This window comes from Lagenorhynchus albirostris, chromosome 4 (genome assembly GCF_949774975.1).
Source record: "Lagenorhynchus albirostris chromosome 4, mLagAlb1.1, whole genome shotgun sequence".
Taxonomy (NCBI): domain Eukaryota; kingdom Metazoa; phylum Chordata; class Mammalia; order Artiodactyla; family Delphinidae; genus Lagenorhynchus; species Lagenorhynchus albirostris.
The window spans coordinates 96,913,229-97,016,361 of record NC_083098.1 but is presented as its reverse complement, the minus strand read 5'-3'; the positions used below and the strand labels follow the sequence as shown (position 1 = coordinate 97,016,361).

General features: G+C 41.3%; 1 protein-coding gene and 1 long non-coding RNA gene across 3 annotated transcripts; both read right to left on the bottom strand.

The window, feature by feature from the left end:
• Positions 1–40,381: 40,381 nt before the first annotated feature.
• LOC132519920 (uncharacterized) lies at positions 40,382–42,969 on the bottom strand. 2 transcript variants are annotated; one of them, XR_009540371.1, is made up of 4 exons: positions 41,919–42,969; positions 41,678–41,827; positions 41,257–41,380; positions 40,382–40,652 (listed from the first exon to the last, which is right to left on the bottom strand). It is a non-coding gene; the product is annotated as an uncharacterized LOC132519920 (long non-coding RNA). The 2 variants fall into 2 exon arrangements; XR_009540372.1 differs by lacking the exon at positions 41,257–41,380 and having other exon boundaries at positions 41,919–42,968.
• A 10,921-nt stretch (positions 42,970–53,890) lies between these two features.
• On the bottom strand, positions 53,891–89,566 carry SEPSECS (Sep (O-phosphoserine) tRNA:Sec (selenocysteine) tRNA synthase). The gene is made up of 11 exons (XM_060147336.1): positions 89,371–89,566; positions 88,405–88,559; positions 86,446–86,564; positions 85,939–86,097; positions 83,404–83,557; positions 79,465–79,567; positions 72,753–72,882; positions 72,529–72,620; positions 59,167–59,260; positions 55,863–55,953; positions 53,891–54,469 (listed from the first exon to the last, which is right to left on the bottom strand). The coding sequence occupies exons 1-11, from the start codon at positions 89,482–89,484 to the stop codon at positions 54,166–54,168; spliced, it is 1,515 nt and encodes a 504-aa protein (XP_060003319.1). The 5' UTR covers positions 89,485–89,566; the 3' UTR covers positions 53,891–54,165.
• Positions 89,567–103,133: the final 13,567 nt, after the last annotated feature.

Below are 103,133 nucleotides of genomic sequence, written 5' to 3'. Positions count from 1 at the left end.
TCCACGGCAGCATAAATAGAGGGGAAAAGTGATTTGCCGACATCCACGAATGTTGGTCAATGGAAAAGTTGTGCTTTGAACAGTCTTTCACAATGGCTGACTCTTCCAATCAGCAGAAGAGGGATTTGGGTCTCTGTACTTGAAAAATCTGCTCAGTCTACTTCACACTCTTCTCTGCCCTCACGCAGCAGTTGTTTTTTTCTGTTTTTAATCCAAATATATGTTTTCTGTTTATTCTTAGTACATATTCATCTGCCAAGTTAAATATGGTCAAGACAGCTATTTATTGGTCCTCTGACTCTTTTTAAGAGTAAAGGGAGGTCCCTCCTAAAGGCATAATTTTTCACAGAATCATCTGAAGGCTTAATTTACATCATTGTGTCCTGGGTCAAGCTGGTGAATGACAAACAGTGACGTAAATGAAGATTTTAGAGGATCTTGCTGAGATTATACTCCAGTTACTGGCTTGAAGCAAATAGAATCCTTTAAGAAAATATATGCTGTACTGACTAATGCTCACCAACAATAAACGAGGAAGAGCATTCGCTGTAGAAATAGAACGAGTAATTGCTCTGAGTCAAAAAAAAAAATATGTGCTTCATCGATGAGTCAACTTTCAGATAATCTTTAATGTGAGGGAGAAACAAGGTCCTCTGGAGAATATTTGTAGAATCTTTAGGAAGTGGAGGAGAGGAAAAAACAGCTTTACGAGCACACCCTAGTGACTGGTTAAACAGCGCCTCTCTCTCTGCGTCTGGAGCCGGTGAAGCCTTACTAGAAGTAGAATACTAATAGTATACTAGAAAGAGTTTTCGTACAGCGTTAATTAAAATGTAAAGAAGAAAGAGCTTCTAAAATCTTCTCTCTTGTTTCCTTTTTAAGTCTCTGAGTAGCCAAATATATGACTGATCATGCAAGGATATGGGTTATTCTAGCAAAACACTAACCTGACACATATTTTATGAAACTCCTAATAGACTTCCTGTTGATGAATTAAAGCTACCAGCCACGGTGCTGAGGCTGTGATATACATCTCCAATATTTACTACAGCCCTGCCCTCTTACAGATAAGCAACTTAGGACTCAGAAGAACGAAGACTTTACCCAAGGCCACAAATAGAATTACCTCAATTCCAAAATGCCATTGACATGGGACTCACCAGTGATTTCATAACTGCTTTACAGGGACCAAAAAAAACACACTTCGTTGAATGTACAGCGCTGTTTTTTTTGTTTTGTATTTTTTTGTTTTGTTTTGTTTTGTTTTGTGGTACCTGGGCCTCTCACTATTGTGGCCTCTCCCGTTGCGGAGCACAGGCTCCGGACGCGCAGGCTCAGCGGCCATGGCTCATGGGTTCAGCCGCTCCGCGGCATGTGAGATCTTCCCAGACCGGGGCACGAACCCGTGTCCCCTGCATCGGCAGGCGGACTCTCAACCACTGCGCCACCAGGGAAGCCCTACAGCGCTGTTTTAAGATCAATTGTGCTTTCCAAAACATTAAAATTTGAAAGGAAAAAAGGACATCTGAAATATACAGAAATATATATATATATATATACAGAACATCAGCCCTGAGGAAGGGCTTCATTTCAAGGTCTTTCTGGTGCCAAGACCAAGCTCTCACCATGACAGCCCATTAGCTCACTGCTCTGTGTATCAAGTCCAACAACTGCAGCTTACACTGAGAACTAGAATTAGTACCATGACTATACAACAAAACCACATGGTTAGTCCTCTCCGTCTCTGGTTAGCTTTTCTATAATCTGCATCATAAGGACTTTTTGTACAACCTGGTATCAGGTATCATTGATTCATCAACATCTTCCTCATCCATCTCCTTCTTCCGCAAATATTGTGAGCCAGACCCCATGCTGGGTCCCTGAAGGGACAGCAGAGAGCAGAATTCTGTCCTCATGGAGTTCATCCATGGGTTGGAGGAGGTGGGAAGAAGGGAGGCAGGGGCATTATCTAGTAATCACCCAAACCAACAAGAGGTAGAAGCGGGTATGTGCTGTGCAGAGAAGTTCACAATGCCCTGAAAACCCATCTAGGGGGATTGGATCTACTGGGGGAGATCTTGGATGGCCTTCCTGAAACATGGTCTGGGAAGAGTTGCTTCCTCTAAGAGAGAAAAGAAGAGGATGCTCAGCAGAGCAATGTGTGTGCAAAGGCCCTGTGGTGAGTGAGAGCAGGAGTGGGTACAAGGGAGTGGAAGCAGGCCAGTGTCACTGAAGGGCAGGGAGTGATGAGGCTAGTGAGATGGCAAGAGCATCATGGAGGGTTTCAAACTTCACTAGACCATTGTCCAGAACAGTGGCCTAGTAAGAGTCCAGATGCTGGAGGCTATTTTCTTGGGTTCAAGTCTCCATTCCATCACTTTTTTTTTTTTTTTTTACTATTTATTTATTTATCTTGGCTGCTCCCACTCTCAGTTGTGGCATGCGGGATCTTTAGTTGTGGCATGTGGACTTCTTAGTTGTGACATGTGGACTCAGTTGCAGCATGCATGTGGGATCTAGTTCCCCAACCAGGGCTCGAACCCAGGCCTCCTGCATTGGGTGCATGGAGTATTACTCACTGGACCACCAGGGAAGTCCCTCCATTCTATCACTTATTAGCTGTGTTACTTTATCTCTCTGTTTTCTCATGTGAAATATGACAATATTAATGGCAGGATTAAATTAATTAATATGGTGTGTGTAAAACTTGAGAACAGTGCTTGGCACACGTTTGATTCCACACATATTTGTCATCATTCCAAGAACAACAGGGAGACAGGGCAGCTTAGTGGCAAGAGAGTGACATCATCAGGTCTGAATTTCAAAAAGATTACTCTAGTTTCTGTGTAGAAAATGGACTGTAGAGAGGCAAAAATTCTAATTGGGCTGACCAGTTAGAATTGTTGCAGTAGTCCAGGTGAAATTTGGAAAAGGATGGTGGAGGGGTGGTGAAGAGAGAGGGACAGAATGAAGAGATAGGCGACAAAATCGATAGGACCTGGAGAGACAGCAAGGAAAGTCTCATCCCAGTGTCATCATTCTTCCCCCTTGACAACTACAAAACCCACCCGAAAGGAAGACTCAGAGACAAAAGCAAGACGTCAATTTGCAAAAAAATTGCGAGGAAGCCAGAAAATAAAAACACAACAGATATTTAAAAGAAAAAAAAAAAAAAACCCTGCAAAACTATCAAGGTTACCAACTTTCCATGATGGAATAAAAGCCATTTTCAGACATGATTATCATCTCCACATCTGCAGAAATCAGCATCGCACGAGTCAGGGATAAAGGCATTTTACTAGGTAATCAGTGACTGTCAGGAAATACTCAAGGCTTCATTTATTTGGGGTACTAGAACTAGACAGGGTGATCTTGTTCTTTTGTTTTGTCGTTTTCTCTTGTTGTGATTTTATGGCAGGATGCAAAGTGTTTTATAATGTACTCTCTTTGGGGTGTACTCATTCCTAGTGGAGGTGTGCAAAGCATCATATTTGCTTCTACACCCTCTGTCCTCCACTCCCTTCCGCCACCTTCAGTGCTGAGGGGCTTTCTTCTCTACACAGCATTCCCCTGTCTTTTCTGAGTCCTCCTGCCATATGGGAGGTCCTCAAGAAACTCCCTGAGCTCTTCTCTGGTGCTGGGTTTCCTACATGCAAGGGCCTTTGAGCAGAGGAAATTTAGGGTCATGGGGAGAAGGTGGTTGGAAAGCTTCTGGCCATGATTCAGAGTCCTAATAAGGCATTGTAGTGGATCGAATAGTGTCCCCCAAATTCATGTCCACCTGGGACCTCAGAATGTGACCTTATTTGGAAAAAGGGTCTCTGCAGGTGTAATTAGTCAAGGATCTTGAGATGAAATCATCCTGGATTGGGGGTGGGCCCTAAATCCTATGACTGGCATCTTTGTAAGACAAGAAGAAACAAAGAAACCCAGAGGAGATGACGTGAAGATGCAAGCACAGTTTGGAGTGATGAGTCTGCAAGCCAAGGAAGGCCAAGAGCTGGGCTAGAAGTGAGAAGAAGCAAGGAATTGTGCTCCACTAGGACTCTGGAACTGTGAGAGAATAAATTTCTGTTGTTTAAACCATCAAGTTTGTGGTAATTTTCTACAAGAGCCTAAGAAACTAACACAGATGGAGCATTGGTGCAGGGCATAGAGAGAGACAGAAGAATGGCAGAGGGATGGGTGGTGTCAAGGAGAGAAAGACAAGGTCTGAATTAGGAACTCCCATCTCTCCCATCCCAACAGATTGACTTTCAGGACAACCCTAGACCAGAGTGCGATTTCAGAATCAGAGCTAAGACTCTGTTGAACAATTAAATAAACCTTACATGGTATGGCAAAAATTGCTGCCTACTAATACCTCTTCTCCCCTTCTTCCTTTTAGTGATAGAACTGCCCCTGCCAAATATTAGCTGGACACATGGCCACCCAGCTAGAAACTACATTTCCCACTCTCCTTGCAGCCTCAGGGCTTCGGCCCAGAATGTTCATTGTCACCACAGACCATGAACCTATAATGTAAGGTCAAAACTTCATCTGGGCTTAGCACCTAATTCTGAGAAACCAGTTGATGATAGGGGTCATGGAAGTTAATTGCCAACTTTTACTCAACGCTCACTCTCTTGACATTTTAAACCCCTTTGCCACCAGGCTATGGCTTGTTTAAAGCCCTCAGTAAGAATGACAGTGCTGTTTGGAAATTGACTCCAAAATGTGCAATCAGCTCTCTTTCCCAGGTTTAACAAGTGCTGAATATCTGACCTCCCCAGAGGACCATGACAGTGCCCCCAAATGGGAAATGTCCAAACTTTCCCAGGTTTAGCAAGTGCTGAATATCTGACCTCCCCAGAGGACCATGACAGTGCCCCCAAACGGGAAATGTCCAAACACATAAGCTGGGTGGTCCTTCCTTTGCCCTGTCTCCGAGTCCCTAGGCTCTCCTTTTCACTCCTCTGCTGGCCGGAGGAGTGTCCCCTTAGAGCACTTTGGCAATGCACTTATTCACTTGCATTCCCTGCATGACAGCAGTGCCTGGGGAATAAATTCTCCTCTCCCTAACATGCCTGAAAGGGCAGCCTCTTCAGCTGATGGAAGAATTAACCTTATAAACCAAGGGCCTTATTACCAGACACAGCTTGCAGCCCTACAAGCCAACACCCAGCCCTCTCCTCTTTTCTTACTATATAAAGAATGTCACAGTAATATATGGAATTGTTTTGATGGTCACCCATTAAAGGAAGGCAAAAGTGTATGCAGGGTGGGTAGGGTAGGGTGTGTGAGCACAAACAATTTCCAGCATCCCAGGTTATTCATCCATTTAGGGGAGAGGCTTCTGTTGATATTACCAGAAAACCCGTATCTTGAGTTTGGCCACCAAGTGTGCTCTCTTAACAAATTCTAAGGCAGTAGTTGATGAACTTTCATTTCTCCCACTTTCACTATGGGGCGAAGCTGAGAGAGAAAAGGCTAGAAAGAGGTAGATACTAGAAACTGACATGGACATCTGCCTGCCCACAACAGGATCTTGGGAGTGGACCCCGCTTCCTGGACTCTTTCTGTGGGGGGACCAGAGGTTTTATTTTCATCAGATAAGTCTGACACCAGGTGTGAAGATATTCTTCTGGAGGAAATAACTTCCCAAATTCCTATTTTTACTGCTTTCCTCCTTGGTCCCCCTCGAATTCTTGAGTGCAAGTATCAACTGTATTCTAATGATTTGTTCCCATTTGTCTCAAAATAGCACAAATCCAGGTATTGCACCTTTGTTTATCCTCACCTTGGCAGCCTTGCTCCTTCAAACCTCTCTAATCCTTCCCCCACCTTTACCTTGGGTCAACCCTTGGCAAGTCCTGGCTGGCCTCTCTCCAGAGCCTCCTAACTGTCCCTCTGCCTCCCCGATGATTCATGAACTTCCTGAAACAGAACGAATCCTTCTGCAATTCTGCTTGCAAACCCAAACTCACTGTCCATGGTCTAATCTCTGGATGGTACCAAAACCTTCTGACCCCAGCTGACTTCTCCCCTTTCATCTTCCCTCTCTCCCCCAACAAACTCTTTACTGTTCCTTAAATGTACCCTTAGGCCTCAGTACATTTACATATCTTCTTTCTGCCTGGACGCCTCTCTGCTCTACCTGGTAAACTCCTACTCATCCTTTAGGAGCCAATTTAAATATCATCTTCTCTTTAGGACTTCCCTCCAGGCAGAGTGGTCTCTTTCTTGTCTGGTGTCTTGCTTTGCTTTACACTTAGCTTTGTTATAAAGGGCACTTATCACTTTGTATCGTATTTGTTGCATGATATGCGATGCTATGATTGTTTGTTACACAACAAAGCTGCCTAAGACAGGTTATTTTCAATTTTTCATTATATGTAATACTAAGATGGTTGTATCTCTGCTTATTTACTTTGGATAGATTCCCAAAAGTGATATTATGGATGTGAACAGAAGTCATAAACATTTTTAAGGCCCTGGATACATGTCACAAAATTATTTCCCAGAAATGTAATAACTCACACTTCTACCAGCAGTGATGAGAGATCCCTATTTATACCACACTCAACGGTATTGAGTTTTATTTAGAAAATAAAACACAGTTTGCCAATGTGGTTAGTGGAAAAAAAATCTTATTATTTTAATTTACTATCTTTAATTACTAGTAGTTTAAAAATTTCCCATATACCTGTATTTTGTATAAGTTGCACATTTATGTCATTAGCTCATATTCTCCATATTTGTTTGTAAAATCTCTCTATGTATTAAGAATACAAATCCTCTGTCTTGTCTTATTTCTTTTTGCAAACTTTTAATCCTGGTTTCTTTCAGCTTAATTTTGATATTGCATGGGGATTTAATTTATTCAAAACTTCTTTTTTCTTTTCATCATACATTCCATGCCTTAGAAAGTCCATCTCCATCCCAACATCCAATAAACTTTAACTTAAAGAGTCTTCTAGATTTTAAGGTTTCCTGAGGGTGAGGGGAGAGCTTAACTCTTCAGTCAGTAAATTTGGTAAAAAATATAAGGTAAAATCTATTTTCCCTCAAATAGTTAAAAAGTTGTCCCAATATCATGTATTTAGCCATGTTTTCTTTCCTTTTTCGTTATGTTTATCCAAAAAATTATCTTATTGAAGAGTCTATTTCTGGGCTAACTCTTCTGCTGAATGGATTTCAGAGGCTGGATTTTTATGGTCATGTTATATTTTCTAGAAATTAGATTTCTCAAACTTCATAGTCACCCATCTACTGACTTGTATTATGGGGCTGGCAGTCTTTATTCCACATTTTCCTGTTTGAGTGCAGCTTCCTTGGGAAACTTCTCTTAACCCCCAATCTAATGAAGTGCCCCTCCCCAGGCCTCATGTAATAATACCCTTTATTACAATTCACTGTGCAGAATACCTTAGCTCTTATGCTGCTAGACAGTCAACTCCTTGAGGACAGGTTTTTTAATTTCATTATTTTGTACCCCAATTACCTAGTAAGTCCAATGCCTTTCTCAAAGTAGGTACTCAACGAACATTTATTGATTTGAATTGAGTTAAATTGAGTTGGGTTGAATTGAACAAAATCATATTGGATTGGATTGCTAGTAGGTTATAGACTGAGATGTCTTTTCTTAGCAAGTGGCTGCCCTTTCTGTATCATTCAGGCTTTAGCCAGGTAAATAGAAACCAATCTAAGTATTTAAAACAGAAGAAATTTAATACAAGGGATTGTTTGCCCAGTTGATGGAAGAACTGAGAAGCCAAACAGGCGATGATGAGTGAGATACTGTGATTTATAAGAAATATATTTATGGTCAGTCATTTGGATGACCAAAATATATTTCTCAGATAGATGTGGTCTTCATCCACAGTTCCTCGCTCCCAAAACCCTTGGAATTTTCTGCTGTCACAATTGGGTTTATGTTAAGGAAGATGACTTTTGGATCTCACCGCAGGGTAGGGGCTGGTTGCCAGGAGAACCAATCATGTGATTCAAGGGTTGGAACTTTCAGCCTCAGCCCCTAATTTCTGGAGAGGGGAGAGGGGCTTGAGGTTGAATCAGTGGCCATTGACCAATGAGCTCGTCAATCATGACTATGTCATGAAGGCTCCATAAAACCCCCAAAGGACAGCTTTTTGGCCCTTTTTGGAGAGCTTTTACTTGGAGAACCAGAATGCTTCCAGGTGCTGCCATGTGGGGTCCCAAGCTCTGCCAGGACGGAAGCTCATTTGTTCAGGACCTCACCCTGTGTCCCTTCATCTGGCTGTTGATTCATATCGTTTAATGTCCTTTTATAATAAATTGGTAATCTAGTGAGTAAACAGATTTCCTGAGTTTAGTGAGCCGTTCCAGTAAATTAACCCAAACCAAGGTGGGAGTCACCAGAACCTCCAGTTTGCAGCCTGTCACTCAGAAGCACAGGTAACAACTTGGGCTTGCAACTGGCGTCTGAAGTGGAGGGTGGTCTTGTAGGCCTGAGCCCTGTACCTGTGGAATCTGATTCCATCTCTGGGTAAAGTGTCAGAATAGAGTTCAATTCTTGGACACCCTGCTGGTGTCTGAGAATTGCTTGTTGGTATGGGGAAGTCTTCACACACACACGTTGAAACTGGGTCCAGTCATCCTTTCAGTGAGTCAACTGCTAGACTGTAGAAATAAAGGGAGGAGGTGGTATTACCGAAGCCCAGGGCCAATGTCCCCCCACAGGACCATGGTGGATCCTGGAGGATGATGTCATGGAGAAGATGCAGCCACTGAAGGGAGCACTGGGGGCAGAGATGAGTAAGAAATAAACTGGCTTCTATCTTCTTTCCACTCTCAGGGCTCCCACCAGTGCCTCCCACTGACCAAACCCAGCCAGGATCAACTGCCCTGGAGCCTGGGAAGCACAGCCTCTGATACGGAGCAGACCAAGAAAGGGAGTGAATTCTAGAACAACAAAAGCAACACACTTTTATTTTCCGTTTTCAGCTTGACAATATTATTTATTTCTAAATAGAGTAACTAGGGGAATGAGATAGGAAAGCCAACAAGTGAAAAATCAACCCACAGTGGAAGGCAAATTAACAGACTCCGGCGACTCCTTCTCGTAGGCTCCCATCTCCAGCAGGCTGGCAATCGATAGGGCTGGCTAAGTGCTTGGGGAGCCAGGGGTGGGAAGGGGGCGCGGCCGCGACAATTCAAGCATGGCTGCAATTTCATTAAAGACCCGGGGGTGACATCAGATATCGATTTTGTTTTTCCCAGAACTTTGCTCTGGTTCAGTGCTTTGTGAAGATAGATGGCTGGAATACTGGGCAGTGAGAGAGCAGAAAGGAAGTCCAGGGACCCCTGATACACACCCAGGCTGCTGGGTCTCAGACTGGGCCAGATTTCCACATTAAAGAGAAGACCGCGAGTATATAGAAAGATGACTAAGGAATGCTTAGTGAAGTTCTTGGCCTCATCACTCCAAATGAAGATTCAGAGGAAGTATGGAAGGGGCTTCAAGAGCTTTGCTTTGGGATTTGGGGATTGGAAAAGCCAAGTTCGGTTCTAAGCTCAGATACTAACAGGCCGTGTACAGTTGGACAAGTTACCCAACCTCTCTATGACTCAGTTTCCTCATTTGGAGAACGGGAAAGTGAGTAACACCTGTCTCCAAGGACTATTGGAAGGGTTAAATGAGATAATACATGTTAAGTGCTTTACCTTACAGTAAGCATTCAGGAAATGTTGGCTGCTACTATTTGGGGTGTTGTTTTATTATTATTGGGTGTGTCTTATAGAGCATGTGCTGCTCTTTTGGGGCATGTGCTGCATGTGCCTGCAGTGTCTTTCTCCTTTGTCTCTTCCCCCTTGTTAACACTCATTCATCCTCCAGACACAAGTCAAATGTTACCTCCTCCAGGAAGCCTTCCCTGACCCCCTCAGGGGGAGTCGGCTGACCTTCTCTGTGTTCCCATGGCACCCTGTTCTTACACTTAGCATAGCACTTGCCACATTGTATTGTTTTTAACACTTTGCTTGGTGGACTATGAAAAACTGCAAGACTGGAACTGAGTCTTTTCATTCTACCTCTCCAGCCCCTAGTACAAGACGTAACAGGTGCTCAAAAGATGCCTGGTGAATAAAAGAACTCCATAGTATAATTACAAGAGTCCCTGGAAAATTTCTCCTGCTCCCAGAAGTGCCTCTTCCAGTTCCTAAAATCTACCACGAGAGCTTTTCCTTCTAGCCAAAGACTTTGATCCCATTTAAATCCTATATATGCCTCCCCACAACCACCTGCCACCTGAATGTATGTGATAGGTTCTCAATAAGTATTTGAAGAATTGCATTGATTTAGAAGTCGGGTTCTCTGGGGAAAATATTCAGACATCAGCAAATCAGAGAAGAGGGGATGGTGGGGAGAAAATAGAGGGAACTTCTCAGTGAGGACCTCCTACTAAAACCCAGCTCCTCCCACCCAAGGCAAAGTGCAAGGAAAGGGAAGCTTTCTTCTGAGTCCTGTTTCTGCCTAGGGTACATCCTCTGGCCCTTCCAGCCCTCCTACTTCTTCTCTTCAGCAAGACTCCGGTGCCTTGGTCTGCTCCATGCTTTCATGAGGACAGACTTGACTGAGGAACAATACTTAACCCACAGGAATGGTGATTTGAATGAGGGAAGAGCACCTACTATGTGCCAGGCACTTCACACGCAATTCACTAACACCTCCAGTAATACTGAAAGTAGATGCTATTTATCTCCATTTACAGGTGAGGAAAGTGAGGGTCAGAGAGATTAACACCTTGCCCCAAATCACACAGAAAGTAAGTTATGGAGCATACATACCACAGCACCGAACGTCACCGAGGCCCTCGGTGAGTGCATGTATTTTATTTGCTGTATCGGGCCACCCTACTCTATTTCAATGGTTGGGTAAAAGTACTTACCTCACCGTCCTATTAGGTTCATAATGTGGAAAGTTTTCTGGCCTTTTTCTTCCTAGTACCATTGCTGCTGTGTATCTAACTTTGTTTTTCTGTTTCCAAGTTCCCAGATTTATGTGCTATCCCTTGGCCCATTCTCTACACCTTCCTCTTCAAAGCTTTAAAAATGTTATCAAGCACTGAGCCTGCTCTAGGTGTGGTGACGTGTGCTGTATTGATATAGAATAGAGAAAAAACACTCTGTCGAAACATTTTCTTTAAATGAACATACACTCACTCAGTAAGAGATAGTGGTGGGTGAAAATGCTAAGAAGAGATGACATTATATTTAAACCAAAGAATGGGAAACACAACCTCGCTGGGTGACAACCTGTCAAGACAGCCATACCTAATGGATAGCACGAGCATTGTTTGGGACATTTACTGCAGACTACAGTGGGGTAAAGGCACCAAAGGTGAACAAAATATCATCCTTCATAGGCAGAAACACAGGCAGTGACAGAAAATAAATTGCTGGTGAAGCATCTCTTAAAGAAGAGTAGGTTTAAATATCTGCCTGACTTGAGTACCAGAGGCTGCTCGAATTTTTATCAATGGGTGGGATGGAGCCCAACCAAAGAAATTTGTATTAGTTTTCCTTTGGGAGGTGGCATGTTGTAGAGAAATATTAAAATGTATGACCATATATTTAACCACAAATAAATAGTTTGGCAGCAATACAGGATATTGTATATTGTAACGTGATAGTAATAGAGTATAATACTGAAGACCACAAAATTTGGTACCAGTATGAGCTAGGGTTGAATCCTGACTCCAGCGACTATTAGCTAGGAGAGCTTGGTAAGCTACTTAACCCCTCTACATTAGTCAGGATAGGATAGGCTCTGCTGCAGCAACAAACATGCCCAATAGCTCAGTCTGATTTCTCGTTCACGTGCCAACTTGGGCAACAATTCTTGGTGGTTCTGCTCCAAACAGGGACTCAAGGATTCGGGCTCCTCTCATCTTTTGACACATAGCCTCTGAGGTTGCTGTGAAGGGGACGAGTGTGGTAGACAGTGCAGGGGGGGTTAGGGCCAGGCCTGGAAGTGATATCATCACTTCTGCCCATTTTCCACTGGCCAGGCCCAATAGGATGGCCCCAACTAACTGCCACAGAGGCTAGCAAAGACAGTCTTTTGGTACAAGCACGTAGGACGGTCTCTGCTCTGTTGTCTGAGCATCTGTACGATGGGGGGAATGAAACCTACTGACATGGCTGCTGTGTAATTCCCTGCTCATGCAAAGGTACTTACTGCTATTTGTATGTGAGTTGATATAAGTATAAATGATCTCTCATAAAATTAGGTCTGGGTTACAGTCAAATTCATAGAGAAAGAAAGATGGTGGTTACCAGGGGCTGGGAGGTGGGGGAAGTGGAACTCGTTTAATGTGCACAGAGTTTCAGTTTTACAAGATGAAAAAAGTTCTGCAGATGGATGGTGGTGGTGTTTGTACAGCAATGTGAATGTACTTAATGCCACCGGCCTGACACTTTAAAGTGGTTAAAATGATAAATTTTATATCATGTATATTTGACCACAGTTTTTTAAGTAAATAATTTTTAAATTAGGCTTGGGTAACTCCAAGGTCTGAGTTAACCTGGTGCCAGGGCACAGCGAGAGCTGGTCCACGGTATTCGTGTTGGATGGCAGTCAGCTTGATTCTGGGTCTAAACCCAGGAAACTAAGGAAGCTTTAGATGATTCACTCTTTTTTCTTAAACATGGTATTTAAAGTTCTTAAAGTCTATCATGAAGGCAAAGTCACTTATTACTAAAAAGAGGGAAGAATAAAGAAGCAATAATCCCAGTCATCCCTTTCCCAGGCTCCCCCAACATGCTGGCAGGCTTTGCGTTTTCTCTGTGTCTTCCCTCCATCTAGGTCACCTCAGGACTTAAGCCCAGCTCCAGCCCATCCAGCCGGAGTTCCCAGACCCAGCTGCACATCAGATTCACCTGGAGAGCTTTAAAAACATACCGATGCCCAGGCTGCAGCTCAATTCAAAATTAAGTCAGACTCTCTGGGGTGGGGCCTGGGCACCAGTGCTGTTATAAAATCTCCCCAGATGATATTAATGTGCATCCCAGCTGAGAACCGCTGGCTACAGTCTGGTCTGGCTTCTTCCCAGCTGCCTTTCTGCAGAGCTCCTAAAAGCAGTGCTTCGGACATGTTCAGGCTTCAGTCTCATCTCAGCCCCTCCTGTGTGGTCTTGGGCACATCTTATAACCTCTCTGGTCTTTAGTCTTCTCATCTGTTCAATGGGGGCAGTGAGAGTAACGAGATAATGTATGGGAAACAGGGAAGTGCCTGGCATGCATGAAGCGCAGTTTAAGGGCTTAGTACAGGGGTCCCCAGCCCCTGGGCCAATGACCGGTACCTGTCCGCGGTCTTTAGAAACCGGGCCGCATAGCAGGAGGTGAGTGGCGGGCGAGCAAAGGAAGCTTCATCTGCCTCTCCCCATCGCTCGCATGGCTGACCATCCCCTCCCCCAACCCCATGGAAAAATTGTCTTCCACAAAACCGGCCCCTGGTGCCAAAAATGTTGGGGACCGCTGGCTTACTGCATGATGATACGTGTTATTATGAAATCTTCTTGTTACTTAGTTCCTGGGGTAAGGATGGGCTTACTGTTTTCCCACAGGAATTCTTTCACTTGCAGTTTGTTGCCTCCTCCACCAAGATCCCTCAGAGTCTATCAAAGGTGAGGAAGGGGCTGTCTTTTTGTCTCTTAATGGATCCCCTCCCTCTGTCAGTCACCTGCTGCTCCCTTCAAACACAGCTTTCCCTCAGAACATTCTAAATCCTATTAGGCAAACACAAACACGAATATAAACAATCACATACAGATTTCTTCCTAGCGTGCACCTGCCTCGAAGTGTGACAGGAATGCTTTTATGGGGGTGGCCCTTTAACAGCGGCTTACAGGAATTTGTTCAGGCTAGGTTGAAGCTTAGGGGCACAGAGCAGTAATGAGTTGGGACTGATCTGAGTTAAGCCAGGTTTGGTTCTTAATCTCCCTAAATAAACCCAATTCAAGCAGGCTGAGACACGAGGCAGGCTGGGGCCAGGCCCCTGGAACTGGTGGGAAAATCAAGGCAACTGGGACCCAGAGGGGTGGAGGCTGGGAACATGCCCCATGAGGTATCCTAGGGATAGAGTGACCTTGAACTTGGTCACAGCAGCAGGAGAAGCCCAGAAGCAAAACCCTCAGCCTGATCGCAGACACTGTAGGAGGTTGAGGTTTATTCTTGCTTTATTTATTAAACGTACAATTAAATACAGGTCAAGCCCCTACCTACCAGAGTCCTTTTCTTATGGAAGACCCTTTAGAGGGTTAGGTGGAGGGAAGCATGAGTTCCTAAGCCATCCAGAGCATCTCTGGAGGGCCCTGTGGTGCTCAGTTCTCACTGGATATTGTTGACCAGCCCATCATCTAAGACACCCGGCACCTCCAGGTGTTCCAGGTGGGAGCTTCCCAGAAAGCCATGCTCGGCACACCGCCTTGGAGGTGCTATCCATGCCAAAGGAGGCCACCTTCTGCCAGTGAGGCCACCTCCTGCCACTCTCCCAAACCCAAACCCTCCAGTCTTCGTTAGCTTCCCTGCTGGTCCTGCCCTTCCGAGGTCACCCACTTAGCCATAGTAGCCACCGTGTCTTCCTCACGGCATCAGGTGGTAGTAAAGAAATGTTAACGTAAAGCCCTAGCACAGAGCCTAGCACCAAGCACATGCTGCATATGTAGTAGCTTCAGTGATGCTGCTGACCCTTAGAATGCCCCCTGACCCTAAAGAACACCCCCCAACCCCAGTCTTCCCATCATCCCTACAGCCCTTGACCTCCTAACCTCAGGGCCTCTTCCTTCTGCCCCAAGGGTAACAAAATACTTTCAAGATTGCACGTTTCCAAGCTCTGCTTCCCACCAAAAAAAAGAAAAAAAGAAACCTTTTGTTTTTCCCAACTCATCTACAATTGCAAGGACAAACAAAAACTGGTACCTCAGTATCTTCGCCAACAGCTAGGAGCCCAAGGAAGAGGAGAATCCAGTTCCCCAAGAAGGAAGGCAGGCCATTTATTCACTTGTTCGTTTTGTATTAAGCTAAGTGCGTACTGTATACCAGTAAGACATTCCCCCTGCCCTCAAAGAGATGGCAGCCTGGGACAGTGTTCTCAACCCTAGCTGCAACTTACGATCGCCTGGGGAGCTTTAGAAAGTGCCAGGGCCTCCAGATCCAGTAAATCAGAATCTCGCGGTGTGGGACCCAGGCAGCAGTATTTTTTAAATATCCCCAAAGGAGTCCAATGTGTAGCCAAGCAGAGAGCCAGTGATCTGCTAGGATCAGCAGGTGAAAGATGATTTCCAATCCAGTGTTGCTAGAACAGGCAAGTGATATACAGTGTATGAATTATATCGCAATAAAGATGTTAAAACAATCAACAAGCAAGTGTTGGGGTTATGAGAGCCCAGGGAGTGCTACCTGATTCCAACTAGGGGAGGGCATCGGACTTAGCGAAGGCTCCTGAGAGGGAAATTATCGTCTCTGCTCAGATATCAGCAGTAGTCAGACATGCTAAGATAATGAAGGGAAAAGTGTGCATTTAATTCTCATTTCTAAAGCAACAGCCCCTTATATTATTGACAGTATAAGACACACTGAATAATTGTCTGTTAATGAGTATTAATAAAATTGGCACTTTTTTTTTCATTTAGATTAACACTTCTAAAGCCCCAGGAATATCTTTTGGTGGTTTAGATGGAGCCTATCAGGAACTCTAGGAGAAGAAGTCTGATGTGTGAGCAAAAAAAGTAAGTCCCAGGACTTCCCTGGCTGTCCAGTGGTCAAGACTCCGGGCTTCCATGGCAGGGGGCACGGATTCAATCTCTGGTTGGGGAACTAAGATCTTGCATGCCGCGTGGCACTACCACAAAAAAAACACCAACTCCTGGACCAGAAAATCTCAGAGGCAGCTCTGACTCATCTCTTCTTCATCCCTGGGTCTGAGCAGTCAGCAGTGCTCTTAGGTCTCCGTGGTGAATAGACACCACATATGGCCCCAGGAATTCCTCCCTTTCTGTGCTGGCATGCCACTCCTCACATCAAGAGGTGGGATCTATTTTCCCTCCCCTGGGATCTGGACTGGCCTGTGATTTGTTTTAACCAGTAGAAGGTTGTGAAAGTAACTTTCTGAACTTCCAAGCGCAGGCCTGAAGAGGACCGACAGGTGCTACTCTCTCTCTCTGGAGCCCAGACGCCATGCTGGAAGGAAGTGGAGGCTAGTTGACTGCATGATAGAGGTTATGCATGGAGAAAGGCCTTGGTGCATGCTACGGATTGAATTGCATTCCCCTAAATTTCATGTTGAGTCCACAATGTGACTATATTTGGAGATAAGGCCTTTCCAGAAATAACTAAGATTAAAAGAAATCATAAAGGTGGGGCCCTGGTCTGATAGTATTAGTGTCCTTATAACAAGAAGAGAGACCAGAGCTCTCTCTCCATGTGAATGCACCAAGGAAAGACCATATGAATGCACATCAAGAAGGTGGCTGTATACAAGCCAGGAAGAGAACCCTCACGAGAAACCAAACTCTGCCAGAAACTCCTTGGACTTTCCAGCCTCCAGAACTGTGAACATTTCTGTTCAGGTACTCAGTCTATGGTATTTCATTATGGCAGCCTGAGCAGACTAAGACATAGGATGAGACGCCAACTTGGAAGTTCCAGGTCTAGCCAAGCTCCCAAGTGAATGGGGACACATGAAAAAACCCCAACTGAGACTAGCAGAAAGTCATCCAGTGGAACCCTGGCCAAATACGTAACCTACAGAATCATGAGGAAATTAATAAATTGCTGTTCTAAGCCATTAAGTTTTGAAGTCTTTTGTTATATAGCAATAGTAACTGAAAAAAACCCTCCTGTGACACCTTTTCTTTCCACTGTATAGCATCACAGTCTGACCTAACTAAGCCCATTTGGTCACACCCAATTATTAGTTGGGCAGCTCTTAGCAGCCTCCCAATAAGGGTTTTTAACCTGAGGTTCCTGGAATTCAAGAAGGTCCATGAACTGGACAGAGAGATGGAGAGATAGATAGATAGATATAGATAGATAGATAGATAGACATAGATATATAGATATGACATCTTTATTTTCATTAACCTTTAACTGAAATTTCGCATTGTCTTTAATTATGAACGAGGTAATAAACCACAGTAGTACAAGGGTATTTGTGATTTTGTCACTAATAGAAATCACAGATTTTTTTCATATCACATTACAATTTTTAGCAAATATCCTAAAAGACCTTTCATGCTTATCATCACCCATTGCTAGACCTTGCTATTTAAGGTGTTAATGAAGAATATTATTATAATATTAATATGATAATAAATGTATTAATATTTTGATAACTGTACTTCTGTATAATTCTTTTTTTCTGTAACACTAGTATTTTGTTTTATGCATTTAGAATCATTTTTCTGCAATGGTATCCGTAGGCTTCACCAGACTGCCAAAGGGGTCCATGGCCCTAAAAAGGAATAAGAACCCCTGAACTGGAGGTATGCATGGGCCAAAGTTCTCTGCTCCACAAATTTCCCACCAGGTTTCATTGAAAGCAACTTTCAGACTGAGTCCTGCCACCTACACAGACATTTATGAGCAAGCTTGCTCTAAAGCAATACCTACATCTGATTCTGGAAGTGAGATCAAGTTCTGTCTCCCTCTGTCTTTTCAGGATTTCCTACAGCAACTCATCTGAAAAGTTCATTCAAGGCAAATATTCTAGTTGTAGGTTTCAGCCAACTAGCAGCTAGGAGCTTTTCCAAAAATCAAAATAAAAATAGTTTGAATAAGTATAATAGAATAATGGCTAACAATGAATTGAGAACTTGCTACTTCCTACACTGTTCTAAGTGGTCAACATGAATTAACTCACTAAATCCCTACAACCACCAGGAAAGGTAGGCACATTATTATACCCATGTTCCAGGTGAGGAAACTGAGCCTCACAGAGGTTAGTAACTTGTTCAAGTTCACACAGCTCATAAGTGACAGAGCTAAATGTGCAGTACACCAATTCAGTCAATCTCTGCAGGTAGAACCCAGGTATTGGTATTTTTTAAAGTTTTCAGCCAGGGGATTACAACGTACAGCCAAGTTTGAGAACTCATGTACTGTTGGGCTCCCTGGATTCTTTAACTCTGTTCATGTAAAAGGAGGAGTTCCTCCATAATATTTCAAGCTCAGCTGCACATTGAATACTATTGGTGTCATGATTTTTTTTGATATTTATTTATTTGGTTGCACTGGGTCTTAGTTGCAGCAGGTGGGTTCCTTAGCTGTGGCTCACCAGTCCCTTAGTTGTGGCATGCAACCTCTTAGTTACGGCATGCATGTGGGCTCTAGTTCCCTGACCAGGGATTAAACCCAGGCCCCCCGCATTGGGAGCGCGGAGTCTTATCCACTGTGCCACCAGGGAAGCCCTGGTGTCATGATTGAAAAATAATTTCTAGTATCCATTATATTAACTAACAGAGCCTCTGATCTGAGATAAAGACTGCTAAAAACTTGCGGAAGCTGCCTCAAGATTTTGGACTTCAGATTTCAAGTGCTAACCAACCACCCTGGAGTGTTCTGATCAAAACACTAGGAATGTTAATTGTCATTAGAGTATAGATTAAAACTGACCCACATACACTTACATATTATACTATCTCTATCAAAATATTTTAGATTAACTTATAAAAAACATAATGCATTGCCATTACCTTCTCTCCTTTCTTATGTCAAAGAACATAATTCTCCCCACCTTCCCTATAGTCACCAGATGAAGTTTCCTAAATCACCTAATTAATAATGTTAACAGCCCTTTTTTTTTTACTGCCAAATCATCTATATGTAACTTCAAGGTCAGGTGGTATTTCCCTGTCCCTTGAGTTCAAAATAAGATCACCTCCAGCCAACCTATCACCTCCTTCCTACTTTATCACCACCATTTTGTCAGGGGCTAAGGTTTTACTCTACTTGCAAGCTAATAAGTTAGCCTGCCACAGTTTCATGGGTGCTGGCAGAAGACACGAGACTCCTGGGTCAGAGACAAAGGGTTTATTACTCACAGCAAAGCCTGTTGCCATTGGTTCCCACATCTCCCAAGTCCCACATGGATGCTACACACACAGTGGATTTCCATCACAGCAGAAGACCATTGCACTTGGGGAATTATCGCTTTTACAGTGAGCAGTAAGCAAACCTGCTCTTTGTCTGTTTGATGGGAGACAAGATTGCTAACTGCAAATACAACCCTGAGAAATGGCCGAGATAAAGAGGCATCAGGGTCTTGCATTCTTGGCATACCCAGCAGTGATGAGCAGTGCCCACAGTGGATTGCCTCTTCCAACACCCATTGCTTTGTTTCATTTTCATCTCAGCATCCACCTTTCTGATATTTTCTCATTAGTTTTTGTTCTTACCTATCTTTTCTAGTGCAGTGGCAGCTCCCGGAGGCCAGGGTTCTCACTGTCTGTCATTTATCGCTACTTCCCCAGCACCAAGGATAACACCTGGCCTGACCTATCGAGGTACTCAGTAAATGCTCATTGAATGAATCAGTAGGACTGGCCTCAACTTCCAACATGGGCCGCAAATTCTTCACTCCATTCAAACAGAATTCTTAGCTGCTCACAAGCATGCCTGGCCTCGGGGCTTCTGCTTAAAGAAAGGCTTACCTCCCCGCTCCCACTACTGCCTCACCCACCCCCAAAGCCTGACTCAGTCCCCCCCTTTCAAAGTCCTTCCGTCTTAAGCCTTCCTCTTTTGTCCCAAAAGCCCTCCTCTTTGGCCTCATGTATTATCATTATTGCTATCATCATTCTCTTCTTCTCTATCATTATTATTTAGTTGCTAAGGCTTAAGAGTCTATTTTTTTAAATTAATTATTTTATTTATATTTGGCTGCGTTGGGTCTTTGTTGCTGCGCATGGGCTTTCTCTAGTCGTGGCAAGCGGGGGTTACTCTTTGTTGCGGTGCACTGGCTTCTCATTGCTGTGGCTTCTCATTGCAGAGCACGGGCTCTAGGCATGTGGGCTTCAGTAGTTGCAACATGCAGGCTCAGTAGTTGTGGCTCGCAGGCTCTAGAGTGCAGGCTCAGTAGTTGTGGCACATGGGCTTAGTTGCTCCATGGCATGTGGGATCTTCCCAGACTAGGGATCGAATCCGTGTCCCCTGCATTGGCAGGTGGATTCCCAACCACTGTGCCACCAGGGAAGTCCATTAAGAGTCTCTTTAAAATGTAAATATCCCTCAGTGGGAAGAAGAAAGAGAGATGAGACCACAAAGGTAGTAAAGACTAGTGGTAACAAGCTCTGGACATTCTATATTGCTACTTAGTAGCTGTATGAGCTTAAGCAAGCAGTCTAACCTCTCTGTGCCTTAGTTTTACCATCTGCAAAATGGGAATAATGACCACACCTCCCTCTTAAGGTTATTCTGAGGATTAAATTAACTGCTTTATGGAGAGCAGGTAGAAGAAGGCTTTCGGTTATTTGTGGCACACCTACTACCTGCCCTGTTGGATGCTTTACATGCATTCTCTGGAGGCCCCTTGGGGAATACCCCACCCCATTCAAGTGTTAGTCTCTTGAAAGGACAGAAGAATAGACTTCCAGTTCTCCTGCATCCCTTGCAGTTCCTCACTCTGCCCCAGAGCACGTGACTGCTGGGGGAGGGGGCATGAAGAGCATGTTCCCAGATGAAGTCAAGTCTTTCACGGAAATGGGGGGGGGGGCACGTTCACTGAATGCAGGCCCAAACGAGAAAGGACTGTTCCATGACTTTGATTATGGTCAGAAAGAAGAGCCTGTTGAGCCATATAAGGAGTGGTTACCCCATATTCCAGGTCTGGCAATAGAAACAAGAGGTACAGTGGGTAATCTTAATGTTGGGTTTTCTGGGCAGAGAGAGGCAAGTATTTCTGACCAGGTCTGGACTGGCCTGAAGCAGTCTTTCTCCTTCAGTACCATTTTATTAAATAACAAGAAATCAGATGTTGACAGAACTTCACAAAGCGTCTGAACATATATCATCTTCTTTAACCTTTATGATTCTAAGAGGTGGGTATTTCCACCAGCCTCATCATCCTCCCACTTTACCGAGGAAGAAACTGAGGCAGAGAAGCTACAAATAGCAGAGCTGGGAGTCAAGCCTTGCCTCACTCCTATAGTAAACAGAATAATGGGTTCCCTAAACCCAAGAACCTATTAATATGTTTCCTTGCATGACAAAAGGGACTTTGTAGGTATGATTCAGAATCTTCTGATGAGACGATTACCCTGGATTATTTGGCTGGAACCAATCACAAGGGTCTAATAAAGAGGAGGTTTGAGTCACAGACTGGACGATGCGTCTGGCTTTGAAGGTGACAGGCGCAAGTCAAGAAATGCAGGCAGCCCCTAGAAGCTGGAGAATGCAAAGAAATCGATTCTCCCCTGGAGTCTCCAGAAGGAGCATAGCTCTGCCAACACCTTGACTTTGGCCTAGATAGACTCACTTAGGACTTAAGACCTCCAAAACTGTAAAATAATAAATCTGTGTTATTTTAAGCCACTAAGTTTGTGGCAATTTGCTACAGAAGCCACAGAAAACGGATATAGCCCCCAGCATACACCCGCCATGATGTTTTCAAGAAGTGTGTTATTTTAAAGTAAATTCGCACTTGATAGAAACAGCACAGAAAGCATGTAGGATCCAGAAAGGCTCACCAGCCACCCAGTCCCATCAGCTCCTAGAATTCCCCAGTAGGAAACCAGTAGAGGTAGGACGGTGTGGTGATTAGGAACATGCCTTCTGGAGCTGGTGGCATCCGAGACTATAAACAGATTATTTAGCCGCCTTGTGCCTCAGTTTCCTCATCTGTGGATGGGAATGAAAATAGTATGGACATTAAGGGCCAGGAGAATTGACCAGTGTTTGGAACAGTGCTTGGCACATGGCTTTCACCTATTTCTATAAAAGGACTTTTAGTCCTTTAGAAGCTTGTTACAATTTAAACATAGTGGAAGGGATGGTGAGTGGGGAAGGAGAAAGGGAGAAGCGGGGGGTCACTTATGAGCCCCTCCTGGGTGCCAGGCACTGTCTTGGGATTTCCAGACACATCTGATCTACTTCTCCTGACAAACAAGAGGTGGGGCTCAGAGGATTAAGTGCCCAAAGTCACACGGCAGAAAAGAAGAGGCAGAATTCAAAGGCAGATCTATCAGATTCCAAAGCCCTGTCCAGGACCACCTCTCACACCTCAGCAAGAGCTGAGGGAAACTGAAGGGAAACTGGCAAGTCAGTTTATTTTCTGAGCCTCGGTTTTCTCATCTATATAATGGAGTTGAATTGAAGGATAATGAAGTGAAGTCTCCCAGGACTTTTGGAAGAATCACAAGAGATAATATGCATGAGCTTCCTTTGCAAACCAAAAAGCGCCATTCAGATGAAAGGCAGGGGGTGCGCAGTGGACAGAGCAGCTGGGACGGGGAGCTAAGACCAGCTCTCAGCACTTCACCCAAGCAGCATGTGTTTGGGACGGTGCCTCTGGACTGGGCACCGTGCAAGGCGCTGGACACTGACTGGCCCCGTCTCCGCTAGGGTGGCAGATTCTTCTTTCTTAGAGAAAGAAGAAGTGGAGGGTTTGAGGGAAATGCATGAGCATTTTTAATTCATTTCCAGCACCACAACTAAAATGCTGAGTGGAGGATGTTCCGACTCAGAGAGTATCAGCTGATGGATTTTCCAGCAAGGAGTGGCCAGGCCCCTGGGGTCAGTGAGCAGCCTAATCTAAGAGCAGATGCTCTGGGGGTAGAAGAGCATTCTCTGCGCCCCATGGGCCCAGGTAGGGTGATCAGTTCTCCTGGTTTGCCCAGGACTGAGGGGTTTCCCGGGACACAGGACTTTCAGTGCTAAAACCGAGAAAGCCCTAGACAGAGCAGGACAAGTTGGTCACCTTATTCCCAGGACTCTCTCTGCACCTCCCCTCACCAAAGCCCCATTCAGAACTCTCCCCAACTTGCCCTGGAATAGCACAGATTTCAAGCCCTCAAGCTTGGATTTCTTGCCTAAAGCAAAGATTGGCAATGTTTCCAAACCAATTGCAAATACTGTCCATTTGTTGAGGGCTTTACAGTATGCAGAGCGCTTTCACATACCTCAGCATGTTCAGTCTTTAGAGCAATCTCAAGGTCAGAGAAAAGACAGCTGTATTAGGAATGCTTTATGTTGGAAGAGACAGAAAGCATGACTTGAGTGGCTTAAGCAAATAAGTTGTATTTTTTTCCCAAAACAAGAAGTCCAGAGGTAGGCAGCTGCTGGGTTTGACTTAGTAGCACAGCGAAATGAAGGTAATTGCCTACAACTCTCCTGGTCTTCCCTCATGGTTGTAAGATGGCTGCCAGAGCTCCGGGCATCTAGTTGCATTCTAGGCAGGAAGAAGGGTGAAGAAACAACACCAGCAGAATTCTGCTTATGTTTTTTGGCCAGAACAGTGTCACATGGCCACTCCCAACTGCATGGCCATCACGTATTTAGCTTTCTAACCTCTAGAGTAGAGCAAGGTAAGGGATGAAAGGCTTAAGAATGGTTTTGAATGAGTTACCTACAGTATCTGCCACGATAGGAAGAGAAGACCATTTACTAGAGGCTAGAGGAGTCTAGAATGACTTAGGATGTCATGGAGCCCAGTGGTCTCAACACTTTGCTGCACATTTGAATCACCTCAAGATTTTTAAAAATAATGATGCACAAGCCAAACCCCAGACCACTTAAGTCAGAATCTCTGGGAATACACCCTGGCATTGTTATTTTTAAAGTTGCCCTAGTTGACTAAAATGCGCAGCCCATCCTCTAGAGCTGCTCTGTCCAATATGGTAGCCATGTGGCTATTGACATTGACATTAATTAAAATTAAATAAAATTAAAAATTTAGTTTCTTAGTCATACTGTCTATATTTCAAATAGTCAGTAGCCACATGGGGCTAGTGGCTACCATATTGGAGAGCACAGATATAGCACTTTCCATCATCATAGATGATGCTGTAATTGGATGGCTCTGTTCCAGAAGAACCTGAGGGTAAGAGAGCCTGTTAGGAATCTCAAGGCCCCTTAAATCTGGTCTGGCTAAATAAGGCAAGCCAGATGGGCCTGACCTGGAGGCAGTAAGAAAGGGTGGTCAAGGGCATGAACTGTGAGACCAGACAGCTTAGGTCTCAATCCCAGATCCCCCACCTACTGGATGGGTGACCTTGGACAAGTTACTTATCCTCTCTTTCTCCATCTGTAAAATGGGAGTGATAACAGGAAAGCATCTCCTGGGGTTGCAGTGAGAACTCTGAACTGATTCACGTACCGTGCTCAGAATGCTGCCCTGACACATGCCACCTGCTATAAGTGCCAGCCATCACTGTTATCCAGGAGGCCTGACAGGTGGCCAAATCCCCCAGAGGGGCCCTCGCTGGACACACCTGCTGTGTTGCCCCTCAACCCTACTCAGCACGGCACCAAGGCTTCCTGACTGGGGCCCCGATGCTGGCGTTTCCATGCCACCCCTAACTTTGAGTCTGATCTTCTGGTGCTCAGCTGGTTGGCCCACTGCAGTCTCTGGCGTGTAGGGTGAGTGAGGAAATGAATGAACACGTCCCTGTATTCATTAACTGAGTATAAGCCGGTCCTTTGACTTGTAACTCGGTCCTGGGTGCAGCGGCTGCCTGCTGAGGTATAGCGGAAGGAGGGGCGGGCTGTGTTGTCCCGGCAGGTCACTGGGCCTCCTGAGCATGTGGCACAGGGTCTATAGAATTAAAGGTTCGAGCCAATACAGAGTACAGCCCCTGAGAGGCATAAAATCTCTGAAACACAGGGTTTTCCCTCCTGGGGGAAAATGAAACTTCCTAACCAGGGTGGCTGTGTACGCATCTTCTTCCCAGGTTTCTGATCTCCCCGAGGTGAAATGAGACTCCTATCTCAGCGCCCAGAGCTGCCCTACACTCCAGCCTTCCCTGTCCCCTCCATCTCTCCAGGCTGTGTTAACCGTGTCTAGGAATGGGATCCTGGAAGGAAGATGTCATTTACTGCACCAGAAATGATACAAGATGCCCCCCCTCTGAGCCAAATGAGGGTTCCCAGAGAGTGGGGGATGAAGCCCCCCAAACAACCCGCTTCCCAGGGAAGGAAGGACATTTTCAAACGCAGCAACCTTGAGCCTGAGCACATCTGCTCCCCGAGTGCGCATTCCACAGCCTGGCAGACACGCCGCGATGGGTCTCAGTCATTAACTGGCTGTCAGGTTCCTCAGATGATGGAGCTAAAAATAGCGCGCTATAGATAGAACCTTCTCCCACGCAGGCAGGCACAGGCTGCCAGTGGAAGTGGGGAGAAGGGGCTGTGCGGATCTCTCCCCTAAAGGGAGGTTCATGCCCATCTCCAGCCCCGCGCCGCGCTCGTGGGCGATGTCCTGCTTCCTTCGGCAGCATCCCTCCCTCACGACCCGCAGATGGGCCCTAATGTTCCAAATGCGCACTGCCGGGCGGGGCGCACCACTGTGGTGTTCATTTGTATGCCGCAGCCTGGATAACAGTGATACGGCCCCGAACACTCCAAAGAGACGGCGCAGATGAAACCGGCGCTGCTCGCTCGGCAGGCGAGCTATTTATAGAATCCAAATATCAGCATTTTCCACCCATTTACACAAAGCAATTTCAGCCTTTTCAGATGAGAAAAGTGCAGCCCGGATCGTCATTCATTCCAGTGCTGGAATCACATTTGGGGCCAGGAAGCCCTGATTTTACAGGAAACCTCGAGGCAGGCTCGGATTAAAGATCAATGGCAACATAAAATGTACGCTGTCATATTTTCGCTGTGAACATGTCCTGGTAATAAAAAAATGTTGTTTTAGTAAATAAACTCGGGGAGATGCATTGCCGACTGTTCTTTATCCCCGTCGACCTCACCCTGAGCGCTTGGAGCAAAGGACTGAGAGGGAGAGAGACACACACACAGGCATACAGTGCGAGTCCACAGCAGAGCTGCCAGCCGCCCGCCAAGCCTCTAACACGCTCTTCACCTTCAGAGCCAACGCCGCGTGCTGGGTACTTCACTGCTGAGATGCTCACTTTGCTGATTCTCTCGAAAAGTGTGAAATGCGTTTCTTAATAATGATGAGTCTGGCAGTCGAACTGGCTGGCTAGCAGTGCAGATCCTCGGGACAGATGGACTTGGGGTCACGTCCGGGTTCTGCCACAGCCTAGCTATGTGATCTGGGGAGTTACCTAATCCTGCTAAAACTGTTTCCTCACCCGTTAAATGGCACTGTGGTCCTCTCTCTCATTGGACAAAGGTCCTTGTACTTTCAGACCCATGCCCTCCAAACCCATCTGGCATTTCTGACACCACCCCCTGATGTGACAAACCAAAGGCAGAGGGGAGCTGCCATTGAGTTGTCTATTTTCCAGGTGCCATCTCCTCATTCTTTGCTTCCACGCCAACTCACCTTTCTCCTCACTGTCCAAACCAGTGGTTCTCAAACCATAGGGTACCATCAAAATCATCAGGACAGCTCGCTAAAGCCCAGAGGGCTGAGTCCCACCCCCAGTTTCTGATTCCATAGGACTAGGGTGGGGCTGAGAATTTCCATTCTTAACAAATTCCCAGGTAATGTCAAATGATGTTGATCTGATCCAGGGACCACACTTTGAGAACCAACAGTCTAGAGAAACCAGTATGGAGGGCGAGGAACTAGGAAGTTCTGCTCCAATTCATCAGGTCTTATAGAGTCTCAATGCATATAAGGTCTTTAGGGTTTGCTGAGCCCGGACCTTTGAAACACAAAAATATATATTTAGAAACTGTGATGAGTGCTATATAGGAAAACTCAGCATATCTTGAGAGAGTACAGGAGCCCTTTTTCAGGATGAAGGACTTTCTGAGGACATGACAATGGATTCTGAGAATGAAGGTGCATAGAATTAGCTAGAAGAGGAGCCAGCAATGAGCCTTGCCAGAAGGGGTCCCAGTAGATGCCTTGGGAGAGAAGTGAGAGTGAAGGAGAGACTGCAGTAAGGATGAATTTCCAACCCAAAGAAACTAACCACCAGCTGTGGTCTCATTGAGACTCACTGACAAGAGGTCAGAGAAGAGACTCAGACCCTTTCTTTTCACCATCTGTCCCTGACATTTGCCCCTCCACTGGGCCCCCTCCCACCTGCCCCAGCACCATCAAGTCCTGCGGCTGGGTACCCTGCCTTTCTTGACTGTTCTCTTCATAATACCTTGTTCCACTTGTCGACAGCTACATAACAACCCTCAACATTTAATTCTCACAATTCGATTGGTTGGTTGGTTGGCCGGTTGGCTGGTTCTTCTGCTGGACTCACCTGGGCTCACCTATGCAGCCTACTCGGCTGGCAGGCAAACTGGGGCAGCTGGGCTGCCCCACACCCCTGCCTCTCCACCATCGCCCCATGGCCACGTCGTGTGTGTGTGTGAGTGTGCGTACACACTGAGGGTTGGGGATCCCCAGGGCCATGACCTCTCCTGAGGGCAGTCTTTCCTGAGCCATGACCACCCAGTCCAAAAGGTCCGAACTCCATGTTTCCTAGCATATTCATGCCTATCCGGATATTTCTAAAGCTCCCTTCTCCACCAGCAGCCATCAGGGAACAGAAAAGCAAAGACCTGGGTATGTGAACTTTTCATTCTCTCTGGTGCCATTTTCCTCCATGACCCCTTGGGGTCAGAGAGGTGGGAGAGGGCTTTCCCTCTCCCTTATATCTCCTCTCAACTCCAGCTAAGCCTTCGTGATCCATGCTGGTCACTGCTCTGTTCCCAGGGCCCAGCACAGTGCCTTGCACACAGTGGGTGCTCACCAAGTGCGCTCTGGATGAGTGAATGCCTTTGCTCCCTTCCCTGACTCTGATCCAGGGGTGCCAGGCCCATTACCCGCCTCCCCAGCTCTCCTTGGCAAATCCTATTTATCCTTCAGACTCCAGCACACACCCACGTTTTCCAGGAAGGCCTCCCGTCCCCTCCAGCAGTCGGAGTAACTTGGGGAGGTCCTCTTTCTTCCTCGGGTCTCTCCCCGAGGGAGAGGTTTTGTTCTGTTTAGAAAGGTTTTGTTCAGCTCTGTGCTAGAGCGAGTTGCCTATGCATCCTACTCCCATTCTAGGTGTTTGTTACATGTTGATGGGAATGGGAGACATTTTATTTTGCTTTATATTTATTCCCCTTACCTCTTACCCCCATCTCCAGTGGCCAGCACCATGCTTGGCACGTGATAGGTGCTTAATGAATATCTGTTGAACTAATAATAATAATTATTATATTACATATATGTATATATACATTATATATACTATATATAAAGTATATATGTAATATTATATTTTATTTAATATATATATAGTATTTTATGTATATATATACATTATGGATGTGTTATATGTGTTATATATATTATATATATAGTAAGTGCCCTACATATGAACCTTCAAGTCGTGAACTTTCAAAGATGCAAACGTGCATCTGGTTCCAGCAAGGAACGAGAACCTGTGCCGTCAACGTCAGGCGTGAGTGAAATTGCAGCTTGCCCTCCGTCTCCTATTGCTGACGATCCTTCAGCTCTACCATCTCCCACCTCCTCTCCCTCCTCCAGTCAGTAACTCTTCTTGCCTGTTCACTCGATGCCAGCCCTGTATGCCAGCTGTTGTACTGTACTACTGTACTTTTCAAGGTGCTGTACTGTAAGATTAAAAATGTTTTCTTTATTTTTTGCGTTTGCTTGTTTTTTATGTATTATTTGTGTGAAAAGTATGAAAAGTATTATATTTGTGTGAAAGTATTATTTGTGTGAAAAATGAAAAGTATTATAAACCTGTACCTATTACAGTACAGTACGATATAGCCGATTGTGTTGGTTAGTTGGGTACCTTGGCTAACTTCATTGGACTTACGAACAAATTGGACTTATGAATGTGCTCTTGGAACAGAAGGTGTTTGTATGTAGGGAACTTACTGTATATGCACTATATATATCATAGATTCTAGTTACAATGAATGCACCTCCATTCCAAGGACAGTTCTATTCTTTGCATGTTAACTCATTCCATCCTCCCAGCCGCCTTGAGGGTTGCCCCAGGCCATGCATTTAGTACCAGAAAGAGCTGGGACTCTAGCACTGGAGACTGCCTGGTTTTAACAGTGCATGCCAAGGAAAGTGTATTGGCTATTTGGGCTCAGTAAATCCAGGAAGCCTTCTTGAAGGTGGAGGTAGATTCCCTGGTTATCTAAAGGAGAGGAAGAAGTTTTCTTGGTGGTAATGGACAGAGAAATAAAAGGAAGAGTAGGAAGTCCATGGGCAAAACCATTTGCTTTTTTTCTGTTCCTCACTCATCAGGCCTTAAGTCAGCAAACTTGAAAGAGGAACTGCTCTATTTAGTTCCAGGGAAAGATGGTTCCACCGAACATTATCTTGATATGCTGACTGTACAAAGTATCATCACTGCTGGAAAAGGCGCCCCTGTCTCGGCATATCAGACCTTTAGTAAGAGTTCATGGTCAGTTATCAAGGTGAATTACTTTCGTGTAGGTATGCAGTGAATGGCAGAAACACCATCCACTGTAGCTAAAGGGTTCCTTCTCCATCTGCATAATTCCCCATGCTGTCAGTCGGCGTGACATATGTGCGCCAGGCCTCTCACCGCCATCTGGCAGCCTCTTTGACATCGCAGCTCCCCCTGCACCCCCGACCCTGTCCTCCAACAGCAGCGGGTCCCAAGCCAAGACTGTCAGTAAAGCAAGATCAGGATGTATGGACGCCTCAGCGATGACAGCCGTGATTTAGCTGCACCAATTGCTTTCTGACGTTTCCATAGCTCTTCCCAGCCTTACCTTCGTGGCTGGCCAGTGGAGAGCTGCAGGAGGCAACAAGCAGAAATTGAATTTTCCACAGTGCACTTATTTGGGAGACTCATTCTTCAGTTCTATAGGCAGCTGCCTGGGAAGTTTCCAGCAGCTGCCGCTGCCCTCCACGCTCTGCCCTGGCCAGCCGCCCTGGGGGGAGCTGACCCCACCCAGGAAGGGCAACTTGGCTCTGGGGACAGATGGACAGTAAGAGTGTGCTCTTCTCTGAGGCTACTGGAGGGGGTGTCTGGAGGCCCTCTCCTGAGTTTCCTGAGAAAGCCCGGGAGAATTTCCCATTTTGTTGACAACTTGACCACACAAAGGCTCCCAAGGGTGTCATGGTGAGTGTTGTTGTGGGAGAGACACCTCCGCACCCGTACTTAGTCAACATCAGCGTGCACGCCGGCCAGTTCTCTAAGTCCCTCAGAAAAAAGCATATTTGCCCACGGTGAGGTTACACAAGAATCAGCAAGGAGACATTCCCTTTGTCGACCTGACATGAGAACAATAGGCTGATGTGCGGAGACACAGGGGAAGTTAGGGTGACAGACAGACTGGTTATTTGCTTTTCTGTCACCCTAAATCCTCTTCCTCTGTTTCACTCTAACACCTTTGACATGTGTAACATGACCTGAGAGATGGCTCCCGAGTTTTGGTGTGTAAAGGAATTTCCTGATGGCCTTGTCAAGACCTGTCTAATCTCCGGCGGTTCTAAGTTGCTTTGAGGTGAGCCCAGAAAAATGAATTTTGAACAAGTACCATGCGGGGCTCTCTTGTAGGTGGTTCTCAGCTGTCGTGCAAGAAATATGGTCGCTGCACGCAGTCCCTTCCTCCTGTATCGAATCTGTCCTTGAGGGCGACGACAGGAATGCCATTTATGGGATGTTCCTTGCTTCCCCCTTTCCACCCCTTAGACATCGTGTCTGCTCCCAGGACACATTCCTGTGGTCTCCCTCCTACAGCATGGCTTGCTTCTCTCCCAAAGCGGGTGCCCCCCTCACCAGGTCATGTGCTGGGTCTCCATGTGAGCAGCGGTAGAAACAATGCTCTATCCCTCTTCATGTCCGAGGTTGCCTAGCATGGCGATGGGCTTACTAAATATCCTCGAGCAATGACATTACCTGTGTATTAAGTACTCACCTTGCTTCAGGCCCTGGGCTAGCTGCTAATGAGAAGAAAGAAGGTAGACAACAATTTTAACCCAAATTGATAACAGGGACTAATAGTATAAAGCATCAAACCTATTAGATCTGGAAAGACTGAAAAAAGGAAAAACCCCGGTTTGCAGAGATGAGGCGAAAACCTGACAATATATGTAGGATTGTAAGTTGGCAGGACCATTCTGGAGGGCAATCCGACCCTATGTGACTAACATCAAAATCTCTATTCCTTTCGTCCTAAAATTCTAGTTCTAAGAACTTTTCCCAAGGAGACAATAGAACGAGGACACAAAACTGTTCATTTAGGTTAGTCCCCAAACATCTATTGAGAGCATACCGTACACAGGGCATAAGCTAGGGAGCAGGCAGTGTGTAACTCTAACAGGCCGGGGGATGTCAGTGAGAATGGGTCCACGGAGAGTCGCCTCAGCAGGGTTTATCAAAGCAAAAGGCCGGCAGCAACCCAAGTCCATCCAAGGAGGGCTGAGAGTACATTGTGCTACAGCCAAGTCCATCCAAGGAGGGCTGAGAGTACATTGTGCTACAGCCAGATAACTGAATTCTAAGCAGCCCTTTAAAATGTTGCTGTGTGTCTATAGTCATTGGGGGAAGCTCTCGGTGACATCGAGTGAAAAAAAGCAAATTGGGAAACGGAAAAAGTCTCACTGTGTTGAGTGACACATAAATGCCTACACAAGTACATACATAGAAAAAAAGTGTCAAAAACTTCACTGCCAAACGTCAGTGTTCAGAGGATTTGTTTCTGGTTGATGGAGTGTTTTGCGTTCTTTCGACCCTTCTGTATTTACATTTTCTACAAGAGCATGTACACAGAATGCAAATGTTATCTCTGTAAACAGAATGAGTGAATGAATGAATGAGGAAAAAGCAACATAACATCAGAGTTCAACAAGAAACTAACTTCTGGGGAAAGCAAAATAGCCTTCCCGGAAGGCCTGGTGCCCTCTTATACTCTCCCGGTGAGGATCTGAGCTCCTGGAGGGTAGGGACTGGGGCTGGCACAGGGCAGGTGTCCAGCAACCGTCTGTGTAGCTGTGTGGCTGCTACCCTCCTGCTGTGTCCCAAGGTGAAACGCTCTCCCCCAGGAAAGTTTCACGGGTCTCCTCTCATTTGACAACTGCTGGACTCTGTGACCTTCCTAGGCCTCTTCCAACTCAGAAGCTGAAGCGGCTGTCAGCCCACAAGTGAAATCAATCCTGGCCCGACGTCGGGCTGGGAGCTGGCTCGCTGGCCCTGGCCCTGGGCTGTTGTTTCTTATCCGCGGAGGCTCCGTTGAACTGGCCAACCGACGGGGCACAGCTGAGGCCGTTAAATCTTCCCCAGCAATGCGTGTGCTGTCAGTATTATTCACAGTAGCTTGCACCCCTGCCCAAGACCCCTTTTCCCCAAAGATACCCTTCCAAGCCTGAATCATGGCTAATAAACCCATACCCAAATTGATCTCACAGCTGTTCTTCAGATGCCGTGGCCAGCCCCTCATCAGAGCCAAGCTGTTTGGACCTGCAATAAATAGGGGTGATTTTTCATCTGGGGCTTGTCATTGGTTTCAGAAACTGTTCTCATTCAGCAAAGGCCTTATTAACACAATTTTTTAGAGCAGTTTTAGGTTTACAACAAAATTGAGAGGAAGGTGCAGAGATTTCCCATACACCCCCTGCCCCCCACCCACGCATAGCCTCCCCCATGATCAACATCAGTTATCAGAATGGTCCACTTTGTACCAAGGATGAACCTACATTGACATTATAACCACCCAAAGTCCGAAGATTACTTAAGTGTTCACTCTTGCTCTTGTACATTCTGTGGGTTTGGACAAGTGTCTAATGACATGTATCCATCATTATAGTATCATATAGAGTATTTTCATTGCCCTAAACATCCTTGGTACTCTGCCTATTCATCTCCCCCCAGCCCACCACCACCCCTGGCAACCACTGATCATTTTGTCTCCACAGTTTCAGCAAAGGCTTTTCAGTGGAGCCAGGAACACATCTTGGCAACATCATATCATGAATTTGGAAAACTGGCTTTCTCCTACCAACGGATATACTGGCCAAAAAAGGCCCCTCAGTCTAACATAGTTTGGTTATTCCATGGCTGTATGATTCGCTCATGAGAAGGCAAAGAGGACAGTGAATGGCCCCTCCCCATAGCTTCCTTCCATCGATTGAGGCACAACTTCAAACAACATGGCACCGATGTGAGAGGGACCTGGAAATCAAACACCGCTAATCAACTCAGTACTAGGCAGTTGGAGAGAGAGAGGAGGGGTGATTATTTGGAATGAGGTATCTGGTGGTCCACGAGGACAAGAGCTGCAGACCACTTAAGGACAGCAGTGATACAAGTCCTAGAAGCGGTAGCCACAGTGGTGAGAGAAATAACAATGATAATAACAAACATTTGTGTAGAGCTTTGCCCTTTACAAAGCATGTTTCCATACATAATCCTATTAGCTTCAGTTGAAAAGACAGTTTTTCCCTTAGATGCAAAGCACCCAATGGCCATTGATCCATTCATTCATTCATTCATTCATTCACTTACCGACAAACACTTACTGAGCTCTCTCCTAGGTAATCGTATTAGCCAGGGCACTCCAAAGAAGTGGAACTTATAGGATATTCATATATAAAGGGAGATACTTATATTAAGGAATCTACACATGATTATGGAGGCTGGCTAGTACAAAATCTGCATGGTGTACCAGCAGGCTGGAGACCCAGAAGAGCTAATGCTGTAGTTCAAGTCCAAAGACCACCTGCTCGCAGAATCTCCTTTTGCTCAGGGGAGGTGAGTCTTTTGTTCTATTCAGGCCTTCAGCTGATTGGATGAAGCTCAGCCACATTATGGAAGACAATCCACTCTAATCACTGTCGGCCGATTTAGTTAATCTCGTCAAAAAAACACCTCACAGAAACATCCAAGATTCTGTTTGATCAAATGTCTGGGCACTGGCCCAGGCAAGTTGACACAGAAAGTTGACTTAAAATTAAGTATCGTGGTAATGGAGGCACTGAGCTGAAGAAGCCCAGCCCTCAAGAAGATCAAAGACCAGTAGGGAAGCAATAGTATGTGCTAGAATAGTAGTACAAAATAGAAAGCAATACGTGCTATAAAAGAGACACAGATAAGGGAGGGTGGGAGGGAGGGAGACGCAAGAGGGAAGACATATGGGAACATATGTTTATGTATGACTGATTCACTTTGTTATAAAGCAGAAACTAACACACCATTGTAAAGCAATTATACCCCAATAAAGATGTTAAAAAAAAAAAAAGAGACACAGGTAACAGTGCTAGAAATTGAAATACAATTCCTTTGACCATGGGAAGGAGGTAAAGGAGCAAAGAGTTCACAGAAGCCTTTCTGGAGGAGGAGAATTAGAAGTGGGATCTTGAAGGATCTTGAAGAATTTGGATGGGTGTATATGGAGGAAGGATCCTGACACTAAGCAGGTGGGAGAGCATGAGCAACGAGAGATATTAGAATCTGTTCAGGAAGCAGCCAGGAATTGAGTGTAGTTGTGGAAAGAATTAACAAGCGATATGACAATCGACCGAATAGATGAAGGCCATTGCACTCTGTTTGAAAGTGTTCTCTCTTGTCCCGTTCCACCTTCCTGTTCACTGTGGTCTGACTTATTTCTCAGCACAGTTATGGTTGGCCATGAGCATGGCGGGCTGTGGAAGGCAGGCATCTACCGTGTTTGCCCCAGCATCCAATAAACCCTACCCGTGGCTACTCTCAGGGGAACCGCTCACTCCCTTGTGGATCTCCAGCCCATACTCTTCAGTTTGAACTCTACCACTGGCTTTGAGATGAACCATGGGACCCAGTCCTGAGCCAATCAGAGCCTCACACTCTCAGGGCTAGAGTGACTGGTTAGGAATGAACATGTGACACCACTGGGGCCAGTGGTGTGAACTGGATTTTCACTCTTTTACTCTCACCATGAATATGAGGTGACAGAAGTAGAACTAACATCCCCATGGAGTCTGAGACTGGAGCCCACAAATTGGTGGGCAGAGCACAGAAGGGAGAGAAGATAGGTCCTTGTACCTTCAAATACAGCCCACAGAACATGGAGGAGGCTACTGCGAGACAGAGTGTGAGCCCAGGGTCCATAAGCATCTGGTGATGATTAAAATCCCTGATAAGAATATTAACAACCACTTACTGAGCACTTACCATGAGTCAAATACTAACATATTTTGTCTTATTTATCCTCTCAACCCTGAAAGGTAGTTACTATTATTCCCCATTTTATAGCTGAGAAAACAGCCTCAAAGAGTTTCAGAAACTTCCTCAAGGACACCCCTCTAAAGGTAGCAGTAAAATCAAGTTTCAAATTCAGGTCTCCCTGATGTTGAACCCCAAGCTCTTGGAAACTTTGTGGTTCAGAAACGCCTGGGAAGATTTTAAGAAATTCCAGAAACCTAAGCCAATCCCTAAAGATTTGCACCACTTGGTCTGGAGTGGGCCCCGGGCATTGATATCTTTTCAAATCTCCCGTGGTTCTTACTCCTAATGGGAAGCTGGGAGGAAGAACTATTGCATGAGATCACGGAGACGCAGTTCCTATTTCTGTAAAGTACTTTCAGCCACTTGCACAAAAGCATGTGACCTCCCAAATTCCCAGCAACTCAGGGCAACCCTCAGCTTGACTAAACATCGCCATTTGGATTACACGATCCAGTCACCCCTGAGTGATAGAACCGCCATCTGACCTAAAGGCTGCAAATGAGGGGTGGAGGGGATGAGCGAGGCGGGAGAAGAGAATGCTCCTTTCCTTTTTTAATGTGGCCTTTCATTTTTAGAGAACACGCTTTACAGGACTATGAAGTATAAAAAGTAGCCGCAACGAGAAGAACTCAGGGATATTCGCTCCCGGCTTGTCCCAGCCATGATTCATGTTCTGTTCCACTCCTCTTATAAGCACAAATGTCCCTGTGATGTGCAGGGAACAGTATACACAGCTGAGCCCAGCACACACACATACCACAATGAGGGCCAGGAAAGGGACTGGCTAAGGCAGGGCACAAGCCTGTGCTCCATGTCTAGGGGCTGTTTGGTTTTTGAGTTGTTGGGCGGGGCGGGCAAGGGGGAGGTAGGGGCTTGTTTGCTTCTTTTCCAGGGTTGGCCAAATGTAATCATTTAGGACTTCCTTTCTGAACATTCTTCTTGCTTTAAAAAAAAAAAAAAAAAGATGCCTGGACTGCAATTTTGCCTTTATGGCCTCTCCCATGAGATCAGCTTTTATTTCAAAAGTAAAACCCCAGCACAAAGGGTAAGGAAGCTTGCAAACCTTTTGAGGATGGCTGTATAGCACGGGCTTGCATTAAAATGCTTCTGCAACTCCTATATTATGAGGAAAATGCCTTTTGCACTTGCTCTAAAAAATCTCCAGTTTCCTTCTGATTTTATGATCCTGTGATTCTCTCATTTCTAGCACAGTGCCTAGCACATAGTTGGTATTAAGCAAAAAAAAAAAAATTATTTTGAAGGAACAAAAGCAGAAAAGAATGCTAACTGACCAACTAGATTCATTCCTTCTTCAACAGCAAGACACTGCAGGGACTTTGGTATTACATGAAATGATTATCGAACTTTTGAATCTGGATGAAACATTTCATTATGGGGGGGAGAATTTAAGAAAAAAATGCAAATACAAAACTATCCCAAGTTTGTTGTTAGTCTCATAATGTGCTTCTACAAACAAACAAAAAACCTTAAAACTATATTCAGAGGGAAAAAATCAGAATAATAGGAATAGTGCTGGGGAGAATGGTATCTATTTCTAAAAGACAACAGAAGGATGTTGGGCCCAGGACTCAGCTTTTAAGACTTTCCTCTCAAACTGGTTATTAATCAGCATTCTTTGGCTTTAATCAAAGATGAATCAACCTGTTTGGGCTATATAGCCAGAACACATTTCACCTTCTTGTCCAAAAAGCTATCATGGATGCCTTTGATAAATACTGTACAAGATCAAGGTCCACCAGGGATTTAGCATTTCCCAAATCCATATTAATCCATCCTTAAAAGATTTGAAGTGGTTTAGCATAGGGAACCCATAATAGTACTCAGTGATCACTCTTTTCTTCTATAAGCATGCTCAAACTGTCTAATAATTTTATAAGTGATGGTTGTCACACTAGTCTGGAGTTGCTACAATTCACCCTTTTTTCCTTAAAAAAGAACTAGAAAAACTCTCCTCATCCCTGGCTCTCTCCCCTATCAGTTTTATGGCCATGTCAGCAAGTTATTTAGTGTCATGGGGTGCAATTTAATTGAGCCTTGGGAATGGCACTAATTTAAAGTAGCTCAATATACTCTCTCTGTCCTCCTGCTTGTAAGGATCCTTTCACTCCTTTCCTGAACAGCTGTTTAAAGGTGAGCCTTTCCGAAGAAGCTAGAAGTAAACTAAGTATGGTCATGGTCTGTTCAGGGCTCCCACATATACTAACATTCTATATAATAACAGCTACCTTTACTGAAGAACATACTGTGTGTTCAACATTGTTCCAAGGGCTTTACTCACAGACTCACAGTGATTCTTGGAACAACTCAGTGAAGTAGCTATTAACCACCTTGTGCGGATGAGAAAACAGAAGCCCAGAAAGGGTGAGTAATTTATTCAAGGTCACACAGCTAAGTGGCAGAGCTGGCATTCAAACCCATGTCCTGAACCACAGTGCTACACTGATCTGTCCATTCTTTGTCACTTTTTCTGAACTTAACTTTAAAGACCCTTTGTAACATTATGGAATATGGGAGATTATTTTCAGTTTTCTATTAATATTTTTTGCATCAGATGAGCAGTTGTTTTTAAAGCCCATTTAGGTCACTCTAGCACCACTGTTTGGTCCTGACTTTATGGAAACTTAGCCTTCCTCCCACCAGCCCCCTAGTTTCCCTGCCTCTTTTGAGGTCCTCCTGGCCAAAGCCCCATCCCTGCTTTGCCCATCTCAGCTCATCACAAACAAGGCTGCTGCCCTTCTCCATCCTTCACCAGGAAAGCCAGTCAGGCTCCTTTCCTGCTTCCTGATTCATTCCCCATCAGTCTTTTCAGGAGTCATAAGCCCAGACTAAGACGATGGTAGAGACGGAAATCTCTTCCCTGGAAGCGTCATCCACAAGGAAAGACTTGGTGTTATGGGTTGAATTGTATCAGTTCATATGTTGAAGTCCTAACCCCCAGTACCTCAGAATGTGACTTTATCTGGAAACAGGGTCATTTCAGATGTAACTAGTTAAGATGAAGTCACACTGGAGTAGTGTGGGCCCTAATAGATTGTGACTGGCGTGCTTATACGAAGAGACAATTTGGACACAGACACACAGGAAGAATGCTGTAAGGAGGCGTGACGATGAATGCAGCGATCAGGGTGATGCGACAGAAGTCAAGGGATGCAAAACGCTGCCAGCAGACCACCAGAGGCTGGAGGAGGGGCATGGAACAGTCTTCCTCAAAGCCCTCAGAAGGAACCAACCCAGCTGACACCTTGATCTGGGACTTCCAGCTTCCAGAATTGCAAGACAAAAAATTTCTGTTGTTTAAGCCACCCAGTGTGTGGTACTTTGTTACAGTAGCCCTAGGCAGTGAATACACTGGATATCAAATAATAGAGAGGAAACGTGGCCATCCCACCTAATGAAAGCCTCCGACTCACCACTTGGGTGTCCCTCTCTCAAGAAGCCTTCACGGATCCCCTGACGGTGGACTACAGAAGAGAGGATGGCCAGGGGATGGGGTTGAGAGACTATTTGCTATAAGTACCTTTACTTGTGGTGCTTTTGGGTGGAAGGATTGTGAAGCTGGGAGGGAATAAAGCGGTTTACCAGGCTCCATCCTGACCCCACCCCAGTCCGGGTGAGTTGTTCTTTATCCTTCCCCTGTCCTCACTTCCGGACTGAAGCAGGACCCCGCCCACGTGGTATCTGTACCATTGTATCTGTACCATCAACTGCGGGCTTGGCCCACAATGCATTTCTGTCAGGTGGATGGATGGGCACCTGTGTGCACAGAGAGCCAAACAGCTAAGAAGACACAAAGGTAGGGAGGCAAGGAAAAGAAGAAACAGAGTACCCTTAAAAGCAGGATTTTTTTAAGGGGGGAGAGAGGAGGGAGGAGGACAGAGATAGGAGAGAAGGATGAGAAGGGTGTTCTCATTTTTCTCAGGCGGCTCCACAGTTTCTTACCTGAAACTCCTGCAACCAGAGGTTTTCCATATTTGGGATTCTGGGAGGTCTTAAGAAAGGTACGATGGGGCATAGTCGTATTGGGGCAGCATCCTGTACACAAACACACTGACATTTCTGCAGCAAAAATAGATGACTAGTCACACAAAGTGGGATAAAGGAAGAGTAAGAAGAGCCCCACATAGTTCAAGTCAGATTTTTTTCAGCTTTAGGTTTTCCAAGGTTTTGGGGTTGAGGGTAATGTTAATGGAGTGTGGCTCTGTGACGGAGCAAAGCCAAGCTGAGACGCAAATCTCTGCTCACCAGTCTCATTTCTAGGAAGGGAAGTATTCAGACAGAGAGCCTTTCCCCAGCCGTTGTGTTCTAAGGTCAGAGCCAGGGTGAGTTTGGGGTGCGGGTTCCCAAGAACTGTTGGGGACAAACCATTTGTTCAACATATGAAAAGATGTTGCTTTGTTCTCAAAGCCAGTTGGAGAATGAGAGGCAGGGAGAGAAGTCTTCTCATTGAAACTCAAATCCTTCCTTTAGTTCCAGACTCCTTTCCACCTTTTCCCCACTAATAAGCCACATTTTCCTTTGTTCTCCTTTTCTGGGAATAGTTCTACAGGCATCTCCCCAGCTGCCCAGAGCCCTGCTGTCCCAAGCTGCAGATGGTCTGGGCAGTGTCTGGGTGGAACCAGATCTGTGGGGCCTCCAGGGCAACACCTGGGACCTGCTGAGCAAGGAGAATTCTCCCCTCCTGTAGGACGTGTCCTTGACCAGGCCAAGCTTACTCCTGAATAACTCAAGGCAGCTGCAGAGCTATATCCACTGTCACTTAAGGATCTCAAGCTCGCCCAAGCCTGATTTTCCCTCTGTCTCATCAACGTGTGAGGGTTAGAATAAGGCAGAGGAAGAAAAATAAGACTCAAAACTGGGCAGGTTTGACTTTCCGTCCTGTCCTTGCTGCTTGCTTTGTGACCTTAGGCATGTGACTTACTTCTTTCTGAATATCGGTAACCCCCTCTGTAGAAGGGGGATAATGATGGTCTCTTGCAGGGTTGCAGTGAAGATTAAGCCAGATAACATATGATAATATATTTTTATAATATATGATAATATATATAATACATATATAATGTGTAATATATGATATAATATATGATAATATATATTCATTCCTATGTTTGCTATTCCATGAACCATCTAGTAACACTTCTTGGGGCCAGTGGCTCACTGTCTCCGAGGTGATATGAGGGGGTGGAGGTGATGGGGTGGGAGGACTTGGAAGAGTTTTGGAGCAGGATCTCAAGCTTCTCCTGCCCTGGTCCATATTCCCCAAACCTCAGGCAATTCCACAGCTTTGGGGACTCTCCAGGGACTTATCTTGGAAGGTTGTCCTGGATTTGAGGCTGATTCCTGCAAGACAGTTTGATTTCAAAACCACCACTTCCAAGATGTCAATGATTCAAAACAGTCCATTGATGCTCCCACCAGCTCGTCTATAAATGGTCTTGCTTATCTGGCCCTGCCCTGGTACAGACACTCCCCTGCGCCTGGGCACATCTAAATTGGACACAGCCCCTGTTATTCCCAAGTCAGGTGGTGCAATGGTTGGCAGTTCACAGGGCCCTCAGGAGAATGAGGGGAATCCAGCCAGCACTGATCACTGGAACTGATGCCTGGGGCAGCACAGAGGCCTCCTCAGCATCCCAGATTCCAGAACCTAGCCATGTTAGGTTAGGTCTGGAAAGACTGACTGCACACAGTCCCAATTGTCTGTGCTGTGCTCTTGGCTCCTGGTGTCTCTCTGTGGAGTCTTCATGGCCCAAGATGGCTGCTTGAGTTCCAGTCATCACATCTGTGCTCTCCTTTCTTCCCAGGGGCTTCCCCAACCAGAGTGGCCATTACTGAGTGCATGCCTTACTGATATGTGGGGTGATTTTAAACATGTCCACAGATTCTATGACACTCCCATATAGAAAGGTAGAGGTCTAAATTTGGGCCAGTATTTGTGACTCACCTGCAACCAATAATATGCAATGGAAGAGAGACAGCGTGACTCAGGTCAGAAAGGTCATGCAGCTTCCAGATGGTACTCTAAGGATGCTGGTTCTTAAGAAGTCTCACACCCCAGGACCACCATGCTGAAAACAGTATTGATATAAAGACCATTGGACGGGAATAAGAGGGCCCAATGCCAGCTGAGTGGCTTTCTCTCTTTAGCCTCTCAGCAGGCAGCAGGGCCCACTGTTAAATGGTGTCGGCTCTGGAGGCTAAGTGCTGGGATTCACATGCTGCTTCGTCCACTCACTGGCTGTGTGTCCTTACACAGGCCACTGTACAATGGGAATACTAATAGTCCCTACTTCATAGAATTGGCATGAAAATTAATTTGGCTAATACATGTGACAGGCTTAGAATCATGTTTCACTCAATATTACCTTGCTTTCTGTACTTCACAGCACTGATTATTTCCTGGAATTATTGCGTTTCATCATTTGTGGTTCTCTCTCCACTAGAACGGGAGTATACAGGGCAGGTTACCATATGTACCATCCTCACTGCTGTGTCACCATCACCTGAAAGAGTATCTGGCACACAGCAGGGTCTTGTATCAGTTTAGCTGCATGTAACAAAGGAACTCATGATAATAAGAGTTTTAAAAGGTAGAAGTTTATCTACCTCTCATGAAAAATGTCTGCAGGTGTGCAACGTAGGGAAAGTTTCGTGGCACTGTCATCATCAGAGGCTCAAACTCCTTCTACTTAGCTACTTCACTAGGCTTGGTGTGTCTACTTCATGGTCAAAGACGGTTGCTTGAGCTCCAGCTATCACGTCTGAATTCTGCATTCAGAACAAGAAAGCACAGACATGTGTATTACTCCTTCCTTAAGGAAACTTTCCAGCAGTCCCACACAATAACTCAGCTTACATTTCATTGGCCTGACCTTACTAGGTGGCTACACTGAACTCCAAGGCAAGCTGGGAAATTTAATCCATTGGAAAGGTGCCGTTATTCCCAGTTAAAGTCAGGGTTCTAGAGGAGAGGTGGGAATACTGAGAAGAAACTAGCAGGGCTCAGTAAGTCTCAGACAGATAAACGGTCCAGAAAGGGCCTCTGCCCCTTCTGACTGTGCCATGGGGAGTCCCACTGAACTGAAACGCCAGTTGACCTGTAATTTTTGCCAGCGCTGCCTATATAAGACTGACTGAGTGGGAGTGGGAAGGCGGGAGGCTGGCTCTGGAGAGATGGATGGGCCAGGCAAAAGCAGCTCCTCTTCAGTCTGCAGCACCACCCGCCTTCCCCTAATCAGGCCCCAAATCACTGCCAGTGCAGCCCCTGGGCTAGAAGGCATGACTGGCCGGCAATGAAGCTGTCTGAAGGGACAGCCAAGGACAGGGCTGACCTTCCTCATTTGTACCTCCCAGGACTTCATCTGCTTGGTTACCAATGGTCCTCACCATCCACCACTGCAGGATGCAGAAGGTCACCTTGCAGCATGGTCAGTGCACATGTCAGGAGTCCTCTGGGTGCGGGCCGAGATTCCCACTGACGAGCAGGAAACCTCAGGCCCAAGAGGACAGACACTCTACTCGGCCTCTTGGGTCTCGAGAGCCCTGCTCTCGCCTCCAGACCTATCCTTCCTGCCTCAAGGGTGTAGCATCATCTGAGAAGGTCTGTCTATGGAGGCTTCCAGAAGCAGGTGCCAAGTCACAAGCTTCTGCTTCTGAAGAGGGAGAGCAGAGAGCCAGATCTGGGCAAATCTAGGCCAGGTTGGCACATGCTGAGCGGACAGACTCGGCATTTTTTCCTGGATTCAGCTCCTCAGCTGCTTTCTGTGCTCACAGGCGTCTTCTTCCTGCTGCCCTCCCAGCCTCCCGTGGTGATGCCGGGGCCCCGCAGAACCATGACCCCAGTCCTGGGGCTGAATCCTCTAGGTGCCTGGAGCAAAGGGTTGCCAAAGATCTCAGTTTCTTTAATGCTCAGGAATAAAAGGTGCATATTCAGCTAATAGGCAATTCCCTCCCCACCTCACCACCACCATCAGCATCAACATCGGTCTCTTCAGAACTTGAGCTTGGAGGGGAGCGCCAGTGAGACACAGAACGTGAAGTCCACCTGCCCTGGAGGAGTGCTGACCCCGGGCTAAGCACCGCGCTATGCCCTTGACACCTATTATCCTGTTTCATCTTCTCCTCCATCCTATGAGGTAGAGACCATGGTTATTATCCCTATTTTACAGATGAAGAAACTAAGGCCGGAAAGCAGAAGCTCCTTATCCTGATTTTGTCAGCAGGCCAAACATGCAGCCTGTTTTCATTTCGTTTGGGTCTTTCTTGTCACCACGAGTTATTATTTTTTAAAGGTTTATCTTTGGCTTAAAAAAAAAAAGTATTTCTGTCCTGTGGACATATCTGGATTTCCCTTTAATACACAAATTTTCATTAGGACCAGGTGTGGAAAAGGCTGAGGTTGTTTGAGAGAGAGTAGAATCCCCTATCAGTATATTTTGGGAGGACAAATGGTTCCCTAGAATGTAGCATCATCAAATTATGACACCTCCCATCCACTGAGGGCTAACTGTATAAGTGATTTGCTAAACACTTTACAATTATTGCATTTCATCCTCTAGTCCCTGCAGGTGGAAATCATTATGACTCTTCCAATCCTGTCATTGAGAGCTCTGAGGCTTACCTAGGTAATCTGCCCGAAATTACATGCTTAATAAATGGCAGAACCAGCTCTAAAAGAGGGTCAGCCCACCGTGGCCCATGAGCAAAACCGAACCAGCCTCCTATTTTTGTGTGGCCCATGAGCTAAGAATAATTTTCACACTTTTAATGATTGAAAAAAAAATCAAAAGGCGAATATTTCACAACTCTTAAAATTATATGAAATTCAAATTTCAGTGTCCATAAATAAAGTGTTAATGGAACACAGCCATGCCCATTCATTTACATATTGTCTGCCGCAGATTTTGAGTAGTTGCAACAGAGGCCGTGTGGCTCACGAAGCCTAAAATATTTACTACCTGGCTCTTTACAGGACAAGTTTGCCTATCCCTCTTCCAAAGCACAGGATCTTAATCCTTGTTCCAACGTTTCCAAGAAAGCTCCAAGGCCAGCATCAGAGCCCTGAGTGCCAGGGTTTCTAGACCCTCCTACCCCTTGGAATGAGGCCAGACAAGCCATCTAAATCACCAAACCTCTCTGGGGCTTAAATGCAAGATACACATCATCATTACGCCCTGCCCAGCTCCAGAGACTGACAGCAGATGAAACGAAATAGTGTACGTGAAAGCATTTTGTAATCCGGAAAGCACTCTATAGAAATGGGAAGGATTACTAAATTATTTGATGGGAAGAAAGGAGGTTGGCATGAGGAAAATAAGCCAGTTTGGGGGAGGGGGAGCTCTGCTTTGCTTTTGCATGATTCGTTAATGAAACAGACCAAACCTGCTAGAAATGGCCTTTGGTGTAAACCCTGTGCCCCTCGCTCATCTAGCAGTTTCTTTGGCCCTGCAGAGAGGAATCGTCCCTCCTATTTGGCCAGTGTCTCTGCCCCAGAGAAGTGGCTTACCTAGCCTTCCCGAGTTTGACCTACTTCCCAAGGAGTGGGCTTCCTCCCCGGGGATCTCAAGGTGCTAGGAAGACTTCCCTATCCCCACATCCGCCCTGTTCTTTCTGTTCACTGATTTGCAAAAGATCACAGAGATTCATTTCTATCTTTATTCCGAACTCTTTAAAACACTTGTTTAAATATTTCTGGAATAGGCTGCCGTTGAACCCTACTGTTTTTTTCTGTAGTGTGAACAAGTCAGTTGATCACTGGACCAACAGATATTTACTAAGGTCCTCCAACGTGCCGAGGGAGGAAAATATAGTACGTAGATCGATGACCCCCAGGAAGGAGGCAATTTGAGGGACCAGCAGGGGAAGCTAGGAGGGTGAAATTAAAGCTGGTACCATCACCACAGTACTGAACCAACTCCATTTTCCAAAGTGTCTAAGCAAGTGAAAGGTGGAGAGGAAGGTACAGCGAGAGTTCCTGAGGTAGAGAACAGTTTTGTCTAATAGAGAAGATTAAAGGTGTGAGGCACGTCTCGAGTAGGAAGGGCTATTTGGAGCTGCCGCCTGGTAGATCAGGGGTGGGGTCCACTGCTGCAATGAACCCCCTCAGCCACTTACAGGAAACCTGCTGTCCTCGGGGCTCTCAACACAAAAGCCAATCTGGAACCGGACGGCAGCCCTGCTCGCCTATACCCCGACCCGCCCAAGAGTCCCTGCTGGCACCGAGGATGCCTGATGCTCAGCCGATCTTTTCAAAGTAAGAGGCAAACAAAACTGTGTGCAGAATTGGATGTTTATTTCCACCATCTGCGTGGCAATACAAGTTCAAGTTATAATGGCATCCGCTCTCCATCGTATTAGGGAACCATTTAAACATCCACAGCCATTTACTGATTATAAACACACCCTAAAAAAAAAAGCGGCAAGTGGCATGTGGCCCCGCACCTGCTGCCTTTGTGTGTCAGTCAATTTCATGCCTAGGAAGCACTGGGCTCCATGGGAATGGCTATACAAGCAGTTTGGTTGGTTGTGGATTTTCTTTTTGTTTCCTGGGGAACAGCATAAACCAAGTTGGCCCCAAAATGCACTTGCTGCAAATAGATGGGAATAAATGGAAAATAGACAATGATCATAAATGCAAACAAAAATGCTGAATTTCCTAAGGTTAAAGTGTCCATTTGCTTATAATTAGTAGATTAAAACTAATGAGTATTTTTACTGGCTTTCAAGAAAACTTAGCAGGGGTCACTGTGCAAAAGGCTCCTATCTCCCACCTGCCACCACCTCCACCCCAGAAGGTTTGAGTCACCAGGTGATGACAAATAGGGCATAAATTGAACATGGTGAGAGCAGGCATGGGAAATGGAAGGCACAAAGAGAAACTGATGCATTTCACAAGGGAAAAAAAAGAAAGTTTACCCAAAAGCTGTGACAATGTTTTCTAGATCAACTTTTTATCTTGCAAAGGGTTTCTTCACCTCCTTCAGACCTGCCCCTGCCCTGTCATAGGCCAGTAGGTGGCTCCTGCCTCAGTTCTGACCTTAATTAGCTGTGTGACTTTGGGTAGTCAGCCATTCTCAGAACCTGTGTTCTTACTGGGGAAAGCTTAAAAGGGGGAATTTCATTTCCAGGTTAACTTCTTCAAGGAGAGGTTTTGCTTTTGTTTTTTGTTCTGTTCTCTTTTTGTTTTTGTTTTTGGACAGCTTTCTAGCTAAAAGTACTTTCTGCCTTTATGGTGTAAAGGACCAATTTACTGCCTATGAACACATTTTTTGGAGGGGGGAATGTGGAAAAAACACTCTCTCAAAGCGTTTTTATCTGGTCAAAAGCCCCAAGTACTTCCTAAAAGTTCCTGTCTCTCTAAAGTGGTCCATGAGATACATCAGACATTCTTCTCATTGAGCATCACACTCAGCTCCTCTGATCCATCCCAGAGGGGGGCCCTGTCTGCCTCCCTTCTCCTCTGAAAACTGGTTTTGAGATGGCACTCAACCTTCCACTGCTCATTAAACCTGGCTGGCTGGAGCCCAACACAATGACTCAACTAGCCTTCTACACATTTATTTAGAATAAGGGTTCCCTCTATATATCTAGAATGATTACCCCCACTGCCTTATAGGCTTAATCTAATTTGGGGTTCTAACTCACAGCCTTATGTAAAGGAAGTTAGCATTGAAATTGAATTGTTATACACGACTATGGACTGAAGTCCATTTCTTATGATAACCAGTGAAACCTGGAGCAGGTCAAATGGGAATTTCTCCAGCATCCTGGAAGATCTTTAGGAGCCCATCTGGAGTACATCCTTCATAAATCCAGTATTATTAATCCATGGGAAAGTCGTTGGAAAAACACCATCTCAAGCCTTCTTCTCTCTGCACTTGTCTAATTTTCTCTGGTTCCTCAAGCCATCTGTTTCTCACCTCTTCTCCCTTTTCCACTAAAATCTACCCTTAGGGGATCTTATTTGGATCATGACTCAAATGTAAAAAAAAAAAAAAACAGTAATTAGAGAAATGAACAATGATAGCACATTTGATGATATCAAGATATTATGTTAATTTGGGGGGGTGATAATAGTATTATGACTTTTTAAAAAATGAGTCCTTTACTTAGGAGATCCATGTTGAAATGTGAGCTACACCTTGAAATGCCTGAGATTTGCTTTCAAATAAGAGGGTGGTAGAGGAGACACGAAATTGGACTTGACAAGTGCCAAAGATGAGTGATGAATACTGGGCCTCATTATATGGTTTGCTCTACTTTTGTATATGTTTGAAATTTTCTATAATAAGTTTTCTTTAATAACCCACTCTTAGGGAAACATCTGATAAACTCATACAAACTAAGATGTCACTAACTGATAAGGATAAACAGCAGTTATCTATTTCCTGATGTATCTACACTTTAACAGGAGAAAGAAAGACTTAAGACAAAGAAATGAATCCAACAGTGGCAAATAAGACGGGAGCATAAGGGGAGAGAAGGGAGGGAAGGGGCCACAAGGAAAACAGCCGCTCGAACCAAGAACTCTGAATACAGTTCCAGTCTCAATTTTCTTTTTTTCCATCTGACCTAACAGGATTTAATCAAGATCAGGCCAATAAACACAGCTACAGTTTTTTAAATTGAAGTATAGTTGATTTACAATGTTGTGTTACTTTCAGGTATACAACAAAGTGATTCAGTTTTATATAATATATTCTTTTTCAGATTCTTCTTCAGTTTACAAAGATGTAAACTTGGGAGCCACGATCAGTCATTCTACTATAAAGTCACTTAAGAATAGGGCTAAATATAATAAACTGCTATGCTTGCAGGTCTGCTGACTATACCAAAAACTTTGGTCAGATAATACAATTGATGTGGAAGTCACAATGAATGAACTTTCTCTGTACATTTTTGCTGGGTTGTGATCTGAAATTTCAGGTACATAAAACAGTTAATGCACTTTAAATATGTTTCTTAAAAAGAATACTCAGGGGGCTTACCTGGTGGTGCAGTGGTTGAGAGTCCGCCTGCCGACGCAGGGGATATGGGTTCGTGCCCCGGTCCGGGAAGATCCCATACGCCGCGGAGCGGCTGGGCCCGTGAGCCATGGCCGCTGAGCCTGTGCGTCCGGAGCCTGTGCTCCGCAACGGGAGAGGCCACAGCAGTGAGAGGCCTGCGTACCGCGAAAACAAACAAACAAACAAAAAACAACTCAGGTGTAAACACAAAACAAAAAGAAACTCATAAAAATGAAAGTAGAAAAATTCTGGAAAAAAAAAAAAGATCGTCATCTAAAATCAAGTACATACTTTTTAATTTCCACTGGAGATGAGCAAAATTCATTGATGACTCCCTCTCAAAAAACATTCTAATAAACTAATGAAGAAATTTTAATTTTTGAAATTTAATTTAAATCTAGTACAAATTGGTACATTATAGCTTTATGCAGACCACCATAGCAGTTATTAATGGCAAGTGCTATGTTTTAGGCACTGAGTTAATCACTTTACTTGTTATCTCATTTAACTCTCAATCCTATAGGATTGTACCCATTTCACATATGATGAGACTGAGGTTCAGAGAGGTTAAATATGTGAACTCACATGGTCAGTAAGTACCAGTGCAGAGATCTAATTCCAAATCAAATAAGAACTACATGTAAAATTCAGATAGTACAATTTAAAAATGAAATTTGCTGAAGAAGGAAGTGACACTATTTTATTTTTAATTAAGGTGTTTCCTTTAGAAAAGATTCAATACTTCTAAGCCTCCAACTTTCTATAGTCAATAGATCCTTTGGGAAATGGTTGCTGGTTTTTTTTCTTTTTTAAATAATCTAGCCTCCACCCCCGTGACTCATGATTCTCATTATAAAGTATGCCTTTTCTTGCTGATTTCTGGGCAAGTCGATACTGTTGACTGAATCAAAAAATGGGCAAGTAATTTAATGTTAGTTATCTGTACTTTCAAATTGTATCTGGAGCAGTGATTATTTCATGTAATAAATTATACAATTTAGTTTTATTTATACATAGTCTACACCAAAAGTATTTTTGGAAACATCTTTTTCTTTTAGTGTAACATACAGGTTAGCAGGCTGACACCAGCTTCAATTCTAACAGCTAAAATCCCCCACAATTAAACATTTATATGTATAAATATGAAGAACATAGCCTTTCCTCACATTTCTCTAAAAGTTCAAGTTGATACCACTTGATAAAAACAAGACCATATAAACATTTCCAGATTTTGCTTAAGGTCTTAGATTGAACTGTAGAACATTAGGTGGAAAATTATAACGATATATTCATTAGCATTGAACTCATCATCTTACATGTGTATGTTACCATAATGGCCAACAAAGAGCATGCAAGTAAAAAGGAAGGCATAAAAGGAAGCAGTGGGTAAGTCTTAGACCTGTACACTGAGTAGCCACAAGAGACAAATAATCAACACAATTTGACAGACAAGGAAAAAAACTGTTCACTGGATTTCTTGATGTTATACGTTAACAGCATATTCAATTGTTTTTATCAGATTATTCAGAAGGTATCAAACTTCTGAAATGATCAAACTTCTGTGTACACAAATTCAGTTACAAAATAAGGTCAGCCTCCTGAATGCAAAACATAACAAAACCATTTAAGGGCTTGGCAGAAATTAGTACATCTTAGACAGTGGGAAAGAAAACCCAACTTTCATATGCACCAAATGTGGATGTATTCAAAAAAATTTCTCTGAGTGTATTATCAATGAGACTCATCAGGGTTTGTCATTGTCGTCAATTGTTGGCTATTTTCCTCTATGAAAGAACACAAGAATTTAACTCATGATGAGCTACTAATTCAATATTAAAGTAACATTGCTGGTTAAAAAAAATTATCTTTGTTTTAGTTTTAATTTTCCTAAAACGTTATCATAGCCATATAGTCTAAAAATAAAAGCACATCCCATAGCTCAGACCTCAATTACAGTTCTTATTATAGTGGTTAGAGAAACAGAACCACAAGAGAGGTATGTGCTATGGCAAAATATTAGAAAAAACTTAAAAGTTATCATTCTGCATATCAAGTGCCTATTGGCTGAACATAACTGTATTCAACAGTTCATATTCGGACACCTTGTCAACTAATGCAAAAAGCTAAATAAAAAGATTTATAGTTGAACACAGAGTTCCTAAGGCTAGTATCACACAGAGGGAGAATTTGTCAGCAGAGAACTTAGGAGCCAAATTGAGAATTGGATTTAAAATACCTTTCCCTGCTGTGTGTATAATTAGTAATACGTTCGGTGACCTAAAGAATATTTCATGTTATTCAATTTTCTTTTCGGGGCAGACTACCACAGCCCAATGACTTTAAAAACCAAACTCCAAAATTCTACCTGATAGTCTTAATAAGGGCAGTCGGATCATAAAGACAGAAAAGGACATCTTAGTCACTGACTGGAAAAGATGTCATCCGTTGCCCCTCTGCCCCAGTACGAGAATAACTGAGGCCAATTATGAGGATTACCAATCATTACTAGCAGGCTAAAATAAATAACTGTATGCTTTTTTATACTTATATGTGGAGATGAGAGACAGCAAGTCAAAGGACACTGGGGTGGTGGCAAAGGAAAGCCTCAATATGCAGAACCTACAACATCCCTTCAAAAATTCTTGTGACTTCTCCGACCTCAAGGTCAAATTGAAACCAGCAGGAATAGAGCTGGAATTCCAAAACCTCTGAAAAGAAAGGACTAATAATAAAAACTGCAGCTGATTTTTATGCACCAGGAATGAAATGTTATAACATATCTATCACTCACATGTGGGTTCATGTAATTTATCTTCAATTAGAATTATTATCTATTCAGCAGCTGAAGCCCAAGAACTGCTGATACACTGCAGATGAGAAAACATTTGCTGGTCTCTCGGCTCTGGCCTTTTTTAAACTAAATGATGATCCCACAATATAGATCACTCGTTCTAGAAAACAATCTTGGCTTACGTGGACGGTATGCTGCACTGCCAGCATCTACATCTGCAACCTCACTTCATTCCTTTTCACAGATTTGAGAGGGTCTATAGCAACTCTTCAGCTTTATTAGTTCTACAATTCAGTCTCAAATTCACATTAAAAAAGTATACAATTTTTTAATCCAGGATTTACCCCTTTGAAAGAAGTTATTATAGCTATTTAAAGAACCCAGACACTTCAAATATCTGAACCCCAAAGATACAATAATTTTAAAGTAATCTTTACAATATTTGTAATTAAGTACTTTATCTCAACACAGTTGACTTCCAAGGTTGTCAAGCCAGTGTCCAAAATATTCTAACTTACCCGTGGGAGTGGCAGCTGTCTGAGCTCACATTTAACATAGTTTACAATGCCAAAACAATAGAGAAAAACACCATTCAGAAAGCTACGTGGCATTCTCTACTGTAGTGTTTTCAAAAGTTCGTTCAATGGGATGTCGGTCAGTATTTAATTAAAAAAAGGGTTCCATCTTTAGATAAGGATACATTCAAACTGGAATAGAAGGAATTCTTAGAAACTTTAATATGCCAATAGGCAGGTTTGCAAAGTCCCCAACTTATTTGTCCGTGGAACCTTTTATACCCATGAGCATCTCTTAGGAATAAATGCTCCACAGAGCAAGTCTTGAGAAATACAGCTTTGACACTTTGGTGCATTCAGAGGCTTCACTAACTCCTTAGGCTATGAGACATCAGTCTATTTCTTAAAATTAACAACAAACGTAATAGTTATAGCCAGTACATCTGGAATTTCAAACTCAGAAAGTAAGCATATGGGCAATGAAAAGGGAATACACCTGTTCTTCATACTCCATCATTTTCACCTCTCCAGCAAAAATATGTTCAGAATCCCCATGTTAACCACTCTTAATGACAGCTGTGCAAAACACCTGAACAAACCAACCAAATATACAGACTCCTTGAAGCAAAACAAAGGAATAAAGTTTTCACTTTCCCAAATGGAAAAATGCACACATGCCATATTAACAATTTGTAATTACATATTTAGAAATGGTAACCTCGGTTTTCACTTAAGAATCTATATGCTGTGGAAGCAACCTAAGTGTCCACTGACAGATGAATGGATAAAGATGTGGCACATATATACAATGGAATATTACTCAACCATAAAAAGAAACGAAATTGAACTATCTGTAGTGAGGTGGATGGACCTAGAGTCTGTCATACAGAGTGAAGTAAGTCCGAAAGAGAAAAACAAATACTGTATGCTAACACATATATATGGAATCTAAAAAAAAAAATGGTTCTGAAGAATCTAGGGTCAGGATAGGAATAAAGATGCAGATGTAGAGAATGGACTTGAGGACATGGGGAGGGGGAAGGGTAAGCTGGGACGAAGTGAGAGAGTAGCACTGACATATATATACTACCAAATGTAAAATAGATAGCTAGTGGGAAGCAGCCACATAGCAAGGGAGATCAGCTCGGTGCTTTGTGACCACCTAGAGGGGTGGGGTAGGGAGGGTGGGAGGGAGACACAAGAGCAAGGGGATATGGGGGTATATGTATATGTATAGCTGATTCACTTTGTGATACAGCAGAAACTAACACAACACTGTAAAGCAATTATACTCCAATAAAGATGTTAACAAAAAAAAATCTATATGCTGTTTAGTTGGTAATATTTATAGAGCTACCTTCTTTGAAGTACTACTGAATAATTCAAGTTGCTATGGAAAACTTCTCTTTACTGAGGAGTTCTTTTACTTTAGAGAAGTTTTTAACAACCTCAGCACTACTGACATTTTAGGCTGGATAAATCTTTGTTTTGAGAAGTTGTCTTGTCCATTGTAGGATGTTGAACAGCACCCCTGGCCTCCCCTCACTAGATATCAATAGCATCCTACTAGGTTTCACAATCAAAAAAGATCCCCAGGGGCTTCCCTGGTGGCGCAGTGGTTGAGAGTCCACCTGCCGATGCAGGGGACACGGGTTCGTGCCCCGGTCCGGGAGGATCCCACATGCCGCGGAGCGGCTGGGCCCGTGAGCCATGGCCGCTGAACCTGCGCGTCCGGAGCCTGTGCTCCACAACGGGAGAGGCCACAACAGTGAGAGGCCCGTGTACCGCAAAAAAAAAAAAAAAGATCCCCAGAGAATTCCCTGGTGGTCCAATGGTTAGGACTCCACGCTTTCACTGCTGAGGGCGAAGGTTCCATCCCTGGTCGAGGAACTAAGATCCCACAAGCCGTGTGGCATGGCCGAAAAAAAAAACGAAACAAAAAAACCCCAAAAATATCTCCAGCTGTTACTTAGATATAAGAAGCCAATCATCGCCAGTTGAGATCCATTTCTGTTGAGCAAAAATTAAAGCTTACACCTTGACCTTGACTCTGCTTTCCTGGGAAATGTCCATTTTACAGGCATTCTGTGACTTACACACATCAACAAACATCTACTAATTAGTAGCATTAGCGATCTTTCTAAATTCTGTGTGGTCAGAAACATAAGTAATTTGTGAATGACAGAGAATGGTCAGAAGAAAGCAGTCCACACATTTCAAAGAGAATTAGAGTAATGTGTAATTTTACTATCATTATATTAGTAAGAATTATCTGAATCATAATGTTTATTTGGCAAATATTTAACAATTAGAAAAACGCTAATTGTACATTATAACCTGTTAAGGATAATGATTGAGGCAGTCTAAGAACAACAAATGTAACAATCGTCAATGGCTAGCTCAGACCATGTTCTATTCCTTGACCAAATATTCTCCATGAAATTCTCAATTCAAAAATCTCAAGTCTTGTCTTTAAACTGCTAGCTTATACTGTAGCCTCATCACTTTTTTAAAATTATCACAAAGAAACCCTTCACATGTCATCAGGAAGAATCCTGGCATGTGCCAAGAAGTATATTATCTGGTTTTAAAGCCATTTCTTCTATAACCACATCTTCAGTTTTATCATAATTGTCAACTCCAGATACATCACTCTCTTTATTTTGTTCTTTTCTTACTGTCTTTAAACACTTGTCAAGTCTATTTATGAACAAGTCCACATCCTGTGTCTTCATACCGATGGCTGATGCGGCATTGAGGTAAGCACAAGGGTAATTATTTGTATGTGACATAAAGCCTCTGAAAGTGTAGCCACTCACAGTCTGCACAGACCCAAGAGGCACAACCCTGAAAGGGAAAAGATTTACCAATTTAGTATGTCTGGTGATGTTAACAGAGTATCACGCATAAACAAAAGAAAGCTGTGTTACTAAGCCTTACACCTACTTAGTAAGAAGTTTAATAACAGCCATAAATCGTAGCCTATGAAAACAGACTGCAGCCTTAAAATAAAATTATACAGTGCACTTCACACAGGAAGTACTACCTGATGCTTATCATTTACTTATCTTCTATTAAAGAGCTACAAGCTCTAGGAATCAAAAACACCTTTACATCTTCAAAAAGGTAAAAAGAAAGTTATTTCTGTTTTTGTATCAAATACCAGAATCTGATTTCACATATACACACTTTAATGGAATATTTAAGTTTGTAAATCAAACCACTTTGATTAACTGCCGTGTATCGCCTCAAGTAATCAATAGACTAGAATTACATCTATCTGATCACATTATGCAATGGAGGGTTTTAAAGCCAGGATCCAGCAGAAATTACATAACTGCTTACAGTGGGTTGATGGTCAGCAATCATTAAATTCAGCAATGGTACATGCATTTTTAAAGCTTGATTTCACTGTCATACTTGATATAAGCAGATTTCTAACAGTACTCTTTGTTTTTTTAAGAACTCAATTAAGATCAACCTAAACATAAAGACAAATAGTGGCAACACTAAAAAGCAAGGCCAAGAAAACCATTTTAGAAGTGTCAAAACTATGCTGCGTATAGATATAGCTCATCAAGGTAAGAGGTGAATTAATCTAAGATGTTTTTCCTTTTAAAAAGTTGTTCTTTGATGTGAAATCTCTAACCTCTGGTAGTCAGAGAGAAATTCTTTAGCAGGAGCACGTAAAGAAGAGTACTTAGAGCAAGGTACTTTTCAAGTCATTTTTCTCTGACCTCATCAAACATAAAATGAAAAATGAAATTCATCTTAAGCTATGTACATATAAAAGCAAAAAGGAGATTTTTCAAAGGCAGTACTTAGACAAGAATTGCATAGCGTTTTCAGTTTGGGAAATGGACTTTTCCTTAAAAACATTTTCACTTAAACTTAGTAATGAAGACAACTTATTTCTAACACCATAATGTGACACCACTGAAGATAATCTAACAAAGGAAAATAAAGACAAAAATTTGTACAGAGGGGTAATGAACTTTGTTTTTATATGTCTATTAAAGCAAACAAGATTCGTATCTTTCCTGTGACTATTTCACGTTCCACAGGTGACTGACTGTGTGACAGCCTTGCAGATCCTCTACCTCATCATTCTTTTCCTCCACGATGAATTCTCAGGTGCAGTTCAGCACATACTTGGGGGACTTATTGTTAAAGAAAGGTGCTTTATTAGAGTTAATTTTGAAAAGTGAAATAAATCTAATCCTCTTTTAAACATACTTACCTGGCTCCAGAAACCTGTCTGGTAAAAAGCATGGAGCCAAGCCGAGTGACAGCTTTGTCACAGTGTTTATCTAGTGTTTTAAGCGTCATAGCTGAAAAAGAAAAAAGTATTCCAGTGAGCCTTGGCTCACCAGCACAAAACCACTTAAGAAACAAACAATCACAGAGACATCACTTTTTTTATTGTGCTAATAAACATGTAACATAAAATTTACCATCTTACCCAATTTTTAGGTATACAGTTCAGTGGTATTAAATACATTCAATCTCGTTACACAACGATCATCACCATCCATCCCCATAACTTTATCTTATAAAACTGACACTCTATACCTATTAAACAATAACTCCCCATTTTCCCCTCCCCCTGGCAACCAGCATTACACTTTCTGTCTATGATTTTGAGTACTCTAAGTACCTCATATCGGTGGAATCATACAGCATTTGTCTTTTTGTGACTGTCTTATTTCATGGAGATATCACTTTTTATTCATTGTCACATGGCACCATTTCACTTTAATGCATTTAATAAATTATAGTAAGGATTTGTTTCCATATCAGATAAAAATATGTTAACATAAACATGCTCAGAATCAGAAGAGAATTTCCATATCACCCTTCCAAAAAGTGAATTTTCCAATTAAATAAATGGAACAATGACACGGATAATATGACTTACTATACTAGATACTTTATAAATATAATCTCAACCATTTTTAACAACTTTGTATGTGAGGGATCATTATCTCTACTTATAGACAGGGAAAAGGAAGTTAGAGGCTAGTACATGGCAGAACTGGGATTCAAATCATACCGTATCACCTTCTATAATATCTACATAGATTATAAACCAACAAAGGACTGATTGGGGTGATTTTATTATCTATCAGTGGCCAAATGGTTTTCCAAGGAAGCCCATTCCTGAAAAAGGCTTCAATTACAAATTATTATTTCTTTACTTTCCTCAGATATACATGAAATATGAACCATATTATACTATATATATTCACAAATTAAAAGGGGTAATCATGAAGTTTAAAAGTTAATTAAATGCATAAAAGTCAACATTCTTTTTATCCTGTTTAGTAGTTCTTGTACTACATGACAAAATGAGATGATCATAAATACAGATTTCTCTAACACAGGCATACTCAAGAAAATAAATAATAACAGCATTAAAAATTATAAGAATATCTTTAATGTTATGGTGTTTTGTTAACTGGTAGAAATTTTTAAATATTTATATAGAGTCCTTATCAGTGACCAAGTTATTTTGGTGAGAAGCAAGAGTTAAAAGTATTATTTTCCATATATTCAGTATAACACTTAACATAGATTTGAATTCTTTCAGCGTATAGGTTTTATTTATTTATTTTTTATTTATTTGCGGTACGCGGGCCTCTCACTGTTGTGGGCTCTCCCGCTGCGGAGCATAGGCTCCAGATGCGCAGGCTCAGTGGCCATGGCTCACGGGCCTAGCCACTCCGCAACATGTAGGATCTTCCCAGACCAGGGCACGAACCCGTGTCCCCTGCATCGGCAGGCGGACTCTCAACCACTGCGGAACCAGGGAAGCCCTAGGTTTTATATTAGAAATACATTACAGCATATTGTCACCTTATCTTTGATAAAGGAGGCAGGAATGTACAGTGGAGAAAGGACAGCCTCTTCAATAAGTGGTGCTGGGAAAACTGGACAGGTACATGTAAAAGTATGAGATTAGATCACTCCCTAACCCCATACACAAAAATAAGCTCAAAATGGATTAAAGACCTAAATGTAAGGCCAGAAACTATCAAACTCTTAGAGGAAAACATAGGCAGAACACTCTATGACATAAATCACAGCAAGATCCTTTCTGACCCACCTCCTAGAGAAATGGAAATAAAAACAAAAGTAAACAAATGGGACCTAATGAAACTTCAAAGCTTTGGCACAGCAAAGGAAACCATAAAGAAGACCAAAAGACAACCCTCAGAATGGGAGAAAATATTTGCAAATGATGCAACTGACAAAGGATTGATCTCCAAAATTTACAAGCAGCTCATGCAGCTCAATAACAAAAAAACAAACAACCCAATCCAAAAATGGGCAGAAGACCTTGGAGCTCCAATGGCACAATCGGTTAGCGTGCGGTACTTATACAAAAATGGGCAGAAGACCTAAATAGACATTTCTCCAAAGAAGATATACAGACTGCCAACAAACCCATGAAAGAATGCTCAACATCATTAATCATTAGAGAAGTGCAAATCAAAACTACAATATCATCTCACACCAGTCAGAATGGCCATCATCAAAAAATCTAGAAGCAATAAATGCTGGAGAGAGTGTGGAGAAAAGGGAACACTCTCACACTGCTGGTGGGAATGTGAATTGGTACAGCCACTATGGAGAACAGTATGGAAGTTCCTTAAAAAACTACAAATAGAACTACAATATGACCCAGCAATCCCACTACTGGGCATATACCCTGAGAAAACCATAATTCAAAAAGAATCATGTACCAAAATGTTCATTGCAGCTCTATTTACAATAGCCTGGAGATGGAAACAACCTAAGTGTCCATCATCGGATGAATGGATAAAGAAGATGTGGCACATATATACAATGGAATATTATTCATCCATAAAAAGAAACGAAATTGAGCTATTTGTAATGAGGTGGATAGACCTAGAGTCTGTCATACAGAGTGAAGTAAGTCAGAAAGAGAAAGACAAATACCGTATGCTAACACATATATATGGAATTTAAGGGGAAAAAAACGTCATGAAGAACCTAGGGGTAAGACAGGAATAAAGACACAGACCTACTAGAGAATGGACTTGAGGATATGGGGAGGGGGAAGGGTGAGCTGTGACAAAGCGAGAGAGAGGCATGGACATATATACACTACCAAATGTAAGGTAGATAGCTAGTGAGAAGCAGCCGCATATCACAGGGAGATCAGCTTGGTGCTTTTGGACCACCTAGAGGGGTGGGATAGGGAGGGTGGGAGGGAGGGAGACGCAAGAGGGAAGAGATATGGGAACATATGTATATGTATAACTGATTCACTTTGCTATAAAGCAGAAACTAACACACCACTGTAAAGCAATTATACTCCAATAAAGATGTTAAAAAAAAAAGAAATACATTACAGCATTTATAAAGGCTGACTAAACTTTTAAAATTTACAAATTAGCACTGTAATGAAATTAGAAACATCACTGTAACCAGAAAGAATTCATACTCTTTCTAGAAACACCAGCTTCCCACTGGGGATGGTTCAGAAGTACAATTTTTTTTTTAAGAAAAAAAATTACCTAAAGATATGGGATTGTGAGGTGTATGCAACACTCTTTCATTGTAGGCTTCTGACAGCTTCTTTAGTTGGTTGGACAAATATGAAAACATTTCCTGCAACAACAAAATGTTACATTTAAAGAAAATCAAATAAATACTCACTGCAACTTGCTAGATTTAATAAAACAACCCTGATTGGTGTACAGTCTATGCTGTAAATTAACTCCTTCATATGCCCTAGGAGCAATTCTTTTCCTTTGCCACAATATAGAAAGATTTAAAGCTGCCAGAATTATCAGAAACCACAGGATTTAAAGGTAAAGAACAGCACATTTCCTGCTCTGGGGCTATCACATATCTATCACAAATCCTCCAGGGCTACCAAATCACAGAACCTCCAGGGCTACCACTCTAGTCCAAGCAGCCATTAACCTCTCCCCTGGACCACAGCAATAGATTCTAAATGACTTCTCTGCCTACTTTCCCATCCCTCCAGACAGAGGCCACAGTGGTCTCTCAAAAACATGAGTCAGATCATATCCCTCCCAATGACTTCCTCCTGTAAGTGTTAAAAAAATCAAACTCTTCATCCACGTGATACACCCCAGCCAACACACTCAACTCAGTGACAGTCATTCCCTCCACTCACTATATGCTAGCCACATCAGCCTCCTTTCCAATCCCTGAACATGTCAGAACCTTTGTGCCTGTTTCCCCTGGACTTGGAAAGCTCTTCTCCCAGATGATTCCAAGAGTGGTCCCTTTTGTCACAATGTAAGGAGACCTTTCTTTATTACTTCCCTGTTAAAGTAGCTCTCCGACTCTGCCCACCCCCAACTCCCAATCTCCCTCCAACACCATTACCTATTTTGGTTCCTTCACTATACTTATCACAGTCTGAAATTTCTCTTTAATTTGCTTAAATAAATATTGCCTATGACTACCTATTAGAATGGAAAAACTCCTTGAAAGCGGGGACTTTCTATCTTCTTCACCACTGCTTTCCTAACAGCAAGAAAAACATGCCAGACTTTTAGTATGTGTCAGACTTAGGAAGAGGCAGTTTAAAAATGTACTTCCTTTAAATATTATAAACTTAAAACTAACAATTCCCTTAACTCAATTAAAAGAACACGGCATCTAAAAACTAAAAATTGTATTCTTGATCCTACTCTGAAAAATAGTGTATACCCATAGTAAAAAATAAAAATACATATATTTTACAAGTACAAAATCTCATGTGCACGTGTATGTGAGAATTTAATAAACCTACAAATAAATATTAAGTTGGCAACTGTTTGACCTAAAATTGTATTTTCTTCTCCTAGTAAGCACTTTAAAAGTGTTGAAACGAAAATCTGCCCAAGTGAGTCTGCAGCTGAACAAAACCCATTTGCACTGACCTCCTCCAGCCACAGTCAAAACATAAAAACTCTAATGATGCACCAAAGAGCCAAGGGCCAACGGAGTACCCAAGTGGAGACAGGAGGAAATGATACTTCAACTTCAAAGGCCACATAAGCGGCTTCAGTTTTCTCTAAGGTGAGGGTTGGATAGTCTGATCCCACAGTGAGACCCAGAGTAGCTTTTTCATTTCTAAAGTACGTAGTAGATGACTAACTCCAGCTTTTGTTAGGTAAAGGTTTTAAAAAGAGGGAAATTCTTACCAGGTTTATGAATTATTAATGAGTCTCCTTAAGACCACAAACATTTTTATCCTTGTCAACACAGTATATTTTATATTCTGAACTAAAAAAACTTTAATAGTCATTCTTAAATTTTTAGGATATTTTACAAGATCAATTCTCAGCATGCCAGAATGATGAAATCTTAGATCACTAAAATGTACTGATTCTTTTTATATTCAAAAAGTTAACGCCCACATCTGTCATACTGAATGAAGCTATAAGTAAACATACTGTTATATGTAATAAGTCTTTCTCTTTTGTCATTAAAAAAAGTGTATAGAAATCCTTAAGGATGCATATGTTATCACCACTTGCAGAAACAGAAAAAAGAGTAGGCATCTTTTCTTAGACATATAAAGATTTCCTGGCCCCTCCTTCTTAAACTAATATTGATGTTCACTTCAGAAGGTGAAACAATAAGAAAATCAAATGAAATTTAAAAATCAAGAGTTTTTCCTGCAACTCAAACAATTCATAATCTTTTAGTACCACACCAGAGTTAATGAAGAGTGGAATTCCTAGGTTTCATTTATATTTTCATCTACTATGAAGTAACTAGATCATAATTTAAATGCTCAGTGTTGGGAATTCCTTGGCAGTCCAGTGGTTAGGACTTGGCACTTTCACTGCTGAAGGCCTGGGTTCAATCTGGTCGGAGATCTAAGATCCCACAAGCCATGTGGCGAGGCCAAAAATAAAATAAAATAAAATAAATGCTCAGCGTTGTTTAAAAAAGAAAAAAGGAGTCACACATTTTAACTTAGATATTAACTGTTGATTCTTCTTCATTATATTATACACCAAAGTCTTAATCTGCATCTAATTCTTACTCTCAAATTCATTAACCTCTCATAAGCAGAAACAAATCTGATAACCAGGAAATGCCTTTTACAGACTCCTACATTTTCCCCCCTAACAACAAAAAAACTTATTTCAATTGTGAGGGCCAATTTAGAATATTATTCTATCTAGTCATGGCTGCCACAATAATCACCAATGCAGTTACACTTGTAGTGTGAAAGGAATCTGATGAGTAGTTAATTTGTCCTTAATTTGTACTTAGCTATTTCTTAAAAAGAAAAAAAAAAAAATGTTTCCTCAGTAACACCCCTAGAGGGTGCTTTTAAATTTACTAATGCATACGTGGCTATTAAAAAACAAATTTTCCCAATGTTAAATTTCAATATTTAACAAATTAGTTCTAACCAGTTCTATCAATGACTTGCTAATGCCACTACAACTGTAGCTAACATTAGGATAAAAATCTTCAGACTAAACATGATAGTAACTCAATCACATATCACTAGTAAATGGGAGTAAACAAAAAAGAATATATTAGTGAGTCAAGTTCACATCCATCTGCAAATATTTTTAGTATCTCTACTCCATATAAAGTGTTATGATAGGTAATCCAATAAGCAAAGCAGTTTACAATATCTTAAAGCTCAAAGTACTGAATCCTACAGTATTTCTCATATTAAGGTCCTAAATGCTCTCCCATTGATATCACTACATTTTAAAAATATCATTTAAGAGACTGTACCACTATTTCCTACACTATTTCCTACACTAATACTTAGCTAAGCAGTTTTTATCTGATATATCAAAGGTACTCCAGAACCTGCACTATTTTTTGCTACAGTTAGATCTATAACTGACATCTATTATAAAATACTTCCGTAAAGGGAGAAATTTATAAGCACCCCAAGCAAATGTATACAGAAAGATCTTACTTAAAAGAAATGAAATATTATCGATTTTCTATGTCTCTTGTGCTGTATTTAACTTAATTTTAAAAGACTCTTCACTAGAGATAAACTGAACTGTATACCTGAATGCTAACGTCAGCTACATTTCTAGAAAAAAAATATAAAACCTTTACACCATAATTCAAGATGTTAATGGAAGAGAAGCTGAATTATATTAAGCATTATCTTTCGTATAGTCTTTTGCAAATTGATTTGCAGTTGTGAAGCCCAGCATCTAGCTTATCCCTTCCCATAACCCAAAGATGTGCATCATTCACTAAATTCTAAAGAAAAAGGTCTTATGCTTATACTGCTTCATATTACAGGATAAGATAAAAGAGAACTTCACATATTATTACAATATGCCTCATAAGGTGAGTAATACAGAAAAAAGGAAACATAACAAGTAGTCTGGTATTTCATTGATAACATGGAAGGTTGGATGGACAACGGACTGTTGGTATGTATCCACACACACAGATGTCCTTAAGTGAAGACAACGGTACTAAATGAGGGATGCTGCTATCTATAACCGTGGCCAGGCCACAGTGTCCAGGCATACTCCTTGCATCACAGGCTAAAGCACTGCTTTCAAACTCTTCTGTTGAAGCCCCATATCCAAGCCTGAAATCTGACACTTCTGTTGAGATTCAACTACTCTACTTTCAGGGCTGCAAATCTTCTAAGTTCCCAAACTTAGCTTTATTATAGGATATTGTTTGAAACTGTATGTCTTATGTTCTCCAAGTTTCAGCTAACAAATTCCAGCCACAGGAGCAGCCAGTCCTCTGTCATTCCTCTTCTGAGCTTGTCCAGTTCAGCAGATAGTTGCAACAATGAATGATTATCTGCCTGCCCTGTTCAGCAAAGCACTCTTCTAAAAGTAAAGCTAAGCAGAATTATAATGATCTTCTCCAGAACCAAATGTGAAGAATGAACGTCTAAGACTGATCTTTCCTTCTGCATAGAGCAACTCAAAGAAATAATTTCTTCAATTTTCACCCCTTTTCTTAAAAGCCTCTTCAGTTAAACTTCCTGGTCACTTCTCCCCTCAATGAAGCAGATGTGTTGATCAGGAAGGGGCTAAGAGCAAAGAGGTTCAATTCACACCCAGAGTTCCACTCTCTTTGATCCTTTCACCCTTCAAAAAAAAAAAAAGGCTTGAGAAGGAATGGCTTCAAGCTGAGTTCTTGTCTTCCTCTACTGTGAAAAAGATAAAGCCTTTTTGGAAGATGTAGAGCTAGATGAAATAAACTAAAAATATCATTGTGGTGAATAAGGGCAAGGAATAAAAAAAAATCCTAAGTTGTCTTTTAACACTCCTTTTTTAGTAGGCAATAACACCAATAATATAAAGAGGAGCTCTCAGTGATGGTATATAAATAGCTCTGGCTGGAGCAAAATAGCTTTGCCTCAGCTTCTCCAGAGCTAAACCAATAAACTATCACGATTAAATTTTCACAGTTCAAAAGCAAGTCCATTTAAACAAAAGAGGCCTTTACTTCTGCAACAAATCCAATAAAAAAACAATATTTATGCTACATATATGCAATTATGGTTTATGGAGGACATCCACATTTTTCAACAAAAAGACTTTCCTGTTGAATGAAGTTGTTAAAAAGCAAACTTTATGCTCTTACAATGATAGCGTTCTCAAAGTTCTCAAATGAGCATTTTTATACTCTGACAATTACTACTATAGATAGTCTCTGTTCTAAATAAATTCTATACAAAGAATTTTAAATAAAACCAATGAATACATTAGAGCCTTTGGGGTTTTACACACCTCCACTAGATAAGAATAGAGGTCAGGAGATTATCACTTTTATGGCTCAAATGCTTAGCACACAGCAGGTAAACACTTCCACAACAGTGGATGGGTGACTGGAAGCAGTGGGAAGAGTGGGAAGACAGAAAGTGCAGAGGCTTTAGCATCACCTAGACTTGGGTTCTGGCACTTATATGTGCTCCTTGGGTAAGTATACTTGTTCTAGCCTCAATTTCATCTGTAAAATGGGGATAATACCTACCTCAGAAACTGGCTCTGAGTAGTACATGAAATGAATAATGAATTCATTATAATGAAAATAATGAATTCATTATAATGAATATAATGAACCTAGCAGAATTCCTGGCATACAGCAGACATTCATAAAAATATTAGTTTCCTACCCACCTACTTTTCCCTTAGCCTAAAATAGTTTTCAGGTTGAAATAACTAACATTAGCTAGCAGGACTCCTACAGACACATGCTAATAACCTGCAGCTATAATCCTATTCTTGTCCTGTCCCTGTTCATTTCACTCTACACTATCTAGATAAAGAAAAAGAACAAAGTTCTGGATGTTACAAAGCGAGTTACCGCTTGACATCTAAAATGGAGTCTAATTCATAACACTAAAAACATAAAATTTCCCCACAAAATATTTACCTGATGATTAATAAAGGACAAAGTCACAATGAAAAGCAGAGCTGGGCAGCCTACTCGATCCATTCACCAGCTGAGCTACATATTGCTGCAGGTCAGTCTCAAAGAAGGTGGATTTTCATTCTTGCTAAGCAAAACGTACACCTGCATGGGCCTTTGGTATCACCTAAAAGTAGCTGAAAATTTTAAAGTCAAACCCTAAATGTCAATGGTCAGAAGAAGCATGGCATAAAAGAAATTCTTAGATTCCAAAAAGATGACAGAACACCCCTAATATCAACAATTCCAAAATCCTTAGGGGTAAGAAAAAGTACTTTTGGAAGAGGAGTATCCACTAGGGAGGAAGCCCTACTCCCAGAAGTACAGTGCCTGTTACATACAACAGGTAATCACCATTTTAACTTACTCCTTTTCACAAGTTTTCAACTATATCCATATGGAGAAATGTCTCTATAAGAACATCTAAGTCACAATGGAAGTCAGTATCAAAATGTTATTTACTTTCTGCCTAATTTTATAGAAAGATACTTATTGTGTGTAAAGCAAGAAAAGACTGTACAACAGTGGACCTGTGTGTTCCCAAATGCCCTGCATTAGTTCATTCTATAAACATCTGATGAGCGTCTACTACATAACAAGCAAAGGATGCTAAGAATAAAGGGATCAATCGGCAAACTCCAAAGTAGGCAGTAATCTACTAGACTACCCAAAATCAAGGATCAAGTTTCACTTCAGACACCTGATGGTAATTTTTTAGGGATGTGCATTCAAACAGTCAGTTTAATTTGCTAATTAAATAAGTTTACTATCAAATTACTCAAGACTTATATTAGTTTATATAGCAAATATTTAATATTATTAGCTATTATTATTTACAGTTTCAATTCAAGAAGAACAAAAACAGGAAAAACTAAATAGTATGTTTATTTGATATTATAATAACAGCATATAAAAATTTTAAAAATTTGCATCTATATAATAAAGTATAGTTTTAAAATGTCTAACTTAAAACTCTGTGTAATGGTTTTATTGTTTGAGCTACATATTCTATTTACTTAGTTTAAAAATGAAATTTTAGCCAAACCTGCAGACTGATCAATATAAGGTAAAAAGTAGCTACGGTATAAGAAAAGATTATAACTATGACAACTAAAAATACCAGAAATAAATAGAAAACTAACAAGTTATATTTTCAAGCTTTGATATTTGCAGTATTTGTGCAGTTCACCTCAAACTCCATGAAATATTATCTATGTATAAGCATTAAAATGCTATGATATATTCCTCTCCAAGTTTCTGTTACAGATACAAGCGACCTGGGTGCCCCCAAATAATGGGTTTTAAACTTGGGTGTGCCTCAGATTTATCAGGGAAGTTTGGTTGAAATGCAGTGTCTAAGCCCCACTCCAGACCTACTGAATCTGAACTTACCCTAAAGGAAAGTGATCTAAATCACAAAATCTCCAACAATTGCACAATACTTTGCTTTCCAGACTCAGTCTAAAATACCCTTTAAGAATTCTACACTTACACTAGTCATCAATTCTAGCCTACAATTAAACCATGGGGGCCACTTAATCAGTGCACGAGTTGCATTTTCATAGAATAGATGTCACTTCTTCTAGCGACCCTTGGCCCTGTGAGAGCTGGGCTAGGTGCCCCAGCTAAGGTTAGGTGATATATGCTCTCATATACTCTGCTTGTTCTTTCATAACTCTCATCAGACTTGTAATTATTTATTTAATATGTAGATTTCCCCGACTACAATTTCCTTAAGGGTAACAACTATGTCAGTCTTGTTTGTAAATTTAACCTTAGGGCCTATGCATAAACATTTCTTTGCTTGAATGAATGAACGAGCAGGGGCCAATGCTGCTCAGGTAATGTGGGACCAGACCACAAAGGATCACGATGGATCATAATGGGAGGCTAAGGAGTTTGGACTTTGTCTTACAGGCAACCAAAACCCAAAGCGGAATAACTTGAAGAAAGGTGCATTTTTAGAATATAATCTTTTTTTGGGGGGGGGGGTCATGCTGAGCGGCTTGTGGGATCTTAGTTCCCTGACCTGGGATTGAACGTGCGCCCTTGGCAGTGAAAGTGCACAGTCTTAACCACTGGACCAAAAGGGACTTCCCCATTTTAAGAATATAACCTGGCACTGCTCTACAACATGACAAATTAGAGTAGACCAAGACTGGGGATCAGGAGAAGAGTTAGTAAGTTATTGTAACTATCCAGGTGTGATATGGTAAGGGCTTTAGTTAGGGAGTTGTGGCAGGGACAATTGAAAAGAAGAAATGAATGTTTGAAACATTATGAAGGGTATAAGAGGAATCAAAAGTATCAGCATTAGACAAACTATTATATACAGAATGGATAAACAACAAGGTCCTACTGTATAGCACAAGGAACTATATTCAATATCCTATAATAAACCATAATGGAAAAAATATGAAAAAGAATATATGTATAACTGAATCACTTTGCTGCACATCAGAAACTAATATAACATTGTAAGTTAAGTATACTTCAATGGAAAAAAAAAAGAAGTATCAGCATTAGAAATCTAGTTTAAAACGAAAGAGGTAATTTATTGGTCATATAACAGCCAGTTCTACAAGCAGGTAAGGCTGGATCCAGAGACTCAAATGACTCTCAGTTCTGTTTTCCCTCTTATGTTCTCTACTCTAAAGAAGGCTTTCTTGGCATGGCCAGAAATATGGTGGCTGAGAGTCGTAAGATTACATCCTTACAGTTTACTATCTGCAAAGCAACAGACACAACATCTCTAAATGAACTATCATATCTGCTGGAAGGACTCTATCTCCACATGTCCACCTGCGAACGAGGCTAGCCAGATCACATGCCCACCCCTAAGAAAGAGGAGAAGGGACCCTGTGATTGACAGTCTCACCAGGACCACCTGGAGTCAGAGAGGGAGTTCCCCAGCAACAGTGGTTCTGCACAAGCAAATAGTGTATATCTAAAATACAACTGAGCTTTCTTGGCCAAAGCTGCTAAATGTATTATTGCTTTTGCATCCTCTGGATATTAGTAGACCTAGGTCTTCAGATTTATAGCTATTTAAAGTAGCTACATTGCTACCAAACTACATTATTTACCTATATAAAAAAAAAAGTACAGTTTAGAGGTTTAAAGAGAGAGCATCAGAAGCCCAACTGCCTAGATTTAAACCCATGTCCCACAATTTACCTCATACATATTACTTCTCTGTCACTACGTTTCCTGTGAAAATGAGGATAACACTTCACAGGGCTGCTGTGAGGATTAAATGAATACATGACAAAGTGCTTCAAGGAGAGCCTGCCACATGGTAAGTGCTCAATATTAGGGGCTATAACTTCATATATATACATAAGTGTATCTACACATATATGGTATCTGCTAGATAACACAAGCCCTGCATTGAAAGACTATGTTAAGCATGATTTTTACATGAAACTTTTCTACCCAGTAGTCAAACCTTAGTGCTCACTCTACCTGACCTATCAGTGGCACTGGGCAATCACACTTCCCTCCTTGATACACTTCCTTCACTTGGCTTCTAGGACTCCACGCTCTTGCTTTCCCTCCTTCTCAGTCTCCTTTTCTGGTCTCTTTCCTTCTCCCAGACCTCTTAATGTTGGAGTGCCCCAGAGCTCAGTCCCCACACTTCTTTTCTGTTTAGACTCATTCTCTTAAAATCTCAGCTAATCTCTTAGCCAATTAACTCCCCCAATATTTTATGTTCAGCTCAGCTCTCTCTCTTAACACCAGACTCGTATCGTGCTCCATACCTACATCTCTACCTAGACATCAGAGGACATCCTGATTTCAACTTTGTCTGAAACTGAACTCTTGGCCTTCCCCTCCAACCCACGGGCTTCCCCATCTCAGTTAATGGCTCTTCCATTCTTCCAAATGCTCAGGTCAAAAACCTCAGAATTATTCTTGATGTCTCTCTTTCACTCACAAGACATTCATCTGGAATTCCTGTTGGCTCAATCTTCAAAAGAGAGCTAGAATCCAACCACTTCCATCACCTCTACTGGCACCATCTAGATCCAAGTCAACATCACTTCTTGATTTCTGCAAAAGCTCAACTTCTACCCTTGTCCCCCTAATTTATTCTCAACACGGTAACCAGAGCGATCCTTCAACCAGAGGATCCTTCAAGGATCCTTTATGTCTTTCCTGATATAAATCAGATCACATTACTCCTCTATTCAAAACCCTCCAATGGTTCTCTATCTATCTCACTCAGAATATGAGGCAAAGACCTTATATGGCCTAGAAAGCCCTCCATGACCGGCCCACCCCCATTACCATCCTGACTTCAACTCTCACAACTCTCCTTGATCACGCTGCTCCAACCATACTGGCCTCTTCTCTGCTTCTCAAACGCACTGACTCGACCCTGATTCCTGGTACTGGCTTTTTACCTGAAACACTCTTCTCCATCATACATGTATACTCCCTCAAACTTCTTCAAGTCAACTCAAATATGTTCTCAACGAGGCCTGCACTAACCACATTTAAAAAATCAGTCCTCACCACTTCCCCCCTTGTTTTACTTTATTCTTTTCTTCCACAGCACTTTCAGCTTTATAATTTATGTATTAAACAAACATTTATATTTTATGTGATTTGTTTATTGCTGGTGTCCTCCATATGAAATGCAAGCTCCAGAAGAGCAGGTATCTTTGTCTATTTTATTGACTGCTCTATCAACATTATGTGCCTGACACATAACAGATGCTCAACAGATATTTAGTAAATTAAGTATTTACTCAATGAAACTTATCCTACACTCAACTTTACCTACTTTGAGTTTCAAAGAAACACACTAGTCCATACTGTAGACCATGCTACTTTAAATGGGCTTGTCATTGTTCAGATGGGGGGTGGGAGGGGTCAAAACAGCTTAATAGGGGTGGAAATGGATAGGAGGTACCATGAAACTGAAGAGACCATCATCTTAAAATTTTCAAACTTAAAAAAGTTTGATTTATAAATTACCCATATGATTTGTGCTGGATTACTAAATTACAGGCCAATTCCCATGATTATAACGCTCAAGGCCCAGAAAGTAGCTGTTTTATTTCAGGAAATATTCTACAATCTTTTAGAACTAGAAGTGGCCTGAGATAGTAACTGTTTCTTTCACAAGTAATGAAATAAAATCTGTGAGTTCAAGAACCTTTTCCATAGGGAAACAACTAGTGATAGGAGAGCTAAGACTCACTGACATCGGATACAACTCAACTCTCATACAGAGAGATGATGGCTTTCCACATCTATAAACAGTCTTCATCTGTCATACGGAGAAAGGCCCTTGAAAGATTCTGCTGAGGTTTTCTCCTGGCCAGGACAAGATGATTACTTCTTGGAGTTTATCAAACTGGAGTGTTAGTCTAATCATTTAAAATTTCTTTTCAGGCATAATTTACATATAGTACAATTTCAGGTGTCCACTTTTACGAATTTTGACAAACATATACAGTCATGAAACTACTCCCACTATCAAGATACAAAACATTTCACTGCCATTAATAGTCCCCTCCCCCAACCCAAGCCTCTAGCGTCCAGTGATCTTTTCTCTGTCCTGATGTTTTTTTGCCTTTTCCAGGATGGCATATAAATAAACCATATAATATGTAGCCTTTCAAGCCAGGCTTATTTCATTTAGTGTAATGCATCTGAGAGTTGTTACAGTATTGCATATATCATTAGTTTGTTCCTTTTTATTGCTGAGTATGTACATACCACAGTTTGTTCATACCCCAGATGATGGACACTTGAGTTGTTTCCAGGTTTTGGCAATTAAGAATAAAATCACCATGAACATTCACATAAAGGTTTTTGTACAGATACAAATTTTCATTTCTCTTGAGTAAACAGCTAAGAGTGGGACAGCTAGTTTATGTGGTAAGTAAATGTTTATAAGGAACTGCCAAAGTGTTTTCCAAAGTTGCTGTATCATTTTGCATTCCTATCAGCAACATCTGAGAGTTCTACTTGCTTGACATCCTTGCCAGTGTTGTCTGTTTTCATTGTTTGTTTGTTTGTTTAATATTAGCCCTTTTCCTAGGTGTGTAGTGGTATCTCACTGTGGTTTTTTTTTTTTTTGCGGTACGCGGGCCTCTCACCGCTGTGGCCTCTCCCGTCGCGGAGCACAGGCTCCGGACGCGCAGGCTCAGCGGCCATGGCTCACAGGCGCAGCCGCTCCGCGGCATGTGGGATCTTCCCGGACCGGGGCACGAACCCGCGTCCCCTGCATTGGCAGGCGGACTCTCAACCACTGCGCCACCAGGGAAGCCCTCTCACTGTGGTTTTAATCTGCATTCCCCTAATGACTGAGGTTGAGCATCTTTTCCTATATCACGTAAATCTTAAGAGATGTCCTAACAATGGAAAGTAAATAATTACCTTCCTATGCATTGAATTACTGAGGAGAAAGGGACTAGGGTAAAACAGGGCACAGAAAACGTTAAACTTCTGTTACACATTCATAAGGCTGTTGAGAGGATTCATCAGATGACGTACATGAAAATACTTTAAATATGTAAATTACTATTATAAATCTAAGGGACTGTAATTGCTACAAAGTGTTAGAAAGTTATACAGATACAAAAACTGCACCAGGGGCCTCTAGCTCTCCCAGATGGGAGATGAATAAAACATCTTAGTCTGATCTGCCCTACCAACATTGTCTGTCTACAATTTTGGAGTTGCCCCTGAATTAAGCTAGTTTTTAGTGCTGGAGACAAAGTCCAATTTTTTTTTTTTTTTTTTTGCGGTACGCAGGCCTCTCACTGTTGTGGCCTCTCCCGTTGCGGAGCACAGGCTCCAGACACGCAGGCTCAGTGGCCATGGCTCACGGGCCTAGCTGCTCTGTGGCACGTGGGTTCTTCCCAGACTGGGGCACAAACCCATGTCCCCTGCATCGGCAGGCGGACTCTCAACCACTGCGCCACCAGGGAAGCCCACAAAGTCCTATTTTTAAGCACAAATGTCACTTTTCTTTTCATAATCAACATAATCAATGAGTTCAGCATTCTAATAATGCCAAGGGATGGACTTAGTATTTTAGAATGAGAAGCTGGCCAACATCTGACCTGGCTCTTCCTCCTGCAACTGACATGTCACACCTAAACAAATCTTCAGCCTTCCAAAACTAAAAAGAAAAAAATTTGTCCATTTGTCTTTTAAGAGCCTCTACCTATAAGTGATAAATGAATTAAATTTTACGGAAATAATAAGAATCCCTGATGCAGGAGTTTCTTAAGACAAAAACAAACACAAAAGCAAAAATCACTTTTCCAAGATTCCTCAGGATATCTGAATAGACAGGATAACAATGATTAATTAAAAACCATCCAGATCAAAGTAAATCCCCTAGGACTTTGCTAGGTATCTACATCCCAATGTGATAAACCAACAGACAAAAACACCAATACTTTGGAGTACTGTTTTAGTCAACGGTATTGTTTACACCTAACGGGAAAGCTTACCTTTCTTTCTTTTAATAGCTTCTTGTAGCCATTCGATCCAAGTGATAATAAAGTAATAAGGACATCTAAAGAAGGTGAAGCTGAAGCTCTTCCTGAAATAAGGATGATAAGTTACATTCAGAAGGGGAAAAAGCTTTGTAAATTAAGATTTATTACAGTAGCCTATGTACAAATGGATTTTTGTTTGTTAGTTACTTTTTCTGAAGAGCAGCTGATTTATTTACCTGGATACATCTTGCTTATTTCCTGAATGAAGGAATCATTAAAGCCAGCAATTATAGCGCCACCTACTGGAACCATAAAATTTTTGTCCAAGCTCTGAACGAAAGCGTCTATTCTACCAACCCGAGCCCCCTAGAATGGAATAAGATGTAGTATTACATATTTAGAAGAAGAGACAGCAACTGCTATTAATAAATACCATTAAAACAATGCAAAGAAACAAAAACCAGATGAAAGATTTTCATTTTCTTTGTACCGATGCCAGTAAAATATTTTTAAGCGTTAAACTGAGTTTTTAAATGCTGCTCCTTATAGGTGGAAGACCACTTTATAGTTACAAGCTGCTTTCACACATAAATCATTTAATTTCACACCAAGCCTGTGAGGAAGGCAGAGTTTCAGTATCAGTTCAGGTGGGAACTACACTGAAACAGAACTTTTCACCTTAAAATTGAGTAAGAGAGAGTGAATTTCTCCCATGCCTTTCATCTGTGCTCTTCTATTTGACAATAAATAACAACAGTGGGTCCTACAACTATTAAGTAATTTTAAACACCCTCTGTGAGTTCACGAGTGGCCACCATAATCTAATGGACTGTAGCCACCCACGCTGCCAATCAATAAGTTATACATTAAGTGCCTCTCTTTGATGCTTGGATAATCTACTAACCTGCGTGACCACTTTAAGCAACAAGCTCTGCTCCTACCACCACTTGGATAATAAAGGAGAAAAGAAAAATTTTATTTTTAACTTCAACTAATGGAATTGTTTTGGCATACTCTTGGCATAAGAGTTTCTACGTAAGAGTTTCTACATAACTTATGTTTCCTAATGTTATAATCTTAGATGATCTCATTCCACTGCAAATGAACTTCAAGTGAAAATCTAGTATTCTGGTGAAAGACGGAATACTTGCTAGAAATGTAAAACTAAGCTCTAGTCCCATGCGACATAGTCTATAACCTTCTGCCTAATGTGATTCAATTTCCTCCTCTTAAAAACTAAGATACTATCTAAACTTCAACTAAGATAGTTTTTTTCTTTATCTGTAGCCACAGATTTTCAATCTGTATTCACAATCTACATTCCTATTAATATTGTAACCCTATTTGACCTTCATCCTCCCACTTTATATCCACATCCATAGCTGAGGGAGAATAGAAGGAGCAGATAGAAGAGAACAGAAGTAGCCTAATCTAAGAGGCCAGATCCAGGCCATAGGTAGAAGCAGCAAAAGCAGAAAAGGGAAGGGGCACAGACAACTTCGGAGGCTATCGCATGATTGTTTAAATCTTAACCTTCCCCTGTCATTCTCCTTTCTAACTTCCTCATAAACTATGATCAGAGAAAATCTCACCTTATCACAGGAAAACAGAGAGAAGCATATGAGACTAATTGAATAAATAACTGAAAACCATGCAAAGTAGCACATAAAAATAAAGTGGAACAGTCAGAGTTGCCTTTTTATTAACACTTAAGTAGTGCCCGAGGTTTCCTGAGAGAAATCCGAACCTAAATTAGGAGGAGTACTAAGAGAGCAATCAGTGCACCAGACTTTGCTAGAACCCCTTCATCACTAAAACACAGAAGCATTCAAAGGGTAGCAAATTCTGTGGCAAGAAAACAAACAGGCTGGACCCAACCTCAGGAACGGTGTATAGACCTCATTCTCCACACTAAAGTCTGGGGCCATTAATGAGGAGGAGAGAAAAACACCAGAAGGCTGGAAGGGCTTAAACAGAATAGGAAACACAGGAGAAGTAAACGGTTGCCATTTATCAGTTCATCCATTCACTCATTTATTCAGGGAACAAATATTTGGGCACCTATCATCTGCCGAACATTGTTCCAGGTTCTGGGCATAGCAGCAGTGAATAAAACAGATCATTGTTCATATAATAATTACAGCCAAAATTTACTAAGAACTTACTATGCATCAGGCACTGTTCTAAGCACTTTACATTCTTAACTCAGTTAACCAATGCAATAGCTATCTGGGCAGATGCCACAATAATAGCTATTTCACAGATGAGAAAATTAAGGCACAGTGAAATTAAAGTGACATGCCCAAGGTCAGAAATGTAGTTAATAGCACAGCTGAGATTCAAATCCAGGCAGTTAAAGCACCTTACTGAAAGTCACCCAGGCAAAAACCTAGGTAGTCAGGATGAAGAGTCCATGTTTAAAAAATAAAATATTGGGCTTCCCTGGTGGCACAGTGGGTGAGAGTCTGCCTGCCAATGCAGGGGACACGGGCTCATGCCCCGGTCTGGAAAGATCCCACATGCCGTGGAGCGGCTGGGCCCATGAGCCATGGCCGCTGAGCCTGCGCGTCCGGAGCCTGTGCTCCGCAACGGGAGAGGCCACAGCAGTGAGAGGCCCGCGTACCGCAAAAAAAATAAATAAATAAAAGTAAAATATTATTCCTATGGCATTTCCATCCTTCCAGCAACTCAGGCCAAAAGTCTTGGAGTCCCTGAATCCTCATTTCCTCGTTCCTTGCATCTGGTTCATCAGCATACCGTGTAAGATCGACTCTCAAAATACATCTGAATCCAACCATTTCTTAACACCTTAACAGCAACCACCCTGGCCCATGCCACCAACGCATCTCATGTGGGCTACTGCAACAGCGTTCCCCGTTTGCCTTCCTACAGGCCATTCCCCACAGCGCAGCCGTCACACGTCACTCTCCTGCTCAAAACCCTCCAATGGCTGATGACCATATCAAGAATAAAATCTCAAATCTTTAACACACCTCAATTAACACACCTCAAATTTCTTTACGACCACTGCTGCTCTCATTTGCCCTGGTCCGGCCACGCTGGCCTCTTGCTATTCTTCATGCATTCCAAGCACATCCCGGCCTCAATGTCTTGGCATTTGATGTTACCTTCTGTCTGGAATCTCTCCAGAGAGCTGCCCAGCTCATGCCTTCATAACACTCGGGGCTCTGCTCAAATGTTACTTCTCAGAGAGGACTTCCTGGATCACACCATCTGATACTCCTCCCCCACAAATACTAGAGCATTTATCAAGACCTGTCATCCTTATTGTTTACTGTCTGCTTCTGTTCCATGAGGATAAAGATTTTGTTGTATTTACTACTGCATCCCCAGTGCCTACCCTGCTGCCTGGCACATCCGTGGGAACCCTGCAAATATCAGTTGAATGAACTGACAATTAGGTCTATGAATAACTAGTATAACACCTACTTCTCTCAAATTCTCAATAAACAAAAGCTGCTGCTTCCCACACTTGGGGAGCCTTACAATCCTTAATTCTATGTATTTTTGTGACTCTACTACAACCCTCTCTATTAACGTGTCCTCACATCCATATTCCATGAGTCTCCTAAATTAGTCAGTTTAGTATATGTCAGAAGTATAGGTTCTGCAAAGCTAATTTCCTGGGGACTACATATGCATATCAGAATGCTCTATATGCTCAGCATTGAGTCATTCTGGGACATTGCCCTAAAAAAAAAAAATTCTGAAACATTTTAGTTATACCTCTTTCTTCATTATTTGCTTGATTATTATAATACTATCTTCTCAAGAAAGCTTCCCAGTTTTAGTACTTTGATTTTTAGACAAAGATAAAGGGATTTGGAATCACACTGAACTATATGGGCCATTTTGCAGCTTGGGACCTTAGGCAAGTCACTTAATACTTCCGAGTTTGTTTCCTCACTTGTAGAACGGAAACAATGAGAAGTACACCTTAAACTGTTAGGATTAAGTTAATAAACTTTACAAGTCTAGCAGGGGGCTTCCCTGGTGGTGCAGTGGTTGAGAGTCCGCCTGCCGATGCAGGGGATGCAGGGGATACGGGTTCGTGCCCCGGTCCAGGAAGATCCCACATGCCGCGGAGCGGCTGGGCACGTGAGCCACGGCTGCTGGCCTGTGCATCTGGAGCCTGTGCTCCGCAATGGGAGAGGCCACAACAGTGAGAGGCCCGCGTACCGCAAAAAAAAAAAAAAAAAAAAATCTAGCAGGATGCCTGACACATGGTGCGTATGGGTACTCAGTAAATGGTATGTACAACTGATAAAAACTACTGAGATAAATTAAAGCTAATTTTAATTTTTTAGAATGTCATGAAACAACTAGCACTGAATAAGACCCAAGTATTTATTTGGCTGAAAGCAATAGGGACACCATCTCTTTTTGTGAGGGCCAATTTTTATGTACTGCTTTTTTTTTTTTTAAAGAAATGTCCATTCTAGAAGGTAATACAGTATCTGCAACAATACAACAGCTACCTTATAAAAATTCATTTACCATCTTATAGTGTTATTTTCTGGTTAAAATTTTAGTAAAACCACCTCACGAATTAAGAGAGGTGATGACAAAGTAGGGTATTCGTGATGCACAACTCCATGGGCAGCTTTCATATTGTATCCTGGAGCTTGTTTTCATTTAAGAGTCTTAATCTCTTCAATTACACCACCAAATTTTCTAGTATTCAAAACTATGTCATGAGCACCAAAACAATGAGCACTGCTGAGTTAAGTACATAACATATGGGTAAATGTTAAGGAGCCATTAAACTGATCAATGAAGACTTTATAAGCATGTGGAGAGTACAGAAATATAATCTAAGTTTATATTTAAGTTTAAAAATTAAATATGCTTTTGACTACATTTTAGAAAGTTAATACTAAATGTACACAATGGCTATAACCATGTAAAAAGCAATATGTATATGTATTAAAGAAAGAGAAAAAAGGGATACACAAATTATTAAGGGTAATTGTTAGGGTAACAGGGTTATGAGTGATCTTCTATCCCTTCCTCACTTTTCTAAACTTTTAGGAATGCTAGAATATCTGACTTTTAAAAGAATTAAGGCTGCTAAAAATTAAAGTGGAGGAGAAAGGAAAAAGGGGAGGAGGAATAAAAATGAATCACTGAAATAGTATGTTTTTTCAAGATTTCCAGCATAGCTAACTGTACAACCTTCCTCTGCTACCATTCAAATTAGATATAATCTAGTCTGAAACTGTGATAAGCCTTAAAAAGTTAAGGAATAATGCAAAAGGATACCAAGGAAACAGTAAATGGTCTTCCTCAAAGGTTTTAAGAAACCCTCGAATACCATGCATACGACCACTCCACCTCTGGACTTCTTTTGTTATGTAAACTAATCTATTTCCTTATTGATTAAGCTAATTTGGGTTGGGTTTTTGTTACTTGCAGTCAGTTACATACTAACTGGTACAAACTTTGAGTAAAGAAATTAAGCAAATCAGCTAATACTACTGTATAAACCATATTTATATCAGAGATAATACTAGTACTCAAAATAACAAAAAAGAAAACAAAAAAAATTATGAGATAGGATCTACAGGGCTAAGGAGCACTCACCACCACATGGCAGAAGGCCACAGATAATCTGTGAGTAACTCTTCTCCACATATCACATGTGTGTCAAAACTGAATATTTGACTAACGTCATTATGCACGCAAATCATAAAATTCATATCATACCCAGATAATATCTATCCATATCCTGATATAGTGTGAATAATTAATCACTGTAAGTAAATGTAATACATCATTTATTCATTCAATTGTTTGAGTAACCAATTATTGAGTGTCAGTTATGTACCAGGTACTGTCCTAAGTATTGAGGACACAACAGTGAACAAAACAAAGTCCTTTCCCTAACAGAACCTTAATTCTAATCACTACCAATAAGTAGACAGTAAACAAACATCATATCAAATGGTGACAAGTGCTATGGAGAAAAAGAGCAAGAGGCCATCAATTTCAAGAAGCACCATTACCTTACATACCACTAGGTAAGAATAAACATTGCCAATTAACATTATAAGACACCTCAATTTCAGAGATATAACATGGAAAAATGTGTACTTTAAAATCAATGAATATGGCAAAACAGAAAAAGAGGGATAGAAAATGCTGGCAAGGAAGAAGGTGTTATTTTAGATAAGGTGTCTGAGAAAGTCTCATCAATCTAAAGAAAGTCAGGTAACAAGCCACGCAACTCTCTTGAAAAGCAACCTAACAAGAGGTATGAGCCGGAGTGGGGTGCACACGCGTAGCACAAGAGAGGAAGAGAAAGGAGGCAAATGTGCCAAGAGGGTGGGTAAGAGGGAGAGCAGCAGGAAATGAAATCAGGGAAGCTGCAGATGCCTGGACACAGAGCCATGGCTGTGTGGGATGGGACTCTTACTCTGAGTGGGACTCTTACCCTGAGTGGGATGGGAAGCTCAGACATGTTTTAAAAATAAGAATCTAAAACAGATGACTGGGATCTAGGTGATGCTTATAAAAATAAAAAAAAATAAAATCACAGTTTTTAAAAACCTGCCAACTCCATAGTTATACGCTAGAATGTTTATAAATGAAGTCATTTTCACTAATCAATATAGTTTTAAAAACACTATAACCCACTATATTAGAAAAATGAAAAAAACATTGGCAATGGAACATTCTCAGAAAGTTAAAAAAATAAGCTACTAAAGTATTTCCACGTTGGTGCTGACCAAAACTATAGTCCAATGACACTAGCAAAGAATAATGACTTTTACTGAGTGACTACTGGGTGCAAATTTCTAATGCTCCATGAATTAGAAGATGCTAGATTAACCGTTTTTCTGTATTAGGTTGTAAGAAACACAAAGTAATAATCCCAAATATGTTAAAATCCATTTTTCCCTGACATATCTTTGGAAACTCTCTTACCTGCTGAATGAGGTGCATGCACTTTGAAGACTGCACTCCATACGCATTGTTAACTATATGTGGAATGTCATAATTAGCACAAATCACAGCCAGTTCTTCTAATCTATAAACATATTCAATAGAAAGACATATTCATACTCTGTCTTAATAAATTACGAGAAAACGTTTTTAATTTAATAGTTATCCTTAAAGTATACTAGGGGAAAAAAAAGACAAACTGAAATTTCTACAGCAGTATTTTAGCATATAGTTTGGCACCTTGGAAATGCATAGCAGGCATTTAAGGATAAACTTGAAAAAGCTTTTAAATTAATGTCACCAATAAATAAGAAAATGTGTATTTAGAAAAATCTTACATAGATAGTAGCTTTTAAATCACCTGAAAATTTCCTATATAAAAAGCAAGAAGCAGATTATTTATAAAGACCTCTTACAAGGTTGATATGCTCATTTTTAAATGCTTTCGGTTGCTTATCATCCTAAGCTAATGTCCGCAAAATAATCAGCATATCTTGAAATGTTAAGAAATCTCACATTAAGCATCTCATAAAGTAAAAAATACATTTTCAAATAGATTTTAATGTATTAAAAAATACAGAACATTAAAATATTTCAGTACCAAAATAACATTTTCCAACAACTTGGATACTAAAGAATCTTTTAAATAGCTGCTGGTTTTAAATTCACTCGTACTCCTTCATTTGACACTCCCCATATTAAAACAATCTGAGAGTCTAACTTTATACAAGTAAGGTAATAAATTTCAATTAGAGTGTAATAAATGATGTTCCTTTGCAAAACCAAATAATACTTGTGACTGAAGTCATCTCTAACAGAAATGTCTTCAAACTATGAAGGTAAAACTAAATCCTATGGTTTGATAAAATTAATTTTTAAAAAATGTTCTGTCTACAGTATAAAAAATCTGGAAGTAAAGCATTTTGAGAGAATAAAAATTATTTCTCAGATAAATGTACTACAAATATATATTATATGGTTTACTTATCAACTTACACAGAATACATTTTCCTTTTTTAGTAGCTGTGCATTAATATGTTTTTAAACTACAAACAGAACTAACATTATTCTATTCAACTGTCAGAAGTTTTCAATTTACTTCCCTAAAAGTTTTATGAATTAAAAACTTATTTTATCACTCATTTTCATAAACCTCACAAATCAAGCAGAAAACTAATCAGGTTTTGTTTTTAACAAAATGGACCTTCTGGGATACACACAAGTATTTTCTTCATAAAAGGCACTTTCACATGTTTGTGTTCTAATGAAAGTATTCCTTGATAACAAGCTTCCTTGAGAGTAAGGCAGTATAATAACATAAAGTACTATTTTTTTTAAATCACTTGAGTAGTTTTAAATATTCTGAATTGATCAAATTTGCTAATATTTTCATTGTGTATGAGAAAGGCAAAGAGAAGCAGAAAAAATATTTTCCATGTGAATCAGATTGTATTCTAACTTAGAAGCCAATTTAAGGTGTTTCTCAATTTGAAGAAATGATGCTCTTCTTTTTTTTAACATTTTCTTCGATTTTGCCCCACAATACTCTCTGTCCAGTTAACTAATAAAGACAATATATATGTTCAAATTAAGACTATAAAGGAATTAAACTTAAAGAAATCAAAATGTATTTTTAAATTTAATAAAATCAGAAATTCAAACATATTACTAATAACTGAGCATCACCATTTTCCTAAAGTTCACTCTAATCAGAAACATTCATTATGTAACACCACCAAAAAATAGTATATGAGAATTCTATTGACTGAAAAAAAAACTTTTTGATTTTTTCCAAAGGAGAAAATGCATGTAAAATGTACTTAGCACTATACCAGGCATACTGTAAACATTCCAAAACAGTTATTCAAAATGATACAGATGGCCAATGGGCACATGAAGAGATGCTCAACATCGCTAAGTATTAGAGAGATGCAAATCAAAACTACAATGAGGTATCACCTCACACCAGTCAGAATGGCCTTCATTAAAAAGTCTACAATTAATAAATGCTGGAGAAGGTGTGGAGAAAAGGGAACCCTCCTATGCTGTTGGTGGGAATGTAAACTGGTACAGCTACTATGGAAAAGACTATGGAGGTTCCTTAAAAAAACTAAAAACAGAGTAGCCATAGGATCCAACAATCCCAATCCTGGGCATATACACAGACAAAATTCTAATTCAAAAAGATACATGCACCCCTATATTCATAACAGCACTAGGTACAATAGCCGAGATATGGAAGCAACCTAAATGTGCATCTACAGATGAATGGATAAAGATGTGGTCTGTATATATAACAGAATACTACTCAGACATAAAAAAGAATGAAATAATGACATTTGCAGCAACATGGACAGACCTAGAGATTACCATACAAAGAGAAGTCAGACAGAGAAAAACAAATACCATTTGCTATCACTTATATGTGGAATGTAAAATATGATACAAATGAACTTACAAAACAGAAACAGACTCACAGACACAGAAAACAAATTTATGGTTACCAAAAGGGAAAGAGGCTAGGGGAGGGATAAATTAGGAGTCTGGGATTAGCAGATACAAACTACTGTATATAAAATAAACAAACCACAAGGTCATACTGTATAGCACAGGGAACTATATTCAATACCCTATAATAAACCATAATGAAAAAGATACAAAAAAGAATATATATATATGTATGTGTGTATATATGTTATATAGATATATACATATACATCTATATGTATAACTGAATCACTTTGCTGTACACCAGAAACTAACACAACACCGCAAATCAACTATACATCAATTAAAAATACGTCAATTAAAAAAAAGTTAGTCAAAATGAAACAAAAACAAAGATATCCTCAAGGATAAATAATTTAACTAATACAAATATTCATATGGTGTTTTTAGAAATGTAATTTATTTCAACCACATTAAAATTTTTCTAGATAGCAAAAACATCAATGAAGAAAGACTAAAGATGCTTATTTAATATTTAAATACAAATTTAAAATTTGATTGATAAATAATGAATAAACAACTAAAGCATATGCAACATGATCTGAAAATAGAATCCAGACTCATGAATGAAGCAAGGTAAATTTTCAAGAGCAGGGTTTTAAAATTGTCTCTTAAAGTCTGCCTATAGTAAAAGCTAACATGCATTAATTACTGCCAAATTATATGACTCCATGAATTAAAATCAAAGTATAACTTGATGCTATGAAAATAGTCCAAAGCAATAGTTTTTTCACAAATTATTAGCACTTCTGTTCAAAATGTTAAAATGAAACCAACAGTTGCTGTCAAAACTAGAAATATTTATTACTATACCTAAGCCTACTACATTTTCAGAATAAAAATTTGCAGCCATCCTTCAGAAAAGCAAACGTTTGCCTTTTTAAAAAAATTTTTCTTAAATATCTGCATTTTTCTCAAAATGCAAAGACAATTATATACCTAACTGTATATCTGGGTTAGTCTTGCAATTAAAAAAAAATTAGAGGACAATAATTCTAAAATTTTCTCTTTAAAATCTGTTAATACTGATAGTTCCTATATATGAAAACTAATTGTAAGATCAAAGTGGAGATGGCAATAAAAACAAGTAGGTAAATCCAAAATTTAGCTTAGAGATTTCTATTAAACAATAAGGAAAAAGATGCAAGATGTCCAGAAACATAAAGAAGAGCAAGAAAACAGAGATGCTCTGCATCTACTCAGGTGATAAAAGGATCTCCACTTGGTACTAGTTGTTTTTCCTTCTTCTATATCTAATTTTTATTTTCCCAAGCCATTATGTTGTTTCTTCAACAGTCCATTCACGTAGTATTTACTGCCAAATGTTATTTAGACATCTTTGAGAATTAGTATAAGTGCATTTTATGTAAAAGACTAATGAACACTGAAGGACAATATTCACAAAGCATTTACCTATCAGGCACCCTTGGAGCAAAACAGGATGTAGTAGAATGAACACAAAGAACGTAATCAGGCCCAAGTTCGTGGACTTTAGCCTCCACTGCTTTCAGGTCTGTGCGTAGCTCGTCACCTTCTAAAACGTTCTCTATCACCACAGGCTCAAAACCTAACCAAGTCAACCAGAAACCAAAATGTTAGTATAAACTGAAATAAGGGGAGATTGTGGACTCTACGAAGCAGTGCTATTCTACACAAAAACTCTTAAACATTTATTCTAGTCAATGAACCCTTCTCTAATAATAAAGACCTGGCTTAATACCAGCATGAGTCAAAGGCAGGTCAAGGGCTTCCCTGGTGGCGCAGTGGTTGACAGTGCGCCTGCCGATGCAGGGGACACAGGTTCGTGCCCCGGTCCGGGAAGATCCCACATGCCACGGAGCGGCATCTAGACCACAATTAGGACCACAAATCTACTTAACATTTTGATATGACATGAAAGACTAATTCTGGGAAGTAAGGAAGCAAATGTTAAATAGAGGCCTACAAAAGTAATAAAGAGTCACTGATGACAAAAAGGGTCACTTAGCCCAGTTCAATTTCAGTCCATAGAAAAGTAAATCTACTCATTCTCTGGCAACATTTAAGTTTTATTTTAAATTTCTCTTTATTTCAGAGATGAACAAAAATAATAGCTCAAGTATTGAAACAAATCACAATCTTCAACTTAATGTTTTACCTTTAAAGAAAAATACAAGACATTTTAGTAGACCTATCTCATAGCTTACAAAAGCCTTCTATAATTTAAATATAAAAATTGTCTTGCACGCGAGTTATGTACTCACATCTTCAGTCTTCTCAAATACCAGATCTAGCAGCAGGCTAGATTTGTGGATTTAAGAGCTATGAGGGATTCAGAAACCACTTAGCTCAACTCACTCACTTCAAAGATAAGGGAGTCAAAGTTTAGGAAGATTAAGTGCCTTCCCCAAGGTCACATAGCAATTTAAAGCAAAGTTACAGGCAAGTAGTCTTCTGTTTTAGAATCCACGTCAAGTTGTCCGCATTCTATCTACAGAAATATAAAACTTCAGCCACTATAAAATCATCAATTCATATATGGTGGTCCACAGAACTCTAGGTTTCATATCTATACAGCTATTCAAACAAAGAAAATTTTACTTAAATAAGTAACTTCCTAAGGACAGTTAATTCTCTATTATTTCTCAAATTCTCTACACTCAACCCTATTTTTGTTTTCAAACAACTATGATGCAAGTTTTTGGATTTTTTTAAGAATACAACCATCTTGCTTCCTAAGAACATAACACAGTCCAAGTCATAACATCATTTGGAAAAAGTTTACAGTTTTTCAATATGCCAATCTTTCTCTAAGTTTGGTTATCAGTTCTTTGGTTAATAGTTGGCAAATTAACGGACTTGACAGCTTTATGCCACTTAAAATAAACCTTTTAAAAGTCTACCCATTTCTGCTATATGTCCTTATTATGAATCCCTTTACACGAGTTTCTTTAGGATTATTTATGCAGTTTAATTACAGCCCAATACTGTTCATTTCATACAACAGACTGAGGCCATTCAAAAAATAACTTTAAATTCTCAAATTCAACTTGACCTAAGCAAGCCAAATACTAAAATACCAACTTAAAGTTTTTGTCTCATCTATACTCAATGATGCCTGTATCCTCGTACTTTGATTCATGGTAATTATTTACGTGTACTCCACTCATGTATACAGAACAAACATTCCTGAAGCACCTCTTATGCTCCAGGGATTATTGTTGGGCATTTCGTATGTCATCCCACTTAATTCTGAAAACAGTCTTCTGAGGCAGGTAATCATATCCCCATTTTAAAGAATAGGGACATACGACATAACACTTCCACTTCTTAGAGTGTACTGAAAAGAATTCAAAGCAGGGACTCAGACAGGTATTTGTACCTCCATGTTAATAGCAGCATTATTCACCACAGCCAAAAGGTGGAAGCAACCCAACCCAAGTGTGCACCAGTGAATGAATGAATGAACAAACAAAATGTGGGATATATATACAATGGGAGTCCTAAAAAAGGAAAGAAATTCTGGCACATGCTATAACATGGATGAACCTTAAAGACATTACGCTAAGTCAAATAAACCAGTCACAAAAGGACAAATATTCTATAATTCCACCTATATGAAGGACAAATTTATAGAGACAGAAAGTAGAATAGTGATTGCTAAGGACTGAGGGTGGTGGGGAGGGGAGAGTTATTGTTTAATAGGTAGAGTTTCAGTTTCAGAGGATGAAAAAGTTCTGTAGCGAGATGGCAGTGATGGTCCACAACAAGAGGAATGTAGTTAATGTCAAGGAACTATACACTTATAAATGTTTTGTTAAAAGGGTAAATTTTGTTATGTATATTTTACCACAATAAAAAGAAGGAATAGGAACAGGTTTAGTTTCTTTTTCATTTATCTAGCTCTATATAAAAAGTTTGAATTTTCTGTGACATTGAAAAACATATACGTTACTTCTCTTCTTTTACCTGCAGTGATCATGGATTTAAAGCAGGACTTCTGGTCTATTCGTGGCCATATAATGTACTTTGCTTTTGGTCTTTTGTGTCGTAATGTTAAGAAACACAGGGTTAGACTCATACCAGTTGCCATCGGAACTACAAAGCAGTTGGTCACTGTATGGACACCTACAAATAAGAAGAAAAACAGAAATTAGTTATTCCACTAAAAAAACAGCATCCTTCTTAAAGAAATGATATACTTCTATCAAATAAAAAGAGTTAACAGACTTAGTGCTTATTCTTCTGTACTCACACTCAGGAAGCTCACTGCTAAATTCATCCTCCAGGCTTATGGCTCTGATTTTCTATCTTATTCTAAAAGTTTTATATATATATATATATATATATATATATATATATGTCTTTTCAAAAGCCATTTTATACTCTTTTTGGAGAGAAGCATTAATAAAAGAAATTAGGCAAAGGTTTGTGTGACTGGTCAGCCAAAAGTATTATGATTAACACAGTACATACCAGCCAACTTTATGATGTCCAGGACCAAAGAATTGGTAATTTTGTTCAAAAGGCTAGAACCTGCAGCTTTGGGTTGCACAGCAGAAATATCACCCGATCGTCCAATTCCATGAATGAACCTAAGCAAAAAATGGCCAAAAACTGGACAAAAATATTCAGTGTTCTAAGTAATCCACTGTATAAGTATACAAATACAATAACCAAATAAACACTATACTTGACTATTAATAATGTGAAAATATCTAATTAAATCAAAACAAATTCATCAAGTATGCTGTGGTAGCCAGTCTTCATGATGGACACCATCAATTCCTTTTCTCCCTATGCCCATATGCCACTGCCACACCAAGAGATGGGGTCTAATTCCTCTCTACCTGAATCTGGGCTGGCCTTAGTGACTTGCTTGGTCTGGAAGAATCTAGCAGAAGTGATGGTCTGGAACTTCTGAGCTAGGTCATAAGAAGCCTTATAGCTTCCATCTGGCCTCTTGAAGGGTTTGCTCAAGGGGAGGTAGGGGGCAGGGGGTCCTCTCTTCAAAGCCAGCTGCTATGCTGGGGAAAGCCCAAGCCAAGCCACTTGGAGAGGTCATCTGAGCTCCCAGCCATCTGAGTGACTCAACTTGGATAAACTGCCCAGTTGAACCTTCAGATGACTAAACCCTCAGCCAACACCTGACTGTACTACATGAGAGACCTGAAGCAATAATCACCTGCTGAGTCCAGGTAACCTGTCAGAGGTAACAATAAATGACTGTTTTAAGCCACTATGTTTTGAGGTGGTTTGTTATACAGCAATAGAAAACCAGGATATATGCAACATTAAATTCTCTTCTTTCTTCCCATTTCCCTAATCAGAGCAGTGAGCTAACTTCTAACAGGGATGAGCTGATGTTTCAAATACTGCCTTAAGTTTAGAAGAAGTACATGCTCCTTGAAAATTAGTGTGCAAATCCACTCATTTTAAATTTAATCATGTTATACACTATTTAAAGATACCTCTGAATACACTTCAAAATCAAAAATCTGTTTGTCATTTATAGTTGCCTAGATCAGAAATTCTGCACACTGGAATTATCACAGAACACGTGTCACACTCTATTACCACTGCAACCTCACATACTAAGCATTTTTTTACATATATTATCAACCATGTTATCACCTTATTTTTAACCATTAGTTTTTCATCCAGGTCATTCATTCATTATCATTAGTTTTGACTGCAATAGTTTCGGCTGAAATAAAATTCTACTATTCCTAGGAAACTTTCATCATGATTTAAAATCATGGAAGACGGGAGTTTTAAAGATTTTACCTATATTTCACAGAAAGGTTGGAGAACAGAGAAATGATCATATTTGGAACCACTAACAACTAAATGGTTATCAGAATTGATGAAAAGCTTTCTGAATAATGCAAAAGAAAAAAGTGACTTAATAATCTAAAATTATAATATACCTTTCCTACATCTACTGCAACAAGATATTTATAAAATGGGATTCAGTTTAGATGCAGATGAATGACGTTAAAGTTCTATAAATATACCATTCTCTAAAAAAACTTGCCATGTTAGAAAAGAAACATGGAAAACTATAAACAACCTTAGCATATTTTAAACTCTTAACAACCAAATAGGTTTATTAGGTTAAACACTCTTAACAGAATGTATAGACAGTACAAACATTCTTAACAGAACGTACAGCCAGTATCCTTAATCACCCAGAAGCTGACAGGGTATAACCACCTCATATTAGAACTTTTACCCTATTGTCCTGAAAAGCACCTACTCAGGTACATTGTTTCCATCTCCCTGTGGCATCTAGTTCACATGCCCATTTAAATAAGAAGTAGGTTACAAACGGACATTTTATAATTTAATATGATTAATACTGCCACTATTGTTTTTAACAAAAAAAAAAGAAAAAAGGGAAAAGGAAATACTTTGTACTTAAAAAAATCATACCTGTAATGTCGCCGAGCAACTAATGCAGATGCCACTCTCCCTTCCCTTTCTCCCACACCACAATTGCCCAGGAAATTGTTGCTATCCATGATTGCAAGTTCATGTAAAAAGAGCTCAAGTGTACTTTCATCCCAACCATCCTCTGGACACTTGCCCTTAAGAAAAAAGAAAACAAAAAAAGGCTTATGACTATATTTAAAAAACCATCATTCCCCAGAACCCTACTTCAATGAACTTTAAAACTTTTCCATGCACATTTTGCCATGCTCCTTGTTTTCTAAAATTCAGACATAAATTCAGCACTCTGAAGAAACTCTGAATAGGCAAAATGTTTGTGTTACACTATATTACAATTATCCACACGATGCTGTGAGAAGTGATGAGAAATACAATGAGATTACTCAGGTTTAAAGTTGCAGTTAAAAGTAACTGAAAACGAATAAACCTTATTTTCAACTAGGATTTTTCACACCAGGGTGTTAGAACTAGGGTTGTCAAACTTTAGTAACATTAAAATTCAGGATGCTGGCAAGAACGAGACCTGTGAAGTTCCTCAGCAACACCTGCTTCGAGTTAGTATATCGTAGTTTATAAATATCATGTGTTCCCCAGGAGTAGTGAAAGATGAAAGACACGAACTTTGCCCTATCCGCAAACGAAAAAGTAAATCATGCCGGCCTTCCCCTCGCTTCCCCAACCCGAAGTTAGAAAAAAAAGGGCTCGACGTTCCGAACTCCCCACATCCCCTAATAACACTCTCTGGGTTTTTGCCAGCATTGGCGAGGCTGAGAAGGAGCTGAGCGGCGCAAGCCGGCATATGGCATGCCCAGCTGCGAAAGACTCTGGGGACAGGGCTCAACCAGCAAACGCGAGCAGGTGAGGCAGGTCCTGGAACTAACAGGGGCGCTGGGCGGAGCCGGAGCCTGGGGGGCGCGGCAGCTGGGGAGGGACCCGAAAGCTCGGTACCTTCTCCAGAAGCAGCCGTATGAGGTGCTCGTGCGAGCGGCGGGCCTCACAGCCCTGCCGCACGTAAGCCGGCGACACCAGCCGCTCGCCCGCCGCGAAGCTCTCGCGGTTCATGTCCGCAGTGGCGACTGCTGCCGGAGAACTAACACACGCTGGACACACTCCGAAACCAGGAGGCGACTCGCCGCCTGGACGGTACGGGAAGGCCTTGGGACAAACATCTACGTCTCGCTCTCGCACATGCGCAAACCGCTCCAAATAGCGTGCCAGGAGCGGAAGGATTTGAGCATGCGCAGAGGTGTCAGGATGTTTGGCGGGCTTCAGGCAGTACAGAAAACGAGCCCCGCCTCCCTGCATCTGATTGGTCCAGTTAAACACTAGTGTGCCTGAGACCGTCTTGAAGGAAGGACTTTTCTTCTGTGAGGAGGAGCTGAGGAGTCAGGGCAAAGTGCGTGGCGTCTCTGAAGAAAACATTTCTGAAGTTACTCTGTGTTCCACTCTTGTTGAATGATGAGCTCTGGGAGTCTGTGCTTCAGCCTTACTCAGGTCGTGTTTCTCAGATTCCTGAACCGTTTATCCTTACCCTCATACATCTCAACATTTACAGTTGCCTGGCAACCCCATTTTTTTAAAAATTTATTTTATTTATTTATTTATTTTTGGCTGTGTTGGGTCTTCGTTGCTGCGCCCGGGCCCCCTCTAGTTGCAGCGAGCGGGGGCCACCCTTCGTTGCGGTGCGCGGGCCTCTCATTGCGGTGGCCTCTCTTGTGGCGGAGCACGGGCTCCAGGCGCGCGGGCTTCAGTAGTTGTGGCACGCGGGCTCAGTAGTTGTGGCTTGCGGGCTCTAGAGTGCAGGCTCCGTAGTCGTGATGCACGGGCCTAGTTGCTCCAAGGCATGTGGGATCCTCCCGGACCAGGGCTTGAACCCGTGTCCCCTGCACTGTCAGGCGGATTCCCAACCACTGCGCCACCAATGAAGTCCCCCCCCTCTTTTTTTTTTGACCGCACCACCTGGCATGGGGGAATCTCAGTTCCTCAACCAGGGATTGAACCAGTGCCCCCAGCAGGGGAAGCGTGGGGTACTAACCACTGGACTGCCAGGCAATTCCCTGGCGACCCCATTTGAAATAGTGGTGCCCCACTCCTTTTCTCCTTTGCATTACAGAATTTTGGGTCATAGCACTTATCATTCACCTCCTGATATAACAGACATTTGTTTATACACACACACGCACACACACACACACACACACCTATGAATGTAAACTCTCTGAAAGGCAGGGCCTTGGTGTTTGCTGCTATACTCCACGAACACCTAGAAAAGTGCCCAGAATATAGAAGGGGCTTAAAAAAATTTTTAATACTGAATTAATGAATTAGTTTCACTATTCAACAACCCAGCCCTAGGTGCCTGAGATACAGAAATGAAAAGGCAGATTCCCTGCCTTTGATTTCCTCCTAATCTTCCCTTTAGGTGAGCCTACAGTAATTTCTGAAATCACTCTTATCTAGTGGTATGCTGGGGCCCACTTGCACTGGTTCATACTTGCTTGCAAGAGCTGATTGTTAAAAAAATGTTCAGTAATTTTGTGATTTTACAATTAAGCCAATTGTATTAAAAGCAAAAGTAGTAAATAGTCATCACTTCCTAATTATTTTACTACATTTTACTATTATCTCTGCTCTTGAGATTATTTACATCTGTTGTACCTGAATAGTGGAAATAAAATATATTGGCATCCTACTGCCCATCTCTTTCCAACTCCCTTTTTTAGTGTTATCATGTTGGTAGCTTGAAACTGGCTGTGGTAGGAGTATTTACACCGTGGAAATCAGAAAACTCTACAAATCGGCTCTTACCTTCCCCCCATACACCACTCCCCTAGGACTCAGTTGTTTAACATGTACCAACTCACCACTATTCCTACTGCATGTTCCCAGGGCATCCTGCCATTTATCAGCCATAGTGCTTGTCAAATTCCATTTCAATTGTTAATGTTTTGCCTTCCTCAACTAGACTGTGAGCTCCTGGTTGACAAGGGCTATATTTGACATCTGTGTTCAAAGCACAGCTCGGAACACTATGTAATAGACATTCAACAGCTTCCCCTTGCCAACAGCCTCCAATCAGAGCACACCTGAACCCTTCCTCTTTTTCACCATAAAGCTTTTCCCTCTCCCCTGCCTGCCTCTGAGTCTGCCAAATGCAAGTGGTAGTAACTAAGTCTCCTGCACTACCAAGTTCTGAATAAATAGTCTCTGTTTGTTACTTGGATGGTCTACATTACTTTCCACAGTTTTCCTGAAGACTCCACTGAGACACGGACTGCACTGTCCATCACCATGGACCCCAGCCTTCAGCCAGATGAGGTTCTCACAGAGACCGTAGTGCCTTGCGCCTTCTTGCTGTCAAGTCCGTGCCAACATGGTAAGTCAGTGCTGAATCTGAGCTCCACTATTTTTGTGTTGAGTTCCTCAGCTATTTATTCTAAGTGTGGTACCCAGGTTTTGTTATTGCTTCCGATTTTGTTTGACATCCTTGGTGGAATCAGACCATTCTTTTTCATGCTTTTTGGTTCTCTTTGGTACTTCTGTTTTGTATTGAGCTGTCTGAAAGTGTGGTCATAAGAAGAAGAATCATGGGGTAGAACACAGGCATAGGCCCTGTAAGCTTGTTGTCTGAGCCAGCCTCACAGACTGATGAGTTTGCTGTTCTTACCAGACCGGCATACATTTGGACAAACTTCGTTGTGAGTCACCAGTAAAACTGGATGAGGTTCTCCTTTCCTCTTGATTTTTTGTCCTGAGAGCTTGCCTTTGATCAAGAGGGAGTTCACTCTAATTTTCCACCTGCCAAGGGGCACAGATTGTTGGGTCTGTGTTCAGAGGGGTCTTGAAACATGAAGAGAACAAACATCACTTTTAACCAACCATTGCCAGCTCTCCTGAGGTCATCAAAGCTTAAAACCTCTCCTCCTCTGGGAAAAATGGCTGCTGCTTATGTGTATTTTTATTACAATCCTAATACTGGTGCCTAGTTCTCTAAATGGCGTAATGTCAGCAGTGGGTATTTGGGCCTTCAGTGGCCACTCTGGGGAACATTTGACTTGAATACATATTTTATTTGATAGGCACCTTAGAAAAGAAAGGGAATTAAGATTTCTCAGGCCCAATGGGCAGCTGTGTTTGATTAGTATGCAGAAGCCTCCAAAGGAAATTCTGGTTCGAAAAGTATTTCGCTAAAAGATTCTGTAGCCAAAGCCAATGAGCAATTTAACAAACTATTTTTTTTAAGATTTTATCTTTTTAAAAAAATTATTTATGTATTTATTTTTGGCTGCATTGGGTCTTTGTTGCTGCGCGTGGGCTTTCTCTAGTTGCGGTGAGCGGGGGCTACTCTTCGTTGCGGTGCGCAGGCTTCTCATTGCGGTGGCTTCTCTTGTTGCAGAGCATGGGCCCTAGGCGCGCGGGCTTCAGTAGTTGTGGTACATGGGCTCAGTAGTTGTAGCTCGCGGGCTCTAGAGCGCAGGCTCAGTAGTTGTGGCACACAGGCTTAGTTGCTCCGCGGCATGTGGGATCCTCCTGGACCAGGGCTCGAACCCGTGTCCCCTGCATTGGCAGGCGATTCCTAACCACTGTGCCACCAGGGAAGTCCCAATTTAACAAACTTAAGCAACAATAAACTAGACTCCTTTCCTAGTAAATCCTCCTTATCCTGTTGCCTCCCTACATCCAGATGTCCCCCTTCTTCCTTGTGCTTGTGATCTCATCAACTCTTCCCTTCTCTTCCTCTTGTCCGCACCCCTTCCCTACTCCCAGAAACTCTCCTAAGAGTACAAAATGCCAGTTGCCTCTGAAGATCCTTCCCTCCTATGAGCCAGATATATGGGCCACTGCATAATTTAAACTTTGGACCCAAGATGAATTAAGAGCTATAATTAAGCATCTCTGCTGCCATATAAGACCAGCAACTATTCATAGGAGCATTTTAAATTAGTTTGGGTGCATATGATTCAGGGTTACCTAACCTATATCAACTTGTACACATGTTGGTCAGAACCTCAGAACCTCAGCTAGATCTTGGATGGCAAAGCTGATTGGATTGACCCAGAAAGGCATCTACAGAATCTCTCTTTCTACAATACACCTGTCCAAAAAAAAGGATCTAAAATATATATATATATATTTGAAAAGCAGGACAAAGGCTCCTAAAAGTACTGTAGTATCCCCAAACATTTCCAATAAAAATTTATTGTATGAACCATACAAACAGAAAAATGATGAAAATATAGGAGATTTCCATGATTTTCTAGTAGAAAATACCTTCTGACAACACTCAAGAGTTAATGAAGGTGCCAGTTGTAAAAGTAGTCCTTACATCTCATCTTGTCGATGGGGTTAAACCGGAAACTAGAAGCCTAATTCAAAAGTAGAAATTAGAACGAGAAGTAGCTCCTTTGCCTGAACTAAAACACCTGTCAGAACATTTTGAACAGCTTTAGATAAGCTCCAAAATAAACTAGAATCATGCAGACTCAGCAGCTAGGTGGCCCACTTCCCAAACAACTATTTTTGGCAAGGTAGATATTGTAAACAAAAAGGACACTGGAAAAAAAGAATGTCCCATCCTATAAAAGAAGAACCAAGATGAAGAAAATCCCTCAATTCTGATCTATGGGGGCGCTCTGAAAAAGGAAAACACTTTCAATATCCTGACTTACCCTTAAACACTCAACTTGAATAAATATAGATGGTCAACCTCATCAATTCCTGGTAGATAGAGATGCTACTCTTACTACATTAAACACCATCTTTGCTCAACCTCTTCCTCAGAGTAACCATACACACAAGTGACAGTTCTTTCAAATAACCCACAGATATTTCCTATCTCCCAGCCCTTAGCTGTAACACTTGAGCCCTTGAATAAAAAACATTCCTTCCTGCTCTGTGATACCACCCTGCAAATTTAATAGGGAGAGACTTACTTTGCAAATGGAACTGTAATATTAAATACACAACAGAACGACTGTTAAAGTTCCAGAGGACTCTTCTATTCATAATCAAGTTGTGTCTGTTCTAGATATACCTTTGCCTTCTCTATTATATTTGATGCATACCCCAGATAAAGGTCTTGACATCATACATGACATTCTATGACCTTAAAAGTCTCCTGACATAGAAAACTAATTAGAGCAGTAAATAGATCCCACCAAATATCCCCAATATCCCTTGAAGCCAGAAACAAAGGAAGGTTTCAAAGCTGTAGTTGAATGCCTTATATCCAAAGGTCTTCTTATATCCTTCACTAGCCCTTGTAACACTCAGTAAAGAAACCAAATGGATAAGGATATCAATTTCTTCAAGACCTCAGGACAATCAACAAAACTTATATCCCTCACTTCCCAGTGATACCTAACGCAAATACTATCTTGGCATCAATTCTACCTGAAGCTACTTGCTTTACTGTAGTGGACCTTTGCTTTGTCTTTTTTGATGTGCCTCTAGATCACATCTAGGACAGTCAATACCTTTTAGCCGTCACCTGAAGAAGATAACAGTATTCCTAGACAGTCATGCCCCAGAGGTTCACTGAAGCCCCCTCCTATTTTTCTCAGTTCCTCAAACAAGTCTTAACAGATCTAAATTTCCCGTGTTATTAAGTTCTGATACAATATGTAGATGATGTCTTACTTTATTCAAAGATTAAGAAAACTTGAAAAAGGATTCCATTTACTTGCTCTCAGTCTTAGAAGAAAAGGGACAAAGTTTCAACAGATAAACTGCAGTTTTTACAAAGCACAGTCCATTATTTAGGTCATGGGATATCTAAGGAGGGGAAAATGCTCTCTCTTGATAGACAAACAACTATTCAAACTTACCTTAGACCTCTCACAAAATAACAGTCTGACAGGATTTCTAGGTTTAACTGGATATTGCAGACAAATTTTTATAAGATTGCAATGCCTCTTTATGAGTTGACTAAGTTCTCAGTAAGAGACCTTTTCTGGGAACCCAGATATGGAACAGGCCTTCTGTAATATGAAGAAAGTTCTTCAGTAGATTCATTCACGGGCATTCCTAACTACAAAATTCCCTTTTGTCTATATGTGCATAAGTGAACTGGACAAGCCCTTGGGATTTTAATTCAACTTCATGGGAACCATCAAAAACCTATTGCCAGACCCTTGACCTGGTTGCAAAGATTTATTCCCCACGTCTTATAGTAATAGCTGCTGCTAAAAATAAATAAATAAATAATTGTTGAGGTTTCTGCTGAGCTAGTTCTAGGCCCCTTGCTTGACGTCATGGTTCCTCATACAGGACAGACATTACTACTGGCTAAGAACATGCAACACTTTTCAGCCAGCTGATTAACCTCCTATGACATTGTTACTCTTGTAGTCTCGCATTGCTAAGTATTCACCACTCCAACACTGAATTTGCCACTTTGCCAGAGGAATGTGAACCTCACAGTTGTCTTCCCTTTGCTAGGGAATGTTGTGTACGCATTCAAATGTATTAGAGAATGCCACTGAGAACCACAAACTAATATTATTTGTTGATGGCTCATACCTCAAAACTGAAACTGGAGGTTATCAAGCAGGATATACTATCACTAATTTAAGCTCTCCTTTGGAATGCAGTCCTCTGCCCAAGGTAAAAATCAGCCCAGATGCCAGAACTTATTGCACTTAATAGAGCTAGTCAGTTAACCAAAGACCAGAGAGTAAGCATGTATAGAAAGATAGAATGTATGCTTTTGGAATAGTACATGATTTTGAAAACAATACTGGAAATCTCATTTAAAAAATGGATGAGTGGGCTTCCCTGGTGGCGCAGTGGTTGGGAGTCCGCCTGCCGATGCAGGGGACACGGGTTCGTGCCCCGGTCCGGGAAGATCCCACGTGCCGCAGAGCGGCTGGGCCCGTGAGCCATGGCCACTGAGCCTGCGCGTCCGGAGCCTGTGCTCCGCGACGGGAGAGGCCACGACAGTGAGAGGCCCGCGTATTACGCCGCAAAAAAAAAAAAAAAAAAAAAAAAAGGATGAGTTAGGAAACTTTAGGTGCATTCCTACATCTTAGAGAGGTGGCTGTTATGAAAATGGAGGCTCATGCAGAAAGGGATAATATGGTAAAGAAAATGCTCTAGCAGATCATTGTGCCAAATAAGCAGCCTTAACCAATGTTATGATCCTATCTAAACCTCAAAGCATCAATCTATGGAGGTATTCAAAGAGGCCATTATAAATATCAGTGTTTAACCCCTGATTTTGAAAGGTAAAAATGGAAAAGCTCTGGCTGTACCTTTCACTAAGATAGTCTCTGGAACTCCCAAGATGGCTGCTTGGTGGCATCAGATGACTTCAAATGGAAAATAGCTAAGTTTCTCCATGAAGCTACTTATCATGATAGAGACAAATCGGTTGCTCTCTTAAATCAGGACTGATCAGGAAACTCTAAAATGTTAGCTGAGGTTATTTTCAGGTCACGTGTCACCAATCAACAACGTAATTCTGAAAAAAACCCATAAAGGTGGGACATAGCCTGGAACCAAAGCCTCAATCGCCTTTTGAACACCTTCAATTTATTGTTATGTCTATTTTAAAATATTTTTTAGTGATTGTATGTCTACTTTCAGGATGAGCTGCAGCATTTCCTTGCCAAAAAGCTATAGGCTTCACAGCTACTAAAAATCTGCTTGATTTTTATTTCTAACCTGGGGCATACCAATTTGTACGTAAGGTGACCAAGCACACACTTTATGGCAATCATTATAAAAGAATTCTGTAATGCATGACCCCTTACTCAAAAACTACATTGTCCTTACCACCCACAGTGTTCTGGAAATGTTGAAAGAACCGATAGCATCCTTAAGTTTAAATTAACAAAACTTTCAGAAATGTGTGCCATCACTTGGCCAAAGGTAATCCCACTCCCACTAGCCTTTATGGCCATATGGTCCATCCCCTTGGGGACACATCACACATCACATCAGTTATTCCCCTATGAATTGGCAACTGGAAGGCCCAAGCATTTAGGGATTTCACCTCTAATAATAGTCTCTGTACTGCTGCACACAGACATGAGAAAATATTGCAGGGACTCATGTACTATACCCCGTCCTATCACCAAGATCATTTTGCCATTATTCCCACAACGTCTTCCTAAACAGCCTCTTTGTCATCTTCGGCCAGGAGATTTCAGCTATTGGAAGAGATATAAGAGACAAACTGTTCTTGAACCTCATTGGTAAGGACCTTATCAGGAACTGCTAACAACAAGTACAACAGTGTTACTCCAGAGAGTCAATCATGGGATTCAAGTTTCACAACTAAAGAATCAATTCAGAATTCCATGCAATTAGAAGATTACTCCAATAAGGCAGCTCAAAGTGAAGATTCTCAGGGATCTTCTAGAAGAAGCCAATCTTTGGAAGTTGACAGCTGACTCAAGACCTTCAGAAAAAGCAGATGACCTCAAATAGTAGATAGCTTCCTCCCAAGATATTGAACCAAGATCCCTGCCCTATTCCTGTTTTGGTTTTTATCTGCTTGCTTATTCTCTACCTGGGAGAATTACTGATTCATTGCTCAGGCAGGGTCCCCAGTGGTGAGAATCATACAAAGAGAAAAGACTGTAAGAAACTTGTTGCTAACTAAAGCAGAATTTTTCAATGATACCATTTCTGCTCTAGATGGAATACAAATTAGTTGCAATTCATTGGCATGAGTAGTAATGGACAAATGCATTTTTCTAGGTTTCTTATTGGCCAGTCATGGTGGCATCTGTGCCATTGCTAAAATTCTTGCTGTACTTAGATCAATAAAAAATCCAAGATAGAAAAGGCTATACATTGTTTTAAGGAAAAAGCTAATTAGCTGTCTTAAGTTGATACTCATGGCCTGTAGGATTTGCTGTCTTGGCCTGAGTTGGATCTATTGGGTTCCTGGTTCTAAAACATCTTAAAAGAACTTTTACTTGTTTTTGTTTTTGTCATAATGATCATGATGCTGGTCTTTGCATTCTATGTAGAGTCTTAAATTCTTCTGTACACTCACTCTTTCATCAGATTATTATCATAATAATAAAACAACAAAAAGTTTAAGAAGATCTCACAATAAAATTGACCATGAAGGCAACTGAGCAATCCCTAGGAGGTGAAGATCTGGATCTCTAGCCTTCCCTACATTGGCCAACCTCTTTCAAGTGAGAAAATGACCCAAAAGGGCAGGGTCTGAGGAGCTGACTATACAAAGGAACACTAGCCAGACCATATATGATGATAGAACTCTGACCCAAAACCTTGCAGCAACCAGCCCAGGAAGGCAAACCACAGTCTCTGTAGCAATCATCCTAGAATAGTCAGGACTTGGTCAAGCACCAAAAGCATCCCTTTAATTTGCCTCCACTTCCAAAGCAGGACCGATTCGAAAAAGCTATTCTTCAAACCAGTCACATCAGATACCTCATTTCTAGTTAACCCATCTCTAGCTTCCTCATGCCAACAGCCTACAATTGGAGCATACCTGACGCCTTCTCTTTGTTTTCCATTATAACGCTTTCCCACTGCCCTGCCTGCCTCAATTGCAATTGAGAAGGGCACTTCAGCTCCACAATATTTTTCTCCAAAACTAATAACCCCATTATAACCATTGGAAAATATCAGACAAACCCTAATTGAGGAACATTCTAGGAAATACCTGACCAGTACTCCTCGAAACTGTCCTCATCATGGAAAAAAATAAAATCTGAGAAATTTTCATAGACGGAAGGAAACTAGGGAAGGCATGGTAACTGAATGCAGTGTGGTTTCCTGGATTGAATCCTGGAACAGAAAGAGGACACTGGTGAGAAAACCAGAAAAATCCAAATAACAGTCTGAAGTGTGGTCAACAGTATGTGTCAATATTGGTTTCTTTGTTTTGACAAATGTATTATGGTAATATTAGACATTAACATTAGGAGAAGCTAGGTGAAGGATATACGGGAAACTTTATCCATCTCCGTACCTCTAAAATTGTTCCAAAATTTTAAAATTTATTTTTTTAAAAAATGGACACATTTTCAGGCAAAAACAGAGAGTTTTCAACAAAACATCACTCAAGGAAATGCTAAAGAGTGTCCTCAAGGCGAAAAGAAAAAGTTCCAGATGAGATAGCAAAGATGCAAGAAGGGATAAGGAACAATGAAAATATATGGATGTAAATATATGGGTGAATCTAGGCTAATATTGTCTACATAAAAAACTACAGTAATGTGGTGAGGGATTTAACTATATATAGAATTAAAGTACATGGTTGGCATTTAAGTAGGGAGGAGATAAATAGAGTAAATACAGTTAAAGTGTTCTGAGGGTTTTGTAGTCATAGAGTGGCCCATGAACTTACTAGAAAGCAGAATCTTGGGCCTCTCCCCAGACTTACTAAATCATAATTTTCATTTTAACAAGCTCCCCTGTGATTCACATGCACATTAAAGTTTGGGAAATACTGTTCCAAAGGTGCTTGTATTGTCTCAAAAAGAGAGTAAAGCTACCAACTGATATTACATTTTTGCAAATCTAGAATTTATTTTATAATCTCTGGGGTAAGCAATAAAGGAATAGTTTTAAAAAGTGTGTAATTTCCAATCTAACACAGGGGAAAAGTGGGATAACAAAAAATAATCAGTTCAAAATAAGGCAGAAAAGAGTGAAAAAGAAACAGAACAGGTAGGACACATAGAAACCATATTAAATATAAGTGAAGCAAATTATCAGACAATTTTTTTAAACAATTATATGCTTTGTACTGAGAACACATCTAAAACAAAAGACTATACAAAGATTGAAAATGGAAAGTAAAAGAATGGGAAGAAATATAACATGCAAATACTAACAAAAAGAAAGCTGACATAGATTTTTAATATTAGATGAAGTAGACTTTAAGGTAAATGGCATTACTAAACATAAAGAGGAATACTTCATAATGATAAAAGACTCAGTTCACCAGGAAAATATAATAATTCTAAATTTGTACACACCAAATAATATAATTTCAAAATACATAGGTCAAAACTGATAAAAGGAGAAATAGATAAATCTATAGTCATTTTGAGATATTACAGAGCACCTTTTAGGAACTAATAGGTCATATTAACACCAAAAATTAGTAAAGATTAAGAAACACTATATTTAGTAAGCTTGACCTAATGGACATTCATAGAGCCCTGTACCCAACAACTGCAGAGCCATACATTCTTTTCAAGGTCACGTGGAACATTTACCAGAATTGACTACATCCTGGGTCATAGAACAAGTCACAACAGATTTCAAAGCAGTAGAAGTCATGCAGAGTACCTCATCTGACACAATGCAACTAAGCTAAGAATCAATAATAAAAACAAGGTTATAATAGAAATTAGAAAGTATTTTGAACTGAATGATAATAAAACTACATATCAAGGCTTATGGGAAGAAGCTAAAACCATGCTTGGGAGAAACATATGACTTTAAAAGCAAAAGAGGGGACTTCTCTGGTGGTCCAGTGGTTAAGACTCTGTTCTCCCAATGCAGGGGGCCCAGGTTCGATCCCTGGTCAAGGAACTAGATTCCGCGTGTGGCAATGAAGATCCCGCATGCCACACTAAAGATCCCGTGTGCCGCAACTAAGACCCGGCACAGCCTAAATAAATAAATAAATAAATATATATTTTAAAGCAAAAGGGAGGGGGCATGGAAGGAAAAAAGCATATAGTAGAAAGGAAAAAAAAAAGCTAAACCTTTCTTAGTTTTTATCTCAAGAATTAGTAAAACAGTAGAAAATAAACTTGAAGAAAATAGAAGGAAAGAAATAATAACAGTAAGACTGGAAATTAAGGAAATAGAAAACAAAGAGAGGATTAGCAAAAGCAATAGTGGTTTCTATGAAAAAACTAAGGATGAGGTGGGAAGCAGGGTCCAGGTCCAAAGACCAGGGAAACTACAAGAATGAAGTGTGAGGGGTCGCAGGGGAAGGTAAGTGGCCAGGGAGGGAGAGAAGGAGCCAGATTTTCAACGGGGATTTTGGGGTGAAGTGCTGTACATTCTAGAGGAAACCCCCATCCTCCATCTCCCTATGAAACACTTAGTAAAATAGTCTTTTCTTGTTAATCCATTATGGGATTGGATCTATTTTGGGGATGTCTTGAAGCACTAAATCCTGCTCTTAGCGTGGGTGAAGAGTGAAATAAAGGCAGTTCAGAAGCACCTGGTCCCTAGCTCTAATAAGAGCTAACACTGAGCCCATGTGCCAGATGCTGATCTGAGGACTTCACCTGCAGTAGCTCATCCAATCTTCCCAGTGGCCCCATGAGGCAGGTATTATTATCCTCACCCCATTTTATAACTGAAAAAGCTAAGACTCAAAGAAGCCAGGTGAGATTGCAACAGTAGTCAAGGGAAATAGCCAGGATTCTGACCGTGCTGTCTGGCTCTGGAGACTGTGCTCTTAACCAACCGCCCCCACCCCTGTCCCCACCCAGTGTCAGAGCCAAGAGGCATTGCATGGTCCATGCTTTAGATAGGTAAATATGCAGCCTCAAAGATCTATCCAATGGGATGTGGATGGAGTAACAAAAATATTGCCAGAAGGGGAGAGAGGACAGGTTGCCAAAAGCATATGATTAAGTCTTAAAGCCATTAAACCTTATGGGCAGAAAAGACCCCACCATAATGGTATCAGGAGTCCTTGATGCTGAGCCCTGATAACATCTGAAGACCCAGAAGGCACTATTCCACTCCACCACCACTCACAGTTCATCTATCAACAATCTTTTCACGCTTCACCGCAGGCCTTTCTCTCCATCTTCCCTCTGCCACCTATGCCAGGCATCTCATTAACCTTAGACAACTGCAAATACAATCCAGACTCCTTACCTTGACCTGTAAGGCCCCACAAAGTCTAGTCCCCACTAACATCAAGTGATATCTCTCCCCTCTAGCCCACTGACCTCCTTGCAGACCCTGGAACACACCAAATTTTCCCTTTACAACCTCAGGACCTACCCACATGCCGGGCCTGCTGCCTTAAATGATCTTCCCCTCTTCCATTTGTATGGCTAGCTCCTACTTTTCCTTCAGTGTAAATGTCACCTCTTCTGAGAAACCTTCCCGGATCACCATATCTAAGTAAGAACCTAGTTTGAAGTAAATTCTCTATATATTCACTTAAAATTCTTTAATGAGTTGATTGCTTGGGTGATGTCTGGAATGGAAGCTTCTGGAAGACAGGAACCATGACTATCCATTCACCTACTCTTCCAGCACTTTGCATGGTGTCTGACACGTAGTAAGCATTCACAAACATTTTTGAATGAATAAATGATAAAAATGGGTCCCAAAGATTGCTTATCATTTGGTGGTTGCTGAATGAACCCAGATATGAAGAGAGGGGAGAGAGCAGGGACCAGAGATGAGCAGGTGACACCTCATGTGATGAGGGTATTTCCAATTAAGGAGATACTTTCCAAAGGCAAATGCAAATAGGCAAATAATGACCACATCACTTTGTCATTCCACTCACATGTGTTCTGAAAATGTTTAGGGTGGGGGAAATGACAAGTCTCACGAAGCATGGCAGGATCTGGTGGTTGTCAACCTCATTAACGAGACCTCTTAAGCAATTTGAAGCAAAATAACTTCCACACCAATGTCAAGCTTCATAGAGCCGTTGGAAGGAGGAAGTGAGGGAGTAGTAGAATCAGTAACTAGGTTGCTCAGAAAAGTCTCCTGTGATTAGAAAAAGA

What these genes read in the sequence shown, in the direction of transcription:
- SEPSECS (XM_060147336.1), bottom strand. Translation starts at nt 89,484, where the DNA reads ATGAACCGCGAGAGCTTCGCGGCGGGCGAGCGGCTGGTGTCGCCGGCT. An exon ending in TCACAATCCCATATCTTTAG is followed by an intron (nt 55,954 to 59,166) that starts GTAATTTTTTTT and finishes TTTCTTTTTCAG; the next exon opens with CTATGACGCTTAAAACACTA. An exon ending in AGACAGGTTTCTGGAGCCAG is followed by an intron (nt 54,470 to 55,862) that starts GTAAGTATGTTT and finishes TTTCCCTTTCAG; the next exon opens with GGTTGTGCCTCTTGGGTCTG.